Source organism: Bos grunniens, chromosome 20, assembly GCF_055505025.1.
Source record: "Bos grunniens cultivar Pamir isolate PY7600 chromosome 20, Bosgru_T2T1.0, whole genome shotgun sequence".
Taxonomy (NCBI): Eukaryota; Metazoa; Chordata; class Mammalia; order Artiodactyla; family Bovidae; genus Bos; species Bos grunniens.
The window spans coordinates 41,245,894-41,390,072 of NC_141184.1; the positions used below are offsets into that span (position 1 = coordinate 41,245,894).

Below are 144,179 nucleotides of genomic sequence, written 5' to 3' on the forward strand. Positions count from 1 at the left end.
GATAGGAAAAGGAGTACATCAAGGCTGTATATTGTACCCTGCTTATTTAACTTATATGCAGAGTACGTCATGAGAAACGCTGGGCTGGAAGAAACACAAGCTGGAATCAAGATTGCCAGGAGAAATATCAATAACCTCAGATATGCAGATGACACCACCCTTATGGCAGAAAGTGAAGAGGAACTAGAGAGCCTCTTGATGAAAGTGAAAGAGGAGAGTGAAAAAGTTGGCTTAAAGCTCAATACTCAGAAAATGAAGATCATGGCATCTGGTCCCGTCACTTCATGGGAAATAGATGGGGAAACAGTGGAAACAGTGTCAGAGTTTATTTTTTTGGGCTCCAAAATCACTGCAGATGGTGATTGCAGCCATGAAATTAAAAGACACTTACTCCTTGGAAGGAAAGTTATGACCATCCTAGATAGCATATTCAAAAGCAGAGATATTACTTTGCCAACAAAGGTCTGTCTAGTCAAGGCTATGGTTTTTCCAGTGGTCATGTATGGATGTGAGAGTTGGACTGTGAAGAAAGCCGAGCGCTCAAAAATTGAGGCTTTTGAACTGTGGTGTTGGAGAAGACTCTTGCAAGTCCCTTGGACTGCAAGGAGATCCAACCAGTCCATCCTAAAGGAGATCAGTCCTGGGTGTTATTTGGAAGGACTGATGCTGAGGTGGAAACTCCAATACTTTGGCCACGTAGTGCAAAGAGCTGACTCATTGGAAAAGACTCTGATGCTGGGAGGGATTGAGGGCAGGGGGAGTAGGGGATGACAGAGGATGAAATGGCTGGCTGGCATCACTGACTCGATGTACATGAGTTTGGTGAACTGTGGGAGTTGGTGATGGACATGGAAGCCTGGCGTGCTGCGATTCATGGGGTTCAAAGAGTCAGACACGACTGAGCGACTGAACTGAACTGAATAGGTTTAAGAAGCTGTGAGAACTATGTGCTGGGTAGGAGTGAGCATAAAGCAGAGAGATAAAAGATATGATCAGGGTATGAGCAAGAAAAAGATACTCAATTTTGAGTCTAGAGTACATATATATACAGGAAAGTAGTAACCAGCACATTCACTGAAATTTTTGGTATTCTACTGTGATTTAGGAGCACAGTTGAAAGGGATCTGCTACTTGAGTTTAGAACTTCAGTCTTCTCTTCATCAAATTTTTCAGGACAATTGGCAGGAATGTAGTTTAAAAGGGAATGGAAACACACAGAAAGATGCAGACAACTTGTTTAAACAAGAGGAGAAGACAATTGGGAAAAATTATTTCCACCTTAATTAAGCTATGAATTTTGAACAGTTCGATCAAAATTCCAAAATGATGCTTCTATTCCTCTTTTCTTTCTCTTTCCTTCCCTAACATCCCCTTCCTCTTTACTTCTTCTCACTTTCCATTTCTTCCCCTTCCAAAAGGTACATGCTATATGATTTCATTATACAGCATCCTTGAAATGACAGAATTATAGAAAAGGAAAGGATGTAGATGAGAAAAAGTGAGTGTGGTTCTAAAAGGGCAAGAGGAGGGATGCATGTGGCAATGAGATGTTCTCTCATAGTGACTCTTAATTCCAATATCATAGTTGTTATATTTTGTACTACAGTTTTGCAAGACACCCCATTCAGGAAAATTCAGTTAAGAGATACAGGTTATGTCTGTATTATGTTTTCTACAACATCCAAGTGAATCTACATGAATCTGAAAATAAAGTTTAAAAATTTAAAATAATGAGCATTATGATGCTAGGGTGTTTGTTATGACCAGTGCATTTTCTTGGCAAAACTCTATTAGTCTTTGCCCTGCTTCATTCCATATTCCAAGGCTAAATTTGCCTGTTACTCCAGGTGTTTCTTGACTTCCTACTTTTGCATTCCAGTCCCCTATAATGAAAGGACATCTTTTTGGGGTGTTAGTTCTAAAAGGTCTTGTAGGTCGTCATAGAACTGTTCAACTTCAGCTTCTTCAGCATTACTGGTTGGGGCATAGACTTGGATTACTTTGATATTGAATGGTTTGCCTTGGAAACAGAGATCATTCTGTCGTTTTTGAGATTGCATCCAAACACTGCATTTCGGACTCTTTTGTTGACCATGATGGCTACTCCATTTCTTCTGAGGGATTCCTGCCTGCAGTAGTAGATATAATGGTCATCTGAGTTAAATTCACCCATTCCAGTCCATTTGAGTTCGCTGATTCCTAGAATGTCGACATTCACTCTTGCCATCTCTTGTTTGACCACTTCCAATTTGCCTTGATTCGTGGACCTAACATTCCAGGTTCCTATGCAATATTGCTCTTTACAGCATCGGACCTTGCTTCTGTTACCAGTCACATCCACAGCTGTGTATTGTTTTTGCTTTGGCTCCATCCCTTCATTCTTTCTGGAGTTATTTCTCTACTGATCTCCAGTAGCATATTGGGCACCTACTGACCTGGGGAGTTCCTCTGTCAGTATCCTATCATTTTGCCTTTTCATACTGTTCATGGGGTTCTCAAGGCAAGAATACTGAAGTGGTTTGCCATTCCCTTCTCCAGTGGACCACATTCTGTCAGATCTCGGGAAAGATCAGTTTTCATCCCAATCCCAAAGAAAGGCAATGCCAAAGAATGCTCAAACTACCACACAATTGCACTCATCTCACATGCTAGTAAAGTAATGCTCAAAATTCTCCAAGCCAGGCTTCAGCAATATGTGAACCGTGAATTTCTTGATGTTCAAGCTGGTTTTAGAAAAGGCAGAGGAACCAGATATCAAATTGCCAACATCCGCTGGATCATGGAAAAAGCAAGAGAGTTCTAGAAAAACATCTATTTCTGCTTTATTGACTATGCCAAAGCCTTTGACTGTGTGGATCACAATCAACTGTGGAAAATTCTTCAAGAGATGGGAATACCAAACCACCTGATCTGCCTCTTGAGAAATTTGTATGCAGGTAAGGAGGCAACAGTTAGAACTGGACATGGAACAACAGACTGGTTCCAAATAGGAAAAGGAGTACGTCAAGGTTGTATATTGTCACCCTGCTTATTTAACTTATATACAGAGTACATTAAGAGAAACGCTGGACTGGAAGAAGCACAAGCTGGAATCAAGATTGTCGAGAGAAATATCAATAACCTCAGATATGCAGATGACACCACCCTTATGGCAGAAAGTGAAGAGGAACTAAAAAGCCTCTTGATGAAAGTGAAAATAGAGAGTGAAAAAGTTGGCTTAAAGTTCAACATTCAGAAAACGAAGATCATGGCATCTGGTCCCATCATTTCATGGGAAATAGATGGGGAAACAGTGGAAACAGTGTCAGATTTTATTTTTCTGGGTGCCAAAATCACTGCAGATGGTGACTGCAGCCATGAAATTAAAAGACGGTTACTCCTTGGAAGGAAAGTTATGACCAACCTAGTTGGCATATTCAAAAGCAGAGACATTACTTTGCCAACAAAGGTCTGTCTAGTCAAGGCTATGGTTTTTCCAGTGGTCATGTATGGATGTGAGAGTTGGACTGTGAAGAAGGCTGAGCACCAAAGAACTGATGCTTCTGAACTGTGGTGTTGGAGAAGACTCTTGAGAGTCCCTTGGACTGCAAGGAGATCCAACCAGTCCATTCTGAAGGAGATCAGTCCTGGGATTTCTTTGGAAGGAATAATGCTAAAGCTGAAACTCCAGTGCTTTGGCCACCTCATGCGAAGAGTTGACTCATTGGAAAAGCCTCTGATGCTGGGAGGGATTGGGGGCAGGAGGAGAAGGGGACGACAGAGGATGAAATGGCTGGATGGCATCACTGACTCGATGGACGTGAGGCTCAGTGAACTCCGGGAGCTGGTGATGGACAGGGAGGCCTGGCGTGCTGCGATTCATGGGGTCGCAAAGAGTTGGACACGACTGAGCGACTGAACAGAACTGAAGTGATGATGCTAAGGAACAACTGACACTCTTCCTCTAGCATCTTTCTGTTAAGGCTGTCCTGACACCAAATATTCTATGGCATGTTTATTCCTAGATGCAATAAAGCAATATTATCCGTGATTTAAATTCACTGGTACTCTCCTAGGTAAGCAAGTTGCGATGTACCTATTTGAGAGTAGAAAAAACATCCAGGAGAACCAAAATAGTTTTTAGAGGAACAAGATAATCTGAAAATTTATGTAGAATAGAAAAGGGCCACAAGGTACCTTGAAACATTTTTGATGAAGAAGAAGTTAAACAGATCTCTGTTTCCCCCCTCTGTCTGCCAAGAGACCAAAAGCAAATGAGATTTTCCGTTATACCAACTCTTCTCTAACACTTTGTGTTAGCAGAATTGCTAATTTTTCCTAATTTGATGGGTGTGAAGTGGTCTCTTTTTGCTTTATTTTCTTAGAAAATCTTAGGAGTTTTTGATATATTCTTCATACTAAACCTCTCAATACTATGTGCTGCACATGTTTCTCCATCTGTAAATTTGAGATTATGTGAAATAGTTTCTATGCTACACATTTTACCTTGCTTAAAATTTTGTTAAAACTTGCCTGAAACTATCGGGCCTTCTAAACTTTTAATCATTACAATTGTGCTGCAGTTGTAGGAATAAACAAAAGTTTTAACAGAGGAAGGTAGTAAAAAAAAAATAGACACACACATATTTAAATTTTATTTATGATTAAAATGAGGGTATGTCCCAGTTTGCCTGGGACTTTTCCTGAGACCTTATGCCTACGGCATAATTGTTAATAATATCCTTTTCAATTTCAAACACTTTTTGGTTTAGATGAAAAATATATAAAGTCACCCTATGTAAGTAAGATAGGTGGACCTAGAAGTAAATAGAGATATCATTGGCTATCCATATTAAAAAGAATAAAATTTTATCCATATTTGACACTAGAAATACATTCCATATGAACTGAAAATCTAAATATGAAAGAAATCGTCACAATTATTAGAAATAATTATGAGGAAAGCTTCACAGTATTAAGAGGGGGACGAATTTTTTAAAATGAAACCACAAACCACATTAAAATTAAAAAAAATTTCTTTTGAAACTTTAGAGAGCAACTTGACAATGTGCGTAGAAGTTCAGAGATGCTCAAACCCACCTCCAGATACACAATGAAGAGATCTTTGGACCTTGTGCTCTAAGGGACATGTATGGCAACAGTTTGAGGATGGATAAATATGTTGTGGCATTTTCATAAAATGGAATGCCATATAGCAAATAAAACAAATATACCAAATAAAACTTTGCACAAAATTGTATAGGAGGGGGATATTTGCCTTTTGAAATTGACTTGGTCACTTGTTTCTGTTAATACATCTGCATCCCAAGGCTGCTGAAGACAAATGCACATCTCATCAAACATTATTTTTGTGAAAGTGAGAAAAAAGGGGCTTTGTATACTTTTATATTTTAAGATCTATTAGCAAACTCAGAATTAAGAAAAAAACTCTGCCTATAGCATGTAGTATTTTAGCCACCCAAGGATATCTTAGATAAAACAAAGAGTGAGGTCTTCAAAAAATTCAACGGCACATATTAGAACTTAAAACATTGCCAAAATTGTTAGCTTATTCTATGTTGAACTCATTAAGCAGTATAAAAATATAGTAGTTCATAAAGTATTTTAGAGGCTCCATAAAAGAAACATTGCACATATAAGGTGAGTTAAATATATACTAAGTTTTCTCGGATCAAACTGTGAGTTGTACCATGTGACTACATCTAAGACTCGTTGTAATCTAAGTTTATTTTTACATCAAAAGGCTTTGTAATCCCTATGTCTATTTCTGGCTTTTGCTTATTGAAATATTTCCTCTAATCCATTAAATGAATAAATCCATTAAACTAATATTTACCCTTGGTCTCATGGAGGGTTGTGTATTTCTACTGGGCTTGAGGAGTCTTTCGATTTTTCATCTTTGGTTTCACTACTGGCCGCTATAACTTTACCTCAGTGTTAAAACTGCCTAAAGGAATTTCAGTCCTGAAGCAAATCATTTGCTTCCTGAAATTGGCAATTTGAATTTGAGGAACCAATCCAAGGACTAAAATTCAAGGATCTGGGTCAGTATCTAAGGTGAAGGGGAGTGGTGGTCTTGTTCTTTGTCAGTTCTCATTTTGCTTCTTCATCTCTGAGCTGAATATTTGTGTCACGTGGCCCCTTATTCCTCCTTTGACCTCTTTTCCTGCCCCACAGATGGTCGAGTGGTAGAGTTAATGGGAGGGCCTTGGGGCAGGGATGATGGTGATGAGGTTTTAGTAGAATAAATAAAGACCTATTTCACTCAATTCTCATTGAAATACTTCATATTTCAATGAGAATTGGATTATATTGCTGATACTATGAATGGTTCTTTTTGAGACCAATTTGAATAATTTCTTTAAACATGTCTTCCATAGCAATAACCATGCTTTGCATGTTCTGTATTTCTTCAGAGGCATGCAGGGTGTGCTCATCAGAATATAAATATAAACTGACAAATACCAACATGCTAAATAACAGCGTGGAGTGCCCTTTGACTTGTGAGAAGCGCTGTACCTCATTTCTTTGACTGGCTTTTGCTGTGTGGTAATTGTTACGGAAACATCTGGTTACTGTCACATATTTTAGTATCCGATCTCATTGCATGACATTTTGTTCTGTGACATTTAGTTCCCACTTGGGACTTGGAACTGGAAACCTAAAATTAAGTTTCATTTCCAACATAATAATAGGGAATTGTCCTGGGTAATGATGTTTGAGGTTACCAGTAATGGAATTTCAACATAGCACATTGGAAAAAATAATAGTAAATTGTTATCAGTGATTTTCTTTACAAAGATACAAATACTTACACAGGTTTCAGAAACTGTTTGGAGGGGCTGCTCTGAAAATTTTCTTAGTCCTGAGGCTATAATCCTTGGCTTTTTGAACTCATAATAAATAGAAATGAACTCTCTTATGGTGAGGTTCATATACCTACATATCTCTCATTTACCCTTTATATGGACTTTTTTTTTTTCTTGTAAGGAAACATTTAGAAATATTCTTTTTGAAGTGTTTGAGTATATTTTTCTAAGCTTTAGGTTTTCCACAACAGAATTGTGTCTATCATCCTTTCTTTCTACTGCTTCTTTCATAAAATAAAAAGACTTTAGACAAATTCCCATTTTGCCTCTTCTCAATTTTGGCAATTAGCTTAGTGCCCATGTGCCTCTAGTTCATATCCTGGGCTTGATGAGAAACCTGTTCTTATGTTTCTATGTTGACTCAAGCTGGTCCTAAACATTGCTGCTTTCCTCCTCAATTTGATCCTTGTAAGTGTTGTGCAGCCTTCACTATTGGACTTACTAAACTCACATGTTACTTAAGTTAAACTGATGCAACCATACTTCAGAAGAAGGGGTAGTTGGTTTGTTGATAGTGTTGTCAAATAGTCTACACCTTGAAAACAAACAAAATGCGCTGACAAATGTTTTAGATCTAGTTGCAGAGAAAATAGACTATGTGATGGAGATTTGCACGTAGGGAATTCATTGGGGAGTGTTCATTGGCCATCTTTGAGAGGTGAAGGAAGCAGGGTTAGCCAGAGGGAAAAAACGTTGATCTGAGATGAAGTCACAAGAAATGTTTCAGCTGATGACCTCACTGAATTATTCCAAACTGAGCAAGAGGACAAGATTTTTATACTTGCATTGAGCGGTCATTGAATGTGGCTGCCACAGTGGGGGCATGCAACTTGCTTTCAGCAGCCGGGGAATGAGTGCCTGGGTACTGAGAAAGGGATCATGGCAGTGCACCACTCATTCACTATGCAGGATTCTAAAAGCTGAATTGTCTTGGAAACAAAGATGATAGGCATATTTTCCCTCATTTCCCAATTATTTACAAAAGTGTTAAGAATTTATCAGGAGATAATGAATACACAGTGTGGAATATGTATGATATTCTTGTGTGTGTGTGTGTGTGTGTGCATGCCCCATTCCCTATACATTCAAGAGCTATCACTTTCACTTTCTATGAAAATGAGGCTTTGATGGCCGGGGTGGGAGGGAAGCTGAAATATTGCTAAGCTATTGCTTTGGCCACCTGATGTGAAGAGCCGACTCATTGGAAAAGACCCTGATGCTGGGAAAGATTGAAGGCAGGAGGAGAAGGGGACAACAGAGGATGAGATGGTTGGATGGTATCCCCGACTCAATGGACATGAGTTTGAGCGAGTTTTGGGAGATGGTGAAGGACAGGGAGGCCTGGCATCCTGCAGTCCATGGGGTTGCAAAGAGTCATACACAAACTAAACAACAGCATTGCTGTACTAAGACATATATAACTCTTCTAGACACTTATGCTCAGTGTGTGTCCTTACTTCCAAATGAATATTTTAATACATCAGTCCCTCTTGATTCTTAAACCAAACTTCCCACAGACAGTGTCATCTCCAAAACCGAAGTAAGACAGCTCTGTCCATGCTTAAGTTATCTTGGCCTCCTTTGTTCTGATTCCTCAGATAGCCCATCTTTCCAGAGGAGAAAACTGTGGTTTAAAACCAAAGTACCTTCTCATGAGCTTGCCCAGGGCCCAGTAATCCACGGTGCTGAGAGAAGCATGATTTTGGTATACATTGATGGTCTAGTCAATGGTCAGAAAATGGTTTTCTGGGAATAAAAAAAATAATACTCAAACCGAGCCTGAAGTCCATGTAGTGAAGTAATCTCTTGAGTAAACATAGAGATTTTGAAGGTGACACAGACATTATTTAACACACAAGGAAATTTTTTACAAATGTTCACAATTGACCAACAAGGGGGCAGAAAATCAACATATACCCAGTACTTATGACTTGCCAGTCATTATACAAAACAATTAACTAATATAGTAGCATTAAATTCTTACTACTGTCCCAAGTGTATGAATAATTACCCACAGTTTTTGTTCATTCATTTTTATCTTAAATGAGATAAATTTTGTACATTTACATTGCTAGAAAGTGGCAGAGCCAGGATTAAAAAATGATCTCTTTGATTCAAAAGTACATGCTATTTCTCTCCAAAAAGTGTCTATAAAGAGAGATGTGTCATTTAAAATAAAACACCTTAGAATTTCATTTCTGAAAATAATTGAACAATAATATTGGGCTGTAAATGGTGTAGTTCTGATTTTAATTTTTTTTTTTAAATTTTGGTAACGTGCCAATGTAATAGTGGGTAGCCCTGGAGTAGGAAATGGCAACCCACTACAGTATCTTTCCTGGAGAATCCCCATGGTCAGAGGAGCCTGGTGGGCTTCAGGCCATGGGGTTGCAGGGTCAGACATGACTGAAGTGACTGAGCACAACAGAGGGAAGAGTAATTTTGGAATCAGGAGACCTGCATTCATTGCCTGGCAGTAAGCTCTGGGAAAGAAAATTAACTTCGACTTTATCACTTATAAAATTAGGATGTAAAAGTAGTATGTAAATGTAGAATTTAAACTAAGTTACTACAGTCAATCCCTTCACAAAGCTTGAGCAAATCAGAACTATGATGTGTCCCAGAACCCATCTGTGATGTTTTGAATGTTAAGTACTTCTGTGGTTACATGAATCATTGGGTTAGCACTGGGTTATCCCAGAGTGATTTTATCTCTGTAGCAGATGTCTATTTTGTTGAAGGCTGTTAGCTCCTTGCTTGTTTATTTACTAGTTGTACAAAAGAAGACGGAAGTTCAGATGGTAAAGAAAGCAGGATAAAATACCAAACTCTGTAGAAATCCTGGATATTATTGGCTTCACTGGTAAGAGAGCAGAGAAGGGAGGATAAACAAATGAAAGAAGGGTTGGCAAATGAGACTGTAGTTACAAAACATCCTTGTTGTTTTTTGGTGCACAACACAAGTAGTCCATTGTTTCATACGTCATTGGTTCTAGAGAGGGATTTACTAAAATTGTTGGAAATGGGACCCTTTATACTCATCAATCTTGTAGTTGCATACAAGTAGGATGACAAGAACAAATTCAGTCATGGATTTGGATTCAAAAGTTATTCTGCAGTTCTACTGGGAAGATTAAGATTTAAAAATGGAAGCTAAGATTATCAATTAGTATGCATCTAGGTAACAACCTCTGGTGTAAACTGCTAGGATAGAATGAAACGGAAGGTCACTTGGATCAAAAATGCCCTGGAAGGAGGTAGGATCTGGCTAAGAGAACAGCTGATTTCTAAGGTGAAGAATATCATTAATATTAATATAGTCTCCTAATGTTCTATTTGGAAGTAAGCAACATTCCTTTATAAATATAAATTTTGATATATTAGCCAATTCCATTATTTAATAGTCATATCTCCTTTATAGTTTAATTCCAATTTTTTGAAATAAATATAATTATGTAGTTGTTAACTCATAAAATGTGTTATAAATTATCAGGAATTAATGGAGGCTAGCATAAATAGGTTTATATTTGTATACACTAGGTTTTTATTGTCCTTTTAGTTATAAGGTGTCGAGATTTAAATAATAACTCCTGGTAGAATATATATTCATCATTATAGTTTTTGCCTACATCAAACTCATCTAAATTGCATATTGAGACTTAAATCAGATATAGTTACTTGATTTCTGTCATATTTGGGGTCATTGAGCAAACAATAAAATACATTTTTGGAGATAAATGTGACATGATTCTGGGGCTATTACAAAAATCTATGGGTTAAGTAAAGATTTACTAAGAAAAACTGTATGTTGGATTTTGTGGTGATATAACTTAGGAGTTTGTTGTGATTGTGTGATGAGGTTAGAGTCAAACAATTCTGTTGTATTGTTATGATTCCCACATGTGCCTGAGCACCTCCTAAACTTGAGTTCTATGGGTCTTAAGTTCAGACTGTATTAGTTTCCTCTGGCTACCGTAACAAAGTACCACCGTCTTGGTTTATTAAACAATGGAAATACATTGTTTCACTGTGCTGAAGACTGCTGCTGCTGCTAAGTCGCTTCAGTCATGTCCGACTCTGTGCAACCCCAGAGACGACAGCCCACCAGGCTCCCCCATCCCTGGGATTCTCCAGGTAAGAACACTGGAGTGAGTTGCCATTTCCTTCTCCAATGCATGAAAGTGAAAAGTGAAAGTGAAGTCGCTCAGTCGTGTCCGACTCCTAGTGACCCCGTGGACTGCAGCCTACCAGGCTCTTCCATCCATGGGATTTTCCAGGCAAGAGTACTGGAGTGGGGTGTCATTGCCTTCTCCAATGCTGAAGACTAGAAGTCTGAAATCAGGTACTGGCAGAGTTGATTCCTTCGGAGGACCATGAGAGAGAATAGCTTCTATGGCCTCTTGGTAAAAATTGGTGTTTCTTGACTTGTAAACTTGTCACCCCAGTCTCTGCCTCCATGTTCATATTGTGTTCTCCCTATGTGTGTGCCTGTGTTCAAGTTTCCTGTTTTTATTAGGATATCAGTCATATTGGGTAGGTGTCCACCCTAGTCTAGTTTGACTTCATCTCAACTAATCATATCTGCAAGGACTCTACTTCCTAATAAAGCCACATTCTAAGATACAGGGACTTCAACCCTTCCTAGGGCCTATGTTTAAATTTTATTTTAATTTTTTTCCCAGTGGTAGGAATGAACAATTCAGATTTCTCAGAACTATTAATTTTTCACTAGGAAGAAATGTAACTTAAAAAACATAGAGGAATATAACAATAATTTCAGGTACTCAATATTAATTGCCTCCAATAATCTCTACTAATTTTACTGTAGAGTCTATACTCATTTGATACAGATGAAGTAGGTATTAGTTTAAAGTCCATACTTTGTGAGTCATAAACTGCTGCAGTTGAAATGTTGTGATTTGACGGGTTTTTTAGGAGATCCTGGAGGCTGGAATGTAGAACTTTCCTAGGGTAGGATGAGGAGGAAGGATGGCAGATACTGACTTTAAAATACTAGTATTAAAAAAAAAAAAAAACAACTTAATTTCATTTGTTTTCTTTAAGAGGGTAGGCTTGCATTGTAAAATACATTTTATTTCAAATTTTCAATTTATCAGAAAAGCAAGTAAGATGTTTGCATATTTATTTGCTATACCATTTGTGTTTCTCTTTCATTATTCCCAGTTGGAAATCTCCCAAATAAATACCATTGTCTTACATATTTATTTATCATGTCTCTGAAAAAAAAAGTAGTTGAAAAGTCTAGTGTTTTGGAGAAGGAAATGGCAAACCACTCCAGTACTTCTTGCCTGGAAAATCCCATGGAGGCAGAAGCCTGGTAGGCTACAGTCCATGGGGTCGCAAAGAGTCGGACACGACTGAGTGACTTCACTTTCACTTAAAGGTAATTTTTACTGCTTTTGTCCTTCACTTTTTAAATTTAAATTTAAAAATAAAGATACTTGACTAAAAAAAAAAGCCTACTGTTTAAATACCAGATGTTAAAATATTTATGATGTTGAGTTGATAAGTGACCCTTCACCTAAATGCCTCCTGTAGCCATAAAAAATAGTCTTTTTTGATTTATAATATCTCATGAAATATTGATTTTAATTTTCTGCTCCTTGAAAGACCTCTCCATGAATATTTTCATTGTCAGCATCTTAAATTGACCCAGAAATGAAAATGAAATAATTTCAAAAGTTGTTATCTATGCATTTAAGATGTGTATAAGGTAATTAAAACTAAACTTTAGGAGGGTTAAGACCCTACTGTAGTTGGTTATTCTACAACTAGGGTCACTGCCCAAGTTGTACAAAAGCATATGTTCAATTTACAGTTGTAATGAGGCCCATGGGATGTTTTGATTCTTCATTTGCTGTTCTCCTCTCTAGAGGATGCAGTTGCCTCTATTAAAAAATGACCACAGGCTCTTTTGTGGAGGATAATAAAAATGTGTAAGATAATACAGGCCACATACATAGATGGTTGGCATAAGGCTTTTCTCTTTGTGTATGGAATTGTTGCTCTTATCATAGAACAGCCACTATCATGGAACAGCCACATGGAAATATTCAGTATTAGTCACTTAGGAATGAGACCAGCTCCTCTGATCTCATTAGTTTGATCATGATTATTCCATTTTAATGTGGTGTTTGTAAAGGTGTTTTCAGTAGATTGTGTACTTGCAACTGCATTTTGTGTTTTATTATTTTCTAATCAGCAACAGAAAAGAGAAATTCATGGTATACAGCTTTCTTTTCTCTTATATTGAATATACATAAAGCCTAATGAGAGATATAGAACAGGTTTTTACTTTTATCCTTTTTCATTTTACAATTTTTGAAAATTGAATGATATTTGAGTTTCAGATTTTCCTCTTCCCATTGATATATTTGAAAATACTAGTACATACTCTTGGGATAAATGTAAAGAAATATTTATAATGTCATGCTGTTGTAATATAGACTGATACTTAGTATGAGAACTATATTTTGACTTAGTGCAAACTTGCAAAAGTGAGAGTGAAAAAGTTGGCTTAAAGCTCAACATTCAGAAAACGAAGATCATGGCATCTGGTCCCATCACTTCATGGCAAATAGATGGGGAAACAGTGGAAACAGTGTCAGACTTTATTTTTGGGGGCTCCAAAATCACTGCAGATGGTGACTGCAGCCATGAAATTAAAAGACGCTTACTCCTTGGAAGGAAAGTTATGACCAACCTAGATAGCATATTCAAAAGCAGAGACATTACTTTGCCAACAAAGGTTAGTCTAGTCAAGGCTATCATTTTTCCAGTAGTCATGTATGGATGTGAGATTTGGGACTGTGAAGAAAGCTGAGTGCTAAAGAATTGATGGTTTTGAACTGTGGTGTTGGAGAAGACTCTTGAGAGTCCCTTGGACTGCAAGGAGATCCAACCAGTCCATTCTAAGGGAGATCAGCCCTCAGTGTTCTTTGAAAGGAATGTTGCTAACGCTGAAACTCCAGTACTTTGGCCACCTCATGCGAAGAGTTGACTCATTGGAAAAGACCTTGATGCTGGGAGGGATTGGGGGCAGGAGGAGAAGGGGACGACAGAGGATGAGATGGCTGGATGGCATCACTGACTCGATGGACGTGAGGCTGAGTGAACTCCGGGAGTTGGTAATGGACAGGGAGGCCTAGCCTGCTGCGATTCATGAGGTTGCAAAGTCGGACACGACTGAGCGACTGAACTGAACTGAAACTTGCATTCATCTCACTCAATGACCAGTTGCAGAATTATAGTGAGCATGCCTGTATTCAGGATCCTATTATTGGCTTTGATACAGAAACAAAAAAAAAAGAATGCTATTTCTCCCTTTAAAAAAATGCCTTTAAAAATCTTGAGCTCTCTCTGATTTGAAGGAAAGGATGAAGCCTAGTTAGCATTAGCAAATATGCAAGATTAAGTCAGTAGTCTCATTTAGATAGATGTAGCTAAGAATTGTTTTTGATTTTGTATGTGCCCAGCACCACCTTTTTTTGGTACACCGTTTTTCACCAGTTCCAGTAGTGTGGACTGCCAAAATCCACACCATGGAACTCTGGGACATGTGACTAAAGCTTGACCAATCATAGTGCCCATATGCCTTGTCCTACTGATTGCTTTAAAGGTTAGTACCTCACCCAAACTTGGCATACCTTGGATGCTTCCATTTTGGAATCTTGAGAAAAAGAGATTTGAGATTTGGGGCCTTTACAATTAGAAAGAAATAAAATGGAGACAGGCAGCAGTCAAGCAAATAAAGCCAATCAGAGGTAAGAGGAAATGCGTGCCTAGGAGGAAGAGGACTTTAGTTGCTTCATCTCTCAGTTCTGGTGGAACAAAATTGCCCTTTTGTTTCCAGTATCTTTTCAAAATATCTTCTTTCCCCCCTTAAATCTTACTTTAAGTTAAAAACAGTCTTGTCTAGTGAAACTGACAAGAATCCTTAATCAACAGGATACTTGTTTTCATGTAAATGTTTTACCATTCTAATACTCTAGGTATCTCCTCAAATATTTCATGACTTCTACAAATAACTTTTTTTAAACAAAGCTTAGATAAGCTAAAATCTTCTTAGATAAGGCAAAGGCAATTTCAATTTTTGCTGAATGACCATAAAACCTGAATAAAGAAACATCCAAATTATAAACTGTGTATATTAGTGATGATATATTTAAATGGTGTCCATAACCTTGCTTCGAGCTTCCCTGGTGGCTCAAATGGTAAAGAATCTGTGGGCAATGTGGGAGATCAGGGTTCCATTCCTGGATCAGAAGGATATCCTGAAAAAGGGAATGGCAATCCACTCCACTTGCCTGGAGAATTCCATGGACAGAGGAGCCTGGTGAGCTACAGTCCATGGAGTCACAAAAAGTCAGACACAATTGAGAGACTAACACGCGTGTGCGCGCGCACACACACACACACACACACACCCTTGCTTGGATCCTGGCCCCAACTTGCAATATTATGTATTTTTCTCTCTCTAGTTTTCAAATCAAACTCATTGGCTTATTCCATCCCCTTGAAATCAGATTTTGCAGGCTCCTGGCTTTCCTCCAAAAGTCTTTCATTGTTTCACAAGCCATCCTTGTTTTCAATTCATCCTTCTTTATCCACTGTGTAAACTAGGTGGACCTGAATACTTAGAAAAAATCAAAAAGCATTTGGTTGTTATTAGAGTAAGGATAGCTGACTCACACGTGTAAAGCATTAAAGAAACCTTACAAATGTTTAAGTGACTTTTTTTCTGTTGTTGTTTGGGGCTGTGGGGCATTTAACCACATCCTGCCTAGCACACAACACGTGAGCGTCTCTCTTAATTACCAGGTATAGTCTTAGGCTAATAAAACAAACAAGGACAATATTTTTATTTTCTTTACCCAGTATTTTTATTGATTTATTTAAATGTAACATACTATACACTGTTCAGCCTTTTGGGAGGTAGGAGGAGGGAGGGAATCTATATCTTTATGAGGAGTCTCCTTGAAATCAACATTCAGATGGATACACATTTGTGGCTGATGCACCCTGACATTGTAGCCAGGGCTCACACTTCCTACAGAGGCAGAGCTACCAAAATCATGATTTAAAAAAAAAAACAAAAAACAAAAAACCATTCAGGACCGGAGCTGCTTTTCCTTCAGTAGCACAATCCAGCTGCAAGAGGGGGACCAGATTTCTATCTCAATATCAAGCAAAGATGCCATTTTAAATGCAGGAGAATCTAATTACTCTTTACTAAACTGTTTCTATCTTTTTTTCTGTCCATGTGTTTATTCTGGGGGTGAGACAGGGGAGAGGTAAAGGAGATGTTTTCTATTTTTGGCTTCTGCAAGCTTTGATACATTTTGCTAGAAGCTGTTTCAGTGTTTTGAGTACTAGGATGATGACTGTTTACACACAGTCTCTTGGTAATCTGAATGGCTATGTGAAATACGAATCCAGTGTGCACCCTATGTGCTGTTACCATGGTCATCTAATACTGTATTTGTCTCACCAAACATTTAATTTTGGTTGCGGGTGGTCCATGTTCATGTGTCAGGTGCAATTATTATTTTAAAATAAAACAACAAAGATAATCTAGTTCTCATAGGAATGCATTACAGTATAGTGTTCAGACTCAGTTACCAATGAAATTTCAACATACAGATTCCAACCACAAAATTAAACATTTTTAGAATCCCATTTGTCAAAAAGCAACTTGGAAGCCAAGTACCATAAAATGCAAGTTTATCATAAGCCAAAACATTCTGCCTCAAATGCATTTCCTTTGAAATCCCAACTTTTTTAAGGAATGAGAAAAATATGATCTTTAATGGAATTACTTTATGGGAAAATTTCTCAATAAAGCTAATTTTTCAATAACAGATTAACTGGAAGTGCTGGTTAAGCATCGACACGATTAAGTTATTAGAGAAGATGATAAAACACCAGACTTTCTAGAGCTTAAACTTTAGTAAAAAGACACATTTAGTAAGTCTTTCCTTTGTACCAAAATACTGTGTCAAATAATAAAAATAAACAGACCTTTTCAAAACAAGAAATATTAAGATAAAACTGCAGTATCAGTATAATCTTATAGTTATCACTTAAAGTATTTAGAACAAATAGTATTTTTCTACACTTTTAAAAATCACTACAGACACTGCAAATAAGGTTTAAGTATTTATTTAGTGGAATACAATGTGATGATGACTGGTATGCTTTTCTGTACTGTTTTCTATACCTGCTCTAACAAAATGAATTTCAATAAGGTTACATTATGGAACCTTCCAAAGCTCTTAAAATTTACAGAAAATAAGTTTTATTTGGTTTTGCAAAGACTAGATCATACCATTTGAACAAATTTCAGCATATAGTTACACATATACCAGGATATATTTGCTCAGTTTAAGCCCCTGTGGGGGAGGAGGGTTGCACTTCATACCAAATTCCTTGACAGTTCCTGTGGGGAGATACACTATGTGAGACTTGTAAAGTGTTCTTACATAGGCAGACAGCCTCTTCATCATTTACCACTGTGACACACGGCAGAAATCATTAGTAAATAATGAGCCTATGCTACTAAAATGCATTTGACAATTAATTTTCTTTCTTTTACTGTACTTTTGGAGGCTCACTGATTGATTAAGAGAAGAATTTTTGGGTCTATTGCTTAGGAAAGGAAGCCTTAGGAGTGATGTATGTTTGTAAATGATGGCGGATATCTCTCACTCAGGCCATGTCGTAGTATTGTCATGTTTCTTGTTGATGGTTCTTATGGCAGAAGTGCAGGTGAAGTCAACAGACAGCACGTGGGGCACTCACACTCTTTCCCCAATTTTATCTCCTATTCTTGAAGTGTTTGCCAAGTTTTAAAAACACTTTGTCATGAATATGCATGTGGTGTGCTAAAGAAAAAGAAAAGGTAAAACAGAGAGCAGCTGCTGAGGATACTCTTTAAAACCCCAAAAGATATTTAACATCCTATTAAATAAATAACTTAGAAGGAAATAGAAAAGGATGAAGGCAGAATGCACAAGCATACCATTACTATTTGTTTGGTTAGAACAGTTTTACACTACCATGTTTATATTTGTTAATCCTATCCGATTCTTCCATGACATCACACGCAAAGCTCCTTTGGTTGTGCATATGATATGACCCAAGTGCTTTCCAGTAAATGCTTGCATGTCTTACTGCTCATTGAATCATTAGGCTTGAATGAGCAATGAATGTCTTTGATATGAGTTCGTATTCCATAAATAACTTTCCCGAAATTCATTCAACAGATTTTCCTTGTCCTTTAAGTTCTATCTCAGAGGATAAAAACAAAAACATAAACAAAAACTTGACCCCAAAACTCAGCCACAATATTGTTCACTTGGGAATAAATTCCATCCATTTGATCTGCTTATATTGTGATCACAAGGCAGGACACAGAACTAACTAAGAGAACATCATATGTCAGCAGAGAGTACAAAAACCTTCAAAGGCTTCCTTTCTTTCAAGCAAGCAGACATTTGCAATGTGTCTTTGCCTTGTGAAGTACTGTCTTCATAAAGAATACCAACTGTGCCTCATAAAGAGCCTTTGGTTATACTGCATCTGCAATCATTGTCTTCTTCTATGAGTGTACCACCATCGGAAGAAAATGAGCTGAGGTGTTTTTCCTTCGTGTTTTCTGTCCTCTTCTAGGAGCTCCTTTTCCATTCAATGCCACATACATCTGCCTCCCATTGTGCTGCCAGTTAAAAGATGCATAGGTATTGTATCCGTTTTCCTCTATCCTCTCCTTCAGCTTACAGTCATTATTAAATTCTTTCTGCAAGGGAAGAAGAAAATCCTTTATTCCTGTGGTGATGACACTTGGTTCCATTTTACACAAACCATCGAGAGAACTCCACTTGCTGGGTTTTATTTGCTTTTGTCATCTGGACATAAGTCGTGTGCTTATACAAATCATCACCAACAGAAGAGTGAACCAAAAGGACAAAACATTCTACATTAGAAGGCACATGATTTACTTTTATCGATCATCATAACCACATTTGGGGCCCTTTTAAGGAGCTGATGTGCTTTGAGTATGACATGTTTAAGTGCCTAGAATGATTATTAAGAAACAAGCATTCTAGTAACAATGTTTATGATGAACGAATAATAAAGAATGTTATTATCATCCTTTTTTTTTTCAGAGTAATAATTGAGGTTCCATAGGAAAAACAGAATTACAGGGAAAAGGTGGGCTTATCAAGTTTGCAAATTTTATTTACCTATAAATCCACAATAAATATACATACATTGTTAAGAAAGCAGATCTTAAAACCATAATAGCTCTAGATAAACAAGAGACCCTGGGAGTGAGGGATATCCTTCTCTTTTCCAAATACCAGATTTCTCAATTTTGTAAATTATTGACAATTTTCCATAACTTGGAATTTTGACCAATTTTACTCTGAGGTTTAGGAATAGTTGAACAGTAGGACATGAGACAACCTTGCTTTGTGAATTCCTGTGTCAGAGAAACTATAAATCTGTGACTAGCACAGCTTATCGGAGAAGGGGATGGCACCCCACTCCAGTACTCTTGCCTGGAAAATCCCATGGATGGAGGAGCCTGGTAGGCTGCAGTCCATGGGATCACGAAGAGTCAGACACGACTGAGCGACTTCACTTTCATTTTTCACTTTCATGCATTGGAGAAGGAAATGGCAACCCACTCCAGTGTTCTTGCCTGGAGAATCCCAGGGACGGGGGAGCCTGGTGGGCTGCTGTCTATGGGGTTGCACAGAGTCGGACATGACTGAAGCGACTTAACAACAACAACAACAGCACAGCTTATATAGTATAAATCTGAAGACTTGAACCCTGAGAAATTCCACTTTATAGCCATAGTCCTTTGGCTTCATTTCAAATGGCACAGTTTTTTTAAGGGGATCTTTAGTGACAAAGATTGATATCTCATTCATTTTAGAAATCTAGATTGTAGAAATCCAGATTTTCTCTCAGGAGGGAATAGCAAAAAGGAGATACCTTACTAATTTCAAAACTCTGACTTTAGAAATATTCCTTTTCCTTTATACCCAAACTAAAGCAGTTAAAAAGGAACTGGGGCTTTCTTCCTTCTGTATCTATCTTCTCTATGGAAACCAAGGGCATCTATATCTATATACATATGGAGACTACAGGCATCTTTCAGTTGAAACCTCTACTGTGCAGTTCAGTATTTCTCACTTCAGGACTTTTAGAAATTTTGACTATGTGTATATTTAAATAATTCAAGTTTTCTGCAGAGTAGATCCTAATTTTGAACATTATCAGAACCATAATGAGCAGGTATAGTTTAATGTTATCAGTTTAAGCTTTGTTTTCTGGAATCTATCCTCTATGCTTCTCCTCTATAAAGAATATTTAAATGTAATGTTCAAGTGATGACTTATTTGGCTGAAAGTAAGAAGAAAAGGTAAATTATTAAAGGTAATGATTTTAACATCACAAAAATTTATGCATTAGAGATGATCTGAATTCTTAATTTATTTTTTCTCTTAATTGATCCTAGTCTGTCTGAAACTATATGGATTTAAAAGCAAAGAGGATTTTTTTACATGAGCAATTATATTTTTTCAATAAAGAAGGTATAGTTTAGAGACTATGGAAGAATTTATATTTGAAATGGAGCTATATATAAAAAAGTATGAATGGATGCTAAATTTATTTTTCCTTAAAATTAATTTATTGAGAAATGTTTCTGAAAGTGAATTACACTTGTATCAGACTCCTCATCTCTGGTGTTTAGATTGTTGAATAGACTATTGGTCAAATTTTTCTATCAGAATCTCTGGAGGAGACCTAGGAATCTATAGTTGTTTACAGCATTTAGGTGAATAATAAATATTAAAGGTTTTTAAAAAATCTAGGCTAGAGCAAGATCTCAAAAGTAGAGTTTTGACAGTTTAAAAAAGATTTTTAGATTTTCTCGGGATTACCTGGGAAATTTCTTCAGTTTTTAAACCATGCCCTATAAGCACTTATTCTATATAATTCAGTTTTATAAACTATCAGTATTTATTTAAGTCCATCAGTCAGGAGAAAACTTGATATACAATATAATACAATTGACACATGGATCAGAAGGCAAATAATGAAAATATAAGGGAGATATATGTTTCCCAAAAGGGAATCAAGGAAAGTATTTAAGAGAATAGAATTTATAGAGTTGGTTTAATCAGTCACTTTGGGCTTTTACCTAATTGCTATTTTCAAGAAGGCGATGGAATCAGTGGAAATTATCTGGAAAAATATAGAGGGATTACAAGAGTTGTTACCTGATGAAAAGTGAAAATGAAAGTTAGTTGCTCAGTCATGTCTGACTCTTTGCAACCTTAGGGACTGTCGCCTGCCAGGCTCTTCTGTCCATACAGAATTATATAGAACGTGTACTCATGAATAATTCTGGTAGCTCCTAGTCCTATTCTGCCCTGAATAAGACATTGAATTTTAGTAGATTTTTAATTTAGTTTTGAACAAGCCATACTTTTTTTACTCTTCCTGGTGGTAATGCAAAATAGAAAAAACAGTGCACAATGGTTAGAGAAAGAGCTCATTTCTGAGACAGGCTAGAAGTGGAGTGTGTCAGCTGTGATGAGTTGAACTACTTGGAGAGGTAGTTAGGTTTATGCATTGTACTATCTGTTTATTGTACGGTTCCAAGTGCTAAAGAAATCATGTGGGACAAGGCAAACCTTGTCCTCTCAAATTTCACAATCTACTCTGAGAAGACAGTCAACAACAAGCACATTATTGAGAGAAATATCTGATAAATGCCATTGGAGATCATTAAAATGGTATGATGTGATAGAAAGCAACTGGGCATCTATGTTAGAAATAGAGAATGAAACAAGTCACAGGCCTTAGAGCTCAAGAAGAGGCATAGACTCAGGGCATGAACTGTGTTGGAACAGAAGAAAAAGTGGGGGAATGGAAGGAAAATATTATTATTTTTAATAAAAATAAATTAATAAATTAATAAAATAAATTAATAAAAATATTAAATATTTTTATGACATTTGAGAGTTATCCATTTTTCCTTGATGTCACTTTTTAAAAGTATGCTGCTGCTGCTAAGTCACTTCAGTCATGTCCGACTCTGTGCGACCCCATAGACGGCAGCCCACCAGGCTCCCCCGTCCCTGGGATTCTCCAGGCAAGAACACTGGAGTGGGTTGCCATTTCCTTCTCCAATGCATGAAAGTGAAAAGTGAAAGGGAAGTCGCTCAGTTGTGTCCGACTCTTAGCGACCCCATGGATTGCAGCCTACCAGGCTCCTCCGTCCATGAGATTTTCCAGGCAAGAGTACTGGAGTGGGGTGCCATTGCCTTCTCCGTTTAAAAGTATACTTTATCAATTAAAAATCATTTCAATCTTTTATTGCAATTAAAAATTTTACATGTCTCTCTCAATCTAAATTTTTATTAGGTTTTACTTTAAAGCATTGGTTTTGACTGTGTATTAGTATGTCTTCAAAGAATATATACCTGGACCTCTTGCTCAGTAATTCTGATATAGTAGATTAAGGAGGGAAGGGACCTCTGCATGTTTAATGAAAAGAAAAACAAGAATATCTCCAAAGTGGTTATGCTATGAACCCCCAAATGGAGCCTTATGGACTTAAGCCTTATAGCCTTAAGACTAATGGACTAAATGGTCCATTAGACTTCTAGGTTCAGTAGTAGAGCTACATACAATGGAAAAAAATAACTAAAATTTTTCTGACCCATTCACCCAAAAAGCATTTACTCTATCAAAGAAATTGACCCAAAGTATGCCTGATTCTCCAATTATAAATGGGTTTTACAGGAATGAAATACAAAGCTATTGTATATCCAGACCAATGACAGGACCAATTTCCAATGATTCTCAAATTGGGGGTACCAATTGGTAAAACATGGAAACTCGTTAGAAATGCAAAGTCTTACAGACTTAACTGAATCAGAAAATCTGGGAAAGTGTTTTAACAAATCCACCAGGTGATTCTGACACTCAAGTTTGAGAGCTGCTGGCCCTAGGCAGGCACTGCAGTAATCCTAATACTAATCAACAAAATAAGTTTATTTACACATTTTAAAGTGATATTCCCTGATACTTGCTATGGACCACAGAGGGTGTATGTACCCAAAGCACTGGCTGGGTAATAGCTCCATCAGTGAATTAATAATTATTGTTCAGATAAATAAAATTCTGAAGTTGATTAACAGCACAGAAAATTATGAATTTCTTGATGTGTCTTTCCATTTCAGATTTTAACAGAATACAAAACACTTATGCTGCTATTTTATCTCTTGCTATAATACACAAACATACATAGCATGTGGGTTTCTGCTCAATCCAAGATCTTTATTTTCAATGATTCTTCAAGTTGTCCGCAGCAACCACGGCAATTTGGCCAAATGCTTCCGTGAGAGTCTGACTGGTTAGCTCAGAACATTCAGAATATTAGCATTCAAATCTTTGACTGATATGAGTGCCAGCCTGTGTGGTAGACTAATGAGTGAACCACAGAGGAGATTATAGAGTTGAAAGAGCTGCCTTGCCCGCCCTTGAAACTCTTGCTGACTAGCCCTTTGTGCTTCTATTTACTAGCAACAGAATGATAACAAAGCTATTTAATGGCTGGGGAAACATTGCAAAACTATGGTAATAATTTACTGAACTGGATTTTTCAATTAAAAGCAGAATACTTACCGAGCCATAGAGTTTCCCCTTCTTGTTCATGGCTAAATAATAGTTGCTGTTAATGGCTTTCACAGCAACAACTCCGATTTCCACTGAAGTTATCTCCAGGATACCTAAAACATACAATTTAAAAAGGCTGAACTTAAAGAGTCACATATACTTAATTGAAAGAAATAAAGGTCAGAAGAAGCTATTGTTCATTTTTAATGGTTGCAAAATCAAAAAGATGGGGGTGGGGTGGGGTGGGAAACACACCTTTTTCACTGTGCCTAAAACACAGTCACTATATGAGGAAAAAAATAGTCTTTAAATGAATTCCCCTGCATTTTACTCTGAGCATAGAGGGGAAATACTGTTTTAATTAAAATACTTCCTTTGCTAACTCTGCATTTTCAACCCTATAAATATTGAAACAACTCTACTCATCTTAGCCTAGATTTTACAAAAAAATTATCAGAGCACACATCTGTACTATGGTATTAAACTAAATCTATAGCATATGTCAATAATATGTCAGATTTACTTCAATCTGTAAAAACACTGGTAAGCTATTTCTTCTTTGTAGGACTCAGATAAACTAAATCTCTTGGCTGCATTTAACTGATAAATTTATTTTTGGCAAATGTACTGACATTCTAAAATACAGAGAGACTAATCCCAATGTCCACATTGTCTTTAAAATAACAGAATTGCTAGGGAGAGAATCCATCAATACTTTTGAAAGCTTTAGTTTCTTTTTTTCTTAGAAAGAATGAAAAACTAAAGGAACTGGGAACTGACAGATAAGAGATCTTTTCTCCTAATACACAAATTTTGGTTAGTGCATCTAAAGATAATTTCCTCTGAAAAGTTGGTAGGTAAACTATCTACTTAAAATGCCACCCTAGCTTAGGTAAAGAGACCCCAGGTACTATACCTGCTTCTTCTTTTTGAACTCTTGGGAAAGCTGTCTCAGGGAAGAGAAGTACACTGTGATTAGCAAAGGCCTCTGAGTCCAGACTGCATTTGAACCCTGGCTTTGCACTCATCAGTGAATGGCCACAGGAGAAGTCACTCAACTGCCTATGTCTCAATTTCATTTGTAAAATGAGCAGCATATTAGTACCTCCTTTCTAGTTTTATGAGGATTAAATGAGAGTACATATAAAACAATTAGAAATTGCCTAGAGCTCAGTGCTTTCTTAATTATTATGAGAGGAAAGTTTTCCTCTAACAGTCACAGAGTTTGAAACTTCTTCTTCAACAGGCTATGTAAATTCTGAATAAGACACACAAATTCCCACTGGCTTAGCCTATAAAATCAGAAAGCTGATATAAGTTAGCATTTATCCTGTACTTCCTATCATTAGAAACACCATCCTAAATGTGGTCAGCATATTTTGTGCTTATACTTTTCCCAAAAAGAGAGAGTGTCCTTTAGACACAGACACCTTTTTTTCTTTCTTCACATGCTGACAAGCCATGTTATGGCCAGTAGAAGGGCTTTCATGCCCCAGAGCAAAGCTGACATCACTAGAGAGACTTGGGCCAGACTACATGCCGTAGACCATTCTGTTCTTATATCCTATAGGAAGCCTGTGACCTAACACAGCACATCTCCTCATTAATAGAGTAAGACAGATCTCTTTTGGCAAGCTCAAACAAGGAAAGAGTGTGAAGAGTGAGGGAGACAGTATCTGTACTTTTGTTCTGTTTTGCCTTATTGAAGTGTAGTTGATTTACAATGTCATGTTATGTTCAAGTATTCAGCAAAGCAATTCATATACATACGGTGTTGCAAAGAGTCAGATCCAACTTAGCAACTGAACAACAACAACATATATGCATATATGTGTGTGTATGTGTTTCAGATTCTTTTCCATCATAGGTTATTTTGGGCTTCCCTGGTAGCTCAGACAGTAAAGAATCTGCCTGCAATGCAGCAAACCCAGGTTTGGGAAGATCCCCTGGAGAAGAAAATAACTACACATGTACATGTGTGTCTTTCAGTTTCTTTTCCATTAGAGGTTATTACAAGATATTAAATCAGTATCTGTATTTTTGATATCCTATTCCTTATGCTAGTAGTTGTCTTCAAGGGACAAACACATTTATTTGCACATGTTAAAAAGTACTTTTTTTTTTTTTTTACTTTATTTCTTTAATTTTCACAATGGTCATCTAAGGAGGTTGGATTATTCTCAATTACAGATGAAAAACTGGATGATGATACTGAGGTTTTATAACTTACATACAAGGTGAGTAAGTGACATAGGTCAATTATGAGGGACCCAGTACCTATCTCCTCTCACTTTCAGATTGTTTTCGTCTCTGTCTCTGACTGTGTTGCCTCTCCATCATATTTCTTGCTTCTTTCCTGTTTCCACAAGGGAATTCTGCTGGAAAACCAACTGAAAAAATGACTCATCAAGATAATAGTCTTTAACAACTTAATAATGTGCTTTTCCTCCCAAGGATTTGGCATGCCATGGACGATGATGTCTGAGTCTCAGGGAAGGAAATCTAATGTGCTTTATTTATGTCATAAGCAGAGGGTATAAAACAAGGCAATGATAGGAATCTGGGGCAAATATTTAGGCTGATATTTGTTTTACCTGCCAAAAAAGGCAAGTAAATACTATCAGTAAATTATATGATAAGCCCTATGTATGCTTTTTAACTGGAAATTGTTAGAATGAAAAAGGTTGATTTCAGCAAAGAATTACAGATTTTTAAATGAGAACAAGTAGAATTACTGCAGATGGTGACTCCAGCCATGAAATCAAAAGACGCTTACTCCTTGGAAGAAAAGTTATGACCAACCTAGATAGCATATTCAAAAGCAGAGACATTACTTTGACAACAAAGGTCCGTCTAGTCAAGGCTATGGTTTTTCCAGTGGTCATGTATAGATGTGAGAGTTAGACTGTGAAGAAGGCTGAGCGCCGAAGAATTGATGCTTTTGAACTGTGGTGTTGGACCAAGACGCTTGAGAGTCCCTTGGACTGCAAGGAGATCCAACCAGTCCATTCTGAAGGAGATCAGCCTTGGGAGTTCTTTGGAAGGAATGATGCTAAAGCTGAAACTCCAGTACTTTGGCCACCTCACGCGAAGAGTTGACTGATTGGAAAAGACTCTGATGCTGGGAGGGATTGGGGGCAGGAGGAGAAGGGGATGACAGAGGATGAGATGGCTGGATGGCATCACTCACTTGATGGACTGGGTCTGGGTGAACTCTGGGAATTGGTGATGGACAGGGAGGCCTGGTGTGCTGCGACTCATGGGGTTGCAAAGAGTCGGACACAACTGAGTGACTGAACTGAACTGAACTGACTGAATGGACTGAGTTGGCAGAAGCAAAAATGTTTTGGTGAAATAAATATTGGCAAATCCTCGATTGATTATTTCTGAGAGTGCACTGCACATGGTAGATTGTATTTATGCTCAGAAACTCTTGGGTTTCTTTCTGTTTTGCACAAAATAGGAACACAATATTCAAAGAATTCATCAATCAGTTAACCATTTTTCTTACTCTATAATCAGTTAGGGCAAGCTTGAAAAGCTTCAGTATGCTTCAAAATACAAAGAGGAAGACCTGGATGATTTAAGTTCTTTTGAGTTCTGAAAATAAACTTTTATATACATCATATATCAGTAAGTCAGAATTCAATAATTTTGTGGGTAAAGGACAGTTCAGTTCAGTTCACTGCTCAGTCATGTTCAACTCTTTGTGACCCCATGGACTGCAGCATGCCAAGCTTCCCTGTCTATCACCAATTCCTGGAGTTTACTCAAACTCATGTCCATTGAGTTGGTGATGCCATCCAACCATCTCATCCTCTGTCATCCCCTTCTACTCCCACCTTCAATCTTTCCCAGCATCAGGGTCTTTTCAAATGTGCCAGTTCTTCGCATCAGGTGGCCAAAGTATTGGAGCTTCAGCTTCAGCATCTGTCCTTCCAATGAATATTCAGGACTGATCTCCTTTAGGATGGACTGGTTGGATCTTCTTGAAGGCCAAGGGACTCTCAAGAGTCTTCTCCAACACCACAGTTCAAAAGCTTCAATTCTTCGGTGCTCAGCTTCCTTTTATAGTCCAACTCTCACATCCATACATGACTACTGGAAAAACCATAGTCTTGACTAGCGGACCTTTGTTGGCAAAGTAATGTCTCTGCTTTTCAATATGCTATCTAGGTTGGTCATAACTTTCCTTCCAAGGAGTAAGCGTCTTAATTTCATGGCTGCAATCACCATCTGTAGTGATTTTGGAGTCCTCGAAAATAAATTCTGTCACTGTTATCATTGCTTCCCCATCTATTTGCCGTGAAGTGATGGGACCAGATACCATGATCTTAGTTTTCTGAATGTTGAGCTTTAAGTCAATTTTTTCACTCTCTTTCACTTTCATCAAGAGGCTCTTTAGTTCTTCTTCACTTTCTGCCATCAGGGTGGTGTCATCTGCATATCTGAGGTTATTGATATTTCTCCTGGAAATCTTGATTCCAGTTTGTGCTTAAAGGACAATGACTTGTTACGAATTTCTTTGTATGTGCGAGTGACTTTCTAAACTTTCAAGTCTAAAGGACTTGTCTATTTTTTAAGAGAGAATCTCTCCCATGTTCTCTGTTCTTTGTTAAGGATGATCAAGTTTGCCTACAAAATACTTTTGGAAAGTATGTTTCAGAGTTGTTGCATTAATAACTTATAGTTCTACAGGTGTATGCTTTAATGCAAAATTGAATGCCAATTGGACAGCCTCCTAGGGGAAAGTGAGAAACAAGGCAGGAAGTTGTAAGAAGTAAGGGTGGGGAGTTGTCAGAGTCAAGGTATCAACCATCTTCTACTGACACTAAGGATTCTGGCAAATAGGAAATATTTTATCTAAAATATGTAACAGTTTAAAGAATATATTAGAAAAAGCTAATTTTAAAGCAAATTCCTTTAATAACAGCAACATATGATTTATTTTGAGTGATATGTGAAATCTTAATAAAGTTTGATAATCTAATAAGAGTTATTGTGACAAAAAAATTCACTCCTATTAATTGGTAAATTCTACCTAATGAAGCAGCATCACTGTAGTAATGGGGAGGATTTTGAAAACTGATGAACTCCAAATGGAAATAATCTGGAATCATAATTTTCATGTAAATCAGTGTTTTTTTTAACTGTTCAGTTCAGTTCAGTTCAGTTGCTCAGTTGTGTCTGACTCTTTGAGACCCCCTGAATCGCAGCACGCCAGGCCTCCCTGTCCATCACCAACTCCCGCAGTTCACCCAGACTCACGTCCATTGAGTCAGTGATGCCATCCAGCCATCTCATCCTCTGTCATCCCCTTTTCCTCCTGCCCCCAATCCCTCCCAGCATCAGAGTCTTTTCCAATGAGTCAACTCTTTGCATGAGGTGGCCAAAGTACTGGAGTTTCAGCTTTAGCATCATTCCTTCTAAAGAACTCCCAAGGCTGATCTCCTTCAGAATGGACTGGTTGGATCTCCTTGCAGTCCAAGGGACTCTCAAGCGTCTTCTCCAACACCACAGTTCAAAAGCATCAATTCTTCGGTGCTCAGCCTTCTTCACAGTCCAACTCTCACATCCATACATGACCACTGGAAAAACCATAGCCTTGACTAGATGAACCTTTGTTGGCAAAGTAATGTCTCTGCTTTTGAATATGCTATCTAGGTTGGTCATAACTTTCCTTCCAAGGAGTAAGCGTCTTTTAATTTCATGGCTGCAGTCACCATCTGCAGTGATTTTGGAGCCCAAGAAAATAAAGTCTGACACTGTTTCCACTGTTTGTTCACCTATTTCCCATGAAGTGATGGGGCCGGATAGCATGATCTTTGTTTTCTGAATGTTGAGCTTTAAGCCAACTTTTTCACTCTCCACTTTCACTTTCATCAAGAGGCTTTTTAGTTCCTCTTCACTTTCTGCCATAAGGATGGTGTCATCTTCGTAGGGCAAGAATTATGCTTTGATGAGTCACTGAGTTGTCAATCTCAGGATGCAGCCATTCAGAAACATTATTCCCAGTTTCTGTCTCTCATCCATCTCCAGAAATGAAGCATCTAACCTGTTTTTTCCTCCAGCAATTACACTGGACCAAGACTACTCTTTTTGGTCCATGATAATAAACAAGCTATTGGCGTAGATGGTAACTTTCTCTTTAAATAATTTTTCATGGATATAACAGGAAAAGGAATGTAAAAGTGATTTATTAATAACAGAATGGATATATACAAGGGGGCAGTGAAATGCAAAAAATGGATGCAAAATCTGATTATCCTCTCCTGGATAGACAGAACTTGCATATTTAAATCACTCCTGGAGATTATTTGAGTAAATTAATTCCGACAGAATGTTCAGTTCTGTTCAGTCTCTTAGTCCTGTCCGAGTCTTTGCAACCCCATGGACTGTAATATGCCAGGCTTCTGAGTCCATCACTAACTCCTGGAGCTTGCTCAAACTCATGTCCATTGAGTTGGTGATGCCATCCAACCATCTTATCCTCTGCTAGCATGTACTAAGTAACCATCCATGTTCAGGGCTTGTGATAGCTGTCACTATGGAGGATGAAAAGACAGATGAGACACAATCTTTACCTGCAAGGAGTTTAAAAACTGGTTAGGACAAAGACAGGAAAAATTTAAGTAATTACAACACAAAGTAAATATGTTAAGTGATCTATTAGAGATAAAATACGCTGCCATGGTTTTTAATAAAGAAGTCATCCTGAAGAAGATGGTTGGAATTTGAGATGAACCTTTCAGTGGGTAGGATTTTAATAGGTGGGAACTGAGAAGTTGAGGGGAACATTTTAGGGGGAGAAAAGTGAATGAGTGATGAAAGGCATGGACGAACGGAAAGAGCTCAGTGTGTGCCGGAGCCTCTGTGGGCTCTCCCCACTGATTGCACTTTGTGGGGGACACTCAGTACATGTAAGGGTTCTGCTTGAGTAGAAGTGATGCTCTCCTAGATGAGGAAGGACTTTTCAAAAAATGATTTGTGAAACGTGGAAGCAGCTCAATAAATGTCAGAGACTTATGAATTCAGAATTAGTCATGTATAATTTTTTTCTAAACATTTTAACACAAAATAGATCATAATGCTGTATATGTACTTTGACAGCTTTAGTCAGTGTGCTGAAACATGTCATGATTAGTATGTTACACAAATCCCATCCTCTCTAAACTGTCTCTTTCTTTCCCATGAATTGTTCAGTGGCCCAGACAGATCTATTATATCCTACTACAGAAAGACTTACAGACCTCTTTGGCTTGGTATCACATTTATACTGTATATATCTGAGATTATGGGCCATACCCAATAGCATGGGCCTAACTGGCTAAAAATATGGTATTCAGTTTAGGGATCACTCTGGGTCTATCTCCTTAATTGTGTATCTTACTCAAAGAATTACAGCAGTCATAGTGATCTTTTTAAAAAAATTATTAGAAAAGTATATAGTTCATAATATATGTTCAATATGTATTTATTGAATGAACAAATAAATCATAAGTGGTTAGTCCAGTACTGGCTGAGTAGAGAAAAACTGGGTATTTATTAAATATATTTTTTTCTTTGACAGTAATCTTTGTAAAATCTTGAGATGAATTAGTAATTCCATATCCAAATAAAATGAAAATAAAAGTTAGAGGATGTGCCAAAATGTATGCTTCAAAGGAAAAGTTGGCAAATTATAAAATATAAATGTTTAATATTACTTTTAAGCAAATTATAACAAAGTCAACAATAAAGGTTGTTTTATCTATTTAGATACTTTTCTCCATATTCTAGCAAACACTTGATTATTAGATTTCAAAAGTATTTTAGACAAGCATACCATTTAGTCTGCACAAAGGGATTCACTTCCATATAGAATAATTTTCTTGATAACTTTATTAGAAAAAAAACTTGGCCCCTGTATCTTCATGTTCTTTCATTTCCTTCATATATGGAGATTGTGTGTATGTGCGTATGCATGCGTGCTCAGTCCTGTCTGATTCTTTGAGACCCTGTGGACTGTAGCCTGCCAGCCTCCTCTTCCATGGGATTCTCCACGCAAGAATATTGGAGTGGGTTGCCATGCCCTTCTCCAGGCGATCTTTCTGACCCAGGGATTGAACCCGTGTCTCTTATGTCTCCTGCATTGGCAGGCAGGTTCTTTACCACTAGTGGCACGCCAGGCAGTGAACACTGGATAGATATTTACTGTCTGCTGAGTCAGAATGGTGCCAAGGCAACTAGTTTTCTATACCTGTAGTTCTAAAACTTGAGGATATGCACCAGAATCATTTGCAAGTCTTGTTTAAACACAGATGTTTTGGATTTTTGATTTGGTAGATCTGGGGTAGGACCAGAAAATTTAAATTTCTAGCAATTTCTCAGGCAGTGTTGATTTTGCTGGTCCCAGGACCACACCGTGTTCTATATACTACATTCAGAGACAGAGCAGGACTCTGGTATTAAAAAAAAAAAAAGCATTGATAGAAACACATGCAGAGAAACAAAACTGTAAAATAATGGTAACAACATCAAAGCAAATTGTTAAAGAATGTGGAAAGAAGTACTGAGTTTTTCTTTTGCTTGTTTTTATCGGTGTGGGATTCAACGTCTGCATAAGTGAGATAATGTGGATTCAGAGTTTACAAACAAATATAGTATACTGTTGTCTGTGGTCAGTTTTTTTACTTATAATAACGTTATTAGCAGAATCTTTGTTTTCTTCTTCTCAATAAGGGTATGGAATGCTGGTGGAAACTTAAGTGCCTTCAACTATTCCTAAAGAAGTATTTTATAGGCATTTTCATAGGGTAATTGTGTTGACATTGGACACTTTAAGAATTAAATGATTGTATTGTTCCCTTAAAATTATGCTGATGGCCATGAAATTGTTACAGATCTGCAGGGATCCCCTTGATCTCCCACCCTCTAGAATAATCTCACTACCTTTAAAGGGATGATACCAGAGTGGGCTGCTCATTGATCTAAAGCTGGTCCACCTTGTACTATTATAGACTGTGGCTGCCTTGTCAGCATAATGCAATAAAGATATTTAGTTTCTCTATCAGCCACAGTTCTTTCAGATACCCTTGACATTCTTTTAGAATTGCAGACAGAAACAGGACCTACATTAGCAGAAAATCCTTACCATCCCTATATAATACAATGAGATATACCTTTGCCAATTTACTGCAACACACAATGACCTTTTACATTCTCACCTGGTACTTCAAGTCAGAGGCTAAACTCAGTGAATAGCTTGGTCTGATTGATGAGTATGGTGGCAAATTCTAAAACATCTGTCAATTTAAAGCTATATTTTAATTGACATATGCTGTAATTTAACCACTGTCACTGACCTAACATTAAAAGTATCAGAAATAATACAATCTAGAGACTTTATTCCCTAGTTATAAATAAATGTTAAAGTGTGTTAAAGATTCATTTCATTATGGTATTTGTATTACAAATGAAACATGACTCTGAAGTTTTCCATATTGATCATAAGTCAATAAATATTTGCAGATGACCATCTAATGTGGCTCTTCGTGACACTGTGCTAGATCAATAGACTTAGTAAACTTAAAATTTTTTACGTTTTTGCCTCACTAGCAGAGTGTTTTTGGCTGTTCTTTTAACTTTATTGAATTGTATCAGGACATAGATAATTATTAATATTTTGTGTTTTCAGATATTACCTTCTGTGTTCTTAGGGCAGATCTATAACGAGATAAATTACATGTTTCTAAGGATAAGAATTTATTTGAAATTCCTGAGTGTTGTCCATAGTAAGTACTGATATAAATTAAACTAATTTGCAATATGAGAAAAAATAGTAAGCCTAATTTTGCATGAAATAAAGACCTAGAAAACTTTGTGTGCCCCTTGCTCTACTTCCAACTGCCGGTAATCCTGGAAAAAGAACACTGGAGATACATGTTTGAATCATTTGCTGTGACCCAAGATAATTGACATTGGATCCCATTTTACAATGGAATAAACGGTGGGAAATGGCATAAAACAGAAAGAGTTTAGAAAGGGAGGCTGAAGATACTCTCAGGAAAATCTAGCACAATTCATTTGATTGGTAGGTAATAAGGCCATAATAAGGCAAAGAGTAAATATGGAAAATATTTCTTTTTGAAAGGTAAACTTTATTTCTCTGTCAGAAAATATATATAAAGTTTTATAAAGCTATATATTTATTTTTTTCTTTTTTCCCCATTTCCTTTCGTAAACTAATTCTTCAAAAAAAAAACTCTAAAGTGTCAGAATTCCTGATTTCTTGCTTGGGCATCCAATCACATCCTACTTTGGCCCTACTCTATCATGTCTCCTACATTTCACATTTTGGGGAAAAGCCTGAGGGAAACCTCATGTGGTTTATGTCTCTTCACTGAGCATAGAGGGAAGGAAAGTCTTTCATTCTGTGCATAAATGTTGGCCTAAATACCAACCATATGAAAATAAAGGACAATCACTGCAATCTTACTGCTGCTGGATAAATCTACAGACAATGCAAAATAATACTAGAAACATGTTATGTACTAGAAAAGGCCATCCAACTCCCTAAATCAGATCTATTACAATAAGGAGGCTTTGGTAAACATATCAAATGTGATATTCCCTTCTCCTACCTCCCAGATGAATCATCATAGATTATTTTGAGAAATATTTTTGGTTCAAACAAAACTTCTGATTAAAGATTTTAAAGCCTCAAAATTGGCTAAAATTACTAAATAAGAAAGCTTCATGTCATTTATTTTTGTGAGGAAAGTTCAGGTCATTTAAGGCTTAAGAAAAAGCTAGGTCTTAGTAAATTGTAGAGTCAGAGAAGAGTTTGATGAAATCTAGAGATTGTCTGGTTTATCTCTTTCCCTTCTGTAATAGATGACACCGGGGGACCTAGGGATATCCAAGGACTTATCCAAGCATCTCTAAAAGATTACTTAGAGCCTGAAATAAATAGTTAGTACATGTTCTTTCTACTACAACATGAGGCTCCTATAAACATTTAAAAACTGTTGGCAGCCAGGCAAAAGTTTTCTATCTACTTAATGTTTTATAGACTAATTTATCTTGGTCATTACACAGAAACAATTCATTCTAGTTGAGCTTGACCACTGCATTTTATTTATAAAGTAAGAAAAAATTTTAAAGCTAATATAAATGATTAGAGGAATTGTTCCATGATGTATTTTGCTAAATGATCACCATGTCAATATAGATAATTACTCTAAAGTTATTCCTATAAAATGTCTATCACATTTACTAAATTTAATACTTTTCTTTAATACAACTAAATGTAATATCTAAATATCTTTTTTCGTCAATTTAACAAAAAGAATAAAATGGTTAGTAGAGCACATCTTAATGTTGGATTTCTAGTAAGAAATAGTCTTACTTGATGCATTGAAGTGTTCACAAATTAGCTAAGAATAAATAGCCCTGAGTAGCTTAAGCTACTTACTGTACAACAAGTTTTAGAGTTCAAGCTCATGGCTCACTTTGAACATGTATTTTGTAAACTAATAAAGCTTTTGCATGATATGGAATAGCATATAATGTTTCTTTATTCTTTCAAAGATTCCTCCCATAGTTACTTAGATAGTGGATAGTTATAATACTAAGAAATACAAACATGACTATTTAGTATGTACATTTTTATTTGAGTATGCAAAAAACATTTTAGCTATTTATATATACTTATCAAATTAAAACATTGATTCATTTGTCATATATAAAATTATGCATATCTGTAACTCATCATATTGCAATAAAGAATTCTGGCTTCTGCTTAAAAGGGAAAGTTTAATCAAGATACTCAGGAAAGGTCATGGTTCTCTGGACTTTAACCAAAAGGACTGATTTATTTTGGTCATACACTAAGGTGGTGGCGGTGGTGGTTTAGTCGTCAAGTCGTGTGTGACTCTTGCGACCCCATGGACTGTAGCCTGCCAGGCTCCTCTGTCCATGGGGTTCTCCAGGCAAGAATACTGGAGTGGGTTGCTAATTCCTTCTCCATGTACTAAGGTAGAAGTGATTTTATCTCCAAAGTTCATGAAAATGCCCGGTTATTTTCCACACAACTGGCAATGAAAACAGGTTTCTCTCAGGTTGGAAATAGAGGAAGACAGCGTCACACATTCATTTCCAGTCACTAGTAATGCACACAGCCAGTATTTTGCAGACTGCATTGGAAGGAATACTTTCATAGAAATCAATATAAGGGATTTCCTTGGTACTTAAAAAGAGTATTTGGAGACAGTATAAAAATAAAAATGAGCATAAAAGTCAGACAGAACATGGGAAAAGCAACATTGGACTAGGAAGAGATGTTTTAAGAACAGATATACCTTAACCATGTTGAGGAGTAGATTATTACTCCTTTAGTGAGATGCATTTGATAATTGATATTAGAACCCAACATATATCCTTTCTTGTTCTTTGTATTTATACATGGAAAATGAAATATTATGTAGGGTTTTTTAAGCTCTACTTTTATTGTTTCACTGTCTTAAGTGAACAGACTATCTATACAGGTATCACTAGACAGGATAAATTTTACCTGACACATGATTTATGTTTCCCCATGGTTGACAAAGACCAGGGATTATCTTAATATCCATCTTATTTTAAAACCAACGCTTAAATTGGTTTAAAATAGTATACTTTTGAGAAGGAACACACACCCTTTAAATGAAAACACTATCTGATCCAAGTTTGAAAGTGAAAATTGTCAGATAAGAGAACATTAAATGTAGGTGCTGGTCCCAAATAATCAGCAGGACCTTGTAAGAGAGTTTTAAAAAATGTCGAGAGGCAAATAAGTGAACTAATATATAATGTGTGTATGTATAATATATATGCATTTCAGACAAGTGTTCTTTCATAATCATCTTGATGCACATAAACTGTTCTGAATGAAGCACACTGAATGTTTAGTATTTAAGCGCAGATGATAGCTTATAAGTACTTAAGTTTTCATGCATATAAGATATGCTTTCTTGTATCCAGATTACAGGAGACAAAAAAAGAGAGAAAATCAAAACCAAAAGTTAATAGAGAAAAACCACTGAATTAAAATTATTGTACTGACTTGATTTTGTATATCTTGCATTAAAATACATATCCAAACCATGCTAATTGCAAGTAGCTCATTTTATTCAATTAAATTTTATCCCAAATTGTTAAAATCTTTAAAAAATTGGAAAAAATATTCAAATAAAAGTTAACTTAAATTTCTTTGTAGGGACTTCCCTGGTGGTCCAATGGTTAAGACTCTGCATTGCCAATGCAGGGGGGATGCGTTCTATCTTTGGTCAGGGAACTAAGATTCCACATGCTGCAAGGTGTGGCCAAAACTTGAAAAAAATAAATTAGGGGTACATTTAAAAAAAAAAAAAAAAACCTTCTTTGTAGTATCCTTCAGTTCAGCTAGATAAAATTCAATATATTGTAGTTTGAAGAACTGTTTCTACTTGATGTTTATTTGTTGAAATCTGAAAGCATTTCCCCCAAAATAAAGACTCATGATGTTATTTAATTCATATACTCAATTGCAAAGAAGCATTTGAATGGATTTGCTCAATTCTGACTAACTTGTTTTGTCAAATAATTATTAAATTCAACAGAAATAAAATAATTTATAAAATTTGTGGTGAGTAAAATTTTAGTGCATGGATATAGGTAGAGAGAAACAGAAGCTCAAAAAGACAATACATATTTTAAAATAATGAGTCAAATTGTCATCAGATTGGCAAAACACATTTAGATAAAGTGGTTGACTTATTTAAGCAAGACAGGATAATAAATTACTGGAAACATCTATAAAGAATGATCAACATTCAACATTTTCATACCATTTAAATTCTATTGTAAATGTTTCTTCTCCCACTAATTTAAGAAGGTCAGAAAAATAACATAATTGTAATATAATTTGATTTAGTACAAACACTGAAATATTTCACTGCATATTATTCTTGGGAAAAATTCAAAGTAAACCTTGTTTATTTGTTTTCATATAAGAATTTTTATAAATCATGTCCAAATAGATGTCAAATTTAGAGTCATGATTTATGAGGGCATATATTTGATGCTTCTGTATTTTACCAAAACAGACTCAGAAATTCAAGTGCCATGAGATGATATATATTTCATAGTAACTGTTATTTAGCAGATAAATGAATAGAAATGTATATCTATCTTATATAAATAAACCAGTTAGAAAAACAATTTTTTAAATTTCAAAAAGCTAAAAGCTAGCCATGCCCTTAAATCTTGAAAATTTTGATTAAACTATGACAGAACATGGAAATGGAACTCAGGATTAGAACTCTCTGGGGAAATTTTCACGTATGGATAGGTTACAGTCACCATGGAACTGAACTTATTTCTTTATGCATTTTGATACAAGGACTGGGCATGTCAAGAAGTTCAGTATGCAGATGAGAACTATGGTGAAGAAAGAGAAGAGTGCCTTTGGCTGGATTTTTTGAAAGCATGACTCTTCTATTTCTCCAAATGGGCCACATCTGTACTGCCAGCACCTATCCCATAACAAGGATCCAACATATAATCATAGAACAAATTAGGAATTTATCTGAAGGAACTCACGTGCAAAGTACCAATTTCAACTTTGGCAAACTTATTTTTCTCTGGAAAGAGGAAAAGAAAGCTCTTCTCCGTTGGCAGGTATTCTCTCTTTGAGCATGCCAACTCTCCATAGGTTACACAGTGGGGTAAAATCACAAGCCAGTTCATCTTCACCTCCCATGGCAGGTATATAGAGGAACATACCATCCTCTGCACCCCGACATCCTGCCCCAATTTGTCTTCTAACCTCAGCATGGTCTCTATCCTGGAGACTGATTCCTCACATTATTTTTGGATGTACAATCAACAAAGTAAGGCACAGGTACCTTGAGGGACTAATTACCAATTGTAATCCTATGAAAATCACATCGACAAGTATTTGATGTTTTCTGTGTATGAAAGCCATCTACTGAACATACAGAACCACTGTCAAGAGTAAAGTGGAATCCGAAGCCTAAACTGTTCTGCTCAATCTTCTCTTACTAAATTTTATTTGCTTCAATCACAGCAAAGCCAAAGATTTCTCTGTTTTCTTTCCCTTCATAGGTGTACAATTATGGGAACCTATTTAAAAGTTAAAAAAAAAAAAAAAGAAGTCGCTTTACCACAAAGTCCAATATCTCAGTCCATAACCTGGATGTTTTTTTACCTCAAAAACTTGGTCAAGGATGTTAAGGTAATGAGGTCTGCTGCAAATGTCCAAGGTAAACAATTGCTTGCTGACTCTAAAACCCTGAGTGTTTTCATCTTGAGTGCTTAACAGCCTTCTGGCTGGCGTGATAGGAGATCCTATCTTTATTCTTCCAGCCAACAAAAAGCTGTCTCATCCCTCTTTGCTTCTCAGTCAACACTTGAAGTCTGGAGAGTTTGACAAAATCTTTATGTTGAGAGTTAAAAGCTACTGAGAAGAGTACAACCATTTCATGCCCTTCCTCTTTCATCATCATCAACTCTTCTTTTTATTGTTTCTGTAACCTGCCAGTTGACAAAAACAGCCGCTAATAATTATGTTTGTGGTACTAGGCTATGTGATCTAATTTCATAGACTTGTGCCACATGTCTTTTCCTGTTACACAAACTTGATTTTCAAAATGAGAGTTTCAGAGACATTTGCTTAGCTGTCTTCCCACTCACAAACTTCAAGCAATATACACACTGTGATGTTAAATGGCTATGCTCGAAAATTATTTTCATGGTTTTTTTCTTTCACCTTCATTCAACCCCTCCAAAAATACTGGCAACCCTGTAGAGTGAGCAGTGTACTATTCTTTGGAATCTGATAGTTTTCTTTTTTTCAATTGCCCTTGCTAGCTAACTATTATGTAAGGTAATCACATGAAGAGTCAGAAATATTTTTGACCTTTACATTGAAGCAAAATATCAACACACTAACTTTTTTGGTAGACAAGATTTTCTGGCAAATTTATTACAGGCAAAAAAATATATAATATATATATATATATATCAGTTACTTGCTTTGCAAGGTATTTTATCAGACAGATTCTTTACATTTCATTTATTTCTTACTACAACCTGAAAATTTCACCTATGCTAATAAATAATTTTTTAAAGTCTAAAAAGGAAAAAAAAAACACATAAGGAAAATTATTTCCAGTAGATTTTTATCCAGAATAACTTGACATATTTGAGGAACTGATATTATTGATGAAGATTTTGTTCTTGTTGGCAAATAAGTACACCGGATTGATTTCTTATATGATTTGGACCATATCTAATTTTCATTGTTTGTTGAAGCAGGTCTCTTCTCATGACTGACACATTTTGATCATTGGCTTTTAGCTTGATATCACTGTCTTCTACTTTGACACTACCAATCTAAACCAATACCCATAACTAATGATAATTCAAATGAAAAATATCACAAAATGAGCATGTACCCAATATCAGAAACATTTGCTTTGACATTTATGGCTCAGACCTTCTAAGTAGTTCTGGCAAACTTACCATCTAGTAGTCTCCAACACAAAACAGCTGTTTTAGGTGGCAAAATCTTGTCAAGTTAAAGCACCCAACCCCTAAGAATGAATAACTGGCAAGATCTCGTTCCAATTCATCGTTAGTTTCCACTGAATCTGGACAAACAACTGTAAATTTGCGCCAAATTCCTCTTCCTAAACTGGGCAGCCTGGCTTCCCACGGAGACATAGAGTTTCAGAGCATTAGTGTCCCCAGGGTAACTGTCAGTACAAAGCCAGTCCAGGATAAGCCACATTAATAGCAGTTTCCTCTTGTCATTCTTAAGTTGTTTTTTTATATTTATGAGCTCATCCATAGGAGTTAAATGTTTCACATTTTTTTGCTCCTTCAATATTTATCTGATACTTATTCAAAAATGTAAGGTGCTTCACCCTTTAGTAAACAACTTTTCAACATTTCCCAGAATATTAGATTTTTAAAAGAAAGTTGGCTAAAAAAGCATTATAAACAAGGTGAAAGCAGACACTGGTAGTTGATACTTCTCTTTCTCAACATATGGCTTATGTTACAACTGAGCATGTTCCCAGCTTTTATCTCTGGGAGCTGTGAAGTTGACTGCTTATAAGGTCTCACTGTCTAATTAATACTTACTTAAAACTCACCTAAGTAAGTCTAACGTGGATAGGAAGTTGGTTTCTGTTAGTTGTTCCACCTTTCACCCTACCACACATCTGGGAAATATTCAGTTAAAGATCAGGTCCAAGCCTTTTGGCATTAAGTACCTCAAAACATTAAGATATCACCAGCAATTTGCCTCTGCTTCAGAAAATTAAAAGCATATTTGAGATATAAACATGACTATGCCATTAATATTACTGGCAATAATTGAAGGCTATTATTTTATTATAATGTGAAAAAGGATATTCTCAGATAAAACAGGTAAAGTAAGTGCAAACGGTAATATTAACCTCCTAAAATAACTGCATATATATTTTAATATGAATACTAAAATATAGTCTATTAAATGCTACTGATTTTATTTATGGTTTTTGTACTATTAATGGTAGAGAAAATACATATCCTATACAAATAGTATATAATTTGTTTATCCCTTAGGGGAATCAATATTACAATTTAAGTTGTTTAAATTACAGATTATGGATACTAGCTCACTTGATCAGACATCATCATTCTTTTGCTAAGATTATTTCCTTTTGAGTTTAAAATAGGAAGAACAAAACCTACTTAGGCCATTTACTTCAGAATCTGCTCCAATCTTAGCAGCTATATTTTGGAGTCATATTCTGGATAATTTAAGTAAGGTTGTGGGTAACTCTCATTATAAACAATTATGACAAAATTATAACAGTTGATTATGACATCATTTATATACAGTTGCTAAAAGTAAGAGAAGAGATGAGTAAGTCAGGATTCTTAAACATTTATTTGGGAGCTAGATTTAAATTTCTTTGACAAGGTTGAAATTGAATAAGATTGGACATTCCTTAAAAAATGTATGCTGTTATTTTTGGAGCACTTTTATTGCTAAGGTCACTCCACTGAAACTTTGCTTCACCACGTTTTCTATCCTGGAACTTTGCTCAAAAACTTAACCTCTGTCTAAGAAACTGCTTGTATTATATCCATCAACATTCAACTGCTTATGCCTAATTATTTTAATGTGATGTTGGTTTTTATTAAATAATTGCATTGACAAGTTAGAGAAAGAAAAAAAGAAGAGGAAATTGAAAATGTGGCTTTTTGTGCCTTTAATTGGAGATTCAGAAATTCTTCTCATGCAATTTCCATGTTTGGCTCAATGTTTTCTAAAAAAGCTATGACATTTAAAGCATTCTTTTAAAGGTCATTTTGAAGACATGTGAGACTGAGGGTGTTGTATGTGCAATTAGGGTTCCTCTTTCTATAAAGCCTTTCCAGCTTATTAGATGAATGAGGATCCACCAGCTCAGTTTTCATCAACTTCTGTATCTTTGGGTCTGACATAATGTTGTTGACACTATTTTGCATGCAAAAAAACATATGGGATTGAGAATTAAAAACAGTTACCAGCTAAGCTATAATAACATACATAACTAAAGACCACCAAGAGTAGAAATCATGCTAGCATCACACTAAAAAGAATGTGAAACTGTGCCATGAATATTATAGTTACTCAGTATGTAGTGAGTGGTTGATATTTACATGTGGACACTTATGGAATTGGAGCTGGAGACACCTATGCTGTGTTTTGATGGTAGTACAACTGAATATAAATACCTGAAGAAGAAAAAAAGACAAGTACCTCCACTGCTATCCCCTCCCTCTAAAGAAAACAACAGCAATATTAAACCCATCATCTGTGTAAAGTACAAGTATGAACTTCATTTTGCCATGGAATACTACAGAGATATGTTTTGCATCTCGTTAAAATCTTGTTTTACTCTTGGTAGGGGAGTCTGTTGGTAGTAGTTCCAGATTTGGCTTGGCAAATTGCGAGCTGTATGAATTTGAAAGAAGCAGTTAACCTCTTGGAGTATCCTTCCTCATCTGTAAAGTAAAGAGGTTGCCCCAGAGGTGATTATCAAAGCCTTTTCCAGCTTTACAGTCCTATAATCTATGAAAGAGAGCCAACATTACAATTTCGGATTTGGCACCTGATTTTATACTATGCTAGTGTCATGGAACTGCTTATTTCATTGATCTCACATGTTGAACTTCTCTATGTAACCTGGTTTGACTTGGTTGTTTTTCCTTTAAAGGAACTAGGCATACTACCCCTTTGGCAACTGCAGGTAGTTAAACTGTTAATCATACTTGGGGAGATACATGCAGTGCCTAGTGGTGTGCATGTCTTACTGCCCTCTAGTGGGTGAAACCATATCTTCCCTAGGCTACCCACAAGATAGGCTAAAGAAAAGAGCAGTTCAAGCTTTATGTAAATCACCTGAGGCTGGGTACCAACTTCTGCATTACAAACTCCCAAGTGATTTCAATGCTGCCAGTCCTAGAACTACACTCTGAGTAGCAAGAGTTTAAGTGATTAGTGTTCTTTGACACATACTTGGCTGAAGTAAGGAAGGAAGTATGTTTCTAGTTAGAAGAGAAAGAAGGACGAGGAAAAGGAGGAAGAAAGAGAAGGGCAGGAGGATAAGAAAAAAGGATGAAATCAGTCCACCAGACTGAAAGGTCTCATGTGGCAAAGCCACAAGATCTTGATCTTGATCTGGCCATCTCTAGAAAGTTTCTAAGTCTTAATATGATATTATATGCATTTGGGTTTACATAGTCTCCCTCCTAATATTTTATTGTATTTAGGTTAATTAGCAGAAAGTGAAGTCAGCAGATAGGCCTATTAAAAAAACTAGAACTAGTGGAACTTAAGTCAGAATTTTCAATTCTATAATTATGTGAAAACACACATTAAAGTCAGTCTAGACAGAAAATAGTCACCATATTTATGTAATTTATTACAGAAGTAAGCTGTACTAATGGAACAATGAATACATATGGTCAGATGAACTAAACTCTTGCATAGTGGGATTTCTTTCCAGAAAGCAGAGTGGTCTAAGTTTAGCAGCAAAAAACTACTTATGTTCAAACCACAGTGCTAGGTTCTAAGAGTACAGACCTGAATAAGAGAGACAACAGTGGTGTTTCGTCCAAAAGTTCATTTCATAGAGAGGAAGAAAGAAAATGAATATGTAACTATGATAAAGTTAAAACTCACAGCTCCAACTTATAGGGTATCCCCTTGTACCGGACCCTACGTTTAGAACACTGCGGTCATAAACATTTATGGCTCCATTATATATCCTGTTATACACAAGAGGAAGCTAACATTGAAATAGCTTAGCATTAAGGTGCAAACTCTTATATGACATCAAATATGCAGGCTCTTAAGCACTAAGTGATGTTGCGTTTCATTGGCTTTCAAAATGTTAACTAGCAGACTCCCTCTGTGTGATTTGATTTCCATATTGTCAACAGCTGCCTCCTTCCTCTTTTAGCAATGGAAGAAGATAATACTGAGGCTGCCAGTTTGAATAATAAAAGATGTGTGTTGGATTCCACTATCTCTATGTTTGTGTTCTATGTGTGGGGCGTGTTATGGTTGGAAGAGGGAGGAGCTGGCAGGAGGAGGGAAGGCACAGCCTGACACTCTCATCTGTGTTTCAGCTCTGGTTTCCCACTCCATCAGAGCTTTCCTTCTCTTACACTAATTCTTCTGGGTCTCGCTTTTTTTCAGAAACTAATGGTCAGCTGGTACAAAAGGTGATTCTCATCTCTCTTGCTCTTTCAACTAGGGAATGCAGCCCAAAGCAGATGGTAAACTCCATTAAAGCTAAATACCAAAAGGGCACTATTTCCTTTCAATAATAGTAAATGTTACTTCAAGTTTTTTTTTTTTTTTTTTACCAGTATTTGCTTTCAGTAAACTTCAGCTGCTCGAAACTTTGTGATGCTCTAAATCATTTTTCTGAATGAAGACATAAATGCCTTATTGTTATGTCTACAACTTCAGTCTTTCCATCTTCACCCATTTTAACTTGTTATCCTTGCATTCTAGAGTGAGACTCCATTTGAAAGATACAGCTTCCACTGGCCTTTCTTCAAGTGTGTTTGGAATATTCCTAGGCCACCTCTATAAACATTTCTTGAAACTCAGCAAGAAGAGAAGTTTTCTCCCAATTCATTAAAAAGGAATGCTTGTCACTGCCTCACCCCAACTACAAAGGGGAATGTGGTCATTTCATACAAAATGAACTGAATTCAGTAATGTGCTTATCAATAGACATGTTATTAGAGGTCATATTAAAGAATGTTAATAATTTGGATTACACAGAATGACATAATAGTTAAAGGAATTATCTGACTTTACACAACTGATGGTTAGCACAACTGAAATTCCAATGCAGATTTTTTTTTTCAATCCCAGCTAAAATTCTTTCCATCAGCTTTAGAAAACAAAGGTGCTCTGCAGGGTAGCTACCATCTGAAGTGCAATGCCAGGCAAACAGAAGTGCTAATGCCTGGTATTGCTTAGTTGATTAGAAAATAAAGATACGGTCATAAACACACCAGAGAAAGCTCAGTGGAAATTGATCATAAATACTGTGGGTAAATAACTGTCTGTGAGAAAAATCACTATAGCAAAGAGGACCTTTCCTCACTTGAATCATTCTCACTTCAACATTCCTCCCTGTTAACAGTAGATTTTTAATCATATATTGTATTGGGTTTAATTTAATCTCTTCCACAGAGTTCCAGACTCAGAATTTAACTTCAACATAAAGAATAATGAATAGCAAAGGGATAAGTTAAAGATCGAAATAGCTTGTATTTTTCTTACCATAAATTATAAGAATATACCTATAGGTGGGACTATGTAGATCACAGCATGATAAGAATTATTCACAACAATGGTCACTCACCAGAGATACTTATGCATCTTAATGATGTAAGGAAATGACCTACTCTATTTTCTCTTTAAGTAAGTGCTATCGCACTCAAAGAGTTTCCAGATTTCTTTTTGGATCAAGAAGTGTTAAAAATGTTAATAATTGTAAAGCCTCCATTTGGCTGCATCTCCAGTCCTATTCATAGCTAGTGTTCTCCTTAGTATATATCTTCAGTTCAGTTCAGTTCAGTCGCTCGGTCATGTCCGACTCTTTGCGACCCCATGAATCGCAGCACGCCAGGCCTCCCTGTCCATCACCAACTCCCGGAGTTCACTAAGACTCACGTCCATCGAGTCAGTGATGCCATCCAGCCATCTCATCCTCTGTCGTCCCCTTCTCCTCCTGCCCCCAATCCCTCCCAGCATCAGAGTCTTTTCCAATGAGTCAACTCTTCACATGAGGTGGCCAAAGTACTGGAGTTTCAGCTTTAGCATCATTCCTTCCAAAGAAATCCCAGGACTGATTTTCAGAATGGACTGGCTGGATCTCCCTGCAGTCTTAGCACATAATAAAAACCCTCTTTTTATATTAAGGATACTTTATCAAAATAAAATTTAAACAAAGTTCTTGGAAATTTTACTGTGAAGAAACATTCAGATTTTATGATCCCAGAGCTACAGGCTAAATATAACTTTTGGCATACTAAATTTATTCAGTGATCTACATCTTGAACATCATTAATAGAAATCAATGAAGTTCTATTTAGATCACTATTTTACTTCATTGCATAACACAAGCTAAGCATGCAAAACAAATCCTTTATACAAATTTACGTTGCAGTTAAGTTATATGTTTATATTTTGCCTGTATGTTTAGCTTTAATTTACTGTTTTCTTCCCTATTTGCATATTGGAAGAGCACATATTATGAAAATGCAAAAAATTCTATAAATAAACACTATAGAATATTCTATATTACTTATGCATACCAACTTAAGAACTCATATAACTGTTCATACTCTTGAATACTGTCAGAATATAATGAATGTAAATAGTGATGAATGACTTCAACACTAAAAATGACCCTCAAACGTCCTTGCTGCTGCTGCTGCTGCTAAGTCGCTTCAGTTGTGTCCGAATCTGTGCGACCCCAGAGACGGTAGCCTACCAGCCTCCCCCGTCCCTGGGATTCTCCAGGCAAGAACACTGGAGTGGGTTGTCATTTCCTTCTCCAATTCATGAAAGTGAAAAGTGAAAGTGAAGTCGCTCAGTCGTGTCCGACTCCTAGCGACCCCATGGACTGCAGTCCTTAGGACCTATATCATTCATCACCTGATTCAAACTGAGGAAAGGGTCTATTTTTAATAAAATATTACCACTATTACCACTACTACTGTAAAACAATTTCTCCAATCCTAAAAACGGCTTTAATTTCTGACCGTTATACTTGTGAAAGTTATTAAATATTCTAAAATATGTTAACCAATTTTGTATTAATAATTCAAATTTATTTTGCAAAAAAAACATATCTCTGATGCTGAAATATGATGAAGAAACATAAAACTACAACTGAATCGTAAATAAACTACTAATTAGCTGATTTCAATAGTATAGTACAAGAAGATGCCATTATGATCAAGTGAGAGTTATTTAGCAATTCAAATACAGTTTGATACTGGTAAACTAAACCTGCCTGGAGTAACAGGCACATTTGGCCTTGGAGTACAGAATGAAGCAGGGCAAAGGTTAATAGTTTTGCCAAGAGAACACATTGGTCATATCAAACACCCTCTTCCAACAACACAAGAAGACTCTACACATGGACATCACCAGATGGCCAACACCGAAATCAGACTGATTATATTCTTTGCAGCCAAAGATGGAGAAGCTCTGTACAGTCAGCAAAAACAAGACCGGAAGCTGACTGTGGCTCAGATCATGAACTGCTTATTGCCAAATTCAGACTTATATTGGAGAAATATCAATAACCTCAGGTATGCAGATGATACCCTTATGCAGAAAGTGAAGAAGAACTAAAGAGCCTCTTGATGAAAGTAAAAGAGGAGAGTGAAAAAGTTGGCTTAAAGATCAACATTCAGAAAACTTAGATCATGGCATCTGGTTCCATCACTTCGTGGTAAATAGATGGGGAAACAGTGGAAATAGTGGCTGGATTTATTTTTGGGGGCTCCAAAATCACTGGAGATGGTGCCTGAAGCCATGAAATTAAAAGACACTTGCTCCTTGGAAGAAAAGTTATGACCGACCTAGACAGGATATTAAAAAGCAGAGACATTACTTTGCCAACAAAGGTCCATCTAGTCAAGGCTATGTTTTTTCCAGTAGTCAAGTATGGATGTGAGAGTTGGACTGTAAAGAAAGGTGAGTGCTGAAGAATTGATGCTTTTGAACTGTGGTGTTGGAGAAGACTCTTGAGAGTCCCTAGGACTGCAAGGAGATCCAACCAGTCCATCCTAAAGAAGATCAGTCCTGGGTGTTCTTTGGAAGGACTGATGTTGAAGCTGAAACTCGGATACGTTGGCCACCTGATGCGAAACGCTGACTCATTTGAAGAGACCCTGATGCTAGGAAAGACTGAGGGCAGGAGGAGAAGGGGACAACAGAGGATGAGATGCTTGGATGGCATCACCGACTCAATGGACATGAATTTGGGTAAACTCCAGGAGCTGATGATGGACGGGGAGGCCTGGCGTGCTGTGGTTCATGGGGTTGCAAAGAGTTGGACATGACTGAGTGACTGAACTGAACTGAAACTAAACCTGTTGACAGAACTAGTATTTACCATTAACTGAGAAGTTCAGGGCAATGCAACACAGAAAAATTAAACAAAGATTAGAAGGATATGTACTGAAAAGAGTAAGCAACATCATCGCTACCTTTGAATGATAGGATTAGCTAACTTAATAAAACCTACTGAAAATCTTCATAGTTCTTTAATTTAGATCATTATAAAATATTTAAAATTAATAGTTTTTAAATATTCCAGCCACTATTCAAAAAGAAAATGAAAATAATCCCTTTGTAAAATCATAAGAAATAAAAAACAAGAAATAATCATAAGAGACATATACAGAAGCTATAAGAAAAAACAAAATTTTGAGAGGTATAAAAGAAAGATGAGTATTAAAGATAGAAATATTGTAAACATTTCAGTTTTTCATTTATTATGTTTTTAAATTTTATACAATTTAACCACAATTTCAATGTTTTAATTTAGCAAAGTGGTCTTATACTTCATTAGGAAAAATAAATAATTAAAAATAGTAAAATTTTACCTTTATAAAATTTTGAGGAGAAAATTTTATTTTCAAATAAAATATATTTTATAGATATAATAATTTTCAAAATGTAAGTAGTAAATGAAATTGATGGATGGAATAAATGGCTCAGACACTAACTACTGTATGTATTAAAATTTCCTCTGAGAAGAGGAGACATGGACTTCCATTCAGAAACTTGGCAAGACCCTTTAACACTCTTCTATTTCCCCAAGAAGATGTCAGTTTTCTTAACTCTTCAAATTGTTAATTCTAGTTCTTCCCTCAACTAGCTGGATTCACTAATGCCCACCCCCCAACTCCGAGGCTGAATACTCTTGAATTATGGCAACTCAATATCTGTCAAAAGCTTGTATAAGAGTATCAATGATTATGAGGGATATGGAATACATTCTTAGAAACATTTTAAAAACTATACTTGAATTAAACAAAAGCCATTAGCTTGAAAATAGCAAGTTAATACACCAAATTTCTTTTTGAGTATTGTTCTGTTTGTTATAAAGATATAGTAAAAATGTATTTCAGCATAGTACACAATATTCTTCTTATTTGTTTCATTGGGCAGATAATTTGTTATTTTTTTAAAATTTGTGATGTTTAAGGTAATTAGTTTTTTTAATATCTGTGAATTCTGAATTCCGTAATACACTAAGCTTGTCTCACTAACTTGAAAATCTAAGGGGCACTATTTATGGTCTACTCTTTGCATAGGTAAAACATCTGAAGGCAGAAAATTTGTGTTAACTCATTCTTGAATCCTAAAGGAGATCAGTCCTGAGTGTTCATTGGAAGGACTGATGTTGAAGCTGAAACTTCATTAAGTTAGCCACCTGATGCGAAGAGATGACTCATTTGAAAAGACCCTGCTGCTGGGAAAGATTGAAGATGGGAGGAGAAGGGGACCACAGAGGATGAGATGGTTGGATGGTATCACCAACTCAATGGAGATGAGTTTGAGTAAACTCTGGGAGTTGGTGATGGACAGGGAGGCCTGGTATGCTGCAGTCCATGGGGTCTCAAAGAGTTGGACACGACTGAGCACTGAACTGAACTGATTCTTGACTCTATCTATGATTTCATTTTTTTTCCTTTGCTTCATTTTACTTATTCTTTTTGACATTTTTTTAATCCTTTATATTTCTTCGTAAATAATTTGAAAGGACACAGTATAAAGAAAAATAACAGTATATCAAATATAGTTTGCAATTAAGATAGTATATAAATTAGAAATGGACTCATTACATTTCTAATGGATAATTAGATAATTGCCAATTTGGTAATTACTGATTTGGGCAAAAAGCAGAGTAATTGGATCTCTTTATCTTAAATCAATAATAAACTCCAAGTTAATGAAATATTACCTATGAAAAACAATATCATAATATAATCAGAAGTAAAATTACAGGAAAATAGTCTAATCTCAGGTTATGAGAAACATAAAACACACGGACAAACTCTCAAATTGAAAATTCTGAATTTGAATATTAAAAATTAATGATACTCTACATCAAAATACATAATAAAAATAAAAGATTTTTTAAAATAGAACATTTTCTACCACAGATTTGACAAGGGAACTAACCTAAGTCTTTTAAGCACTCACAAAAATTGGTGAAAAAATAATAAACTAAAACAACAGAAAACTGAGCAAAAGACATAAAAATACAACTTGAAGAAAAATACAGGTTTTAGGCAGTGGGCTTCCCAGGAGGTTTGCTGGTAAAGAAGCCACCTGCAAAGCAGGAAATGTGAGTTCAATCCCTGGGTTGGAAAGATCCCCTGGAAAAGGAAATGGCAACCCAGTCCAGTATTCTTGCCTGGAAAATCCCATGGACACAGGAGCCTGGTTGGCTACAGTCTATGGGGTCGCAAAAGAGTCAGACACAACTTAAAGACTAAACAACAACACCAGTTAGTGAAATAAATCCAAATTAAAACAAGATAAAATACTTTGCTTATCAAATGGGCTAAGATGAACAAAGTATTGCTGATAGGCCTGTGTGTGTGTGTGTGTGTGTGTGTGTGTGTGTGCGCTCAGTGGTTCAGTCGTGTCCAACTCTGAGACCCCACGGACTGTAGCGTGCCAGGCTCCTCTGTCCATGGGGATTCTCCAGGCAAGAATACTGGAGTGGTTGCCATGCCTGTAAACTGGAACATTTTTAAAACAAGCAGCTTACTAGAATAACCTTCAACCTTTGCCTTTAATAAAATAATTTTAGTTTTAGAAATCTATGCTGAAGTAATCGTTACAGTTGCCAAAATCAGATTTATATGTTAAATATACATTGAAATTATTATATAACACTGACAAACTGAAAACAATCTAAATGTCCAACTAAAAGTGTTCATTAAGTCATTCTTCTAATTTAAAAGGATGTGTTTTATTTCCACTGGCAATCATAGAAAATGTCAGAGAAATGTTAGAGATACCATTACTTATTGATTTGAGGAATTGCTAATAACACACTCTTTAAATATGGTACTGTATGATCCCAGTTCTATAAAAATGGTAATTTGACATAACATATAGTTATACATCAGAAAGGAGGAAGATAATCTAAAATAACTGATTACTTCAGAGTGATGGCCTTATTGGTGATTTTTATTTTTCTTTATAATCTGTATTTTCTACAACCAGTATTTAAAACTTTTTTCCCCAAGCATAAAATCAATTTTCAGAAAAGATGACTTAATAAAGTAGAGGGATACTAAAAGAAACAGAAATCATGAAGTTCCATGTAGACCTTGTAGAGTTCCTACAGTGACAGGAGCTCCTGTCTGCCTTTAGAGGAGATACGGATCTTCATAGGAAGACAAGGCACAGATACTGTACAGGCTGGCAAAAGCTTCGGTCCAGTATGCTTAGCTCCCTAAGGCTTTGACATGTTTAAAAGATCAGCAGAGCTTCCCCTTCGCTTTCCCTCACTACAGCACAAGTTCAAAGAAACATTTGTTATGAAGAAGCTAAATTGCAGCAAAACCTCTCTCTAGCTCTGAATTACAATGTAAAGTTTATCTATAACTTTATTTATCAGAAATGCCCCAACAGCTGAGTTAGAGCACTTTATTAATTTTCATTAGCCACTTGTAATTTATGTGTTCTGTTTCAAGTATCAAAGACAAATAATAGAGACATTTTATTGTTCTTCAGTGAGGAATGCAAGAAGATAACATAGAGAATTAATGTAGAAATGAAAGCTATATTTAGGTTGAGATTATCTAACCAGCTACTTAATAATAAAGCATGTTAAAAACGTCAATTAGAATTTGGATAGATGCTCATGTAAAGCCAAATTAATGAATCTAATTTCCTGTTTTTTAGGACCAAGTATATTTAACTTTAAAAAGCCTCTTTCTGTTTACTATTTTTCTTTCAAAAAGTGACCAAAGAAAACAATAAATATGATTTATATAGGGTATTTTTGAAAATTTCCAAAGTATCTAAAGTCACAAAACTGAGATTAAAATACAAGCACATAGAACATTTAAAAAAATTAATTATTTTTATTTGAAGCCTGTACATCTAAGAGTCTACATGTTGCAAAGTGATGATCAGAATAGATAAATCATTTTAGAATTTAGTAATACAAGTAAATGTAGATTGGCCCACCCTTCAAATATATCACACATAATTTGAGTAGTGTTTAACTTAAATGTACAAATCATTCTGTCCTTAAAATATATTAAATGTGAGGTTGGGGAAAATAGAAAAAAAAAACACAAAATAAAAGTTTAGTATAAGGCATTCTATTGGGAAAAGTATCTCTTTTTTATATGAATGGCTCGTGTTATGCTCTAGCAAGAGGATTTTCCATGTTGTGTATTTGCAAATGATCTAAAATGCAGTGATAACCTACTATCAACACTCTATATGTGAAACTGTAACTTATTAGGCCCATGCTGAGAAATTCCACTTATATCTTCCTTTTACACTTTGAAATTCATTGAAAGGTGGCCTCTCTTATCTGAAAGATCTTCTCTGATCATTGACCCCTATCTTTAACACCTTTTTTTCTGCTCTTTGCTCTTCAGCATCCCACTTTCTCACTTTGACCACATTCTCCCCCTCTTACATACTATACTTATTATTTTGAACAAAAGACTCCACTTCAAGCCATCTGCTGCTCCTATTCTTTTCACTCTCCTATCAACACCTATCTTTGCCTGTGAAGACTCAGGTCTCCATTCTTACACACTCTTTGAAATAAGGTAAAACTTTTTCATTGCCCTTAATTTTGCATGTCTTTCTCCACTGTTTGGTTGATAGGACAGAAAATGGTCAAGAAATCAGAATTCATGGGAAACTGGGAGTAAGAAGTTTTAGACTGTAGTCAGGCCTTTGCCCCAGTTCACCAATTGCTGGTCTTGTCAAAGTAACCATAAAATTTTCCACTTCACACACATTCCTTGTGGCTCAGCTGGTGAAGAATTCACCTGCAATCCAGGAGACTTAGGTTCAGCCCCTGGGTTGGGAAGATCCCCTGGAGAAGGGAAAGGCTACCCACTCCAGTATTCTGGCCTGGAGAATTCCACGGACTATATAGTCTATGGTGTCACAAACAGTTGGACACGACTGAGCAACTTTCACTTTCACCACTTCATACAATTAAGGAAGAGTGGCAATAAAAATGAGAAGGATATCTTACAAACGACAGTAGCAGTTTGAGACCAAAGTAGTAGGTGGCAGGAAAAAGCAGAGTATGCATGAACACAGAATTGGAAGGTGACATGAGAGTGATCCAAAGAACAGGAAAGACATTCCTTAGATTTTTTTCTTTTCCAATTTCATCAAGGATCACCTGAGGGTTATAAACTTGAGTAAGAGTTATTAATCTTTGAGGTGTACTCTCTATTCATACAGTGCTCATCTTTTAGGTGGTAATCTCCTTTAACTCTTTAAAAAAAAACATGCCTCATTCACCTAATATCAAAATATTATGAAACAATAAAATTTTGAAAGTTTAAGAATATATCATATACAGGCATTAAGACAAGGAGTGTTAACCCCAGGACACTGTCTCTATCACACTGGCTATAGGTATTAACTTTTGTCAATGTGATAGTTTTTCTTTTCATTATTCTAACAATACTAACATATTGACTGCTAGCCTATAGAATTTACTTTCTGACTGGAGAGTATCATAAACATGAAATTCATTTAGGCTCCAATTTCTAGGATTTAGGATCTACCATCTTGAGTAAATTCAAAAGTACAGAAAAGAAAACGGAACTAGAATACTAAACAAATTTAGTATTCTCCCTTACTGAAAAGGGTAAACAAGATTTGGAAGTCAAAGGCAGAATCAGCCCAGGAAGAAGAAAATGTACTTCTGTATATAAATTCTAGAAGTTAATACGAGAATCATCCAAATGGGTTTATACGATGATCTGAAATATATTGTCCATCTAACATGGAAAAATTTATTCTAAACAATTCTTCCTTTGCTCTTATTTTTCAGCGTCTCTGGATTCTGTATGATCTCTAAGGTTCCCGAGCAAAAGTTTGTACCTAAGTTCTAGGTGAAATTAATGGCAATAAATGTTTATTAATACGATTGTTTTTGTTGTTTAGTTGCTAAGTTGTGTTTGACTCTTTTGCAACCCCATGGACTGCCAGGCTCCTAGGTCCATGGGATTTCCTAGGCAAGAATACTGGAGTGGGTTGCCATTTCCTACTCCAGGGATCTTCCTGACCCAGGGATCAAACCTGTTTCTTCTGCATTGGCAGGTGGACTGTTTACCACTGAGCTACCGGGAAGCCCTTATTAACATCATAACTGTTATGTAATGTTTTATAATGGAAGGTATCAATACTTTTTTCTATTTATATTATACAGATTCATTGAACATGTGTTCTTAGAAATTTAATATATGTAATATTAGGATAGATTAAAATTGATTGGATTTAGCTTTTAAGGAATTCTTAGAAAGAAGCAAGAATTTAAAAAAAAAAAACTATGTCACTCAATTCTACTTCATTAAGTTATGGATCTGATTTACCAAATAAATGAAAGATCAACAACATAGTTCATTATTTTACATATCCAGGCAGGTATATGAATTAATAACACAACATTTAGCAGAGTTTATAACTAAGTGAATTATTTTAAAACTCAAGATTTTGGACAAAACAATGAAAGCTCTATGATGTCCACATTACAGACCAACCCTACTATAGGAGAATAATCTTGGAAGAGATTTCCTACCATTATTAGGAGACCTAAATCGATGAGGGAACTGTTAGTATTGCTCAGTACAGTCTGTATTATGGAGGACTAGTTATAGGAACCATTGTGGATGTTGAAATCTGCAGATGCTGAAGTCCCATAGTTGGCCCTGACAATTGGAGCTGATTGTCCCGCCATTGCTGCTGCTGCTAAGTCACTTCAGTCGTGTCTGACTCTGTGCGACCCCATAGATGGCAGCCCACCAGGCTCCCCCGTCCCTGGGATTCTCCAGGCAAGAACACTGGAGTGGGTTGCCATTTCCTTCTCCGAGGCATGAAAGTGAAAAGTGAAAGTGAAGTTGCTTAGTTGTGTCCGACTCTTCGTGACCCCATGGACCACAGCCCACCAGGCTCCTCCATCCATGAGATTTTCCAGGCAAGAGTACTGGAGTGGGGTGCCATTGCCTTCTCCATTATAGGACCCCAAAAGAAGAACAGAAACAAGTGTGTAGTGACTGGGGGGAAATCATGGGATAGGGGATTGAACACAGAAATTAAAATCAGACAGACCTCTCTGCTTTTTATTATTTTGGGTGATATTAAACAACCCCTGGACTGCAGGGAGATCCAACCAGTCCATTCTGAAGGAGATCAGCCCTGGGTGTTCTTTGGAGGGAATGATGCTACAGTTGAAACTCCAGTACTTTGGCCACCTCATGCAAAGAGCTGACTCATTGGAAAAGACTCTGATGCTGGGACGGATTGGGAGCAGGAGGAAAAGGGGACAACAGAGGATGAGATGGATGGATGGCATCACTGACTTGATGGACATGAGTCTGAGTGAACTCCGGGAGTTGGTGATGGACAGGGAGGCCTGGCGTGCTGCGATTCACAGGGTCGCAAAGAGTGGGACACGACTGAGTGACTGAACTGAACTGAACTGAACTGAAACAACCCTACTTCACAGGGCGTACAGAAGAGAATAAATTATTTAATGTATTCAAAGTGTTCAACAAATAATGGATATTCTTATTTCAATATTCTAACTGATCTGGTGAAGGTGAAAGTGAAAGTGTTAGTCGCTCAGTTGTGTCCCACTCTTTGCAACCCCATGGACTGTAGCCCACCAGGTTCCTCTGTCCATGGGATTCTTCAGGCAGGAATACTGGAGTGGGTAGACATTCTCTTCTCCAGGGGATCTTCCCAACCTAGGGATCGGATCCAGGTCTCCTGAATTGCAGGCAGATTATTTACCATCTGAGCCACCAGGGAAACTGATTCAGTAGGTTTTGCAAAACTACCATTTGTTGATGACAAAGGCAGATCTGGGAAGGCAGCATGGTCTAACACAGACTTTAAAAGCTAGGTATGTATTTCCTGAAAGTGAAAGTTGCTCAGTCATGTCTGACTCTTTGTGATCCCATGGACTGTATAGACCAGACCAGAATACTGGAGTGGGCAGCTGTTCTCTTCTCCAGGGGATCTTCCCAACCCAAGAAATGAACACAGGTCTCCTACACTGTAGGTGGATTCTTTATGAACAAAGCTAGTGGAGGTGATAGAATTCCAGATGATGCTGTGAAAGTGCTACACCCAACATGTCAGCAAATCTGGAAAACTCAGCAGTGGCTACAGGACTGGAAAAGGTCAGTTTTCATTCCAGTCCCAAAGAAAGGCAATACCAAAGAATGTTCAAACTACCACACAGTTGCACTCATCTCACATGCTAGCAAAGTAATGCCCCAAATTCTCCAAGCTAGGCTTCAACAGTACCTGAACCAAGAACTTCCAGATGTTCAAGCTGGATTTAGAAAAGACAGAGGAACCAGAAATCAAATTGTCAACATCCATCAGATTATCGAAAAAGCAAGAGAATTCCAGATAAACATTTGCTTCTGCTTCACTGACTACGCTAAAGCCTTTGACTGTGTGGATCACAACACACTGTGGAAACTTCTGAAAGAGATGGAAATATTAGACCACCTTACCTGCCTCCTGAGAAAACTGTAGGCAGGTCAAGAAGCAACAGTTAGAACCAGACATGGAACAAGGACTGGTTCCAAATTGGGAAAGGAGTACTTCAAGGCTGTATATTGTCACTCTCGTTATTTAGCTTATATGCAGAGTATATCACGTGAAATGCCAGGCTGGATGAAGCACAAGCTGGAATCAAGACTGATGGGAGAAATATCAATAACCTCAGATATGCAGATGACACCATCCTTATGGCAGAAAACAAAGAGGAACTAAAGAGTCTCTTGATGAAAGTAAAAGAGGATAGTGAAAAAGTTGGCTTAAAAAACTCAACATTCAAAAAACGAAGATTGTGGCATCCAGTCCCATCACTTCATGGCAAACAGATGGGGAACCAATGGAAACAGTGACAGATTTTATTTTCTTGGGTTCCAAAATCACTGCAGATGGTGACTGCAGCCATGAAATTAAAAGACGCTTGCTCTATGAAGAAAAACTATGACCAACCTAGACAGCACATTCAAAAGCAGAGACATTACTTTTCTGACAAAGGTCCACATAGTCAAAAATAATGGTTTTTCTAGTAGTCGTGTATGGATGTGAGAGTTGGACCATGAAGAAAGCTGAGTACAGCCACTATGCAGAACAGTGTGGAGATTCCTTAAAAAACTGGAAATAGAACTGCCTTATGATCCAGCAATCCTACTGCTGGGCATACACACTGAGGAAACCAGAAGGGAAAGACACGTGTACCCCAATGTTCATCGCAGCACTGTTTATAATAGCCAGGACATGGAAGCAACCTAGATGTCCATCAGCAGATGAATGGATAAGAAAGCAGTGGTACATATACACAATGGAGTATTACTCAGCCATTAAAAATAATACATTTGAATCAGTTCTAATGAGGTGGATGAAACTGGAGCCTATTATACAGAGTGAAGTAAGCCAGAAGGAAAAACACCAATACAATATACTAACTCATATATATGGAATTTAGAAAGATGGTAACAATAACCTTGTGTACGAGACAGCAAAAGAGACACTGATGTATAGAACAGTCTTATGGACTCTGTGGGAGAGGGAGAGGGTGGGAAGATTTGGGAGAATGGCATTGAAACATGTAAAATATCATGTATGAAACGAGATGCCAGTCCAGGTTCAATGCACGATACTGGATGCTTGGGGCTAGAGCACTGGGACGACCCAGAGGGATGGTATGGGGAGGGAGGAGGGAGGTGGGTTCAGGATGGGGAACACATGTATACCTGTGGTGGATTCATTTTGATATTTGGCAAAACTAATACAATTATGTAAAGTTTAAAAATAAAATAAAATTTAAAAAAAAAAAGAAAGAAAGCTGAGTGCTGACGAATTGATGCTTTTGAACTGTGGTGTTGGAGAAGACTCTTGAGAGTCCCTTGGACTATAGGAAGATCAAACTAGTCCATTCTAAAGGAAACCAGTCCTGAATATCCGTTGGAAGGACTGATACTGAAGCCGAAGCTCCAATACTTTTGCCACCTGATGGCAAGTGCTGACTCATTAGAAAAGACCCTGATGCTGGGGAAGATTGAAGGCAGCAGGAGAAGGGGATAACAAAGGATGAGATGGTTGGATAGCATTACTGACTCGATGGACATGAGTTTCAGCAAGCTGCAGAAGTTGGTGATGGACAGGGAAGCCTGAAGTGCTGCAAGTCCACTGGGGAGCAAAGACTCAGAATGATTGTGTGACTGAATTGATGTATTCCTTAATAATCCTATTATACCTTTATATTTGTGAATTGCATTCTATTTCAAAGTTAGTGAACTTATACCTTCAGTTGATACTACCTTTTGTTATTCTTTAATTGTCTCCTCTATAAAGTTATATTATTTTAGACTTAAAATTTATATTCATAAGCATCACAGACAAATCAGTGACCACCTGTGAAGTAACACATAGGTATTATTTGCTACAGGATACAAAGAAATGGAAGTCATATTCTAGCATATAGATCTTTTAATTCACCACTCTAATTCACTGAACACTGTATTGGGCACATTCTGGCAAAGGGCAAAAGAATTTGTGAGAAGTTCATAAATATTAGATATAGATGTCCATCTGTTATGTACAGTGAAAGTCATGCAGTCATGTCCAACTTTTTGTGACCTCATGGACTATAGAGCCCATGGAATTCTCCAGGCCAGAATACTGGAGTGGGTAGCCTTTCCCTTCTCCAGGGGATCTTCCCAACCCAGAGATCAACCCAGGTTTCCCACATTGCAGGCAGAGTCTTTACCAGCTGAGTTATCAGGAAGTAATATATAGGATGCCAAGTAAATTGCATAAGCAAAAACTTCACTAACAGTTCAAGAGAAAGAGGATTTTGGATTGCAGAAGCTTATGGAATGTTTTATGGGGAAAACAGAATCCATTATTCAGAGTATTTACTGACTGCCAGCTTTAGGTCAAACATTCTTGCAAAACACAGGCAGAAGAAGGGAGGCAAGGGACCCCTATGGTAAAGGAAATGAAATATTATGAAATTCTTTACCACTTCACACAGGTTAAAGTTCATCTACATTTTTTTCAAATATCAATGATATACTTTGAGATATTTCAAGGATTTTAGGTTAGGGAATGTTTCTTCTTAGAGGAGTTTAATGATGTCTGCAAACTTAATGACATCACTTTTTATTTTCTAAGAGTATAATTGCTGCTGTGTGCAGATAAATCAAGGCAAGACTATGATCAAGGAACCAGAGGTGGAAAGATACAAATCCAGACATAGGGACAAACAGGATGAGCTAAGCTGGGTGGTCAGAAATCTGGACAGAGAGCAAAGGGACAGCCAAAGAAAACAATGAGAGAGGTGAGCATCAAAACACAGGAAAGTTCTGAGGCTCAGGCAAGTGGCTTTCTCAGCCTAAGTACGTCAATACATTCCATTGTCATAGTCCAGCTTTGAGCCTTAACCAAACTTCACCCCTGCATGGTGATAAATTCAGACAGAAAAGACAACATGTCCAATTTAAGACAAACCATTAACAGAACAGCATTTGAAACAATTGTACTTCACACTAGATTTGCTATAAAACTACAGGATGTATGATTGGAAAAATTTAAAAATACTACATGAATGGTTTTTGTTTCTTAATAAAATACAGTAAAAATGACAGGTTTAAGTTGAGTGATAATTTGGGTAAAAGTTCATTTCTTTTTAACAAAATTAGAGTTTTACAGGTTTTCTTTTCTTTTTTTTTAAAGTGACTCCCATCCCTGATTGACTTCTGCTTCTAGGGACAAATATTTTGTATTTTCAATACTTAGGATTGAGAGATTACAAGTTTTCCTCTAAGCTTTTCTTTGAAACATTTGCTAATAATAACAGTAAGTTTCAGCATTGTTCTGATTTTATGGTATGTGCTGGGTCAGTGGTTTCTAGGGGTCAGTAAAGGAAAGGAAGTTTTTGGACTTTCAAAGGATTTCATTTGAAAAATAATTTTTTGAATTTGGATAAAAGCACTCACATATTCCTAGCAATTTCCCTGATTCAGGCTAAAGCAGTATATATAATCATTTATTGACCTCTTTTCATACTGTATATGGTTTTGTCTGTTTAGTTGCTAAGTCATGTCCAAATCTTTTGCGACCCCATGGACTGTAGCCCACCAGGTTCCTCTGAACATGGGATTTTCCAAGCAAGAATACTGGAGTGAGTTGTTTCCTTCTCCAGGGGATCTTCACCCAGGGATAGAACCCACATCTCCTGTGTGGCAGGCAGATTCTTTACCACTAAGCCACCTGGGAAGTCCTGACTTCCCTCCAATCTGTGTGCCTGAAGGATTTCAGTTTTTATGGTCAATGATCACATTACACATTGTCTATAACTTGAAAAAGCCTCATATCTAATGGATATGCACTACTTTTCAAATACTTGTGGGTATTTTGCACTGGTAAAAATTTATTTTAAAGCATACCTACTAGCTTTCCATCATAAGGTAGTTATAAGATTTTATGTGGGAGTCTAAAAATATATTACCCTTAAACATAGTCTGCAAATGATAAAAGGTTGTGAATTACAATATACTATTTGATTATTGAAAAATAATTAATGATAAAATGAGAAAATTTGATTTGAAGATATTTTGGAGAAAATAAGCAAAGTTAAAATGAACTAAGATTATATTGTCTGAGAACATTAGACTTCAACCAGCTTTTTTTGTTTGTTTGTTTGCTGTTGTTTAGTCACTAAGTCACGCCCAACTGTTTGCAACCCCATGGACTGTATGTAGCCTGCCAAGCTTCTCTGTCCATGGATTCTCCAGGCAAGAATACTGGAGTGGGTTGCCATTTCCTTCTCCAGGGGATCTTCCTGACCCAGCGATGGAACCCACGTCTCCTGCATTGCTGGCGGATTCTTTACTGCTTAGCCACCAGGGAAGCCTTCTGTTTAAAAGAATATTAATACATTAAAATTTTGCCATATCACTGAACTTCTATTCATGATAACTAAAGTGAATAACCATTACCATCATCAATTTCTGCCTCAGTACAGGATCACTGTCTATAGTGTGTTTGGGAATTTCTAATCTTCAAATAGTCCTTTGACTTTAAGCTCTTCTCCAATTTCTTTCCATTTTTTTTCTTTCTCAGCAAAACATAATCTGTCTCTATATATCCATTTTTCCACTTTTCATTCTCTTTCTCAGCTCAGTAAAACTGGGTTTCTACTTGACATGCTTTCATCAGGTACCAACAGATTGAAAGTGAAAGTGAAAGTGAAGTCGCTCAGTCGTGTTGGACTCTTTGTGACCCCGTGGACTGTATCCTACCAGGCTCCTCCCTCCATGGGATTCTCCAGGCAAGAATACTGGAGTGGGTTGCCATTTCCTTCTTCAGGGGATCTTCCCAACCCAGGGATCAAATGCGGGTCACCTCTGAGCCACCAGGGAAGCCCTAGAGTCCATGATGCTAAATCCCAGTGGTTTCTTCTAGGCTCACTCCTCATTTGCATTTGAAATAACTGTTCTTCCACACTTTCACACTTGTCTTCCAAGAATTCACTCCTGGATTTTTCTTCTATCTTTTTGGCACTCTTTCTAAGTCATTCTTGTAGCTTCTCCCCTTGCTTTACTGAATATGGAGATAACTGGGTTGACTTTGGACTCAGACCCAGCCAGGTATCCTATGCCATCTCCTTGGGGATCTCTCAGCTTCATGACTTTAAGTTCCATACATGTGATGATGATGCCCAAACATACTTCTCCAGTGCTGACTTCTTTCCTAAGCTCATAAACCTCTAACTACTTGCCAGCTGCTCTTAAATTTTAATAGTGATCTTAATATCTCCAAAATTAAACAAACAAGTTTTCCACCCAAAGCTGTTCCTTGCCCCCACAGATTTCTTCATCTCAGTACAAAGCAATACCAATCACTCTCTCTCATCTCTTCACCTTCCACCCCCATTTACTGTCAAGCACAAAGAATTGTTTGTTCTTCTTCCAAATTGTGTCTGGATCCTACTACTTCTCCACAGCTCGGTTGTTAGTGCGATCCAAGGCACTAACATTTTTTTCCATCAACATAATGCTTCCATATTCCCTCCAACTATTTCTTGTCCCCAAAATAAAGTGATTAAAATAACCATAAATCCCATGATGTCATAATGTATATTAATTCTTTCATGGGCTTCCTCCTAAGTTAGAATAATTGTCAGACTTCCTATATGGTCCTTGGGAACCACAGTCTACTTTTTAAACTTCTCCCACCACTCTCTCCTCCACACACCATCCTCCAGTCCTACTGGCTCTTTCTTGAAAATATTGACTTAAATCTTCAGGACTGTTGCACTTGCATCCTCTGCCTGAGCTTTATTTCCCCTGATTTTGACATGGCTGACTTGATCCCATCATTCATGTTTCTGTACAAATCATAGATAAATACTTTTATATAAAGAAACTGCCTTAAGGTAGCTCCATCCTGAACTTTCTGCAGTGACAGAAACGTTTGATAATCTATATTGTCCAACATATTAATATAAGTGAGTACTTGACATGAGGCTAGTGATATTCAGAAACTGAATAATACAATTTTCATTAATTAATCTAAATTAAGATAGCTACTTGTGGCTAGCAGCTATTGTATTGAATAGTGCAGTTCTAGCACAGAACTTCACTCTATTTTTTAAAATACAATTTCATATCGTAGTATTATTTTTAAATTTATTGATATACTTTTGAAAAAAAATTTTTCTTCTATGCAGTGTAAGCTTCACAGAACAGGAACAATTGAGTCTGTTTGCTTTTCTGTACTCAAAGCCCAGAAGAGGGCCTAGCACATAGTTAAGTACTCAATAAGTATTTGTAGAAAACATAAATGAATGAATGGATGAACCCATCCCCTCTGTTTCTGGCTGAAGTTAGGCCTGTGGTATAGTATCTTTAGTTCAGACTACTGGTAATAGTGTCCTCCCTGGAACCCTCATTCTACTTCTGCCCCAATTTGAATCTCTCCTTCACGTCACTGAGTGATCATTTTGAACTACTTCTGTGATCAAGTGATGCACTCCTGGAAGTACTTTCTGGTGCGGGTCACTATCATGAGCATCCCTGAATGATATGGTGACTTCTACACACATGGCTCTCCCTGCCTCTCATCTAACACTCAAGAAATACCGAAACTAGCAGTTTTCACACATCTTAGGCTGCTATAAACAACCATTCCTTTTCATGTTTGGCAAATCCTTATGTATCCTTCAAAAACCCAAAGAAATGTTTCGATTTGGGTGATGATTTGCCCACGGCACATGTTGATTTACCCATGGCAAATCTTCCTTCTCTTGCTGAGAACAGCTCTTTTGTGTGTGTGTGTGTGTGTGTGTGTGTCCGTGTGTGTATCTATATTTAATACCTTATTGGTGGCTCAAGCTGTAAAAGCGTCTGCCTACAATGCAGGAGACCTGGGTTCAATCCCTGGGTTGGGAAGATCCCCTGGAGAAGGAAATGACAATGCACTCCAGTATTCTTGCCTGGAAAATCCTATGGATGGAGGATCCTGGTAGGCTACAGTCCATGGGGTCTCAAAGAGTTGGACACGACTGAGCGACTTCACTCATGCTTTTATGCCTACATGAATATATGGTACTTTGTTAGAGACTGTGGTTTACTTTTATAGCCTTAGCACAGAGCAAAATTCTAGCCGTAGCACTTAGTAAGTGCTCCACTGATGGTTGTTAATTAAATTCAGCTGATGTCTTTATAGTAGGATTCCATTGTACAAGATGGGTGGGACCCAGTGGCTCTGACTCTAGGATTTTGTTTTTCCCACAGAAAAGTAATTTCTTTCCTTCCATTTTTATTTTATAGACCAATTATTTTTACTGTCTGAGTAACATAATTTTATGTATGTTAGGGCTGTATTATATTTTTATTGAATGTAGAAGGTAAATATAGGAGTCTTCCATATAACCACACTGCAGTATGTCATTTTTTCTCAAGACTGTCAGATTCTGGTATAAAATGCATATAGAACCTGTCAAAGTGAAAATATTTTACAAATATGAGGATAGTTAACAGAAGATCTCAAGAATTCTACCTGCCTTGTAGCTGTACCTTGGATGAAGTGGTTAGTAAGGCATGGATAGTCTTGCAACATTTCTTTAAGAAAATGTGTGAACTATTCCAAAGGTGGGTCAGCAGTTAGCTATTAAAAATGTAATTTTCTTACATGCAATCACTGGTGATAGTAGGATGAAATATTCTGTATTAAACAAAACTAATGCTAATAAAATGTACCATTGGAATAATCCTGCCACAGTGAAAGCAGATTTAAAGACAGAAAAAAGGACACTGTCTTACTCTGGTCAGGCTGCTAACAAAACATTACAGCCTGGATGGCATATAAACAAGAGATTTGTTGCTCCCAGTATTAGCAGCTGGAAATCTGAGATCAGGGTGATGCTAGTGTGGTTGGATGAGGACCGTCTTTCCAGGTTACAAACTTCTCATGTCCTAACATAAGCTAGGGAATTTCTTATGATCCTTTTATAAGAGCACTAATCACATTTATGAGGCTACCACCCTGATGACCCAATCACCTCCCAAAGGCCCTGCCTACTAATGCCATCACCTTAGGGGCTTAGGGTTTCAATATATGAATTTTGAGGGGATACATTCAGATCAAAGCAAGCACTTAACATGGGATCTGTACTTCACAATAGTTTTGACACTAACTATGCATATTTGTGTTTGACCTATCTTCTGAATTGTAGAGAAAATTCAGCACAAATTTCTATCACTCCTGTCCCAGATAAGGTGGAACCTGTTATCCTTGCTTTTATCTCTGGAGGTTATTAGCAGTAGGTTGTGGATTTAGTTAATAAAAACATGGAATACTCAATTAAATCTGAATTTCAGATAAACAATGAATGACATTTTTTTAGTGTATACACATCCTGTGCAATATTTAAGGCACATTTATACTGAAAAAAATCACTCACTGTCTGTCTAAAATCCATATTTAACTGGGAGCTCTTATTTTATCTGACAGCCTTGCCTGGGGAGGAGGCTGGGTGCTGGTGACTTGTATTCTTCATGACCGATGGCTCTAAATTCTTGTTTGCACTCAACTCTCAATCGTACGTGCCCACTAAAAGTTTAACCACACCTTCCATGAGTCTTCTCTTCTTTATGCTCACATCACTTGTGTAAGCTGTTTCACACTGTGAAACAGAACTTCATTTCTATAATGTTCCTCTAAACTCATTCAAGGCATTTGTGTATATTGCAGGCTTCGCAATATACATTTGCATTTGCAGCTAGGGAGAGGATACAGATCTTAAATACTTGAAGATTAAATAAAATATGTATTTATTCTTCAGAATATTTTAATCACACTCTCTATCGGTCTCCTACGTTCCACTATGACTGGCTGCTCACTAACCACTTGTCTCTCCAGTCTTTTGTTTCCTCTTTTGTTTCCCCTCCTCTTTAATTTCTTAAACCTTCTCTCCTGTCTTGCTACTCAGCCCAGTAGTGATTTCTATTAAGTTCACATGCAATGTGACTTCACCATCTTATCTTTTCCACAATCACTTTACAGATTACTTTTTTGTGGCTATGGTATAAGTCAGAATCTTCTAGGAGTCTTAAATTAATATTCATGAATATTTGTAATGATATGAAAAAGTATCCATAAAAAGACAAAGTTATAACCAGGATAAAATATACTATGTACAGTATGATATCCATTAAGGAAATCACATAATATAGAATTATGTAATCACAGATACAGAGAAAGGAACGAAAAGAAGCTAACCAAAACCAAACAGCAGTCACTTCTGGATGGTGAAATTATAAGTGATTACTATTTTAATACCTTCTTCAATATTTCTAAAAATGTACATGAAATAACATTAGCAATAAGAAAATCATATATGTGTATATATAAACATATGAACATACATATATGTAATTCAAAGGTGAGGATACATAATATATACATGCTCTTAAATTATATATAAGAAATACATTCAGTTTAAAATCATTAATAGAGATTTTTGAAAGAAGATTATTTTTAATTTTTCCATGGTTCATTACATGAAAAAAGTCATATATTTGTTTAGATACAGTAAGAGCTTATTAAATAACCATAGTGATTTCTGAGTTTGATTCATGTTTTAGATGGGAGTGAAGTTTTTTGTCTTTTTTTTTTTCAAGAATGTTTTTAATAACTTATATGCTAAGAAAACTTGTTTACATTTGTACCATTAGGTAGCTTAGAAAATAATACTGAATGAAAACTGTTGTATGTACTATATAACTCCAAGAATTTAAAAGTATTTAAGTACATATCCATTTGTTGAAATTAATCTTCTCAGGTCAAATTGCTTATTCCTGTTGTTACATTAATAAAAAAATATAAGCTACTTCAATTTAGCCCATGCTGAAACTTGAATTCTCTTTGATTTTAAATATCTTTTTCTCTTTATCTTAAGATAATAACCTATCATTCAGTTCAGTTCAGTCACCCAGTCGTGTCTGACTCTTTGTGACCCCATGAACCACAGCACGCCAGGCCTCCCTGTCCATCAACAACTCCTGGACTTCACCCAAACCCATGTCCATTGAGTCGGTGATGCCATTCAACCATCTCATCCTCTGTCATCCCCTTCTCCTCCTGCCCTCAATCTTTCCCAGCCTCAGGGTCTTTTCAAATGAGTCAGCGTTTCGCATCAGGTGGCCAACGTATCCGAGTTTCAGCTTCAACATCAGTCCTTCCAATGAACACCCAGGACTGATCTCCTTTAGAATGAACTGGGTGGACTCCTTGCAGTCCAAGGGACTCTCTTCTTCAACACCACAGTTCAAAAGCATAAATTCTTCAGTGCTCAGCTATCTTTATAGTCCAACTCTCACATTCATACATGACCACTGGAAAAAACATAGCCTTGACTAGACGGACCTTTGTTGGCAAAGTAATGTCTCTGGTTTTGAATATCCTGTCTAGGTTGGTCATAACTATCCTTCCAGGGAGTAAGCGTCTTTTAGTTTCATGGCTGCAATCACCATCTGCAGTGATTTTGGAGCCCAGAAAAATAAAGTCAGCCACTATTTCCACTGTTTCTCCATCTATTTGCCATGAAATGATAGGACTGGATACCACGATCTTAGTTTTCGGAATGTTGATCTTTAAGCCAACTTTTTCACTCTCCTCTTTCACTTTCATCAAGAAGCCCTTTAGTTCTTCACTTTCTACTATAAGGGTGGTGTCCTCTGCATATCTTTATTGATATTTCTCCCGGCAATCTTGATTCCAGCTTGTGTTTCATCCAGCCCAGCGTTTCTCATGATGTACTCTGCATATAAGTTAAATAAGCAGGGTGACAATATACAGCCTTGATGTACTCCTTTTCCTATTTGCAACCAGTCTGTTATTCTATGTCCAGTTCTAACTGTTGCTTCCTGACCTGCATACAGGTTTCTCAAGAGGCAGGTCAGGTGGTCTGGTATTCCCAACTCTTTCAGAATTTTCCACAGTTGATTGTGATCCACATGGTCAAAGACTTTGGCATAGTCAATAAAGCAGAAATAGATGTTTTCCTGGAACTCTGTTGCTTTTTTGATGATCCAGCGGATGTTGACAATTTGATCTCTGGTTCCTCTGCCTTTTCTAAAACCAGCTTGAACATCTGGAAGTTCATGGTTCATGTATTGCTGAAGCCTGGCTTGGAGAATTTTAAGCATCATTTTACTAGCGTGTGAGATGAACGCAATTGTTCGGTAGTTTGAGCATTCTTTGGCGTTGCCTTTCTTTGGGATTGGAATGAAAACTGACCTTTTCCAGTCCTGTGGCCACTGCTGAGTTTTCCAAATTTGCTGACATATTGAGTACAGCACTTTCATAGCATCATGTTTCAGGATTTGAAATAGCTCAACTGGAATTCCATCACCTCTACTAGCTTTGTTCATAGTGATGCTTCCTAAGGCCCACTTGACTTGGCCTTCCAGGATGTCTGACTCTAGGTGAGTGATCATACCATCATGATGATCTGGGTTGTGAAGATCTTTTTTGCATAGTTCTTCTATGTATTCTTGCCACCTCTTTTTAATATTTTCTGCTTCTGTTAGGTCCCTAATATTTCGGTCCTTTATTGAGCCCACCTTTGCATGAAATGTTTCTTTGGTATCTCTAATTTTCTTGAAGTGATCTCTAGTCTTTCCCATTCCTTTTTCTCCCTCTATCTCTTTGCACTGATCACTGAGGAAGGCTTTCTTATCTCTCCTTGCTATACTTTGGAACTCTGCATTCAAATGAGTATATCTTTCCTTTTCTCCTTTGGTTTTTGCTTCTCTTTTTTTCACAGCTATTTGTAAGGCCTCCTCAGACAGCCATTTTCTTTTTTGCATTTCTTTTTTATTGGGGACTGTACAATGTCTGACACCTGTACAATGATCCCTTACTCCCATACAATGTCACGAACCTCCATCCATAGTTCATCAGGCACTGATGATCCTGTACAATGATCCCTGACTCCTGTACAATGTCACAAACCTCCATCCATAGTTCATCAGGCACTCTGTCTATCAGATCTAATCTCTTGAATCTACTTCTCACTTCCATTATATAATCATAAAGGGTTTGATTTAGTTCATAACTGTAGTTTTCCCTACTTTCTTCCATTTCAGTCTTAATTTCGCAATAAGGAGTTCATGATCTGAGCCACAGTCAGCTCCTGGTCTTGTTTTCCTGACTGTATAGAGCTTTTCCATCTTTGACTGCAAAGAATATAATCAATCTGATATCAGTGTTGACCATCTGGTGATGTCCATGTGTAGAGTCTTCTCTTGTGTTGTTGGAAGAGGGTGTTTGCTATGACCAGTGCATTCTCTTGGCAAAACTGTTAGCCTTTGCCCTGCTTCACTTTGTACTCCAAAGCCAAATTTGCCTGTTACTCCAGGTGTTTCTTGACTTCCTACTTTTGCATTCCAATTCCCTATAATGAAAAGGACATCTTTTTGGGGTGTTAGTTCTAGGTTTTGTAGGTCTTCATAGAACCATTCAACTTCAGCTTCTTCAGCATTACTGATCGGGAACAGACTTGGATTACTGTGATACTGAATGGTTTGCCTTAGAAATGAACGAAGATCATTCTGTCGTTTTTGAGACTGCATCCAAGTACTGCTTTCAGAATCTTTTGTTGATTGTGATGGCTACTCCATTTCTTCTAAGGGTTCCTTGCCTACAGTAGTAGATATAATGGTCATCTGAGTTAAATTCACTTATTCCAGTCCATTTTAGTTCACTGATTCCTAAAATGTTGACGTTCATTCTTGCAATCTCCTGTTTGACCATTTCCGATTTGTCTTGATTCATGGACCTAACATTCCAGGTTTCTATGCAATATTGCTCTTTATGGCATCGGACTTTGCTTCTATCACCAGTCACATCCACAACTGGGTGTTGTTTTTCCTTTGGCTCCATCTCTTCATTCTTTATTTTTTTCTGGAGTTATTTCTCCAGTAGCATATTTCTACACTACTTCTCCAGTAGTATACTGGGCACCTACTGGCCTGGGGAATTTATCATTCAGTGTCCTATCTTTTAACCCCATAAACAGTATGAAAAGGCAAAAAGATAGCTGAACAAGGCATGCTTTAAAGATGTGACAATTTCTAACAATATTCTTACATAAAAGAGTGGCTTAGTTTATCATCCAATAATAGATTAGAGTGTGATACAGAGATGGATAACAGATGAGTAAGTTTGTTCTTATATTTGAATGCTTAGAAACTATGTCCAATGAGATACAGTCTCTGATTTATTTCAATTGATATGATCTAAACTTGTTTTTAAAGCTAGATGGTTTCTGAAGTATTTAAAAACAAAAATATTTGAAGAATTGAGAACTATAATTAAAACTTGAATTAGAGAATCACAAATACTGTATGCACTTAATTAAACAGAGTTACATGCTGAAATGAGTGCTTTCCCTCTGAAAACAAATATGTAAAGTCTAGGCTAGGTTATCGTTGGAATCTTATCTTCTCTAAGAAGGAAGCCTTCCAGGTTACCAACGGTTAAATTTCTATGCCATTTCTATTTATATTTTGCTATTACTAATAGTTTGGTATTTTGGAGGTACAACAGTGGAAACATTGTCAGACTTTACTTTTTTGGGCTCCAAAATCACTGCAGATGGTTAGTGCAGCCATGAAATTAAAAGATGCTTGCTCCTTGGAAGAAAAGCTATGACAAACAATAGATAGCACATTGAAAATCAGAGACATTACTTTGCCAACAAAGGTCCGTCAAGTCCAGGCTATGGTTTTTCCTGTGGTCATGTATGGATGTGAGAGTTGGACTGTGAAGAAAGCTGAGTGCTTAAGAATTGATGCTTTTGAGCTGTGGTGTTGGAGAAGACTCTTGAGAGTTCCTTGGACTGCAAGGAGATCCAAACAGTCCATTCTGAAGGAGATCAGCCCTGGGATTTCTTTGAAAGGAATGATGCTAAAGCTGAAACTCCAGTACTTTGGGCACCTCATGCAAAGAGTTGACCCATTGGAAAAGACTCTGATGCTGGGAGGGATTGGGGGCAGGAGGAGAAGGGGACGACAGAGGATGAGATGGCTGGATGGCATCACTGACTCGATGGACGTGATTCTGAGTGAACTCCGGGAGTTGGTGATGGACAGGGAGGCCTGGTGTGCTGCGATTCATGGGGTCGCAAAGAGTTGGACACGACTGAGCGACTGAACTGAACTGAACTGAGGCTAAATAAGGGCTTCCCTGGTGGCTCAGACAGTAAAGACTTTGCCTGCAATGCAGGAAAGCCAGGTTCAATCCCTGGGCTGGGAAGATCCCCTGGAGAAGGGAACAGCTACTCACTCCAGTATTCTTGCCTAGAGAATTCCATGGAGAGAAGAGACTGGCGGGCTACAGTCCACGAGATTGCCAAGAGTCAGACATGGCTTAGCAACTAACACTCAGACTGAATAATGTAAATTTCCATTTTTGTGCATAAGATTTCGGGAGATAAAGTCAGTAATCTATTATTCAACCAAATCAGTTCAGTTCAGTCACTCAGTCACGTCCAACTCTTTGTGATCCCATGAACTGCAGCACACCAGGTTTCCCTGTCCATCACCAACTACCAGAGCTTTCTCAAACTCAAGTCCTTGAGTCAGTGATGGCTTCCAACCATCTCATCCTCTGTCATATCCTTCTCCCCCTGTCTTCAATCTTTCCCATCATTAGGATCTTTTCTTCACATCAGGTGGCCAAAATATTGAAGCTTCAACTTTAGCGTCAGTCCTTCCAATGAATATTCAGGACAGATTTCCTTTAGGATTGACTGGTTTGATTTTCTTGCAGTCCAAGGGACTCTCAAGAGTCTTCTATAACACCACAGCTCAAAAGCATCAATTCTTCAGCGCTCAGCTTTCTTTATGGCTCAACTCTCACATCCACGCATGACTACTGGAAAAACCATAGCTTTGACTAGACAGACCTTTGTCAGCAAAGTAATGTCTCTGGTTTTTAATATGCTGTCTAGGTTGGTCATAGCTTTTTTTCCAAAGAGCAAGCATCTTTTAGTTTCATGATTGCAGTCACCATCTGCAGTGATTTTGGAGCCCAAGCAAATAAAGTCTGTCACTGTTTCCATTGTTTCCCCATCTGTTTGCCAAGAAGATTTAACCTAATAATGTGTACCAAAAGATGCACAACGGGTATATTCCTTCCTTCAGCACACATCATTCATGTAGATACATAATCTAGAGCTAAATATTTACTGATTTGTCTTTTTTTTTTAACTCTAGGGTGTATGATTTAATCTTTTCTTTTTACTTTAAATGTGAATTTTCCAAACCATGCTTTAGTACTAATTCTGTAGTAAAAATTTAGAAGCTAGTGAGTGTTTGTAGAATCAATTCTCAGTCTAAGCAGGGCCAAAATTTTTATGGTCCACGTAAGAAGAGTGCACTGTGATGCACTGACGTGTGGTACATAGGTGTTATTCCACAGTGGTTACAACATTGGGCTTGATAACAAAGAGGACACCATGCTAGTGACCCATTTAGCAGGATGACGGCTTTGGCTTTAAGTAGATTTTCTGAAGTTTCTGATGCAGAAGTTCTGGGTGTGCTGGATTCTATTGTCAGAACTCACAGGTTCAACAAAAGAACTACTTGTTTACAATGTAAAAGTTGTCACAGAGGAAACTCATGACTGACACTCCATGCCTCCATTCAACACCCACAGGAAGGTGGCATAACTCTTTCCTGGGCTGAGGTACAAGCTAGGTTTTTCAGTTTTGGAAACAAAATATCAACTGTGCATTTCAGGAACTCTACCAGCCTCTTACTGAGCTCCTAACTGAACTTCAAGTGAGATAACTGATTTTTGAAATCAGTAGTCTAAAGTCCCAAAGACCCACTACTGCAATAATCCAGATCAACAGGAGTATACAATTTGGACATAGCCCAGGAAATTTTTAGGTTCTGCAATTATGGGAACCCAGGCCAGGTGATCTCTCTGTGACTCCTTTTAGGGATTAAATTTTTTAATTAAAAATTTACATTAAATGTAAAGATTTTTCTAAGGTTTAATTGAGTTAACATATATAGTATGTGCTCAAGAAATGCAAGTTATTTTCTTACTATTAAAAATAAAACTTTCAGACTTCTTATTTAGGCTTTTCACAAAACTGGATAATAGAGACTTTCTTAGAAAAAAATGTTTTGGATTTAAGAAAAAAATTTCTAATATGACATAGTGCCATGTGTAGGTAGGATGAAACCACATAACCTTAGTGATTTCATTGAAGGAAATGGCAACCCACTCCAGTGTTTTTGCCTGGAGAGTCCCAGGGACAAGGGAGCCTGGTGGGCTGCCGTCTATGGGTCACACAGAATCGGACACGACTGAAGTGACTTAGCAGCAGCAGCAATACTACTCACCTCATAGAGATCTTGTGATGATTATAAATTAGATTATTCAGCTAAAGTATCTAGGTCTAGTTAATGCTCTCTTATCACTTATCAACAGTTTCCATACCTGTAATCTATCCTCTCTCTTCAGTATTCACAAAAGAATCCAAAACCAAGATGTATACTTACTGTCCAGATGACCTCTCTGTTATTGATGTTTGGTGGTGGTGGTTAGTTTTTGTTCTGCTTGTTTCACTTTGTTTTTTTATTGAGAGCTATATGCTTTATACTGTTTTTTTTTCTTTTTTCTTTATATTTTAATAGGCTTAGAGTGAAACATTACATTCAATAGCAAGCCCAAGGATAGTTTCTAATAAAACAATAGCAACTAAGCCCTTATTATATAATTCCTATATATTTTTATTTCCTTATTTTAGTGGTTTTGTTTTGCATTTGTATTTTATTTTAAATTACCTCAAATCCTTTGGTAATTAGGTAGAAAAAAAAATCCTGAGGGTACTTTCCAAATATCATAATGAGAGCTTCTCAGATGCCTTCTAAATTGGAAGATTCTGTTCATAAAATTGGATGTATCTGGAAATTTTTTCTCTAGCAGAAGAAGTTGGGGAGTGGGGACTTTGTGGAGGCTCTACAATCTCTTCCTATATCAGCTTTAGGATTAAGTGAACTGTCTACTAACCCATCACTGGGGGAGAAAACAGTAATTTATCATGAAGAAAAAGGCTCTTATTTTCCTTGTTAGAATGCAGGTGAATTTGAAAGGGGTACTTCTAGTTTGCCCAGCTAGCTCATATGTTTCCATTTATGAAATAAAATGAAATTGTAACAAATGCACTTATTCCATAAATAATTTGAGAATTTCCCCCTCTATCTTTGTCTCTCATACTGGAGCAATAAGATCAAGTAATAAAATAAAGAACAGGATAAAATGGTGAATAACAAGCTATAGCTCTCTGGGATTCTTTTCTTAGTTTAGATGGATTAGAGTATGTTGAATTTCCTTTATTATTTAATGTTAGAGTTTCCTTTTTCTTAGAAGAATAAAAAAAAAAAAAAGAAAAGAAAAACAGACTGCTTAACAAAAAACATACAAGATTCTTAAACTGCATCTCCAGTAACATTTAAATCTTTTCAAGTAAAACTCTTAGTAGGTGACGTGTTAAATGTCTATATTCTCAGGTGGTGTATATTTTTGTTTAGCACACATATTACCTAAATATTGTAATGAATGGCATTTCTCAGAATGGCTGAGGAAGGTACATTCTTAATTAGAAGTGCTTATTAAATATAAATTAAATATAATCTCTACTCTATTATGCTTAAAATATCTTCCCTGACTCCAACTACCTCATACTAAAGGAAGTTACAATTAATTTGTTCTTAAGTCTTAATTGTATCTGAAGACCTTAGGAGCTCTCAAATTTTGTTCATTGTCATTGCAGAGCTGTAAACGTCACCTAATGGACGCATCTAAACTCTTCATCCAGTTCAGAAGGTGTCCAAACAGACTCTGGTCTTCATATCATATTAAAATCTCTAATAGTGGTAGTATGTTTGGTTGTAGCACCAGATTCTGTATAGGAATTTGTAGAAAAGTTGCAATGCAGCTGGCATTGTAATACTAAATTTGTGATGGATAAAACCCAGGGCTACTGGTTCGGCTACTGCCTGCCCTGAGTCACACTATCTCCTCTCCAAAACACATGTAAGACATTAACAATCCGATAATTAGTGCACATTCCTGACTGCTCCTTAAAACCTCACTCCCAGATGCAGCTTTGGTCAGATCTTGGTTTTATTGGCTTTCATGATTCACTACTGTTGTAAGACTAGTTCCCTTTTCCATTCATTAGGCTTTCTATCTGGCTAGGCAGTGTTGATGTAAACTCAACGCTTAAAAAGCAATGACTTCATCCTCTTTGCATGTACCCAGTCTCCAAATTATGTGTCCATATAGTGCAGAACTATTGTATCAATGGCATGAACAGGAAGACAGGACTTATAAGAACATTTACTTCACTTGTATTTAGAGTTAGAACCATGGCAGGTAGGAGACAATTGATTCAAGAAGCATAGCTATTGCCTGTTAGACTCCTCAGGATGTGCAAAGCCTCATCCTACCAAATGTGGCCCCAATCTAACATCACAAATGATCTAAAAGGGATATATTTATAGGAAAATCAAAGTATATTCCTTTTCTACATGGGATAAAAATGTCTTTGTTGTAGACATAATAAAAGATTGAACAGAAACAGAAAACAACTTACAAGGATCTGATACAAACAGAACCAAGTAGAATAGAAAATTTGCTCAGGACTCAAAAATGTGGGATATTCTGGTATATAGTTACAATCTAGTGATACATTAAAATGGTACCATTTACCAAGAAAGTAGAGAATTAACAAGCATCTCAGATTCCTGGATTCAAAAACGAAGAATGACTTATCAGGTATTAGTGCACAAAGGTAGCAGAAAAGCAAGGAGAGCCCAATGGCCCATATTTTTCTGTAATTTGTTAACAACACGAACATGGAAACAGTAAGTACAACATAGCATAAGAGAAATCTCATATATGAATCAACATGCCTATTTTGAGATTAGAGTGTGTTTATACTTAAAACATCATGATTCCATTCTCCTAATCTGAATTTTATAGTAGGATAAATTGAGATAATTATCTTATGTGGTACTTTGAGCCAAATATTCAATGCACATCACCGCTTTTCCCAAGAGGCTTGCACCACTAATGCTTTAACAAGGGAATGCTAATCATACAACTCTCAGTGTCACAAAAGGGTTGGAGGTAAAACCACTACAATCTCCCCCAGGAAATCAATGATTGGAATCCAAAGATTTAATTTCATCTCCATTCCTAAACTTTCACCAACTCCATTGTGGCTCAGAGTCCAGAGGTCAGCCAACAGGAACAATAAAGAATATTCTTTGCCAACTTCATTTTAACAAATTTGAGAATCAAAATCAATTAGATAGATGACCATCAGCAATTCAGTTGAGCTTGGCCAACTACTCCCACTGAAAAGGAGTTTTTCTCATGGGCAACATCCAGATAAGAGATCTCACCCTCTATTATCAAGAAAAGTTGGGTATGTTTCAGCTTATCGAAAAATCAACTCTCTTTGGCCCCTTTCGGGGAGAGAATTAGACCTAAATTCAACTTAGATTTAAGTCTAAAGTAATTTTATTAGCTGATCTACCTAACACTTTATTACACAATACATTCAATGTTGTAAACACGATTTTTGGCAATCTCTTACTTTAGCTCAAGAACTGAGTTGGAAAACACTGGACAACATTTGGATAATGACAATCTCAACTTGTCTTCCTTGGAGAGTAATAATGTAAACAAAATGAGCTCTTTACCAGCAGCCAAGTTCAGTGGAGTTTGTGTCTGTTCCTTTTCTAATATCAATGTCTCAGAGATATTTTCTGCGCATGTTTCTGGAGATAGAAACGTTCCATGTCTTTATTCACTAAGGAGATCTTATATGGCATTATCAACTGTTTCTCAGTCAGACTTTTCTAGTGAAAAGAGTTTCTCAAGAAAATCATTAATTTATCTGCTATTTTTAAAAGCAGTTCTAAAGTTCTCTGATACTTTAATGGAGGGAGTGTCCATGAAAAGGTGTCCAGGATGGTTTTAGTTGTTAGGAAGGGCAAGTGAGCCTTATCAAACTCATGCAATATTACTCAACTGCTACTCTGAAGAAGCAAGAATGAGGTGAGAGAGAAAAGAATTACACACTTCAGACTAACCGGGTGACCTTATAACCCTTTCCCTGCAATATACTTTGCTTTCACAAATCTAATGTTTCACTTCTTCCTGCTTCAACTGCCAAAAACCTGAAAAAAAAAGATTGTCACAAAGCAAAATAAAACATTATGTGTGGGTAGGTGAGGGGTGCCATTTAGATCACTAACACTTACCTGTAATTTCCTAAGATTTTATGAAAAAAAACAAACATTCTAATGTAACTTGGAAATGAGTTATTTTGGCTGGACAACAACAAATCTCTCAAGTTGGAGTAACTGGACATTAGACCTGAAAGGGGCCATAGACACAATCTATTTCAACCTCCTCATTTTACAGCTGAGGAAACCTGAATCCCCAAAGATCAAGTAATTGCATCTTCACACAGCTCACAAGTACTGGGATAGGGCAGAAACTGTAATATCTTGTCATCTGTGTCTGTTTCTTTTCTTACTAGTTTACAGACATAAAGTATTGATATATATGTGAACTGAAACAGGGAACGTGATAGCAAAGAAGTGGGTGAAATTGAAAATTTCCAGTTGCAATTATGCTTAAAACTATATAACATAGTTTTATTAAGCATAATCAAGTCATTTAACCATCTAACAGCCCACTTAGTATCCTACTTTACTGAGTTAACAGGCACCTGAGGTTCAATAACAGCGCAGTGGTAAAGAATCCACCTGCTAATGCAGGAAATGCAAGAGATGTGGGTTTGATTCCTGGGTTGGGAAGATTTCCTGGAGTAGGAAATGGCAACCTATTTGAGTATTCCTATCTGGTAATCCCATGGACAGAGGAGCTGGCAGGCTACAGTCCATGGCGTCACAAAGAGTCAGACAGGACAGAGCAACAGAGCACTGCACTGCACTGCACTGAGGTTCAGTGATATGCCCGAGGTCACATATCTCATTAAGGTGAATCCAGGAGTCAAGCTCATCATCAAAGCCAGTGTCCTTGCTCTTAATCATATGGTATTTCACCTCTCTTATAAGGTTCTTAAGTAGCTCAATGACAAAGATGTCAACTGAGGGCAAAATTTTCCTGCTTTCTCAGCATCTTGGTGGATATAGGTTTCTCTTTATAGCTAAGTGCAGCACCCTTTTCCTTATAAAGTTATCAGGACCCTAAAGCCTCCCAAATTTTTTCTGCCATGGAAGTTCCTAGGAAGACCTGTAGTAATTATATATTTCCCTCCATTGACTTCAGAACTTATCATACCCACCAAATTATAAGATAATGAAATGGAGACCATGTGAGGAAAAATGGAACTGGTGTATGCCAGAGGCTGAATGACTTCAAAAATAGGAGGCTTGGTGGAAGACAAAGGTATTTCCAGGTCAGCTTAGACTACTGGGCCCTCACTGATGGGTTTTTTTTTTTTCTTACCCTTCCTTTGTTTAAGACCTCAAAGAGTGTTACAGATAAGCGGATTGTGACTCACAGAGAATTAGGAGGCTTTTATATGGCAGACGTTCCAATAGATAAGGCAGAACATACTCAAGGGAGACAATCTTTAACCTATGCTTGTTGGCTAATTTCTTTATAAAACTTCTGCGATTTAGAAAGGCTCTAAGCACTATACTATAAACTTTCAAGTTTTGGTAATCACTGGGATGCTTTCCCTGTGTGCAGTGTCCTGGGGCACATAATCTTAAATTAAGAACTGTTCCTTGAGATGGAGACTTTCTATTCAAGATTTTGATCCCCTTGGCTCTTCATTATTTGGCTCAATAAAGCACACATTAAGCAAACAGGAAGGCTATTTGAGTCAGAAGCTCTAAAAAACAAAAGGACATTATTGAACACAGACAGCTAGCTGCCTTCTTGCTCTGCTAATAAAGGATCCCTCCAGATTGTTTATTTAGTGAGCACGGAGTGTCAACTGATGTAAATTGTCCTGGAAACTTTCAGATGTAATTAACCTCAGTAGCCTCATAAGGCAGTTTCACCTATAATCCACAGCCCAGTCTGTACCCCCAGAAGAATCTCACAGTTAACTCACCCCAGGATTGCAACATTTCATGAAGACTTTGTGATTAAAGCCAGACATATAGACAGTAAGAAACCATGTGGTGTATATTATCTCCACACATCAATTTTAATGGTGCATGCTCTCCCCATGACAACACTAAAAGTTAGTACATTTTATCTTAAATTGATATATCTATTTTTAAAGCCATGAAAAATGGAAGTTATATAATTAATAGGAGTAGCTCTCAAAAATACAAAATTTCAGGCTGATGTTCTTCAAGAAAGACTGCTTTTGCATACATTTGTTTTCCATGTGATGCAATGCACACAGCCCAAACCTCCAAACCTCAGTATGCACAAAGGCTCAAGGTTTCCACTGGTTGATTATGTGCAATTTTATTATACCCCAATGAGAGCCTCCTACTAAGATTTGAAATCTTGTAAAGGTCAGGGTACTATCTTACACTGCTTTTGAACCATCCGCAGTAACTTGCAAAGTGTTTATGTATATTTTATGTGCTAGTAGAATCTTAAGATCTTCTTCCTGCTATTGCTCCTGCTCAGTCTCTCAGTCATGTCCAACTGTTTGAGACTCCATGGACTGTAGCCCGCCAGACTCCTCTGTCCTTGGAATTTTTCAGGCAAGAATACTGGAGTGGGTTGCCATTTCTTTCTCTAGGGGATCTTCCTGATCCAGGGATCAAACCTGTGTCTCTTGTGTCTCCTGCATTGACAGGTAGATTCTTTAATACTTGCCACCTGCAAAGTCCAAGTATGCTCTGAACATGCACATTTTTACATAAAGGATCTTGTGATGAAAAATTATATTGAAACACACTGGTAAGATAGTATTGCAAAGATTAGATGCATATTCAAAGACACTGACATGATATTCTGGCTCTCCTAAGGAAAATAATCCTTAATTATTCTATGTGCCATTGTATAGCTTCCCAAGGAAATCACAAAATCTTCCACATTACCTGGGAGAGGGGAAGTCTATATTAGATAAGGCCCTTTTGGGCCAGTCCTACACACTGAATCAGAGGGAGGGTGTTGTTCACTGGACTTTTAAGTAGAGACCTATCCAATGGCACACATAATCATTTGCATATGGACACAGATACTCCTTAATGGTTGGTTACTTTACCCCTTATTTCCCAAGGTACCTTGTGTTCTATAAGCAATGGTGGTCTAATTTGATTGGACTGGAAAATCTAATTCCATCTTGAAAATTTGTGATCTATATTTAAGCCTGTGATTGTTTAGAGAGTGCCACCTTCCTGGACTGAATCCCCTTCTTGGAATACCTGGATGCTTTTATGAACCCTAGGAGTTTCCCTCTTCAAATTATCCCCATCCTCACAATCCTGAAAACAATAAAAAGGCTTACGATGACCAGCATTCATTTGGTGCTTTGGATTATAGTGACATATTGTGACTTCATGGGACGTTGTTTCTCAAGACACATGTGGAGAATTTTGAAATCCTAATGTTATAACTCATTGTTTCACTATCAGTTCAGTTCAGTCACTCAGTTGTGTCCCATTCTTTGTGATGCCATGGACTGCAGCATGCCAGGCCTCCCTGTCCATTGTCAACTCTCGGAGTTTACTCAAACTCATGTCCATTGAGTCAGTGATGCCAGTCTCATCCTCTGTCATCCCCTTCTCCTCCTGTCTTCAATCTTTCCCAGCATCGGGGTCTTTTCCAATGAGTCAGTTCTTCGCAGCAGGTGGCCAAAGTATTGGAATTTCAGCTTCAGCATCAGTCCTTCCAACGAATATTCAGGACTGATTTCCTTTAGGATTCACTGGTTGGATGACCTCGCAGTCCAAGGGACTCTCAAGAGTCTTCTCCAACACCAGGGTTCAAAAGCATCAATTCTTTGGTGCTCAGCTTTCTTTATAGTCCAACTCTCACATCCATACCTGACTACTGAAAAAACCAAAGCTTTGACTAGAGAGACCTTTGTAATGCTGTCTAGGTTGGTCAAAGCTTTTTAATATGCTGTCTAGTTTGGTCATAACTTTTCTTCCAAGGAGCAAGTGTCTTTTAATTTCATGGCTGTAGTCACCATCTGCAGTGATTGTGGATCTCAAGAAAATAAAGTCTGTCACTGTTTCCACTGTTTCCCATCTATTTCATCCCCATGAAGTGATGGGACCAGATGCTATGATCTTAGTTTTCTGAATGTTGAGTTTTAAGCCAACTTTTTCACTCTCCTCTTTCACTTTCATCAACAGGTTCTTTAGTTCTTAATTTTCTGCCACTATATAAAATGACATTATCTTCATCCTATGAAGATCATCTTTAATGAAAACAGATTCCATTTAATTGTTTAAAATACTCCATCAAGAAAAGTGGTTTTGAAGGGTAAGACATTTAGTGTGTTGATTGAACTTTCCTACATAGCTTTATATTTGAGTTTTCCTGATGCCTGTTGATATGCTCATCTAGCTTTTCCTGCCAACCTCCCACACTCCTTTCCCCATGCCAACTGCTCATTCTCCAATAAACATCCATCCTTGATCCCTAATTGTCCTGGCCACATTTCTTCTTGAGGCCACAGCCAATACCTTAAGGCCCTTGCCATCTCAGACACTTGTCTAGATTGGATATTTCCTTCAAAGAAAGAGCACCTTTTGAGTGTCTGCCTCTATGGCTCCTTCATGCCTGCCTCTCTGTTGATTTTATATACCATTCCATTTGCACTTAGTAATTAGGAATTTTTATAGGTACTTACTGCATTACAAACTTTGTCTTCTAAACTAGATGGAAGACTCTTTAGCGTGGGGGCTGGAATATTATGCCTCTTTACATTACACCTGCAATCATTTTTATCACTGCCCCTAAAAGTAGCAAGACACCTCTAGCAACTCCACTACCAATTGACAGATTGTCAAAGAATATTAAAGCTATGACTTTCTTTAGAAAATATTCTGTCTTAATGATTTAGATCTTCTAGAGATCTGCTGCTGATGAAAAGATAGGTGCATTCCTAATTCTTCTTCCAACTTTTTCTGAATAAATGACCTCTTAGTTATTTCATTGGTCCAATACAGAATGCCCTGAAATGTCTATATTAAAAGGTGCTTCATGGACTTACAAGCAATAATAAAAATTTTAAATGGAAAGGACTGCCTTGCAGAGGCAACTCTGTGTCAAGATTATTCTTCAGTGTTGAAATCTTGACTGGAATGATGACAATCAGAGTTTGCTAGTTCAGCTAAAAACGGCTTCTGCTGTCCCACAGAAGCTCTATGGGCCTTTTTAGCTTGTAGTTTATTGCTTTCTGAGTTCAATTTTTTTTTTTTAAGTTGGAGAAATAACAGCTGAGATTTTTCAGACACTCACGAGAGACTTCTATTTTAATACTGAGGCATTTGAAGGCCACTCAAAGGGTCCACCCATCCCTCTCCTCCCCAGGGGGAGTGTCATAGATCTGAGAATCTGACAGTCTCCAAGAACTACTGGGTGCATGGAGATGACCCATAGTGTTAATTAGGAGAGTAAAGCTTGGTGCATCACCCTGAAAACCCGATGGAGAGTAAGAGTTCCACTTCAGATGACTGTTCATCAAATAAGAATTTGGAAAGGGTCAAAGCATCTGGAATTATCTCTCCAGATAATAGCTCTGTTTAGGAGCTGAGCCAGGGAGGAGAGAGAAGTCTGTCTTACATAGTCTGGCAAGCCTTAGAAATGTTGGGCTTCTACAGATTCTTTGTGCCTTACAAACTCATTATTATGTTGCACTTAATAAATCTTCATTTGATATTTTCTGTAAGTTTACTTGAAATTTCACTAATTTTGGTTTGTCTGCTCAGCATTTTTGTAATTTCCATTTCCTAAGCACCTAGATACTATTTCTCATTCCCTTCATCTGAATTTTCAAGATCACTCTCTCAATTGCTCCCTTTACTAGGAAGGCGATCTGTATTTATTTTGTTCAAACAAATCCCAGGCTTTTATGCCTTCTGCTTCCATTCCCTTCAGGTCCCTTGAGAAGACTACAATCTCTAAAATACCTTAGTAACTCAGGTAATACACATAGAGAAAGGATAATTTTCCATAATGGCTAGATTTGTGCAGATCAAGTTTAACATCATGGCTCTGCTACTCACTGCCCTCATCTCACCAGTGATCCTTTAATTCTTCTGAAAAATGGGAAAATATCAACTCTTCAATGTATTTTTGATAGAATTAACCTAGATACACGTAAAGGTCCTGTAAACCCAGAATACAGCATAGTAGCTATTCTTATATTGCCTCACATTTGATAATACTGATACTATTTAGCAGCCAATCTTGGAAACGTTTTGTCATATTCTCTATTGTAGGTAGAGATATCAGCATATCAACGAATACTATGTGCTAGAGGATAAATACTAAGGCATTTTTAATTTTCCTAGATATGACAAATTGTTTCAATGCTGTCTTCCCTTATGTGAGCTATTCTCCCTTTATTTATAATGCCTCTAAAATGTTGGAGATATTCTACATAAGCTTTGTGCTTGTGTGCTCAGTCGCTTCAATCGTGTTTGCCTCTTTGCGATCTTATGGACTGTAGCCCACCATGCTCCTCTGTCCATGGGATTCTCCAGGCAAGAATACTGGAGTGGGTTGCCATTTCCTCCTTCAGGGAATCTTCCTGACCCAGGGATCGAACCTGCATCTCTTATGTCTCCTGCATTGGCAGGTAGGTACTTTACCACTAATGCTATCATCCTCTGCTAAAGAGATACCCCCTCAAGAAAATGGAATTAACATTACTCATTTTCAAATGTTCCCACCCAAAATGCTCTCAGGCTGTATTAACTATTGCCTCTTTTTTTTTTTTTTTTCGCCTCCACTGCACTGTTCTTTTCACTGACTGTATTATATGATTATGTGTTTATGTGTCTGTTTCTGGTTCTAGACTGTGAGTTCCATGAGGGAGAGAGAATAATGCCTAACTTTTTTGTCCCCAAAATATTTCACAGGGTTTGGAATAATAGGTACTCACTAAATGTTTGTTGAATAATGAATGTACTCCCGAATAAGTGTGCTCTGTGACTCTTCCAATTTTCCATGACAATATCAATTTTTCTGGACTTCATTTTGGGGAAAATCAATAGATAAATATAATGTGCCTAAAAATTACATGTTGTAAAAATTTTTGTTTCACTTGCCTCAGATCTCTAAATTCCCATTATTTAATGCACTATTAATACAGTTTTCAACTTGTAATACAGAAGATGCTGGCTCTTCAAGTGAAAACACTATTTCCACTGTTTCCCCATCTATTTCTCACGAAGTGATGGGACTGGATGCCATGATCTTCGTTTTCTGAATGCTGAGCTTTAAGCCAACTTTTTCACTCTCCTCTTTCACCTTCATCAAGAGGCTTTTTAGTTCCTCTTCACTTTCTGCCATAAGCGTGGTGTCATCTGCATATCTGAGGTTATTGATATTTCTCCTGGCAATCTTGATTCCAGGACACTTAGATAAGTAGAAGTAATGAAATGGGTATTCAGCCTGTCTCGTTGTTCAGTCACTCAGTCATGTCCGACTCTTTGAGACTCTATGGACTGCAGCCTGCCAGGCTTCCCTGTCTTTTACTATCTCAATGATATAAAATTAGTACTTTCAGTGAGCCAGCAAGATTTAGCCAGTAGCCATTCTCTAAATCAATAGCAAAATTTAAAATATAGATTGGAAGCTTTTAAAGACATCTCAAATAAAGCTTGACTGCTCTAAATTTTGTGTGAGGACTTGGGGCAAAGCAAGTTTCACAGAGTTTGGAATTTCACACCAATTATCTTATACACTCAAGCAGCACCAAAAAAGATGTGTGTTGAAAAGTGAAAAATGAATGTAAAAGGTTTGTCCACTTTAAATGTGATTTTCCAATGAGGTCATTGACACTCTATTTCTTCACTAATTCATCAGACCTCTTTACAATGTGAAGGAAGTAATTTTTGGCAATCTAATATTTGTCTATGTTATTAGAAAATTTATTATTAACTTAGAAGATAGAGCGTCACTGACTACATATTTACTTGAAATCACTCAAATGTATCTACACTTGCAGTCTATAGGAAATCTTTATTCTTTGCGCTTTTGTTAGTTATTTTCTGCTGCTGCTAAGTCGCTTCAGTCGTGTCCGACTCTGTGGGATCCCATAGATGGCAGCCCACCAGGCTCCTCTGTCCCTGGGATTCTCCAGGCAAGAATACTGGAGTGGGTTGCCATTTCCTTCTCCAATGCGTGAAAGTGAAGTCGCTCAGTCGTGTCTGACCCTCAGCGACCCCATGGACTGCAGCCTTCCAGGCTCATCCATCCATAGGATTTTCCAGGCAAGAGTACTGGAGTGGGATGCCATTGCCTTCTCCGAGTTATTTTCTAGGTCACCCTAGATAAATTTTTCCTTCACAGTTTGTCTCTTCAGCTCTTTCATATACCCCTACTTACACAAGTAAGATAGCCCTGGATCACACAGAAATGAGGCGAAAATTAGCAACTGGTAATAAACACAACTTATTTTGTTTGAATTGAATTGTAGAATTCACTGTATATTAATTAGAATTCACTGTATATTAATATGGAGAAGGCAATGGCACCCCACTCCAGCACTCTTGCCTGGAAAATCCCATGGATGGAGGAGCCTGCTGGGCCGCAGTCCACGGGTTCGCTAAGAGTCGGACAGGACTGAGCGACTTCACTTTCACTTTTCACTTTCATGCATTGGAGAAGGAAATGGCAACCCACTCCAGTGTTCTTGCCTGGGGAATCCCAGGGATGGGGGAGCCTCGTGGGCTGCCGTCTATGGGGTCGCACAGAGTCCGACATGACTGAAGCGACTTAGCAGCAGCATATTAATATGTCAACAACTGATAGCCTCAGTGCCTTTATGCGTGCTAAGTCACTTCAGCCATGTCTTACTCTTTGCGACCCTTTGGACTGTAGCTCACCAGTCTCCTCTGTCCATGGGATTCTCTTCTTCAACCCACTGGAATGGGTTGCCATGCCTTTCTCCAGGGATCTTCCTGAACCAGGGATCAAACCCATGTCTCTTGTGTCTCCTGTATTGGCTGATAGGTTCTTTACGACTAGTGCCAGCGGGGAAGCCAATAGTTTCAGAAAGTACTGCAAAATGGAAAGAACACTTCAGGGCTCAGATCTTGGCTCAAATCTTGGCTTTGGAGACTTTCTAAGTTCATCTGAGTTACATCTTCTTTTTTTGTTGTTTAAACTTTTAAGAAAAACCGTTTGAAGAAAAAAAAAAGTTTACTGTGACTCTTTCTAAAGTAAAAGATGGAAAAATACTTTCAGATGGGAAGCTAAAGCCTTTAGAAATAGTAAGGGAACTTACAGGATTATATCCTCTGTGAGTGGATAGGTACTCATCATCAAAAGATGACAACTCAACAATCCTATCAATAGTAATAGAAAGATACGCATCTCACATTTAAGGAATTTCATGATACCTAACAGTACTCTTGCCTGGAAAATCCCATGGACGGAGGAGCCTGGTGGGCTGCAGTCCATGGGGTCGCTAGGAGTCGGACACAACTGAGCGACTTCACTTTATTTTTTTCACTTTCATGCACTGGAGAAGGAAATGGCAACCCACTCCAGTGTTCTTGCCTGGAGAATCCCAGGGACAGGGAGCCTGGTGGGCTGCCATCTCTGGGGTCGCATAGAGTTGGACACGACTGAAGTGACTTAGCAGCAGCAGCAGCAGCAACAGTAATTAAATGCAGTTATTCTCAAGATAGGATCAGGCTGTCAATCTCCTAGCCCATGGACTATGACAATGACAATTTTTGATTGTCACAACTGGGAGAGGAGTATTACTGGAATCTAGTAGGAAGAGCTCACGAATGCTGCTGAGCATCCTACATCTCATTGGGCTGCCTCCCACAGCAAAGATTTAACCCAACCCAAAATGTCAGTAGTGCTGTGGCTAGGAAACTCTATTCCAGCAGAATATAATAATGCAGTGGAAAGATTATTAATTAATAACCACAGGAAGAGAATTCTAGCTTAAGTACAATATGGTTAGTTTTTTCACATATATAACAAAGATTATCACCTACCCTGCCTAATTCCAAAAACTCTTCTGAAAACCAAATAAGATCATATATATATATATATATATATACACATACACACACACACATAATATATCCTATAAATAAATAAAGTATTTGAATGAATTCAGCCACAATATGAGTGAGTCCTTTTGATTCAAGGAAATCAAGATAGAAATCTGGCAAAATAATCTTCATGAAAGGCTTTCAAATTGAAAATGTAAAGTTGCAGGATACAAAACCAACATACAAAAATCAGTTGCGGGAGGGGACAAATGTATACCTATGGCTGATTCATGTTGATGCTTGGCAGAAACCAAAACAACACTGCAAAGCAATTTTCCTTCAATTAAAAATAAATAAATTTTTAAAAATTAGATGAATTTCTATATACTATCAACTGACTATCTGAAAAATAAAATGCTTCTAATAAAAATAGTACCAGAAACAATAAAACATTTAAGAATAAATTTAACCAAGGAGAGGACTGAAAATGATAGAACATTAATGAAAGAGTTGAAGACACAAATAAATGGCAAATGTAAGGATTTTAAGTAGGTCATTGTAAGGATATTAAGTAGGTTACTCAGTTATCTCTCATGATCAATGAGAAACCAAGACAAAGTGAGCTAAAGTTAAAGAACCAGAACTTTAAGATAAAACGTTAATATACATTCAGATATTATGTCCAAACACTAGAATTGGCTATTAATAAGTATTGTAGATTCTCTAATTATGGTGATTATTGTTAAATACCAGTGTGGGTGTGAGGTGTCTAAAATGACATAGAATGTGTTTTGTAGAGCGAGACTGGAGGTGACATAAATGACCTCAGAAAGCTTCTTCCATACCTCCAGCCTCCACTCAGACTTTATAACCCAAGATAAGCTGTCAACAGGCTCTGGCTGATTGTTCTGTAGGATTCCAGACACTGCCACATTAGGAAGCTCTTCAATCAACTGACTCCCTTTTGCCTCTTGTGCTCCTTTCCTGGTGGTCAATCTAATTCTCAAATAATTGGCCAAAATAAAAAGCTTTCTGTTACTTTCTTCCTTTCTTCATAAATCCTGATTCAGTAATGCTCTGTTAAAAATACATTTGGGAGGAAACTCAAAACCTTCTTCTTGCACCTCCCCCTTCTTGCTCCATAAAATTCCTACTGCACTGAGCCATGACTAACATGTACAGTATGCTTGCAATGAAAACTGTTTTTTCCCCCCAAATGTCCTAACTCTGGATTTTTATTTTATGACTCTAAGCCTTGATTAAGACATATGCTAAAAGTAAAAATCCATTTCATCCTAGGAAGTTTTCATCCCATTCCTAGGTTCCTTCCTTTGTCATTAAGGCACTTGATAGGAATATCTAACTTTACTAAATATTGCAGATAGTTTCAGCATGGAGAACCACAAAAAGATAATGCTATTAAAAGGGGAAAATACACAAGATGAGAAGGGGGAAACTAACTACAGATATAATTAGCCAAAATTGTGTGGGCTGAATATATCTGCACAATAAGAGATAACATTTTGACTCTCCCTCAAAATTACAGAAATAAATGAGAAATGTTAAAAGTAATATAGCTTGGGCATAACTGCCCACAGTTGGACAATTTCTGGAAGCACAGAATCAATATAGAGTCTTCCCCTTCCTCCTATTACTATTATAGCAATCATCTTTGATTTGATCCTTTTGAAAACTGCTCTTCTATCACTCTGACCCTAATATTTCCAGATTTTTGCTAACTGTAAAAGTTCACTCTCACACCTCTGTAACAATTATTTCCAATTTTGTCCTGCTTTAGTTTTTCCTTCCTCCCATAATGGAAACCAATTAGGACAATGAGGGCAAAAGGTTATATATACATCTGTGCCCCCTCAATTAACATCTTGGTTTATCTTTTATGCTTTGTTGAGAACAATGGACAGAAGTGGGCAGAAATACCTCCTTGCACATATTTTCAATGTCAAAAAAAAGGATTCTACATTTTGTATATATGCGACATCTGAAATGACTCAGACATGGCAACATTAAGGAAATCACTGCTTCTTAGTTTCACGTTTAATTATCAGAGCCAGGAAAGAAGGAGGTGAAGAAAGAAGGCAGGACTTGCATGAGCTGACACTCTTTGAGGGACTGGCCTAGAGAAGGCGTGGCTTTCATTATATTTAAGTGAATTAGTCTGTTTCCTTTAAACAGGAGAGATTAACAAGCCACCAAGGGCTTGCTGTGGGATTCTGACACTTTTAGTGGCTTGATTTGTGAGTATCAATTCGTCTTCAAAAGCAGCAAGCAAATCTACCATTAGCATGAAGTATGTCAAAAGCTGACTCTAGGTTGGTTTGGTTGAAATTCATTAAGAAAGACATTTTATAAGATGAGAAAATAAATATTTTATTTGATTCAATATTTGGATCATTTTAAAGTTCTCCTTTGAGCTTTAAAATAGCTACATGTAGATGGAGGAGTTTAATATGGATGACTTTCTTTAACAAAGAGAATACATGAAGTCTTGTTTCTTTAATAAAGAGAATACTTCAAGTCTTGAACTTGGGAACTGTTGAGACATTAAGTAAAAGGGACAAGATCAGCAATTCTAAATAAACCTCTCTTAATATTTTGATTTCTCAGTGAAAGAGAATGTCTTCAGGCAGTTTGGCATTGAGACAAATATTTCTGAAACTGCAAAAAAACAGAATAAATATTTTATTTTCATATGTGATGGATCAAAAGTATCATCTTTGATATTAAATGAATGATATAAAGAATTTTAAGCTGAGAGAATTGATAGAAAAAAATATGAACTCATAGTACAAAACTTTATTTTTGAAACATTTCCAGTTTATCATTCTTTAAAAATGTTACTCCTAGAAAAGTTCATATATTTTTTGACTTGTTTCTTATTTTAGTCATTGTAAAGACAAAAGTGATCACAGGCCAGATTTTTGCAGCTGCAGGTACAAATTTGGCCAGAAGAGATATTTTTTTGGTCTTAATGCAGACAAAGTTGTCAAGGAGCATAAAATACTATATAAGGCTTTTCCAGCTATAAAATTTAATTTGCTGATGTCACACAATGTTGTTCACCTCTGCTTGATTAAAGGATTTCAAACGGGACTAGTTATAGTTTATATCTTATTTAAGAGTACAATGTTATAATGATTGAATATATGTGCATGACAGCCACTCTGCTAGGGTTCAAAGCCTAGTTCCACCACTTATTAACCATAATACTTCAGTGATGTTACTCAGTCTCTTCTTGGCTTCAGATTTTTTCACCTGTAAATTGGGATAACACTAGTATCCACACCTTACGATTGTTTGAAGGTTAAATGAGAACACATGTGGCGTTCTTAAGACTAGGTATTCAGTATCATTACCTGCTATTATGATTTTATCTCATTCTAATAACAAAGCTGAAATGATATCTAAAACCATGAAGCTTGATATCAATAGTTGAGGATATTCACCCAGTTTGCATCAGTCATTCAACCTAATAAAATTCCTTTTACATTAAAAAAAAAAAACCTTTACCTGTTTATTCAATGGATTCTGCTGATGTCCAATATGATTTGTAAAAAAGCACGATGATGTCATATGAAGAATCCATACGTTAGTCAAAACTGAACTGCCTCACAACATTTTCCATGGTCAAATAGAAAAATATAGATTTTTATGTAGTCAGATTTTTAGAATATTACTGAATGCTTTATTTTAATGAAAAATAATGAAATTAATGAAATTTAAGTTCTAATTTTTCTCTTTCTAGTATTCAACTCTGCTCCATCAAAAAAATTCACTGTTACTAGTTAAAAACATTGTTAGTTCAATTAAAATGTTAGTCACTGAATAAAGACATGAAATGCTAAGGAGCTCTAGAATAATGTGCCTTTATTCTATAATCACTGTCACCATAAAAGAAAATAATAAGACAATTGATGGTGAGTAAAATCAACAGTGCTCAATTTCAGATTCTTTAATAGTTTAAATAATTTGATGCCTTCTTTTGAGCACAAAACATCAGGGCAAAAATGTCTTGGGCCAATTGCTTCGTATAGCACAACAGGATATAACAAATAATTTCAAACCCCAGGAAGTCTTTTTGGATTGTGAAAAGCCCAACCACACTAGTTTAGGCTGCTCAGGACAATAGCCGTCTCAAACCAATAAATTATGGTCAGTATCAGTAGTTAAACACTGCTAAGCTCGGCTGAACATATTCTGATTAATCTTATTAAATGACATTGAAGCCTTCAGTACAAATTAAAAATACAAAAAATTATGGAGGAAAAAAAAGATGTGTTGATGGGTGTGCCAGGTATTCTCACTCTTTATTGACCATTCCAGATTCATATTCTCTGTGACTTAGTGGAAGACACTCAATTTACATTTCATATGGACTGGAAATTTGGTCCAAGGTGTCTTTTATGATATAAAGAAGTGTCATGAACGCCTGGAGGAAACCTAAAGTTTGCATACTCTGGAACATCCCAAGTGGGCATAGTCTCTTTTACTGTAGTGCCAGTCCTAGATATATGAAGAGAGGGTCATATACAGGAACTGATATAAATGTACTTTGCACAGCTGAAAGAAAAATTTCCTCTCAATATGAGAAAAATTCAGTAACAGAGAAGACTTTAAGGAGCTATGTACATTTGAATGATCATTCCTGAGGAGACTACAGAATCTCATCAATATTCCCTTTTAACGTTTCAGCTTTGGAAGTTGTGCTACAAACTCAAATGATTATTTTGAGGGCTAGTTTTCTGCCAAGACTCTTAGGATTAAAGGTGCTTGTGAACAAATTCCTGTGGCTTTAAAAAAAACAAAAAACAAGTGAGAAGGAGCCCTGAATCTCTAAAAGTTTGTTTACTCAATTGTCATTTGGTGTACCCTCTCCCAGCAGAGCATTCTGCATGGTGAGAACACAGACAGCGTTACATGGGTATGGTGTCTTCTCTTCCCTCACCCAATATGTAGCATACACATAGCTCATACACTTCCTGTAGTGAACTGAAAACTGACTAATTTCAGATCTTTCAGAAAATCTTCTACCAACCAAGGGGGATTTAACATTAGCATACGTCTTAACTTTGAAAATACTTTCTCTTTACAGAATACATTATCGCTTTCTTCTTTCTGACAAGATGTGCAAAAGTGGGAAACATGCAGACATAGAATATGCCCATGAAATTCATTCTGGCAAAATTTTCAGATTATCTAAAACTCAAAACACCTTGACCTTTCATTCCTCACCTCTACACTAGGCATAACGTCACACTTAATTTTTTTGTTTCTTAGAGATTCACTGACATTAAGAATTGCTTGGGGATGTTTAATAAAGTTCAAATTCCTGGGTATCTTCTCTTATCCATCCCCTCTTCCCTGTGCAGTATTTCTGGAATAAGACTCATAATTTGCCTTTTGAGCAAACATCTGGTTCATTCTCATCATGCGGTCCATAGGCCCAGCTTTGAAAAATACCTAGCATTGTCTATTGTTATTAGCTGTTTGAAACTGGGCCTCACCTTTTGCTTCAAACTTCTTTTCTAAGGATTTATTAAAAGGTATCTTATTTTCATTAAGAGAATTGGGTAGAGGCTGGATTTCAAATCATAACTCTCAACTGTCTCTGTGGACATTTTATTGCTACCAAAGTTTAAGAAGACTGTTGTTGATTTATACGGATCTGTATTATTTGCCTGGTCTCAGAGACTACAAGTAAAAATCTTTGCTGCCAAGGCTAATGGGATTGATCCTTCCCTTTAGGGTACTCACTGTGCTCAAGAAAATCCTGGGTCAGATCTTATCCCCAGTTTTCATGCACTAGTACCCTATTCCTAATTGTACGCACCATTTCCATTTCACCATTATTACCCTTCTTCTCAAATTACCGTAAGCCCAGTTAACAATGCTTCCCTGGTGGCTCAGATGGTAAAGAATCTGCCTGCAATGCAGGAGACTCACATTCACTCCCTGGATCAGGAAGATCCTCTGGAGCAGAGAATAGCTACTCACTCCAATATTCTTGCCTGGGAAATCCTGTAGACAGAGGAGCTTGGCTGACTACAGTCCATGGAGTCACAAAGACTCAGACACAACTGAGCGACCAACACTTATTCATGTATTCAGTTAGCAATGCGTATTAAGGATAAAAAGGAGTAAGCTCCATAACCTCTAAATTAGGAGATGCCACTGTCAGCTTCCACTTGGAAAAAGTCCCATTATCCTAATCAATCAATTTGATTCAGTTGCTCAGTCATGTCTGACTCTTTGTGACCCCATGGACTGCAGCACAACAGGTTTCCTTGTCCATTACCAAATCCCACAGCTTGCTCAAACTCAGTCTATCAAGTCAGAATTACCCTCAAACCATCTCATCCCCTGTCATCCCCTTCTCCTCCTGCCTTCAATCTTTCCCGGCATCAGAGTGTTTTCAAATGAGTCAGTTATTCGCGTCAGGTGGCCAAAGTATTGGAGCTTCAGCATCAGTCCTTGCAATGAACATTCAGGACTGATTTCCTTTATGACTGACTGGTTTCATCTTCTTGCAGTCCAAGGGACTTTCAAGAGTCTTCTCCAACACCACAGCTCAAAAGCATCAATTCTTCAGTGCTCAGCTTTCTTTATAGTCCATCTCTCACATCCATACATGACTACTGGAAAAACCATAGCTTTGACTAGACAGACATTTGTTGGCAAAGTAATGTCTCTGCTTTTTAATATGCTGTCTAGGTTGGTCATAACTTTTCTTCCAAGGAGCAAGCATCTTTAAATTTCACGGCTACAGATGCCATTTGCAGTGATTTCGGAGCCCAAGAAAATAAAGTCTTGTCACTGTTTCCATTTGTTTCCCCATCTATTTGCCATGAAGTGATGAGACTGGATGCCATGATCTTCGTGTTTTGAATGTTGACAATAAAACATGTATCTATTGTCTACGGCTTCATAGGGCTTCCCTTGTGGCTCAGCTGGTAAAGAATCCACCCACAATGCAGGAGATCTGGGTTTGATCCCTGGGTTGGGAAGATCCCCTGGAAAGGGAAAGGCTACCCACTCCAGTATTCTGGCCTGCAGAATTCCTTGGACTGTATAATCATGGGGTCCAAAGAGCTGGACAAAACTGAGTGACTAAATATCATTTCATAGCTTCTATTATTGTGACAGAAATTAATTTTCTGGAAGAGGAAATGCCAGTTTTAGCATCATATGTTCCCAGGCCTTAAAATTTCAAGATACAGAAACAATCATGATAATAAATTTAGAGTTATACTATTATGGAAACATTTTGAGATGTGAGAGGCTTACACGTGGGCTGTTATCTGAATTCTATCCACAGTGAAAGAGGATAGATGAGGCAGGGTATAGTTTCAAGGGGAACACAGTTTAGTACATTCAACATATTGAGACATTGAAATATTTCATAAAGTACCACTTGATTACATGTTAATTACAGAGATGGTTGGATGGCATCACTGACTCAATGGACAGGAGTTTGAGTAAACTCCTCGAGTTGGTGATGGACAGGGAGGCCTGGCGTGCTGCAGTCCATGGGGTCGCAAAGAGTCGGACACAACTGAGCTACTGAACTGAACTGATTCATTTATAAAATAGATCTTCTATTATCCTTAACTATAACATGGCAAGGTTCTCATGGGTTTAGCAAGCATCTTCAGGACACTGGCTCTTGGACCAGTGAGGAGGAGGAAAACAAACATTCTTTAATCCAGATTGAATTTATAACCCAATGGAAAAACAGGCCACCATTATCGCCTAGGTCTGCATCAAACATTCAAAGCTCTTCTTTGCCTTTGGTAGTACCCAGCAGTCAAAGTACTAGATGCAAATAAACTATATTTTTAAAACAATGTTTTATAAATATACACTCATTTAAACTTGTCATCAATTTAGATTCAAGTAAAATTTGGCGTTCCATTATAAACCTAATACTTTGCTTGATACTTTTACATAAATTATTTTAATCTTCATTGAATCAGTTGAATCAGGAGAATCTCGGAGACGTATTTCAGTCACACAACTAGTAAGTGGTGGATGAAGTGTTGTACTTTACATCTATTTGAGTCAATGTTTAGTGCTTTCTATTATAAGATACTCTTTTTGTCAAATCACCATTAATTTGGGCCACATAAATCCGTCAGAGTTTACTATATGATTTTCCCAGGGCTCCTGGAATAAGTTAGCACAAAGTTGGTGACTTAAAACAACAAAAATTATTCTCTCACAGTTCTGGGAGCCAGAAGTCCATTATCAGTTTCACTAGACTGAAATCAAGATGTTAGTGGAATCATATTCCCTCCGAAGGCTCTCCAGACAGAAACGATCGTTACCTGTTCAAGCTTCTTGAGGCATATTTCTTGGCTCATGGCTTTTCCTCTATCTTAAAGACAACAGTATAGTATCTTCAGATATCTCTCTGCTTCCATCATCAAATCACCCTCTACATTCTGTGTGTATGTAATCTCCCTATAAGTCTATCTTATAAAGACATTTGTGATGGTATTTAGGACCTACATGGATAATCTAGGATAATTTCAGTCTCCTCATCTCAAGATTTTTCATCTAATCACATTTTTAAAAATTTATAACATTCACAGGTTTCAGTGATTAGGTCCTGATATTTGTGTTGGTCATTATTCAGAATACTATAATACCTTTTAGACAGCCCAAATTTATATCCATTTCACATGTGAAGTATACTCACTCTACCCCAATACCTCCCCAACTTCCACGTATCACAGCATGAATTTCAGGCCAAAATCTCAGTTAAATATGATGAGCTTAAAAATCCCACGTGTCATCACTAATCTAAATTAAGTATCTGTGAGACTCTAGGTATGATCCTGAAACCTAGAACATAAAATATCTATGCCCAAAATCCAATAGTGGGACAGGCATAGCACTAGTTATAGCCATTCTGATTACGAAAAAAGGGAAAGATAAAAATGGAAGGAAGAAAAGGGTCAAGAGTCCCACCTAATTTCAAAATTCAGCAGGGCAAATTCCATTAGGTTTCAAGACTTGAGATTAGTCCTTTCTGGCTTGAAGGGTCTGCTTTTGTACTTGTGATTCTGCCTTCTACGCCCAAGGCTCTGCCCTCACCATGATCCCTCCTTTCTTGAAAGCTAATATGTTTTTGTAGCTGAATGGTTTTATCAGCCTGCTTGTAGAATCTGAGGAGTCTGACAGCTTCCATTCATTTGGTCTTATTTCAGTTTCTTTCAGTCCAAGCAGGCAGTGTTTCTGCTGACATAATATTCTCAAAAACTTTGTGGGTCTCCTGTGTATTTGTCACAGGTATTCATATAAATAAACAAAAGGGTCCTCCCCAGATCTTTGAAATCCTCTATTCCTGGCTTCTGTTATAATGGCTAAGGGAACTCACGTCACATGCATTAGCATAAGGCTGTTCAGTCACACCGTTAGCCTTTTCTTTAGAAACTACTTTTCAAATACTGAATCCTTTAATTTAGCATCTTTTGCCATCTGGATAGACTGAGAAGTTCCAAATCAAGTACTGGTTCCATTTCACTTAATAGTTCTTCCTTCACTTTATCTCTGTCCTCTCACATTTTACTGTAAGCCACAAGAAGAAACCAGATGGCACCTTCAACACTTCTGTTAGAAACGTTCTCATTTATATTTCCAAGTTGACCACTTACTGCTTTCCACACAACTATAAGACACAGCTTCCGTTAAGTATCTGCCACTATATGGCATGAACTGCCTTTCCTCTGGTTCCCAATAACATGCTCCCTATTTCCTCTATCTCTCACCAGAAGCAGTTTTAATATTTATATTTCTACCAACATTCTGTGAAGATGCATATATTCTCTAAGATGATACAGGCTTTCTCTACTGTGCTCTTCACTTGCTTTGGAGTCTCACCAAAGGGCTTTTAATATTTATAGTTCTACCAATGCTACATTTAAGGCAATCAAGGCTTTTTCTATCACACGACTCAAAATTCTTCCAGTCCATACTCATTACCCAATTTCAAAGTCTTTTGCACAATTTTAGGTTTTTGTTACAGCAGCACCCCACTCTGCAATATCAAAATTTGTGTTGGTTTCTTGTAGCTGCTGTAACAAGCAGCTGCTGTAAATTTGGCGTCTTAATAGAAATTTAATCTTTCATAGTTCTGGAGGCTAAATATTAGTTTCACTGGAGCTAAGTCAAAGTATTAGTGGGGTCAAGCTCCTTCCATGCGCTTTAGAGAAGTCTGTTTTTCTCCTCTTCCAGCTTCTATAGCCACATCCCTTGGCTCTTGGCTCCTTCATCTGTCTTCACAGCCAGAGCACTGTATCTTTAAATCTCTTTTTCTGTGTTTCCATCATCAAAGTGCCTTCTGCTGTCTATGTGTGTCTAATCTCCCTGTCTCTCTTTTATAATAACAAGTGATAGCATTTAGGACCAACTTTGATAATGCAGAATAATTTCCTCGTCTCAAGATCCTTAACTTTATTACATCCGCAAAATTTTATCATATAAATGTAACATTCACATACTCCATGGATTAGGACCTGATATCTTTGGGTGGCTGTTCTTCAGCATACTGTATTTATTATCTCTCCTAAAATAAATATGCTTTTAGCATCTGGTCCTTAATCTAGGAAACGGTCAGACAAAAATATTTTAATAATTGTAGTTAGTTTAATACCCTCATTTCACAGATTAAGTTTCTGAGGCCAAGATAAAGTAAATGATGTGCCTAAGATTGCATAGCAAATGTTTTGACATAACCAAGACTATGAACCATATCCCTTTACTCCCATTCTTTTGCAGTACATTCTTCTTCTCTAAATGAATTACCAAGAATTGCTCATTTCTTGTCACCAAATTACCCCAGAACACAAATACAACTCTGAAGCCATTAATAACTATCCCACAGTCAGCATCAGTTTTAAAAGAGAAAATTTATCATATATATCCACTGAACATAGTCAATAGTAAACTTAGGCAAACTGGAAAAATATGGGAAACAACCTATTTCAAGGATTACACAAACTTGCATTCAGAAGTTTGTATGAATGTACGTACTTAACACTTAGTTAAGTAATGATGCCTCATTTAGTGTCTAAGTTCTCAGAATTGCAGAACTTAAAACCCTATGGAATTTAGAAGATAATTTACTTCAACTATGTTTTTCAAGTAGGTAATATGTTAATCACACTTTCCAGGCCAGGTGATGAAACCAAAGAAAGGCTTAAGTATATTGACTCAAGGACATGCAGTTAAAAAAAGAATTTGATCTAATAAATATTAACGAGAAGACCCATTATATTCTAGACAGTATATTAAGGGTTTGTATACAAAGGTCAGTGTGAGGCATATAGTGCTCATCCTCAACAAGTTTTCTGTGTATAAGGAAACTAGATGGGTAAATTAATCAAGTATGAGATTGTGTTAAAATACTAAATACAGGGTGTGTGGGAGTGCAGGTTTTGTGGAAACAATAGAGTGGTCAGAAAGGTTTCCTAGCGCTGACATCTAACTGGGACCTGAAAGAAAGGGGACTAGGGCAAGAACACCACTCCAATCAGACCTAGAAGTGTGCAAAGGCTTCATGTGAGGAACAAGGCATGTTCTGGAGCTAAAATCAACTCAGTATGTCTATAATGGGGCATGTATTAAGAAATGAGGTGGGGCTGGGGGGGTCCATAGGCAACAATCTTGAGGGCCTAAAATGCCATGCAAAGAAATTAAGATATGACTCTGAGAACACTGCGAACAAATGGAAGTATTTGAGAGGGAAACGGCTCGTGTAGATTTGTGCTTTACACAAACCAGAATGGCTAAGACTAGGGTGACTTTGTAATGAAGTACTTTGAGAGTGAACAAGAGTGGTGTTAATAACATGCCAGATAAGAAGCACATACTGAGACTGGTCCAGGCCAATCAGGAGGATAGAAGGTCACTTCCAAGACTGTCCTAAGTTTAAACCCTGACTCACTTCTAACAATATAACTTCGGTCTGGCACCATAACTTTTAGACTCAAGTCTGTCGTTTAAAGACAGTAAGGTGGCTCGGTTGGTTAAGAGTCTGCCCGCAATGAGGAAGACCCAGGTTTGATCTCTGGGGTGGGAAGATCCCCTGGAGAAGAAAATGGCAACCCGCTCCAGTATTCTTGCCTGGAGAATTCCATGGACAGAGGAGCCTGGTGGGCTACAGTCCATGGGGTCCCAAAGATTCAGACACGGCTGAGTGACTAACACTAAAAATAAATAAATATTTATTTATCTATTGGACTATGACTTTTATGTTATCTTTGCTTTGTCTTTTGGGTGGCCTAACCTACATTAACGTGAAGGTTGAAGATTTTACAGTTTTTTCCCCCAAATCATAATGATGATATACTTTATTAATAAACAACTAAAGTCCTGTATTTGAAAAAAAAAAGATGAGCTTCCCAGGTGGTTCAGTGGTAAAGAATCCTCCTGCCAATACAGGAGACACAGGGTCGATCCCTGGGTCAGAAGATCCCCTGGAGAAGGAAATGGCAACCCACTCCAGTATTCTTGCCTAGGAAATCCCATGGACAGAGGATCCTGGTGGGCTATTTAATCCATGGGTTCATGAAAGAGTCAGACACAACTCAGCAACTAAACAATAACAAAAAGGATAGTAGAGGGTAACAGTGACCCATTACACAGAATTTTTCTGAGAATCAATTAATGAAAACATTAAAATTCTGTATAAACTATAAAGCGAAGTAAAGTGGCGAAAAGTGAATGTGAAACTGAAGTCACTCAATCATGTCCAACTCTTTTCAACCCTGTGGATTATAGCCTGCTAGGCCCTTCTGTCCATAGAATTCTCCAGGCAAGAATACTGGAGTGGGTTGCCATTTCCTTCTCCAGGGGATCTTCCTGACCCAGGGATAGAACCCAGGTCTCCCTCATTGCAGGCAGATGCTTTACTGTCTGAGCCACCAGGGAAGTAAGGTGGTATGATACAGCTTTTCTGTTTAATTTTTTATTATCCTATGACTTAGAGATCTTTCCAGAAAATGGGATAATTAAAAGCAACACAGTAGTCATAGCATAAAATAGTAATAGGAGCTAACATTTTTGAGCTCTTAAAATATACTGATCCTATGTCGAGTTTACATTTATAGTCTCACATGTAAATTTACAGACTTATCCTTCCAACAATGATGAGGTAGGTGATATGATTATTCTCACTTAACAGTTGCACAGATCAAGTCCCTCCTTGGAGTCCTTTGTCAAGGCCATGGGTGAAGCTTCACAGTTTCAGAACCCAGATTCTGCATCAATAAGTTTGTCTGCAAAGCTCGTCATCTTAATACTGGGTGCAGTTGCATATATGCTGTCAGCATCCCACTCCCTTAGACACACTTGTTTACTCTTTTGCAAGAAAAAGAGCTGTAGTCAATTTTATTTTTCTTCCTAATCGCCCAAACCAAGTAACTCTAAGACAATTTAGAATAGCAATGAGAAAAAATACACAGGTAGAGCAAGTAACATTGAGGGTTCAGTAGTTCCCTTTGGACTAAGGATTAAGGACTTCCCTGGTGGCTCAGACAGTAAAGCGTCTGCCTACAATGCAGGAGACCTGGGTTCAAACCCTGGGTCAGGAAGATCCTCTAGAGAAGGAAATGGCAACCCACTCCAGTACTCTTGCCTGGAAAATCCCATGGACGGAGGAGCCTGGTAGGCTCGCAAAGAGTCCATGGGGTCGCAAAGAGTTGGACACAACTGTGCGACTTCACCTTACCTTACCTTAGAGCAAGTAAAATTGAGGGTTTAGTAGTTCCCTTTGGGAATCTGCTGTGAAAGTGCAAACATCTCTTCCCATGGGTGGGTATAAGTCAAGAAGTTCTGCAGGAGAAGCTATTTTAAATTTTTAAGTAGCGATCATTTAGCAAATCAGGAATGCTAAACATGATGCCATTTGGTGTAGATCAGAACTGCTTCTTCCTGTGCTTGAGTGCATGCTAAGTCGCTTCAGTGTCCAACTCTTTGCGAACCCATGGACTGCAGCCCACCTGGCTCTTCTGTCCATGGGATTCTCCAGGCAAGATTACTGGAGTGGGTTGCCATGCCCTCCTCCAGGGACTTTTTCCTGTACCTAGTACAAAAGTAGTTCAGAGCTTTCTTTTTTTTTTGGCAGATTAACTTACTGTTTTAATATTTTTAGGTTGTGTCAATTGTACTATAATTCATACTCTTTTCAAATATCTCTGCTTTCTCTGTTTTTTTCTTTACCTCAAAAAATAAAACAAATATAAAATAGAGAAGGCCAATTTTAAATGCAAACTATGTAAATGTAATATTTTAGCAGAAAACCTAGTCCTCAAATCTAAGGATATTTACATATTCTCCTCTCCCATGATGGTACATTCTGGCATATTTTGCTTGTATATCATAAGATACCCACTGATTTGCAAATTCTGCTCTACCCCATTGACCTGCCTGTTATTTTCTAAAAGTCTCATGTCAGGTTCTGTGACCACGTGGTTCTGGGCCTCTTTTAGGACATTTCTTACTCCGATTTTCTTATCTATCTGGAGTTCCTTTTCCTCAGTGTGACACTCCCCTTGTCATTCATCCCTCCCGAGTCACAGGCTACTGTTTACTTAAGTTCCACCCTGCTTCTTTGGAATTTAGTGTAAGCTGCCTTGCGTTACCTTCCAACTGTCTGGGAAGATCTCCTGTTTCCCCCTCTAGATTGTAAACCCTTTGAGGGTATAGGTCAAAAAGGTCACAGGCATGGGATAAGAGATAGAAGCTTAACTACAGAATTTCCTGAGAGCTGAGCATCTCGGATTATCCTGATTCAAAACCACATCATAATTTAAAATATAAGATTTATTGTGAAATATTTAAGAACTGAGTCACTTACTTTTCCATTTAATACAGTCATCTGTCTTCTTCTAATCTTTATGGTTACCTGTTTTGTCCCTACTTTCTTTGCTGTTGATTTCCTTCTGTCTGTTCTCTTTTATTGCTGTATCCTTGAACACAATTGTTACCTTCTTTACTCTTTATTGTTAGCTCTTCACTCTCTTCTCAAGTTATCTTCAATTTTATTTTTAAATGTTATTTATTTATTTTATTTTTGTCTGCACTGGGTCTTATTTCTCAAGTTGCAGAGAGTGGGCTCAGTAGTTGCGGCTCACAGGCTCTAGAACTTGGACTCACAGACTTAGTAGCGCTGGGGCATGTGGAATCTCCCTGGGCCAGGGACAGAACCCATGTTCTTGCACTGGCAGGTGGATTCTTAATCACTCAACCGCTAGAGTCCTCTTCAATTTTCAAATGTCTGCTGGTCTCTCAAAGTGCCTAGTCTCTTAATGAACCAGACTTCTAGGCTTTTCCCCAACCTTCAGAACATTATGGATACTGCAATTCCAAATCTTACATTACTTCAGATGTTCTAACATTGCTGCCTTTAAAAAATTCCAAGTGCATCCCTCATTCCTTCTTCTTTCTTCTATTCTATTATTTATCTCTCATTTCATCAAATAATCTGCTTGTTGCTTTCCTGATACTTACCCTTGCAATAAGAGGATGCATCATACTTTTTCTTTGTATAGTACTCATTTGATGAGGGCGCCATTAAGCTCTTACGAATACCAGCTTCTCCAATCTTCTCACTAAACCCTGGGCTCAGTGTGCATTTTCTGTACTTCTTGGAGGAGGCACCAAACTCTCTCCATGCTTTACCCATCTTCCTACCTCTCACCTTCAACAGGCTTTGGCTTCTCTAGCCTGAAACAGTTACCAACTGTTTTCTGTTAGGGTAGCATGCTTTCCATACAATTACCCCAATTTTCATCATATGTCTGTTTTTTTTTTTTTTTGATACTGTCTGTAAAGTGAAGCTCTGCAAGAGCAAAACTATCTTTGTTCAGCATGTATTTAAGTGTCCGATAGTATCTGACACAATGCAGGCACTTAAGACATTTCTGTTGAATGAATGAGTGATCTCATTTCATCTTTACCATGGAGAAAAGAGGTAGGTATTGTTACTACCCTTGTTCTACTGATAACAACTTGCCCAAGCGATACACTATTGTCCGGCAGTTTGGAGCCTCAAATGCACCCACTTCTGTGTCTACACAGCTTACTTTTGATCCAGGCCCATAGCTGTAATCATTTTTAATCAAAGCCCACACTTTTAACCCCTCTGTCCTTTTGCCTCTTTAACAGGAACTCAGATTTAGCCTTCCTTACTCTGATACCATGGCTGCGATTACTTCTGTGGGATTCCTTTTAGATCGCAGGTTCTCATTTCAGTTCATTTAACATCCAGTCAAATGCCGGGGATTGGGTTATATTTCCCTCACACCTTTCTTGTCATGTCAGCCCTTTTGCAGTGCTACTCATTAGCTTGATCTCCTTCCTGAGAGTTCAAAACCCTTGTCTTCATCACTCCAGCAAACCATCTCCTCTTCCTTTCACAGTCTGTGTCTAAATGCTCTATGGACTCTCTGCTTTTCCTCTGGTTCTAACATTCTAATTCTGTTCTTTACCATCCCTCTTGATTCAGCTTTAAAGCATTTATGTAGTTTCATTTGCCAACTTCTTATGTAATTTCATTCGTCAACTTCTTAATCTTAGGGATTAATATCCCTAGCACTTTTTCTTTTCATATTTCATATTTGAGGAAACACATCCTTCTACAGAGATGTTCCAAAAAGTGCCCTAGAAATCTGGTAATTTGGCATGCTGCAGTTGATGGGGACCCAAAGAGTTGGACACGACTTAGCGACTGAACCACCACCTTGTTAATTACTGTTATTAATCACACTGTAAATAAAAGTCCATTCTGAAGGAGATCAGCCCTGGGATTTCTTTGGAGGGAATGATGCTAAAGCTGAAACTCCAGTACTTTGGCCACCTCATGCGAAGAGTTGACTCATTGGAAAAGACTCTGATGCTGGGAGGGATTGGGGGCAGGAGGAGAAGGGGATGACAGAGGATAAGATGGCTGGATGGCATCACTGACTCAATGGACGTGAGTCTGAGTGAACTCCGGGAGTTGGTGATGGACAGGGAGGCCTGGCGTGCTGCGATTCATGGGGTCACAGAGAGTCGGACACGACTGAGTGACTAAACTGAACTGAACTGAAATATACTTCACTTCAAAACATAAATAGTATATAAATTAGTGTCATGTTTCTTCATGTTGCAGAATATTAATTTGTCTTTTAATAATTCTATCAGTAAATCAAAGCTATTTAGGCTTTGGGAATCCATCTATCAATATCTGCCTATCTATATGATTTGAAACTAATTGTAGAAAGAAGCTTGGCTTTTAATTATTATTATAGTAACAAATCAATCTAACATATGTAAACAGTCAGATTCTGCATATAATAAAAATAAATCTAATTCAGAAATCAGTGCCAAAAGTTCTTTCTTGAGAGAAGTATGTGAATACACATATGCTATGAATTTAAATTTTAGCTCCTATCAGTTTCTCAGTATCTTTCTAATAAAGCTATGTGCATTTCTATATTTGGTCAACCTGAAATACAAATGCACATACATTTTACATTTTTCTTCTTTGATAACCAGTATTAAAATGAGAACATGGGTTTCATTTTAGAGAGCTACAATTGGCAGGGTTATACAGAGGAGCTTATAATTTAAGTAAAATTCTGGAATTTGGAAATATTAAAGACATCCCCAAGGGGCTTTCCAGATGATGCTAATGATAACGAACTGATTTGTCAATGCAGGAGGTGTAAGAGATGCAGGTTCAATCCCTGGGTCGCAAAGATCTCCTGGAGGGAGAGCATGGCAACCCATTACAGTATTCTTGCCTGGAGAATCTGTAGAAAAGAGGAGCCTGGCAGGCTATGGTTAATAGGGTCACAGAGTCAGACACTACTGAAGCGATTTAGCACACATGCATACGCACAAAGACCTCCAAAATAGCATTCAACTTTTTGAAGTAAATGATGATTAAAATATAAGTAATATTTGATTTCCTAAATCATCTTTACTCTCTCTTATAGGAGTCCAGACAAAAGGAAAAAGTTCACAAAATTGACAAAGTATTTAGTAAATGTTATTGCTGCTGCTGCTGCTGCTAAGTCGCTTCAGTCGTGTCTGACTCTGTGCGACCCCGTAGATGGCAGCCCACCAGGTTCCCCCGTCCCTGGGATTCTCCAGGCAAGAACACTGGAGTGGGTTGCCTGCATATACTAAAACAATTTTTAGAAGACAGGTAAAATGAACATGTAGGGAGAGTTACTGGAACAGAATATTTAACCTGAAGGGAAAATGCAGATTGATGACTTAGTAACCAGACAATTACCATCCATTCTCAGAAGTGGTTTGCTCACTTCACTAATGGCAAAGCTATAAGAAACTGGCCTGAGTGCTGGGATAATGGAGAATTTACTGGAGATTCAGTGAGGAGAGGCACCTGCTAGAGTATGTGGAATCTGCATTGCTGAAGACTTTTATGCATAGAATAGAAACTACATGTTTTGGATGCTATACATCCCAAAATGACTAGGCTACTGGCTCTAAACATAACCAGGATGCTAAGGAATGACGATGGATGACTTTCCCTTGCTTCAGTGAAATATAACAGGTTTAGAAACCAGGGAAAGGGGGAAAAAAAAGAAAGCAAAAGAAGGAGGAGAAAATAGTGAAGTAGTAAAAGGGTGATAATGTATCAAGGATTCACAATACTGACATTTCAGATATATAACTGCCTCAATATAGAAACATTAGAAAGCAGTTGATGGGCCTTGAATTGTAGACTCTATGAAAATGTCAAGTTATCCTCAAATAAGGGCAGTTGCCTGAAAAAAAAGTTAAGGATGAACTAACATACATTTATTAACATATTAATATATGTTGATTAGAAAACATGTTAACATAAGGTTATTGAAAGAAAATAATAATGAATATAGAAAAATACCTGTTAAAAAATTCTTAAGTTTGCCATTATAATTATTTAATTAGAATTTCTTTTTAAAGTTCTTAAATTTTGCTATTTAGAATTAAGTTCCAGTTAGCCCACACTATTCACAATTAAGATGTAGCGAAATTATTAGGTTATATTTAGTTGACAGTTACTTGAAGTTGGAGATATACTGACTTAATCAATACTTTACCTCATCTATTATGGTTAGTTAAATAATTCATTAATATCTTAATGTCATCCTTCATTGTAGGAAGCATGCTAAACATTTGAAAATTCCTCATTAATGATAACACACATAGTGACAGATTAGATATAGGTAAAGGTAGACAGGTCTAGGTTGAAGAATTATTAGGTGAATTATAAAATGAGGCAATGCTTTACTGCCAGCACCATGAATCTATCAAATGGTAATTGGATGCACGTGTTGGCAGCAGTAAAAAGTCACTGTCCAGTTGTCCACCTTACATGGGAATCTACTCTGAGTGTCGTCTTTGATTTATTGTTCCAATTAGAACTTAGCGTTCAAAGAAAAGAACACCACTGACCTGATTTAAAAGGAAGGGGACCTTTAAAGCCATTATTTTGTGGGTGACTTGGCTCCCTTTTAGATATCCTGGAACATTCTATTTGTGCAAAATCTGACTAAATCAGTACTTGGTTTTAAACTAATTCTGTAAAACATCGACACTTTTTGTTTATTAATTGGGTATCAGAGTGTCACTGGTGGCTTCCCAAGATGCTGATATATTCTTACACTGATTTTAAAGGCACATTTCTAGGTTACCAACTGACTGACTAGCACAGGTAGAAGTAATAAGCACTGACAAAAAAAAGAGTGCGGATTAAGAAAAGCAAGTGCTTTTGGTATGCAAAACCAAGCAACAAATACCAGTTTTAAAATGGCAAATGTAAATGATCTTAATACTTTGCAATATACATGAAAAATTAAGATACTTCTGCATAAAACAACTTAAGACAAAATGAGGTTCATTACTTTTCTAGATTGTAATAAAACTGTGTTAAAATTACAGTAACATAAATTGTATGCCCAATTTTACTGGAAAATTAAAAGAGAACTTTAATTTCTGTGAGGGAAATGCTAATATTTTACTTACATTAAGCAAACATCAAGTATTAATCCTGACAAATGTTGGAACAGTAATACTAAAAATGTCATCTGAATTACTCTTCATTGCAAAGTTCACAGAATTAATGTTAAGATAGATTAAAATCACTTTGAACTAATACACATGTATGACTCTTCCTTCTGAAGCATAATAAAGAAATATCATTTGTACTCAATTTTGGATAAGCATACAGACATTTAAGGCTTAGGAGAGATGGAGATATTCATACACAGCTCATAAACGTGAGGAATATTCGCTCCATTTCAAATGAGCCGTCAACTTTTTTCCAACATTTTGGCTTGCGGAAAGTCAGACATTTGAATAATAAATGGGGTTTGCCTCGGAACATTAAGGTAATTGTATAGGAATTTAAAATGCCCATTCAGGTTCTACCATAAATTTATTAAAAAATGAAGAAATTACCTGGATTGAGGCTTTTCTCTCTAAATTGAGTAGTAAAAAATGTAGAAGAAAAATGCATGCAGTGGGGTTTCCTTCATTGTATAAAACACAATTCTTCTTTTAAGTTCTGTGCTTAAACAATACATTGAAAAGACTTATTTTTAAAGAATGATACATACTTTTTGGTACTAGATTACTAAACTACCCAAAAACCTAGAGATTGAGGTCTCTAAATTCTCATACTCCATGATTAGCATGTGATTTCTGCCAACTGTTCTCTTGAGTTTCTTCTAGTAGATGGTTATAAATCAGGTTTATAAAGGGGAAACTCTCTGTAATTGTGCATTTTTAATGGGCTTATGATAAATCCATCAAAGTGGAGGGTCCATATGGTAGGAATGCAGTAAAGGTAACAGGACAGTGTCATGTAAACATTAAATAGTGCCTTCCACCTTCATAAATCCTCAATCCTCATGATTAAATGCCGCCAGTTGTAAATTACGCAACCAAATTCTAGAAAAAAACTACAACTTAAACAAGTTATCAGTGGAAATCATAAACTGTGTACATTTTCTTCCCAGAAAACTGCTACATATTTATTAGGAGATAATAGTCAAGTCCTTATTTTCCTCAAAAATGATATCCTTAGCTTATTTAACTTCTTCCTAAAATAAGCAAGAACACTGGAGTGGGTTGCCATGCCCTTCTCCAGGGGATCTTTCCAAGCCAGAGATCGAACCCAGGTCTCCCGCATTGCAGGTGGATTCTTAACTGTTTGAGCCACCAGGGAAGCCTACAAAATAAGCTCTAATCCTGGTTAAAAAGTCATAACATAAACCTTGACTGAGTACAGGGCAATAATCTATCATTCCTATGCAATTAAGTACCTTTTGATTTGCAGAGTCATTTTAAAACTTTAGGTCTCTAAGATTTGCTCCTTTTAGAGTCATACATCAGAAGTTTCTTCAACAGCCCAATTTCACACTTGTATTTACAATCAAATTGTTTTATTACATGTGGAAACCATGAAACATTTGGTCCTCAGCTGTATTTAATGATATTCATGGATTTTTCTTAGTCAAGTATTTCTAATGCCTTCTGTGAGATGGATGTATGTGTATACTGTGTGCCCTAAGCAATTATATTCTCAAACACAATATCAAAAGCGGTATTTCACACAGAGAGTGCACTAACATTGTCTGATACCATGTTGCCACCTGCAATGATAACTTTAACATAATTCATTCTGCTCCACTGTCATTTACTTCTCTTTCCATTTCCTTCTGATGAAAAACTGGTGTACACAGTAAGAAGCAATGAAGGATTTGGATAATTCGTTTTTTAGAGTTTCCTATGGCGTCTGAAATATTGACATCAAAGTTGCCAGTAGTAGAGAGGTAGAAGGAATGTCATGATAAAACCAAATCAACTTTGGCTTGAATCTGGCTCTGTCAATTTCCAGTTGAATGGCCTTGGGCAATTTACTTTTCTTGAGGGTTAGTTTTCATATTTGAAAGATGTGGATTTATCTAAATCATAGAATGATTATGAGTGTCAAATGATGTATATATTTAAGAAACAGGGCACAGTCTGCATACTCAGTGCACACTGATTTCTCTAATATTTCCCATACTCCTTTCCTGAAAATACTAATTAGCGGTACGGCTTTCCATTTTGAAAATATCTATCTTCGACTCTCTCAAGTTTAGGGATGCATTTTCTTTTCACTAGAATCCCCTTGTCTATAAGTGACAATCATGGGAGTAGCCCACAGCTGTTTTACTGACATTCAGAAATAAGACCGCCAGTCCCAGTTGCAAGGGCACTTAACAGCTGTATCCAGCCTTTCTAGTAGGCCAGAACTGGAGCTGAGTGGTAATGTTTCAAGGGCAAAGCTCTAGATGTAAAGAATGATAAAACAAACCTAAATGAGCCTGAGCATATCTAGTGACAGATACACCACAGCTATTCTAAATTATTCAGGCTTTCTCAGACTTCTAGCAGGAGAAACATAATTCATCACTGCTCCCTTTATTCTACTCTCACATAATGGCAAAGGAGCAAACAAAAATTACCCCACCACTAAAAAATTATAATAGTCACTTGAAACGGAGAAGAGTTTCTCTAGCATACGTAATATTTTTAGAACCATCCAATTTCTGGGAGCCAACTTTGGAAGTAGAAGCTAAAAATGATTTTGCAGTGCTAATGGGTGATTTCCTTACTTCTCTTTTGTTAGCATTTTGCTGGCAGAAAGCCAGTGAAACAGTCATTTAATTACTCAGGACATCACAAACATGTAGCCTCTGAGATAAGCTGTTACTGTATTTTAGCAGCAATAATACTAGGGTCAAAAGTAACAAAGAAAATTAAGCTTCAAATAATAATAAGCTTCAAATAAGCAAACCTTAAAAGAACAGCTTTGTACATTGAGAATAATTAATAACTTGTTTAGGAAAATGTTACTGAAATGCGGTTTTGGACAAGGAACATCAGAGGTTAGATACCCTAATATTTAACAGGCTACCATTTGGTGGGCTGGCTGGCTGATTACCCTGTAGGCATGGCAAAGTTTGTTCTCATGTAATTATGCAACATTTAGACAATATCTTAATGATACCATGTAGTTCAGCTGAATCAGTCCAGCTGGAAATTGTAGCAGCATTCTGATTACCCAGCCACATGTGAAATTAAAGCTTTTTCAACCTTTACTATTCACTTGTTATGTCTTGATACAGATGTTTTTGGAAAGCCTAAATTATTTATGGCTTGCTATTAACAGAGCAGGCTCCACCTCCCTTCATTTCAACCATTGATTAGGATTGCATTACTATATAAGATATTAGAATTTTAAAAAGGACTATCAGTTATAATTTGTCATATGGAAGACGTATTAGTGTACTTTAGACAGGGTGAAAAATTTCCACTTGTTTTTATGTGATAAAAATCATATACTTTTCTCTTTGCAGATAATTCTTACTGTAAAAATATATTTTAATGTGTACCCTGGAAACCATCTTACTAAACGGTTAATTACACAGTGTACATTATTTTAGAAAATAGTAATTTAAGACACATAAATAAACTACTATAATTGGTCTTTACATGACATTATAAATACACTTAAAATACAGCAATAACATTGTGATTTGTAAAAAAAATTTGCTCAAGGATAACACTTTGAAATTATATTATATTTCTTTTGAGTTATTTCCATGAAGTAAAAATATAAAGAAAAATTTCAGTCCCTGTCCCAGCTCACTCGTCAGTAAGTGTTGGACCACTTCTTCCCCATCATACTACCTGGATGGTACCATAACTATTTTGTTTTAGAAGTGAATAAAAATATTAAAAATTTAAATCAATAACCTAACAACTATATATCATATCTAATAAATTCATATACTAAATTATAGCAAAAACAGTCATCATAACTGACTTAATTTCAGTTATTTCTAATTAATAAGAGCAGGAAAAATATAGATAGGTAGAGGAATACAGGTTCATCTCTGGTGATAAACATAAGATGGAATACTTTAAAACACCTATACAAATATTTTTATTACTTGTAAACATATTGCTAATTTTAGTACATGGAAGTAGCAGCTGAGGAGGAACACAAGTTAGTTTTGAATGTGAGTCCCCAAATAAGAAAAATAAATCTTAATTCTTATAAATCTTTATTTTAAAAAGATAATGCTAAGTTCTGGTTAACTGTCTTTCCCATTAATACCAGATACTTTCTGGGCTAAGGAATCTGAAATCTATGACTCTCTTTTTAAGTTAGCTAGCAAATATTAATATATGCTTGGAATTCCCAAACAATTGACACAAAAAAAGTCCCTTGAAAAGGTGACTTGGAAGCACCATGGAGATAATGCTAAATGGTCATTAAAGATGTTTAAAGTCATTGTCTACTGTCTTCAGTGTGCCATTACACAGCCTCCCGATCCTTTCAAATTGCAATCAATAGAGGATGAATAAGTCTCACCACTTGAAAGTAAGCAGGAAAGGAAGCCAACAGTGTAATCTGGCTTTGCTGGACTGATTCAAGAAGAGACACAATGTCCACCCCTCCTCTTCTAGTTCTCTCTCCCCCTACCCAGCCCACATCCCTGCAAGAAAGAAAGAGGAGAAACAGCTAAGGAAGGAAAGAAAGAGGGAAGGAGAAAGGAAAAAGGCAAGAAATCAAAGGATGGGGGCATACTTCGTACTGAGGAGGAAACCTCATCCTGTGGGATAAACTATAACCATGGAAACAGACTTATGACTTTTACTTTGAAAATAAAAGAATGACAATGAAATTTGTGTGAGGTCTGTGTGACTCCAGTCCCAGATGTTTATAGCACTGTAGTACTATGCCTCTGCAATATGAGAGGTTTCAGAAGAAACGAGTACAACAGGACACCACAAAGCAGCGCATATGCTATTGACAATGCAGACATGAGCATCATGTTACCAAGAGAGAAGGCAGGCAGAAGACAAATAGCAGCGGTGGTGCCTGAAAAGCTAACTTCATGGACTGCAATCACTCAAACCAACAAGAGGGACCAACGACAACAACAAAAAATCAAAACCAGAAAAATGTTTTCCTCCTATCTACAGTGGTGGTGGGGTAAAGAGATGGGGGTGGGGAGACAGTGAATTTGACTTTTCTCTCTTAAAGTTCCCATAAAGTCCCTACAATTGACAGCGGATAATTATTTTCAGCTTGAGGAAACTGTCCTGAAACTCTTAATAAGATTGCCAGCGAAAAGAACAAAATGTGTTTACTTGAGCCATTTCCAGAAGGGAGGGAAAGGAGACCTTGGGGTGAGGTGGGGAAGGACGATGGAGACAGAGAGGGGCATCTATGCACTGAGGGAACTCTTGGGCGCCCTGCGTGGTCCCGCGAGGGGCAAGCCAAGGAGACAGGGCAGATGGGGTGGCAAACGGAGTGGGGGGTGTTGAGGGAGCGCGCCGCGGGGAGGGGGTGCGGCAGCACAATGTATACACGGGGCGGGCGGGGGGGGGGTGATTTAGTGTGAAAGTATTCCACTTAATCATTTTACAGGAGTTGGGGACGTAAATATTTAGCTGGCCACATCTGGAACAGATTTTACCCCCCTTGTGGGGTGGGGGTGGATAACTGGAAGGAGGGGAACGCGCATTTGTTACTTACTGTACGGGCAGTTCTCCTTCTTGGTACCGCTGACCTTCCCGTTCTCAATCTTGAGAAAGTACTTGGTGAAAGAGAATAGCTTTCTCCAGCGGACATCTCCTTGGAGGTGATTGTAGCTCCGCACATGCCTCCCCGCACTGGAAGGCAAGGAGACGGACGAGGAGGACGAGGACGAGGAAGAAGAAGAGGAGTTGGTGGCCCCTGGTGACACCATGTCCTGATCGAGGGCTTGGCAGGTGACAGGGACGGAAGACACCAAGAACAGCAACAAGAAGCAGCAGCAGCAGCCGGACAGGTGGGGAAAGGCTGAGGCACAATGTGTCAGAATCCATTTCCACATTGTACTGAAACTCTCGGCACTGGAAATTGTCTCATCAGAAGGAACATACTGGAAGGGTAAGACCTGGTGCGAGGCAAGGAGACAGCTGGAGGTGGCGGCCACTGGTTAGCTCCCTCTGGGCTCGGATCTGGCCAGAAGTGAAAGCACCAACATCCATAACTCCGCGGAAGGGCCGGCTGCCTCTCCTCGCTCCTTTCTCGGATCCGCTGCCGCGCGCGCCCCTGGGTCTCCTGGTGAATGTGGACGTGGGTGGCCGCAGTAGCAGGAGCTGGTGGTGGCGGTGGTGGTGTGGGTCACCCTCGCTCCCCCTCGCTCCTCACTCCCCCAAGAGTTTACTTTGTTCTCTTCTTCACTCCTTTCTTCACCATGTTAAATTCAGGGGAAAAAAAAAAAGTCTGAAAAACAGATGACAGCACGGTGAACAAAACCCAAAAGGGTTGGGGTGGGAGGCTGGGGGAGCTATCTGCGCCCCGGTGCGGTTGGCAGCGTCTAGTCCCTCTCCGCACCAGCCCTCGTTCTCTAGCCAGCTCTGAAAGTGCTTCCCTCGGAGTTGTCAGAACCGGAGGCGGCTGCCCGGGTAGCCGTTGTTTTCTTCCCCGTGTTGCTTTCTCTTTTTGGTGGTGCCTGTTGATTTGAAGCCTCCAGAAAGTCACTTCTTGTTTGGGGTGGCGGGGGGGATGGCGGTTGGTGTTTTGTTTGGCCCTCTTTCCCTCCCCCCCGCACCCCCCTTCCTTTGGAAAGCCCGCTTGTAAACAGGTTGAAGCCTGGAGTCTAAATGTCAGTGATTCTAAGCCAGAGGTGGGCTCTGCCTCCGCTGGTCAAACCTCATTTGCAGGGGTGGAGAAGCGGAGGTGGGGGGGTGGCGGGGGGGTAGGAGGGAGGGGGTCAAACGGCGGTGGGACATCTGAAACCCTCGGCTGCTGGGAACGCCAAGAAGAGGGAGGGGGAAGGGGCTGGGAGAGCGGGGGAGAGCAGGGGAGCCGGGAGAAGGGAGCGTGATGCCTTTGCCCGGAGCTCGGGGGCTGCGGGACCCTGCCCGGCCCCCGGGGCCGCTGCAGCCTGCAGCCTCCGCCAGCGCCTCCAGCTCGGGCTAATTGCAGCGAAAGCGTCCCTGTGCTCGGCGCGCGGGAGACCGGTGCGAGCTGTATCCTCGCGCTTTCCGAATGTTGCTGCCTTCCAGTCTGAACCAGTCCCCTCTGGGGAGCCCCTTTCTCACTTGTTTTCCAGCGTACGATTTTTTTTTTTTTTTTTCTTTTGGCAGTGAAGTACTTGAGAGCCACCTGGAGCCTGGTGCTTGGCTGACTTTTTTTTTTTTCCCCTCGCTCCCAGGAGGGGAGGGTTGAGGGAGAAAGCAGAAGATGCTGAGGATAAACCTTTTAAAGCAGCAGATTATAAACTGGTGGGACAAGCAGAGAAAAGGAAGACATAATTAGCTTCCTTTCCTCCTCTTCTGCCAGCTTCCAAGGAGGTCTCTTGCTTTAATGAAACTCTGATTTCTCGCTTCCGTTGCTGAAGTAAAAAGTTCACACTTTGGCCCTCTCTGCCTTTTAAGCTCAGGGAGATTTATCACCACCCTTAAAAGTCTCCCCTCTCAGCGCAAATGAAATCAGGAACCGAAATGACCGATTTCTAATTGCTCACAAGGGTCATTTACAGAATAACGCGTGCACTTCAAAGCGAATTCGCCTTTATTGAGACTGCGAAGATTTAACCTTACGATTTGGCAGAATATTCTGTTTTGGTAGGCAATTTCCTTTGCACTTTGCCATGAAGGGGTATTTTTTTTTTTTTCTGGCTTCAATTTTAATGTTTAAAAGGCTCTATTTTACAATATAACTGCACCGCCAGTCACCCTCTTTTTTTTCACACTCACCACCGCAACTCCTTCATCGCTGACAGACTTGCTCATGTCTCAGGTACAGACGGAATCAAGTCCCAGACTAGGAAGCCTTTGCCAAGGATTAAGAGGCACAAAGAAGGAGATACTGTGATAATCCTTTCAAATCTGAGTGAGAATTTCTGGAGATTCTCTTCAAGAACGACTCTAAACTAGGGAAAGCTTGACTGGGAGGAGCCACTGAAGATAAATCATATAAAGTATTTATGTGAGGCAGTTGGACACATGAAATTGCCAATATTTTATGGTTTTTGACCTTCAAAAGTGGCAATTTCATACGGTTCAACCTAATTTTTAGGCAGTTATTTTAAGAGGGAGAATCACTTCAAGATGAACTTGGGAGTTTGACTTCTGTAACTATAATTTGGAGAGGATTAATCAGGCGAGCTTGTGTATATACTACAAACCACAGCCCCTACAACGTGTATTTGGTCTCAGTCTACATTGAACAGGAGAAAATGCAAAGAAAAAAAATCTAGCTTTGGAAATGGGATTTAGGAATATTGCAAATCATTGTTTGGTGACTGATAAATGACTTTACACACATGCTCGTCTATTTTCCTGTGCATTCAGGGTCTTTGAAACAGAACATTTTAATACTAGAATCAGGATTTTAATTGCATTATTAAAAAAAACACTACAATGCTTATTTAGAAGACTTTAACAATGTGGTAGACACAGTAGATTTTCATATTTAATATAATTAGCTCTGATTTCTATAGCTCTTAATTAGGGAGTTAAGCAAATAAAGAGCCTGTGTCAAACAGGTCTGTTTCTTTCATTAAAGCCTGGATATTTAAAAAATAAGCTCATGGTACTAATTTCAATTTTCTAGTTCACAGTTTTATACCTGAGCTGAAAAAAATGCCTGAAAAAAAAAAGCCTAGAGTTGCTAAGGAACTAGAGTTTCAGTCCAGTTATTCACCAGAATCCAAATGTTTGAATGCACAACTAATTAAAACTACACTTTTTTAAAAGTCATGTTTGATGAAACCATACAATAAAGATCCTGCCATGAAAAGTTACAAAACACAGGAAGTTATTATTTTGAGGTTTCTCTACACTGGACATCAACAATATTGGTGCCAGCTTAAGAGCCTTTAATTTTTTTTTTAAAACTGACAATAGACATCTTCCCCCTCCTCCCACCTCCAATCTCAAAATAGTCTCTATCTCTCTCTCTCTCTGTCTCTTTCACACAGGCAGCACACATACAGACATCTATCAACTTTCTTATCCAGGAGAAGAAGCTGTTCAAACCTTTAAGCTAGAACTTTGTGTTTTTATTCTGTCTTAAATGGGAAAAACACATCTTGAAAACTCCATATTAAAATCTGGTTGCAGCAGGTGCAGTGTTTAAAAGTTCTAGAAGCCCTTTCACAGCTCTTCTGTACATCGTGATGACAGGAAGAGCATTTAGGAAACAGCCCAAAGGAAAAGCTGACATAGCTTTTTAGATTATATCTCATTCTTCTTTCTCTTTTCTGTACAGCCTTTCTTTTATAGCACAGTCGAATCCCTAAATACTCCACTGCTTTGCATTGTTAGGTCACCTCTTAGGTTAGCTGGAGAAAGCCTGAGAAAAGTTCCACAGGAAAGATGCACTATTTAACGGAATTCAATCTCTCCCAACAGATTTGAATCACTAACATAAATGTATGAATGTAGATTATATCTCTGTAATGAGGCCTGAATCATTCTCAGTTACTTCAAAGGACTGAAATTCTACCTTCCTTTTTTAGCAGCAATAATCAGGTCTTAATGGATTCCTTTATTAATTGTTTCTCTGCAAGGATTGAAAAGGACAGTACAAGCTTCAGAATAGTGGTACCAACTAATTCTAAAAGCCTGTTTTTCTCTTTTTTCCAACCTCTGGAAGGCATGCTTTATTTCTGTGCCCTAAAAATATCCAGTAATGTTAAACTAAATCTTTATTGGGGGAAATAGATGTGTCCTTTTGTTAAACATGATGTCTTGAGAAATTATGGAGGCTTTTAAAAGCAAGACTATGGCAGCAGCCATTGAGGAATCCTAAAATGTGGTTACTTAACCTCAGAGAAGCAGCTTGTGTATTTGCTTCCAGATCCTTCAGTAGCTATTCTGTTGACACAGTTTACATTTTAAGTGTGTATTTCCTGAATTCTTTATGTTGCCTGGCACTATCTGTGGTTCACTTACAAGATGTGTGTTCTATTATGTGTGATGTTATTGGCAATGTCAGTAAGCTGCTTCAAATAATACTAAGGCAGGTCAAAAGTCAGAAAGGCTGTTTTACAGAGTAGACATGTGCAGGCCTCATTTCTAAAGTCTGCCGTGCAGCCCTTATGAGTATGTGCTCCAGCCCATTTTTTCTTTTGGATACAGAAGATGCCAGTTTTAAGGTATTATGGGGCTTGTGATCTCCTAGGTTGCAGCTAGAGATGATGTTAATAGTCATGATATTGGGGACAGATAAAATAGTGATATGTTATTTGTTTTTAACTAGGAGTTTCAGGTGAAAGGAAAAGAGGTCTTACCTCATGAAAAGTCATATAGTACTGCAGAGCCAGTGGGACTCTTAGCAATGTTTGACTCTGATACTCGTTTTATAGGTGAATGAACATTGATGCCCAAGTCACTTAGTGGTAGAACAGAGTTTAGAACTCAGGTGCTAGGTTACGGGCTGTTGTCCTAATTTTTTTGGTAACACCTGTTTTGTCTATTTCTCTTTCCTCCTCTCTGTTCTTCTGCTTATCATTGACCACTCATCACTCTAATTTCTGAGATGCCAGCAAGGAAGTGATAAGAAGGACTAGGAGGCTTTACTTATGAAAAGCCAGTATTTCTGTGTTATAATAGATTAGCCAGAGAAAAATAATAAAATAGTTTAGTATTAAATTAAAGAATACCTGTTGTTTAGTCAAATAAATATTGATATATATATATAGCTATATATATATATATATATAAAAATATAGGCAAAGGGGGCTACTTTATCTAAGTCTGTGAAATGAACACAATTGGGAAGCAATGTAGATATGTATTTCTAGAATATTCAAGGATATTTTAAAATATAAAATCTAAATTTATAAGTTATCTTCCAAAATATTTTGGCATCTTCTAGAAAAGTAGATTTATAATTTGATTTTGCTTTCTGTATTCTAATATTAAATTTCCAGAAAGTAGTATGATATTTTAAAGCATAGGTATTGGCTTAAACAATTTTTTTCAAAGTTTGAAACTAAGGTAGATATTCTATTCCCTAGCTTGAGCTGCCGTCTATGGGGTCGCACAGAGTCAGAAGCGATTGAAGCAATTTAGCAGCAGCAGCAGCTTTCAAATAGACTTATTGATCTCTTATTGAGAAGAAAAAAATGGCCAAGATGGTAAAAAGGATCTTTAGAAGGAAAAAATATTCTGTATAAGGATGTTTAAGTCATATACTAAACCTCCAAAAATTCCTGGAAATTGAACTCTGCAGCTTGGCAGCAAATACAACAACGTATTTCCACCAAGCTGCTGTCTGTCTCCTCCCAGCTGATGGTAAACAGAACCTTCCTTTGACAAAGCTGTGAAGTCTCTGCAAAGTTCTGTTTGTTTTCTGTGTTCTCAGCTGTCCCTTTGTCGAACCATGCCTCTTTCCACTTCAAGCTCTCTAGGTTTCTTAGTCCTGTATCCTAGACCAAAATCTTAACCATTCTGATTGCAGTCATCTATGTTTGTGAATCAGTTGGCAGGTCATAGTGTTTTCTTTAAAGTTGCAGTGTTTTGTAACAACAGACATTTATAGTATCTTCATTTCTTCATTCTTTCATGAATTGGTTTTTATTCAACTAATGTTTATTGATACCTATTGTTTGCCGGCTAGATGGCACACATCCTACATGTTGCAGGATTTTGCCAATAAATTAGACAGAGCAGCTTACCTTGTGAAGAGCATGAATGAATGATTGGATGAATGAATGACTTTAGGCACTTTTTTACTGATGGACAAAACAGGGTTATTTTAGGACTCAGACAGCAAATGAAGAGAATGAAAAGAGAAAGAAGAGCCCCTGAAATTGCTTTCTGGTTGTTTTACTCCTTAAAAGAAGAGCCAAAGGAAACCCTAACCTCTATTCTCTGACTTAATGAGAGAGCCAGACTCCATCTTTGGCTGTTTTATGGCCCTGGCACAATCCCTTACAGTGTCTCCTGCTCTCTGGAGGTTTTGGCTGGGTCCTTTCCACTAGCTAAACCCAACTCAATTTCCTTACCTTCTGTCCTCAAACTCCTGGATGTATATTTTGTGCTTTCTAGTGCATCATTTTAGTTACTTCCCAATAAGAGTTCCCTATTCTATCTGCTACCTTGTGTCCCTCACATTAAAATATGAAAAAAAAAAGAGTGAATGTGTGAAAGTGTTAGTCGTGTCTGACTCTTTATGACCCCATGGACTGTAGCCGGCCAGGTCCTCTGCCATGGGATTTTAGGGAATCCCATGGGTATTCAGGCAGGAATACTGAAGTGGGTTACCATTTCCTCTTTCAGGGGATCTTCCCAACTCAGGGATCAAACACGCATCTCCTGTGTTTCCTGTGTTGGCAGGTGGATTCTTTATTATTGAATCACCTGGGAAAGCCCACATATACCTCTGCAACTAGTTATTTTGTTCATATGGATCAGTCAGGGTAAATTTTGTGTCTTAATCAGGACACTGACTATGGTATAAATCTTCTGTAGTAAGTAACCAGTGCAGAACACTATGGGTTTTATAAACATGCAAACATCCATGCTGCTGCTGCTGCTAAGTCTCTTCAGTCGTGTCCGACTCCATGCGACCCCATAGATGGCAGCCCACCAGGCTCCCCTGTCCCTGGGATTCTCCAGGCAAGAACACCGGAATGGGCTGCCATTTCCTTCTCCAATGCATGAAGGTGAAAAGTGAAAGTGAAAAGTGAAAGTGAAGTCGCTCAGTAAGTGTCCGACTCTTCATGACCCCAGGGACTGCAGCCCACCAGGCTCCTCTGTCCATGGGATTTTCCAGGCAAGAGTACTGGAGTGGGGTGCCATTGCAAACATCCATAGGGGACTGTAATTTAATACAAAGTATGTTGAGAAGCTTTTGCTTGATGTGCTATATTTCTTGAGCTGTACGAAAAGTAATGAGACATGTCATCTGCCTTTAAGAAGTGTAGCATCTAGTATTGAGTTTTGGTTGATTACTGCAGAAGTTTTTTGATTTGGTAAATGATTTTGAAGTTCAAAATTAAAGAGTAGAATGTTTTGGTTACCAAGTGTGCAAAAAAATTGTTGTTGTTCAGTCCCTTAGTTGTGTCTGATTCTTTGTGACCCCATGGACTGTAGCACTCCAGGCTTCCCTATCCTTTACTATCTCTTGGAGTTTGTGCAAATTCATGTCCATTGTAGGTGATGCCATCTAACCATCTCTCCCTCATTGTCCCCTTCTCTTCCTGCCTTCAATCTTTCCCAGCACCAGGGTCTTTTCCAATGAGTTGGCTCTTCACATCAGGTGGCCAAAATGTTAGAGCTTCAGTATTGGAACTTTCACATAAATAACTTTAGAAAAGGAATTCAGTGACGTGTAAACTATGTAAATGATATGTATTTGTGGAAAACTGTATTAAAAGATGTATATTAAAATTAACTTTCTTTTTAGTTTTGCTATGAAAATTTGAATGTTTTCTAATACAGATTTTTACTAAACTTTTAAAATCATTAATTTTGTGAGTAAATTTGTTGTACTGACTGACCTTTACTTATGGTTTACTACAGAAAGGAAAGAGGGGAAATTAGTATTATTGTTTTTTGGCCTACTTTGTTTTTATATAAGGATAATTCTTTAAGAATAGAGATATAGGCAACCGTGAAATAGACAGTTGGGCGTAAAAGCTGGGTATGGCAACAAAACTTCCAATATAAAATACATATACAGGTAATTCTGTGGGTTGATCACTGTTTAGACAATTCCACAAATTTCACAGGAGTGTAACTTCTTACAAAAATCAATATAGCCTAGATTTATGGAGCTTAGCTCAAGGATTTCTCTTTTATCCTCTCACCTTATCACCCTGAAAATGATAAAACTTTGAAACATTATAGCTGGAAAAGACTTTAACTTCTTTAGGTCTTTGCCTTACAGATTAAAAAAAATTAAGAAAAAAAGAAGGCCTGAGATGATGAAACAACCTGTCCAAGATGACAGTAATAAGCTAGTACATATGTTTACTCCCTGGGCCAAGAAGATCCTTGTAGAAGGAAATGGTAACTTGCTCCAGTATTCTTGTCCAGGGAATTCCATGGACAGAGGAGTCTGGTGGGCTACACTTGCAAAGTGTCTGGCACAGTTGAGTGCACGCATGAGTGTGTGCACACACACACACATGCACACACACACACACACAGTTATACACTGAAGGTAGCAAATTGCAAGAATTTCAGCTTTCACAACGTTAACGGGTGTAATGCCCTTGCAGGAAGAATAGGGGCCCCTGCTGAGGCTGTGGAATGGCGAGGGAGAAAAGGAACATTTCACAATCTCCAGAGCATTTAGCAAGTCTATTGGAGAATTCTCAGATTTTATTCCAACGCGTGCATTTAGAAAAGCATGCCCTTGTGGTTGAGAACATATGAGGTTATCTCTAAATTAAGAAAGCTTCTACATAAATCCTACCTAAGGGATAAACAGTTGGATGAAATTCAAAATGTGTCATTTTAAAATTAATTTCTGCCTAAGAATCTATAAGGGCTTATTCTTGTCTATGTCATTCTGGCTTTTATATTTCTATTCAGTTAATCACTGAGAAACCTCTTAGAAGAAATGGAGTAGCCATCATAGTCAACAAAAGAGTCTGAAATGCAGTACTTGGTTGCAATCTCAAAAACGACAGAATAAGCTCTGTTTATTTCCAAGGCAAACCATTTAGTATCACGGTAATCCAAGTCTATGCCCCAATCAGTAATGCTGAAGAAGCTGAAATTGAATGGTTATATGAAGACTTACAGGACCTTCTAGACTAACACCCCCAAAAGATTTCCTTTTTATTATAGGACACTGGAATGCAAAAGTACGAAGTCAAGAAACACCTGGAGTAACACGCAAATTTGGCCTTGGAGTACAGAATGAAACAGGGCAAAGGCTAATAGAGTTCTGCCAAGAAAACACACTGGTCATAGCAAACACCCTCTTCCAACAACACAAGAGAAGACTTTACAAATGGACATCACCAGATGGTCAACACTAAAATCAGACTGATTACATTCTTTGCAGCTAAAGATGGAGAAGCTCTATACAGTCAGCAAAACAAGACGGAAGCTGACTGTGGCTCAGATCACGAACTCCTTATTGCCAAATTCAGACTGATATTGAAGAAAGTAGGGAAAACCACTAGACCATTCAGGTATGACCTAAATCAAATCCCTTATGACTATACAGTGGAAGTGAGAAATAGATTTAAGGGACTAGATCTGATAGAGTGCCTGATGAACTGTGGACGGAAGCTTGTGACATTGTACAGGAGACAGGGATCAAGATCACCCTCCAAAAAAAGAAATGCAAAAAAGCAAAATGGCTGTCTGAGGAGGCCTTACAAATAGCTTTGAAAAGAAGAGAAGCAAAAAGCAAAGGAGAAAAGGAAGGATACATACATTTGAATGCAGAGTTCCAAAGAATAGCAAGGAGATAAGAAAGCCTTCCTCAGTGAACAATGCTAAGAAATAGAGGAAAACAATAAAATGGGAAAGACTAGAGATCTCTTCAAGAAAATTAGAGATATCAAGGGAATATTTCATGCAAAGATGGGCTCAATAAAGGTCAGAAATGGTATGGACTTAACAGAAGCAGACGATATTAAGAAGAATACACAGAAGAACTGTACAAAAAAGATCTTCACGACCAAGATAATCACGATGGTGTGATCACTCACACTCACCTAGAGCCAGACATCCTGGAATGTGAAGTCAAGTGGGTCTTAGGAAGCATCACTACGAACAAGGCTAGTGGAGGTGATGGAATTCCTGTTGAGCTATTTCAAATCCTGAAAGAGGATGCTGTGAAAGTGCTGCACTCAGTATGCCAGCAAATTTGGAAAACTCAGCAGTGGCCACAGGACTGGAAAAGATCAGTTTTCATTCCAATCCCAAAGAAAGGCAATGCCAAAGAATGCTCAAACTACCGCACAATTGCACTCATCTCACATGCTAGTAAAGTAATGCTCAAAATTCTCCAAGCCAGGCTTCAGCAATAGGTGAATGGTGAATTCCAGATGTTCAAGCTGGTTTTAGAAAAGGCAGAGGAACCAGAGATCAAACTGCCAACATCCCTTGGATCATCAAAAAAGCAAGAGAGTTCCAGAACACATCTATTTCTGCTTTATTGACTATGCAAAAGCCTTTGACTGTGTGGATCACAATCAACTGTGGAAAATTCTGAAAGAGATGGGAATACCAGACCACCTGACCTGTCTCTTGAGAAATCTGTATGCAGGTCAGGAAGCAACAGTTAAAACTGGACATGGAACAACAGACTGGTTCCAAATCGGGAAAAGAAATGTCAAGGCTGTATATTGTTACCCTGCTTATTTAACTTATATGCAGAGTCCATCATGAGAAGTGCTGGGCTGGAGGAAACACAAGCTGGAATCAAGATTGCGGGGAGAAATATCAATAACCTCGGATATGCAGATGACACCACTCTTATGGCAGAAAGTGAAGAACTATAGAGCCTCTCAATGAAAGTGAAAGAGGAGAGTGAAAAAGTTGGCTTAAAGCTCAACATTCAGAAAACTAAGATCATGGCATCTGGTCCCATCATGTCATGGCAAATAGATGATGAAAGAATGGAAAAAGTGACTGAGTTTATTTTTGGGGGGCTCCAAAATCACTGCAGATGGTGATTGCAGCCATGAAGTTAAAAGACGCTTACTCCTTGGAAGGAAAGTTATGACCAACCTAGACAGCATATTAAAAAGCAGAGACGTTACCTTTGTCAACAAAGGTCTGTCTAGTCAAGGCTATGGTTTTTCCAGTAATCATGTATGAATGTGAGAATTGGACTATAAAGAAAGCTGAGCCCTTAAGAATTGATGCTTTTGAGCTGTGGTGTTGGAGAAGACTCTTGAGAGTCCCTTGGACTGCAAGGAGATCTAACCAGTCCATCTTAAAGGAGTTCAGTCCTGGATGTTCATTGGAAGGACTGATGTTGAAGCTGAAATTCGATACTTTGGCCACCTAATGCGAAGAGCTGACTCATTTGAAAAGACCCTGACACTGGGAAGGATTGAGGGCGGGAGGAGAAGGGGACGACAGAGGATGAGATGCTTGGATGGCATCACCGACTCAATGGACATGGTTTGGGTAGACTCTGGCAGTTGGTGATGGACAGGGAGGCCTGGCGTGCTGCAGTTCATGGGGTCGCAAAGAATCGGACATGACTGAGCAATTGAACTGAAATGAATCATTGAAAGTTTGGATATTTTGGCTTTATTTATTTAAGTTTTATGGGCAGAGAGAAAATTAAGCTCATTTGGACATGGATTAAGCTAGCTATGCTCTTCCTACTTTATAGCATTAGGTAGCAACATTTTCTGGCTTTATGTATTTATCTGGTATTGTTTTTACTATTTTACCTATATTTGCCATGGTCAGACACGACTGAAGCGACTTAGCAGCAGCAGCAGCAGCCATGGTCAAAAATGGGGAAATATATGAGAAATATTTTAATCCCATATTTTCTTCCATTAGAAGCTTGATTTTGGGAAATTATATTAGTCATTCCCTCATTTCTGTCATTTTACACACACACACACACACACACACCCCTTTAAGTATTTGTTATTAGCTATCTAGTATTGTTTTGAATTGTTGGAAAGTAAAACCTGCCAGGTCATTTAAAATAGATTAGAAAATATTTTTTAACCTCCAAGCATGAGTTAGGAAGAAGACCAAGAATTAAAGTGGCTCATTTTCATTATTTTCTCTTTTCTTTTAGTTTTATTGAGAAATAACTGACATGAATCTTGGTATAAATTTAACTTTTCTGTGTATTATACAATGTTAGCTATGGACGGAGGAGCCTGGTAGGCTGCAGTCCATGGGGTCACAAAGAGGCGGACACTTACTGAGTGACTTCACTTTCACTTTTCACTTTCATGCATTGGAGAAGGAAATGGCAACCCATTCCAGTGTTGTTGCCTGGAGAATCCCAGGGACGGGAGAGCCTGGTGGGCTGCCATCTATGGGGTCGCACAGAGTCGGACACGACTGAAGTGACTTTGCAGCAGCAGCAGCAGCTATAGTCATCATAGTGTGTTTACACATAACATTTATTTTGTAACTAGAAGTTTATGCCTTTTGACTACCGTCTTCCAAATACATAAACAACTTTTGCACTAGTTTAGTATTTACCAATAACATTATTATTTATATGAATTAGTACTAGATTCTGTGTATTAGAGAACAATTTCTAGGTTGACAGAAATAAAACTAGTTTAAAAATTGCTTAGTGGAGCAGAGAAAGTAGTCTGTTGTAATTGGAAAGAAACTATGAATATTTGGTTTATCATAGAAAGTTAAACATTTCAGCAATAGAAACTGTAGACAAACTGAATTCTTTGTCATCAGTGAATAAGACAGCAGAGGAAATAGAAAGGAGTATTAATCTTAGAAGTACATGTTGAAGTCTAGGAAGATGGAGAAACCTGCCCAAATGACAGGATTCCCACACAATCCTGTGAATAGGAAAAAGCACTGAGTCCCCAGATTGAGTGCTTTGAACCTCAGAAATGCCAGTTAGCAAAGTTTGAGGGTGTCTGTTAGGAAGATCTGAGAGGTAAGGAGGATGTTGGTACACTGCAGTATGTCTTTTTGTATTTTTCTCTTTTAGATACCTGCTTTTATTACTTCTTCCAGAAATTCGGGGTTCTGAATGTAGGCTCAAATGAAAGCATGTCCTCTGCTTCTCTAGGCCTTTTAATTTTTGAATTTATGTATTTATTTTTGACTGTGCTGGGTCTTCCTTGCTTTGCAGACGTTTCTCTAGTTGGGGTGAACACGACTACTCTTTGTTGCAGTGTGGGGACTTCTCAACTGCAGTGGCTCCTCACTGCCGAGCACAGGCTCTAGGGCATGCAGGCTTCAGTAGTTGCAGCCCAGACTCAACAGTTGTGGCATCTGGGCTTAGTTGCTCTGTGGCATGTGGGACCTTCCCACATCAGGTATTGAACCCTTGTCTCCTGTGTTGGCAGATGGATTCTTTACCACAGAGCCACCAGGAAAGCCCTCTTTGTTCCTTTGCTCAATGTGGATGTTGGTTCTGCACAACTGCCTCTTCAGCTTCGTTCTTGACATTGTAGCGGTAAATGTAGAGAGGTTTTCCCCCTAACTTTTGGGCTGCGCTTTATGTGTCAAGTCATCCTTCTCCTTTTTCTCTTGGGGGCAGAGATCTGACTCCTGAGCTGGCTTTGTGCCAAGATGAAAAATAATTTGCTTATTTTGCTTAGAAATTTAAGCCTGGGTGACAGCACAAAGATTTTACATAATTAGTGGAAAATAAAACTTTCAAGCTACTTGAGGACATTCCTAGTGAGCAACTGAAACTTCCAAAGATGAGGATTCTTAACACAAGGCCCCAATCTGACCACTGAAGATCTGAGTGAAGTGAAAGTGAAGTCACTCAGTCGTGCCCGACTCTTAGTGACCCCATGGACTGCAGCCTACCAGGCTCCTCCATCCATGGGATTTTCCAGGCAAGAGTACTGGAGTGGGTTGCCATTGCCTTCTCCGGCATGAGACTAAATCATGTTTTCAGAGAACAAAGGGGGACCTAGGAAAAAAAAGTCCCTATTTGCTCATTGCTTCTTAGTTAGAATTTAGGTAACAAACACTGCCATTTTCAACTTCACTTTCATATTTTGAGTTTGATTTGAGTTGTTTGAGTTGAACTTTTGTTAATGTACTTTTAAATTAAGTAGAAATTTAAATTAGAACAAACATGGAAAACCTAAGGACAGGATCTCCCATTATCAAAATCCAAAAGGAAGTTGACTATGATGTTAAAAAATCATAACTTTCCCCATAAGCAAAGCCAGTGGGGAAAAGTGACTAGTTTATCCTTTGGTAAATAAGCAAGGGAAATGAAATACAGACAGCAAGGAAGCCACATATTTGGTAAAGATAGAAACCTCAGATTTTTTTCTTAAATAAAGCAACTTCCAGATTTAGCAATATAAAGTATAATTAGTTTTGGTACGTAGGAACATTTTATTGATAAACACTACCCTTTAAGGCCTACTGAAAATATACAAGGCTATATCCACATGACAGCAGATAGATGTTTTAGGGGGAAATTAATTGTTGTATAAAGTTTGGGGAGCCAGTTTCATTTGCATCATTTTTTTTGTCTTAAAAATATTTGCTTCTGTCATTTGGAAGGAATCCTTTTTTTTTTTTTTTCTTTTTTCCCCTGTTTGGATCGTCTTTATTACCAAGTAAATTTTCCAAAGCCATTCTGCCCAGTGACTACTAGGGAAAGTTGGAAATCTATGCCTGACATTATGTTGGTTGATGGGGAAAAAGAGAGCTGTATATACTTCACCTTCCACCAGGAAAGAGCAGAAGCTGGAAGTAAAGAAGGGATGAGGGGAAGGTGAAGTATTTTGTCACACAGGCTGCTCCCTACCAGGGCCCAGTGATGGGGCGTAGAGAGCCCAACCACTGGGTCCCAGTGATGGCAGATGGAGAGAGCTGAGCCACTCGACTGTCTGGCATGCAAATGGAAGGGGCTGTGATCCAGATGCCAGCCTTTCATCAAAGCAGCCACAAGACCAGGAGCCTGAACCTTGGCACTTTCCTCTTTGGTAGCCAGAAATTGAGGATGCACTGTTCTGATGTCTAAGGGTGTGTGATGTTCCAGTGGATGGGGGCTGGGAGCTTAGGTAGGAACTCAACAGCAGGCAGTGGCTGCTCCTTTAGTGCACATTTTCCACAAGGAGAACCACTTTAACATCCCTTACATAACCATCATTATTCTCTTGTAGTGTTTCACTTTCAGCATTATTGTATAGATATTACTAGAGTTAGTAAAAGTAACATGCTTTTATTCAAAAGGGAGAGAATCTTTTACCAGGCCATTCTGAATGAATTTTCATTTAGAAAAGTCTTAAAAATATAGAGAATGAGAGAATGTGATTTAAATTGGGCAAAGTATGGAAACTCAAATCAGTCTTTGTCTCAGCCGATGTTGTGTATGCTATGTGCTGTTGAATGTTATTTGGAGTTTATTTTCTCACAGAGGTGTATTTCCTGGAACTGTCTCTTGGAGGAAAATATACAGTTTCTCAGCCTTTGCCTTTGAGACTTCCATGTTGCTGGAGGCTGCCCAAGTCTGTCGAGATGGAAGCTAAATGCAGAATGGCAATTGCTTTTTAATCTCTTTTAATTGTGTGTGAGCGTGCTCAGTCCTATCCAACTCTTTGCAATCCCATGGACAGTAGCCCACTAGGCTCCTGTGTTCATGGAATTTTCTGGGCAAGAATACTGGAGTGGGTAGCCATTCCCTTCTCCAGGAGATCTCCCCAGCCCGGAGATCAAACCTATGTCTTTTGTGTCTTCTGCATTGGCAGGCAGATTCTTTACCACCGCGCCACCTGGGAAGCCCCGTGTTTTAATTATCTCCACTAATAGTATCTTCTACAACATTCATGTAAGGGTAAAGAATAATTCAGAGTATTTGTCAGGCTTTTGTACATTATTATATTTATAAGTGTAATCATTATAATTATTACATTTGCAGATGAATAAGAAAAGAGGGAAGGGCACTAGACCTGGAAGTTAGGAAATCTAGATTATATTTCTAGTTCTGACATTAATAATTTTGAGGCCTAGGACTAATATTTAAGCAAAAAAGTAGATGCCCTTCAGCTTTAAAATTCCCTACAGTGGGACCTGGAATAATGAAGCATGTATTTAACCAGTAATGCATTACGGCACTAGGAAGAAGATTAGCATTTAACATTGAAAGCCAGACCTTGTCACTTGAATTATTTGTGGAATCATGGAATGGTAGAACTCAAGGCCCATTTGATATCAAACTCTGTTTTAATTTTTCACCCTATAGTTGCACAGGAGACAACTATGGTCTAGAAAGGAAAAATTACCCAAGATTATCCAGCTAATTAGTGACAGAACCTATAGAAGCTGTGTGCCCCAAAGTTCCAATATTCTTTTCTTTATAACCATCTATTGAAGCAATGGAATGTAAAATTGCTGTTTTCAGAAAGATAGTATGTAATAGAGTGAGGAATATAGTGAGTAAGTGTAGATAAAGGGAAACTCTGACCAAATAGATTTTTCAAAATATCTCATGCAAGTTACTATAAAAAGACTTTGGCATAAATATAGCTACGTGGGATGAGAAGGAGTTGGCAATCAAGTCCTTGATACTTGATTGCTGCTGCTGCTGCTAAGTCGCTTCAGTCGTGTCCGACTCTGTGTGACCCCAGAGACGGCAGCCCACCAGGCCCCACCGTCCCTGGGATTCTCCAGGCAAGAACACTGGAGTGGGTTGCCATTTCTTCCTTCAATGCATGAAAGTGAAAAGTGAAAGTGAAGTCGCCCAGTTGTGTCCAACTCTTCGCAACCCCATGGACTTCAGCCTACCAGGCTCCTCCATCCATGGGATTTTCCAGGCAAGAGTACTGGAGTGGGTTGCCATTGCCTTCTCCGTGATACTTGATTAAAGATAAAAAAATCAAGAGTAACTGTAGGTTACCTTGATGTGATAAGACAACTCTGTTTGGTTCCTTATTTATAATTCTTATATTTTAGAGTCCTCCATGACACTGAAATTATCTGCAGTTGAAAGTTCTTAGCCATTAATTCTCAGAAATTAATGACATTAATTAATGACTAATGAAATTAATCAGTTCTCAGAAATTAATTGACAAGAAATTATCAATGAAAGAATGAATGAGCAGAAAAACATGATATAATCTTTTATCAGGTGATTTCTAGGAATTTACCTCCAAAAAATAATCCTTGGCCTTCATTTTCATCTGTGGAAAAATGACTTAAGTTTTAATTTCTCTCTCTGTCTTGAACTAACTAGACTTCAACCTTGTGTGTTTGGGTCTTGTCACCTCTAGAATACTTCTTTAAACACAGAACTTTGCTTTTATCATTACTTTATGGTTTTTAAGATGCTTTTGTTTTGCTTTTTTATTTTTGAGAAAACTTAAGACTTTTTATAAAATCTTAGTCTAATGATTTCTCTTTATCCATTGATTTTCTCAATATGATTATATACTGTTCTCTATACCTCCCCCTTAAAATGGTCTCCTTATTTCTTTTATATACATGCTTAGTGGTCTCATATGTTGAATTCTTAACACTAATCTCACTCTCATTTAAGTGGTTCTTCAGTTAGCTGGAAACAAAACTGGTTTTTGCATTATGAATTTCCCAATCCCATTTTCATAAAATTACCTAGTAATTAATTTAGCACCACATTGCACAATTCTGGGTCCCATCATTCCTGTGTTAGTCTATGTGAAAATTGTCTCCTGATATTTTGCAATTCATTTGCAATGCTCGGATTTATGTAGCAGACATTTACTGGCTGCCTATCTAAGAACTATTGACAGCTTTTCTCTTTGTGACATAGTTCTAATTTATTCGGTGAATCCACCCTCCTCCTCAGGGCCATATAACTCACTGACTCAAACATAATATACTATTGGTTTTGCTGGTGATTGACTTTAGGGTGAGCATGTGCCATAGTATTGATAAATAAAGAGATGCCTTTTTTCTTATGCCAGCCAGTGTCATATGCAGATGAGGTCTCTGGAACAATGGCATTTTGTGTCTATGAAGGGAGGAGTAGACCACAGTAAAGAACCATCTGCAATGACTGAAAATCTGATGGAAAACCACAGGCTTTCTAGTCTGAAACCCCAATATACAGAATGATGACCTTAACAATTGGAAAGTGAGGGGCAATTCTGGAAAATGAAGAGCCAGAGAATGATAGTCCTGAGTTTTCTGTGTAAGCACTACATAATTATCTGGCTAACCACTGAAACATGCATGTGTGGAACAGACCCTAGCTAAAGACAAAATAACTCAGCTGAGATTTGAGCTATTGAAGAACTTTTACTTTTAATCCAATCAGTTAATTAGTCAGAGGAATATAATAGAATCCACAGTGTATCATTTCTAATGTCTAGTATATAACCCCACTGAACTTATGAAAAATTAGGAAAATAGGACCCTTTCTCAAGAGAAAGAACAACTAGCAGATACCCAGATAATCCAAAATTATCTATGCTATATTGAAATTAGCACAGAAGGACTTTCAGGAGTTAATGAAGCAAATTAAGGTAAACAGAAATATGCTCACAATGACTAAAAAAGGTAAAAAAGCATAGAGATAAAAACATTAAAAAGAAAAAACCAAATAGAAATTCTGGAGCTGAAAACTATAACATCTTTAATTAAAATGTCACTTAATACTAAAATGGAGATTTCAAGGAAAATTATCAGTGAGGCTGAAGTAGGTCAAGGGAAATTATCTAAAGAATATAGAGAAAAATACTTTAAAAAATAAAAGAGACTCTGGTGCTCATAGAATAATATTATTAGTGCTAATGTATGTGTAATTGCTATCCCTAAGAAGAGGAAGGAGAAAATATGGCAGGAAGAAGGAGGAGGCAGAGGATAACAAGGAAGAGGAGGGAGAAATAGTGGCTGAAATTATAAAAGACACAAATTTATAGATGTGCAGCAGTACAGTGACTTATATAAACAATAGCCTTAGATTTCTTAAGTAGATTGAGTTATTTTAGAAACTTTTATCACAAGGTAAACTACATAAATTCAGAGAGTTTCACTGATAAATTCTAAGAAATATTAATAAAAAATTACCCAATATTACACTAAACACTTCATGAAAAAGAGGGCAAATTTCTCCAAAATTATGATGAGACAAATAAAAAGTCTGATCAAGGTGGGCGGGGGGTGGGTGGGGGAAGGAAACTAAAGACAAATATTCCTTGTGAATATAAAGACAAAAATAACTAACAAAATATTAGCATGAAACGTGCATTAAGTCTTGACTAAGCAGAGTTTATCTTAGAAATGTCCATCTTAACATTTAAAATCTATTTTATTAACTATATTAACAAATTAAAGAAAGAAACCCATTTCAATAAATACAGAGAAAACATTAGAGAAAATTCAGCACCCATTTATGATAAACATTCCCAGCAGATTAGGAATAGAAAAGAATTTCCTTAATCTAATAAAGGACACATAAAAGTATGCAACTAATATTATACACATTGGTAAAATATTTAATATTTTGTCCCAAATATTAGACACAAGGCAAATACACCCACAGTCACCATTTGAATTAAATGTTGTTTAAAAGTCTTAGTCATTGGAGTAAAACAATAAATAAAAATTTCAAGATATAAAGATCTGATAGGAAGAAATAAAATTGCCTTTAATTCATGGGTGTGATGATTATATAGGATATCTAAAGAATATACAAAAATATGAGAAACAATAACTACATTTGACAGTGATGCAAGATACAAACGATTTAAAAAGAGAAAAGACCTATTGTATTTTACATACTAGCTATAAAAAGTTGAAAAATAAAGTATTTAAAAATTGCATTTGCAATCATGTCACAATACACATAATACTTGAGGATGAATTAAACAGTAAATGTTTATCTACATATCTACAAGAGATATCTGCACTTAAAATGACAAAACATTATTGAGAGAAATTAAGAAGACCTATATAAAGAGACACCATGTTTATGAATTGGAAGATTCAGTATTTTTAAGGTACTAATTCTCCTAAAATTGATGTTTAGATTCAATGCAATCACAATCATAATCTTAGCAGATTTATTTGTAAATATCTGTAAATGATTCTGAAATACACATAGCAGTGCAAAAACATTTAAAACATCTAAGACACTCTTCAAGAAGAACAAATTGGATGATTTAAAGACTTACTATAATTTTGGATAATCAAGACAGCGTGGGACAGACAAAAAGATTAAAAGTGAAACAATAGAAATCTCAGAAATAGATCCATATTTGTATGGTAATTTGATTTTCAACAAAGTTATGTAAGCAATCCAGTGGTAAAGTAAAATATTTTCAACAAATGATGTAATAACTAGGTATCCAGATTAAAAATAAAAAGAAACTTAGTTGAGATTGAGAGTTTTCAGTCCAGCATGTAAGCAATTTAGAAGTCACCACTCAGTCCTAACAACAAGTAAAAAGCTGAAGAAACTGAAAAATCAGCAATTTTTCTTAGATTTGTTAGAGATTATGAGGTCACAGTCCAAACCACTACCCCAAATAAAGAAGAGACAGGCAGATACACAGTCACAATTTATGGAAGCAGAAATCCATTATCAGAAATCTCTACAGGAATAAGTGCCTGGGTAGAAAAATATAAACTGTAATTGACAAATTGCTGGATGCTCCGTGTGGATAACTATGAGAGTTAAAAACTCCATGGGGACCCAGCTATAGGAGTCCTCCCACATTTCTGGAAGAGGTTTTACTTTCAGGAGTTCTACCAGGTCCTCAGAGTAAATTTTGGAGAGAAACCATATGCTTCTGCAGATGGAAGAAAAAAGAACCATTTTGAAAGAAGCCAGAGCATTCTGGTCTTATTAATGTGGACTTCTCATTGAGGAAAATCATTAATATTTTATCAGAGCCCAATGTTCTGGGTTTTATCATAATCTAATCTACCCAGGGAAAAGGAAATATCTAACTCTAGCTAGCTCTAGCCTTCCAGGTAGAAGGGAAACACCCAAATCAGTTTTCCTCTATCTGTTCTGTCCATTCCAAGAGCAGGGGTCTGTGGAAGTTAGAAGTAATGAGAAAGTTCACAGTGTGGTGGCGTAGACTCACCAAAAGAAATCATAGAACTATAGAATGCTTCTTGCCTCCACACACAGAGGGAACTCCCAAATGTTGATAAAGAACATCTACCAAAAACTTATAGCAAACATCATTCTCCAATTCAGTTCAGTTCAGTCACTCAGTCATGTCCGACTCTTTGCAACTCCAGGAATCACAGCACGCCAGGCCTCCCTGTCCATTACCAACTCCCAGAGTTCACTCAAACTCATGTCCATCGAGTCTGTGATGCCGTCCAGCCATCTCATCCTCTGTCGTCCCCCTTTCCTCCTGCCCCCAATCCCTCCCAGCATCAGAGTCTTTTCCAATGAGTCAACTCTTCGCATGAGGTGGCCAAAGTACTGGAGTTTCAGCTTTAGCATCAGTCCTTCCAAAGAATACCCAGGGCTGATCTCCTTTAGAATGGACTGATTGGATCTCCTTGCAGTCCAAGGGACTCCCAAGAGTCTTCTCCAACACCACAGTTCAAAAGCATCAATTCTTCGGCGCTCAGCTTTCTTCACAGTCCAACTCTCACATCCATACATGACCACTGGAAAAACCATAGCCTTGACTAGACGGACCGTTGTTGGCAAAGTAATGTCTCTGCTTTTGAATATGCTATCTAAGTTGGTCATAACTTTCTTTCCAAGGAGTAAGCATCTTTTAATTTCATGGCTACAGTCACCATCTGCAGTGATTTTGGAGCCCCAAAAAGATAAAGTCTGACACTGTTTCCACGATTTCCCCATCTATTTCCCATAAAGTGATGGGACCAGATGCCATGATCTTTGTTTTCTGAATGTTGAGCTTTAAGCGAACTTTTTCACTCTCCTCTTTCACTTTCATCAAGAGGCTCTTTAGTTTTTCTTCGTTTTCTGCCATAAGGGTGGTGTCATCTGCATATCTGAGGTTATTGATATTTCTCCCGGCAATCTTGATTCCAGCTTGTGCTTCTTCCAGCCCAGCATTTCTCAGGATGTACTCTGCATATAAGCTAAATAAGCAGGGTGACAATATACAGCCTTGATGTACTCCTTTTCCTATTTGGAACCAGTCTGTTGTTCCATGTCCAGTTCTAACTGTTGCTTCCTGACCTGCATATAGGTTTCTCAAGAGGCAGGTCAGGTGGTCTGGTATTCCCATTTCTCGAAGAATTTTCCACAGTTGATTGTGATCCACACAGTCAAAGGCTTTGGCATAGTCAATAAAGCAGAAATAGATGTTTTTCTGGAACTCTCTTGCTTTTTCCATGATCCACAAGATGTTGGCTATTTGATCTCTGGTTCCTCTGCCTTTTCTAAAACCAGCTTGAACATCTGGAAGTTCATGGTTCACGTATTGCTGAAGCCTGGCTTGGAGAATTTTGAGCATTACTTTACTAGCGTGTGAGATGAGTGCAATTGTGCGGTAGTTTGAGCATTCTTTGGCATTGGCTTTGTTTGGGATTGGAATGAAAACTGACCTTTTCCAATCCTGTGGCCACTGCTGAGTTTTCCAAATTTGCTGGCATATTGAGTGCAGCACTTTCACAGCATCATCTTTCAGGATTTGAAATAGCTCCACTGGAATTCCATCACCTCCACTAGCTTTGTTCATAGTGATGCTTTCTAAGGCCCACTTGACTTCACATACCAGGATGTCTGGCTTTAGGTGACTGATCATACCATCGTGATTATCTTGATCGTGAAGATCTTTTTTGTATAGTTCTTCTGTGTATTCTTGCCACCTCTTCTTAATATCTTCTGCTTCTGTTAGGTCCATACAATTTTTGTCCTTTATTGAGCCCATCTTTGCGTGAAATGTTCCCTTGTTATCTCTAATTTTCTTGAAGACATCTCTATTCTTTCCCATTCTGTTGTCTTCCTCTATTTCATTGCATTGATCACTGAGGAAGGCTTTCTTATCTCTTCTTGCTATTCTTTGGAACTCTGCATTCAGATGCTTATATCCTTCCTTTTCTCCTTTGCTTTTTGGTTCTCTTATTTTCCCAGCTATTTGTGAACATCATTCTTAATGATGAGAAACTTGAAGCTTTTCCATTAAGATCAGGAACAAGGCAACAATGTCCCCTACTACTGCTTTTCAGCATTGTACCATCAGTTCTAGCTAGTGTAATAAGACAAAAATAAATAAAAAATAAATAAATAAAATGGATACAGATTAGAAAGAAATAAAACTGTCTTTGTTGATAACATGATTGGCTATGTAGAAAATCTGAAAAATCAACAACAGAAAAAAACCAGCTCATGGAGATTATAAGCATTTAAAACAAAGTTGCAGGATAAAAGATTAATATACAAAAGTCAATTGCCTTTCTATATACCAGGAATGAAAAAGTGAAATTTGGAATTAAAAGCACATAGAGCATCTCCCAAATAAAATAACTTAGCTATAAATCTAGCAAAATATAGGGAACATCTATAAGAGGAAATCTACAAAATGATCATGAATGAAATCAAAGAAGAACTTAATAAATGGAGACATCTTCCATGTTCATGGATGGAAAGACTCAGCACTGTCAAGATGTCAGTTTCCCCTGCTTGATCTATAGATTACATGCAATTTCAATCAAAATCTGAGCACACTATTTTGTAGATACCAAGAAGGAGTTGTAAGGTTTATATAAAGAGGCAAAAGATCCAGAAGAGGCAACACAATATTGAAGAACAAAACAAAGTTGGAGGACCGACTCTACCTGACTTCAAGACTTTTTATAAAGCTAACGGTAATCAATCAGTGTGATATTGGTGAAAGAAAAGACAATATATCAATGGAGCAGAACAGAGAGTCCAGAAATAGACAGAAATAAGATAAATATAGTCAACTAATCTTTGACAAATAAGCCAAGTCAGTCAAATGGAATAAAGATGGTCTTTTTTAACAAATGGTGCTGGTACAGCTGGATAAACACATGCAATTTAAAGTCAGCAAAATATTCTGAGACAATTTATTTAAAAATATATGAAAGAACAATAAGCACATTAAAAGATGTTCAACATCATCAGGCATCAATGAGATAAAATTCAAACCTGATTTCTGAAATTGTGAAATATATCAAATACAGGATAGCTGAATGGCTGGATGGGATGAGAAAAGAGATGGAAGCATATGTGATAAAGCAAGTAGAGTAAAATATTAATGGTCAAATGTAGGTGATGAGTACTCAGTTTTTACTGCAAAATTCTTTTTGCTTTGTTGTATGCTAAAATTTTTCATAATGAAATCTTGGAAAATGTAAGGACAAAAATGCAATGATAAGAATTTAACACAAAAATGATTTGCATTAAATTATAAGATATCCAAAATGATCTAGAATATGTAAATTATACACTTTATTTAAATGTAATAAATGCTATAAGAGAATAAAGTAGGAAGGAATATAAGGATTAGGATGTGAGGGATGATTAACAATTTTAAATAAGATTGTAATAAAGTACATTCTGAATTCCTGATCTGTCTTAAAAAGAATTACTCTAGATTGTAAGGTAACAAAGGTAAAACAGACCATTTTGGCATGGTCTGGAAAAATAAATAATAGCTTGGACTAAAAGTTGTAATACTAAAAGTAGTGAGTGAGAAGTGAATATATCCTGGATACATATTAAACTATGATTATCCTGATTTGCTGTATGTGTAGCATGAAAGAAAGAGCATAGTCAAGGGCAGCACTAAATTTTTTGTGTTGGGCAAATAGAAAAATTAAGGACAGGGAGAAAGAGGGGAGTGTTGTTGAGGTAAAAATGTCCTTGAGTAAGACGTGAGATTCAGTGCATGAATACAGTGGATTTAGAAAGAGAATGAAGACATCATTTATATTGAGAAGGAGGATATGATATATGATACAGATCCTGGACAATTGTAAATCTTAAATCTCTTTGAAGCAGTTTGTGAAGGTTCACCTCTAGGTGCTTCTGGTGAATATTTTCTCAGGAAAATGGGATGAAAGGTTATCAACTGAATTTCTTTTTAACTTTGAATGCTAGAAGTCAACATACTCTTTGACCCAGGAATCCCACTTTTAGGTATCTGTGGGATTCCCTGGTGGCTCAGTACTAATCTGCCAGCCAATGCAGGAGACATGGGTTTGGTACCTGGGTCAGGAAGATCCCTTTGAGGAGGAAATGGCAGCCCACTCTAGTATTCTTGCCTGGAAAATCCCATGAACAGAGGAGCCTGGGGGACAGAGGAGCTATAGTCCATGGGATCGCAAAGAGGCAGAGGCAACAGCTTGCATGCAGTGTTATAGAAATAGCCATTGTTGTTCAGTTGCTCAGTTGTGTCAGACTCTTTTGCAACCCTGTGTACTGTAGACTACCAAGCTCCTCTGTCCATGGGATTTTCCCAACAATAGCACTGGAGTGGGTTGTTATTTCCTTCTATAGGGGATCTCCCTGACCCAGGTGTATCTTCTGCATTGTAGGCAGATTCTTTGCCCCTGAACCACCAAGGAAGCCCAATAGAAACAAAATACTTTCATATAAGGATACAGGTACAAAAGATTTTAATGTAGTATTATTTATAGAAACATCTTTAATGTTAATCATTCATAGGACAGTAATTATCCATGTTATGAACATTTTCTCTTAGTCTGGTACAATGCAAGGGTTATGAAAAGCAGGTTTCTTGCCCTGGAACAGGATAACTCTGACGTATAGACTCTCTTCCAGAGATCCCTTGTGGAGTCAAGTTGCATCTGTCCTCTAGGGGCAAAGTCTTTGCTGAAACTGGATTCTTGCTTGGCTTCTCCCCTCCCTATCCTGCTTTCCCACTCCCTTACTGGTCTTTCCTGGGAGTATTTTCTTCATAAATCACTTGCACATGTATTCTTGTCACTGAATCTATTTCAAGGAAATCTGATCTAAAAAAGGTATACTCAAAAAATACTGCTTTTAAATTCTCAACCTGTCATAATTAAACCTTCACTTTTTAGGCTTCTGTCTTTATATCCAACAACAAATTAAACTGTTCCAAAAGGGGCTTGATGACTTTGAGTTTTGTTAATATTCTTAGATTTTATATAGATTTGCTGTTAATACTTGCTCATTGTCCAGCAATGACTTCAGTGTTTAAAATTCAAAACTCTATTTGAAAATTGAGGCAATAAAGAATATGTTTAGGAAGAGCCAAAATCTATCAGCTTTTTTTCAAATGATGTTACATTTGTTAGCACTTATTTTACATCCCTAGGCATCTTCTCGGGTAAAATTAATTTCTATACTAGATAATTTTTAAAGCCAATTTGTTGCCGTCTATTCTGTCAAGGTCCTTTAAATATACTGGTTTGTCCATATTATACCCCATCTAGAACAAGAATAGCCAAAGGTCTTAGATCTTGGTCATTACCTCCCAGTTCTTAATTCTGTCCCATTATTTCTTGGTGTGGCCTTGCCTGGATTCTTGGCTATCTTCACTTTGATGATCAGGTTTTTGGGGTTTGACAGCACATTTGGACACATTTCTGCCAATTGACCTTGGCATCTCTTCTTGGAACACAAGTGGTGTTTTGATTCTGGCGCCAGGCACCACAGATACAAGCAAAGACCGTTCTACCTTCTGAGGTGGCCCCTCAAACTCCAGCCAGCTGGGCCAGGTCCGTTCAGGCTTTCCTTCAGAGAGGAGGCTTGGACACTTGCCGCTTATTGACTTTCCCAAATATCATTGCTTAACCAGTGCTCTGAAGCCTGAGTAATATTTCATGAATCTTGGACTGTTGCCTATGGTTATTATTTTAAAATATATTATCCTTATTTTTCAACCTTATTTTTAGTTGTTTCCCTAATCTTGAAAATACATATAATCTATTTGTATTTGTTCTAATCTTAACTTCTGACTTGATTTTAAGAGAAGATCTATGTCAGTGAGGGGCTTTCCTGGTGGCTCAGAGGGTAAAACGTCTGCCTGCAATGTGGGAGACCTGGGTCCGATCCCTGGGTTGGGAGGATCCCCTCGAGAAGGAAATGACAACCCACTCCAGTACTCTTGCTTAGAAAATCCCATAGACGGAGAAGCCTGGTAGACTACAGTCCATGGGGTCACAAAGAGTCGGACACGACTGAACGACTTCACTTCTATGTCAGTGAAATTCCAACAGTTAGCATCTACCATAAGGTAGTTTGCAGTCTATATAAAGAATATTGTGTCTGGTTTATAAAGTGACAAGTCACTCTCTTTCTCTGAGCCTCAGAGCTATGCGTTTTTGATAAACAAACAAAATTTTCTGAGTCTTTGCTCAAATTTTACCTCTCACATAGGATTCTTTCTTTAGCACCTATTCCTACTACATTCCAATTAATATTCAGTTTCATCTCAAATCTCTAGCAAAGATTCCAGAAGAATCAGAGTTAACGTATAAGGTACAACTGACAGGTAGTCTTTAGCAACACGATTACCAGAACATACGTGTTTTTGAGGATTAATGAGTTTCCTTGAGGGTGGAATACTGTACTTTATCCATAGTGTTAAATGCATAAGTGCAAATAATGGTTCAGTAGAAGTCTCCAAAAGCCAAGGTACAAGGAGAACTTTGATCCCTTGCAGAAGTTTTCAGATTCAGCAACATGGACTGAAGAGTAGAATAGAGTGGCAGGTCTCAGTACGGCGTGGTGCTCAGCCCTAAAACGAGTCTCAATCTAATTACCCTGGAAGCGTGTGCAGAGCCTGGGGACGTGAAAGGCTGCCTGTGTTGACTGGAACAGCTATTCCACCATGTTCTGAAACACTATGACCTGTGGAAGCAGTGACAGATTTTATTTTCTTGAGCTCTAAGGGTCAAAGCATTTGAGTTCCTGAATGAGCAGATGGGAAATTAGAAACAGCAATATCCAAGTGCTAATATTAATGTGACCTAGGATATGTCATAGATTGGTTAGGCATGTACGCTTTGTATTATGCTATCCTATAAACAGGCATAAATCAGGCATTCAACAAGTGTTTGAATCAAAAGATGAATGAGAGCTGTGTTAATGACAACTGAAGACATATATTTAGAGTTTTCTGGTTAATTAGATCTGCTAAGTAGATCTGCACTCTGCAATTTGGTATGCTCTTAGCAAAACCTAGGCAATTCAGATCACTCTAAATTTGTAAAGGTAGTAATATGTCAGAACCTAACTACTCATTCATTCACTCAGGTGTTTAAAAATATTCATTGAACATCTGCTCTGTGTATGACATAGTGCCAGGCACTGGTGATACATGGAAGACTGGGGTCGTCAAAATCTCTGTCGTTACCTGGAGCTTATTTGCTAGTAGGGAAAATACTGTAAAATTTATAAATGAGATGATAAATGTTGAAATTGATATTATGTGGGAAATAAAAAGGACTCTTCAATAGAGAATGTCGGGAAATGTGAAAAGGAGAAAGAACCAGACATGAGAAGAATGTTAAAGACAATAGCAAGCACAAAACCCTGTGACAGGGGAAAGTCTGCAAAGTCCAAAGACCTTGGAGAAAGCTGGTGTGGGTGGAGCACCAAATACAAACAGTGGGGCTGGCCAATATGAAATCATAAATGTTGCTGGGACCAGGTCAGTCGAGCCTATAAGACATGGTGACAATATTGAGTTTTATTCTAAAGAAAATAAAAAATGTAAGCACAGCAGTGAAATGATCTGGGAGTAAACAAAACAGTTAGTAGTCGATTGCCATAAACAAAACAAGAAAAGATGGCAACCTGAAGTGGCAACAGCAGAGATGCAGAGAAGTGGATGAACTTGAGGACTGTTTCAGAGGTAGACTTAGTAGGATTTACTGTGTAGGGGCAGTCTAGGATTCCTTTGCATTTCCTGTGAATTCCTTTGAATTTTAGCTGGGTAGATGGATGATTGAGGATGGATCAGGTGTAGGACAGAAAGCCAAATTGTTTTCAACATATGTTTTCCACAATGATGCTGTCATTGTGTGTGTGCTGGCTTTTACAGAGAAGGTTTAGCCTTATGACAACCTGTACTGTAAGTGTTACACAGCTCCATTTAAGTTTGCTCATGCATTTAACTGAAGAGAAAAGATAGATGTCTCTCTCTCTCTCTCTCTCTCTCTCTCTCACACACACACACACACACACACACATACACACACACACACACATACACACACTATTGATTCTGTTTCCCTGGAGAACCTTTACTACTATACATAGTACAGGTGAGGTGGCTGTCTGTAACTCCAGCATCAGCTAATTATCTAACAAATGAATATGCAACTGAACATGATGCAGGGAAAATGCCCACCGGCATTTGTAAAGCAGCACAGTGAACTGACTTTATTGCAAATATGTATTATAATTACCAGCCCATTCCTGTAGGAATTAAGATCTCAAGAGAAAAACATAAATATTTTTCATGCGATACAATAAAATCTATATTAGATCTGATCTATTACTTAGACTGAAAGTCCTCAACTTTTGCAGATATTAGTATCAGCTAGCAAACTTCTTAGAAGACATCATATTCTGAGCCCCACCCCAAGGAACTGATTCAAAATGGGCTTCCCTGGTGGCTCAGCTAGTAAAGAATCTGCCTGCAATGCAGGAGACCTGGTTCCATCCCTGGATTGGGAAGATCCCCTGCAGAAGGGAACGGCTACCCACTATAGTATTCTGGTCTGGAGAATTCCACTGACTGTATAGTCCATGAGGTCACAAAGAGTTGGATATAACTGAGAGACTTTCACTTTCACTTTCTGGAGAAGGGGCCTAAGCAGATATAGATCTGTTTCACTTTTACTCATGCATTGGCTCTAATGTGCAGCCAGTCTTTAGAACCTCTGATTTAGATTGAAGTTATGACATGGGAGTCATTAGGCTTAAGCAGGCCTGTTAATCAGTTTTGCTGAGCTAGCTCTGTGTTTAAAAAAAACAATCAATTGACTACTTTGCAATATGTATCTGTTTTGCAGGTCACCATAGGTTCTGCTCCTCTCTGTACCTTGCACCTGGGTGCTTTACAAATTAACATTATTTCGGTCTCTGATAGCTTTTGAATTCACAATCCCTAAACTCAACACTAAAAGCACTATCATTAAATATATAAGACTCTAGATAGAAGGACTATGAATCAGGACGTTGAGACTGGGAAAATACTTGGCAGCAACAGTTGATGAGGAAAATGTTCAAATCCAGGCAGGGAGGCACTTAGGAAAACATTAATTCTGATCATTCCAAAAGGCAAAATTTCAAGAAGAATGTGAAAGATGAAAATAATTTTTTTCTTTCAGAGTTAGAACATCAGAGATGATACTGCCATAGTTCAGCTGTTTTGAAATATACATATGTTGTTCAATTGCTCAGTTATGTCCGACTGTTTGTGACCCCATGGACTGCAGCATGCCAGGCTTTACTGTCCTTCACTCTCTCCCAGAGTTTGCTCAAACTCATGTCCATTGAGTCGACTATATAATCCAACCATCTCATCCTTCGTTGTCCCCTTCTCTTCATGCCTTCAATCTTTCCCAGTATCAGAGGCTTCTTCAATGAGTCGGCTCTTCATATCAGGTGGCCTAAGTATTGAAGTTTCTGCTTCAGCATCAGTCCTTCCAATGGATATTCAGAGTTGATTTCATGGTTTGATCTTTCTGTAGTTAAAGGGATTTTAAACATCTACTCTAGCACCACAATTTGAAAGCATTAATTCTTTGGCATTCAGCCTTCTTTATGGTCAAAATCTCACTTCTATACATGACTAGTGGAAAAAACATACCTCCTATTATGCAGACCTTTGGTGGCAAAGTGATGTTTCTGTTTTTTAATATGTTGTCTAAGTTTGTCACGTATCAACTGTCTTCTGTTAACAACACAAGAGACGACTACATATGGACATCACCAGATAGTCAATACCAAAACCAGATCAATTATATTATTTGCAGCAGAAGATGGAGAAGCACTATACAGTCAGCAAAAACAAGACCAGAAGCTGACTGAGGCTCAGATCATGAGCCCCTTACTGCAAAATTCAGATTTAAATTGAAGAAATAGGGAAAACCACTAGGCCATTTAGATATGACCTAAATCAAATCCCTTATGCCTATACAGTGGAAGCGACAAATAGATTCAAGGGATTAGGTCCGATAGACAGAATGCCTAAAGAACTATAGATGGAGGTACATAGCATTGTACAGGAGGTGATGACTAATATCATCCCAAAGAAGAAGAAATGCAAGAAGACAAAATGGTTGTCTGAGGAGGTCTTACAAATAGTTGAGAAAAGAAAA

The 144,179-nt window shown here is 37.6% G+C and overlaps 1 protein-coding gene across 1 annotated transcript; it reads right to left on the minus strand.

The window, feature by feature from the left end:
• Window positions 1-17,035: 17,035 nt before the first annotated feature.
• FGF10 (fibroblast growth factor 10) lies at window positions 17,036-113,831 on the minus strand. Its single transcript, XM_086362548.1, has 3 exons — window positions 112,825-113,831; window positions 23,604-23,707; window positions 17,036-18,687 (listed from the first exon to the last, which is right to left on the minus strand). The coding sequence occupies exons 1-3, from the start codon at window positions 113,162-113,164 to the stop codon at window positions 18,490-18,492; spliced, it is 642 nt and encodes a 213-aa protein (XP_086218674.1). The 5' UTR covers window positions 113,165-113,831; the 3' UTR covers window positions 17,036-18,489.
• Window positions 113,832-144,179: the final 30,348 nt, after the last annotated feature.

Bases quoted from the DNA above. Each gene is read 5' to 3' on its own strand.
- FGF10 (XM_086362548.1), bottom strand. From the start codon at position 113,164: ATGTGGAAATGGATTCTGACACATTGTGCCTCAGCCTTTCCCCACCTG. The intron at 23,708-112,824 runs GTAAGTAACAAA...TGTATGTTTTAG, and splicing joins GAAGGAGAACTGCCCGTACA to GTATCCTGGAGATAACTTCA. The intron at 18,688-23,603 runs GTAAGTATTCTG...CTTCCCTTGCAG, and splicing joins AGGGGAAACTCTATGGCTCG to AAAGAATTTAATAATGACTG.